Source organism: Papaver somniferum, chromosome 2 (genome assembly GCF_003573695.1).
Source record: "Papaver somniferum cultivar HN1 chromosome 2, ASM357369v1, whole genome shotgun sequence".
Classification (NCBI taxonomy): Eukaryota; Viridiplantae; Streptophyta; class Magnoliopsida; order Ranunculales; family Papaveraceae; genus Papaver; species Papaver somniferum.
The window spans coordinates 135,206,671-135,343,877 of record NC_039359.1 but is presented as its reverse complement, the minus strand read 5'-3'; the positions used below and the strand labels follow the sequence as shown (position 1 = coordinate 135,343,877).

Sequence of the window (137,207 nt, the reverse complement as noted above, 5' to 3'; positions counted from 1 at the left end):
GCACCACCGCTCAACAGCCACCACCTACCAACCGCCGCCACCACCACCACCACAATTTCCGCTGGTACGCAGCCGGCACCAGTCCACCACCGCCACCGTCGCTGCCAGTGTCAACAACCAAAGTTGATGCCCAAAACAAAAGTCAGAAAGTAAAAAAATAATATGGTGTCAACAACCAAAATTGACATCATAATATGGTGTCAATAACCGAATTGATCCCAAAAATAAAACTACAAAAATAAGAAAAAAAATAATATGATGTAAACAACCGAAGTTGATCCAAAAATAAAAATCAGAAAAAAAGAGAAAATAAGAAAAGAATATGCCACAATATAAGGACCTTGAATTTTGTAAGAACCTGCACGAGATACTACATTGAGTAACATCGAGAGGACCACAATATAATACGATTTATATTTAGAAACTATTTTAAATAACGCCCGGAGGACAGTAATAACAACCAACCCTATACAAGTGGTTGGAACGCATATAAGTAGCAAATCTTCAAAACTAGCATCTTGACCACTTACCAAGTTGACCTCATATTTTCTAGTTATTCCAGCTAATATGTTAACTTCAGGACGAGTAAGTACATGAATCAACATTAATCAACAATTGACATACAGATTCTCAAGTTTTACTTCATAATGAGAAGAGAGAATATATACAATGTTCTGATACAAATATTGATATGCGGTAGAATACAATTTTAATATAAATTTTGCCATCGACATGCAGAAAAAGAGTGATAAAACAAAAAACAAAAATAGTTCATACCACACCAGGGTGTACTATGGTGTAATAAGCGATGAAAATCCAGTCAAAAGAACACCACGCAGCACCTACTACCCTTTACTATAAATGGATAAAGTGTACATCTAAGCTAAAAAAAGACGGGAAAAAAGGCACTGCTTGGGCCACTAATAACCACCTGAAATAAGCCAAGGCCACTATCAAATCAAAAAATGAATAATTGTAACCATCCGTCCATTCACTGATACTATTCCTACTTAGCCATTGTATCGTCCGTTAGTGTGGGGTTTTCAACGGGGATCGCAGCGGTAATCCAGTAGCAAATTTTTGGGACGTCATCCATCCCTGGATTACTCCTGCATGAACACGCTTAACTGCAGGTTTTTTTGCCAACTCTGTCTCTAAAAAGGCCACGATTTCTAGGAAATGACAAACCATTACCTATATTCTAATTTGCGAACCACTCCCGAAATCGGTGTATTACAATATATACCATCACCTTAGATTGGAGTCTTCATCTGTTAAAGCACTGCTCGGTCGAACTCGCAAGCGTTGCTATCTCAAGCTTGTCGTCAAGTTTAGTTTCCAAAACTATAAGTCTTGGTTTCTAGTCTACTTATAGCTAAGTCTCGGATTAGGATAGAAAGTGTAGTTGAGCATTAGACTTAATGACGTTCATCGATTGAAGACGAAGAACTACTAAAAGGAGCTTGTGGAACTTCATCAGCAAAAGGTATGTGGAGACTTAAACTCATCTATCACTCAAAAGTCTACTCTATCTCCTATTTGAGACAAAAGTAATATATCTATATAGACTTCAATTATACACATTTGATATTTCGAGTTGAATTTAACTCGCTTACATATTTCTCAAAATATGTGTTAGTAAGCTTTCGCTTTAACCAAGTTCATCTTATATTCTTGACGAAAGTCAAAAGATGATCATGTGAAAATCGCCTGGTAACATCTTACATGATTTGTGTGAGACAGTCATTTGATGTAGACTCGGAATGTTTCGTATTGATCATTCGATCACTTGAAAATTGCTTTGAAGCTAATAGTTTGTGTGAGACAGCCATTGTCGTCTTCCGAGAATGTTTCAATGGTTGAAATGTGAGTTTAGAACAATTGGATATAAGCACAGTATGTGTACTTGCATATGTGTAATCCAAGTCCGGGAACCATGGTATGCATACCCGTATGCGTACTGATTGGTTTAGTCAAGGTCCGGGAACTCAGTACCATACCGGTACGCGTACTGGCGTGAGGTTCAAGTTCCGGGACTTTACCAAGTTTGTGGTATGCGTACCAGTTCATGTACTGGTGAATCCAAACTTATTCCGGCCACTAAGGTATGCGTATCCGTCTGCATACTTGAGTGGGTTATGTTCTAAAATCGTTTTTTTCATGAACTAATACATTTATATATTAAGGAATGCAATCTTTTTCAAATCGTGGCTATAATTTTCATGACATGATTAGAGTGAATCAAAATCGATTTTGCTTCAATTGTGTATTATATACTTCTATGAGAATATAAACAATTGAACAACTCTAGAACTAGTTTCATTTGAGTCATTTGAACTAGTTATGGTCAAGATGAATATGGTTGATATGAAAGTGTTCATATGGCTAACTTCGGTTAACTATTGTTGAGCCAACAAAGGTGTACACGTTTAGGTATGTTACTCATATCTAAATGAAGTCACTTTTCATTTGTGTGTAACAAGCTAATTTCGATCTAACGGTTGAAAGATATAAGGTTGAGTCTAATCAGGTTTTCAGCTAACGATGAGTATTGAATGCTTTGTTACCAAGGTAACATTGATTGCAAACCCTGATTTGAAGACTATATAAAGGAGATCTCCAGCAACTGGGAAACCCAATCCCCACACCTCTTGTTTGATACTAGTTGCGACTAGAGTCGATTCTCCTTTAACCTTAGGTTTTTTCCAAAACCCTGTAGGTTAACGACTTGAACACTTCATTGGGATTGTGAATCCAGACCCAACTATTTTCTCCGTAGTTGCGTGTTCTGATCTTGTTGTTTTCTATCGTGATTGAGTACTATCTTCTCTAAGATTTGATCGAGATTTAATCTCTGATGGGCAAGATAAAAATTAGTCACAAACATCTTCGTCTCATCGTTTGTGATTCAACAATATCTTGTTTCGCTACCATACGATTAAGATTATTGTGAGGTGATTGATATTTATATGATGTTCTTCTGGAATATAAATCTGGTATATCAATTGGTTCTTGTTCACCTTGATTTATCAAAATACGGAAAAAAACTCATAGGTTTATCTGCGGGAGAAAGATTTATCTATTCAATATACTTTTCTGTGTGCGACAGATTAGTTTATCAAGTCTTTGACTTTGGGTCGTAGCAACTCTTAGTTGTGGGTGAGATCAGCTAAGGAAATCAAGTGCATAGATTCCTGCTGGGATTCAGAGGCGTAAGGAGCGCAATTGTACCTTGATCAGTGTGAGATTGGTTGGGGATCAACTACATTCAATCCGAAGTTAACTTGGAGTGGGCTAGTGTTTGTAGTGGCTTAATACAGTGTGGTCTTCAAATCTGGACTAGGTCCTGAGGTTTTGCTGCATTTGCGGTTTCCTCATTAACAAAACTTCTGGTGTCTGTGTTATTTCTTTTCTGCATTATATTTGTTTTTATAACTAAAATATCACAGGTTGTGCGTAAGTTCAATCAATTGTGAATCCAACCTTTGGTTGTTGATTAAATTGATTGATACTTGTGGTTTTTGATATCGACCAAGTTGTTTCTTATATTAATCAGTCTCACGAATTTCTAGCTATCTGTTTGATTTGCTAATTACATTAAGAAACTGAGATATAACTCTTTGATATACTTTTCTTAAGATTGAGTCTGACTGTCTAATTGATTCTCTTGAAAGTATATTGGAGTTAGTCCATACAGATTGCTAAGCGAAATACTGGGTGTGGTTGTTAGACCCCAGCTTTTTTAATTGGTATCAAAGCAGGCAAACATGCTTAAGACCTCATAAGTCTGTGTTTGTAGTGATCTGACTCTATGGAAAAAAGTGTTATATCTATAAACGTACCACCAGTCTTCGATAGCTTGAATTACTTATGGTGGAGAATTGTTATGTGTGCTTTTCTTCAAGCGCAATATTTTCAATCATGGGTTTATGTTGTTAATGGCTATTTTCCTCTGGTAGTTACAGTAGGCGATGTAACTGTCGAGATTCTTGCTACAAAGAAAAATTCTGACGGGTTGAATGCAATGATCCATGCCATTACCCCAGATCTTCAACACCATGTGACTACGTGCACTCAGTCTAAAGATGCGTGGGATATCTTAGAAACCGTATTTGAAGGGAATACCTGTTAAAAAGAAGCTAAGCTTAAAAACCTAAATTCTGATTGGGAAAACCTTCGTATGGCAGATGACGATTCATTTGATGAGTTTAATCACAAAGTGTCTGAAATTGTTAATGCATCTTTTGTGTTGGGTAAGACTATTCCTGAAAAGGACATTGTCATGAAAATTCTCAAATCATTGCCATCTAGATATGATTCTAAGAAACATGCCATCGTTGAAGGAAATAACCTTGATGCACTTTCCAGAAACACTTTTTGGGAAGTTAAAGATCTCTCTGATCATGAGCATGTATCCAAATCTGGAAAGGATATTGCTTTCAAAGCACAAAAGAACACTAAATTACTTGATAAAAGTAAAAGTGTTGGCATCTCTGAAGATGATCCTTTTGAGTCTGATTCATCAGATGAAGATCTTGACAAGTCAGTCTCCTTGATCACAAGACAGTTTAAAGATATTCTTTTGAAAATAAGCAAACTGTTCACTAAAGATAAACCTACGTCATCAGCTAAGCCTCATAATCGTGTTCCTCCTAAACAGGGATACTGACGACAGTGATTACGAGGATATGTGACATTGCTTCAAGTGTAAAGGTTTTGGTCATTTTGCAAATGAGTGTCCAAATCGTAGAAAATACACTGGAAACAAAGGTCTTGGTGAAACTCTTGATGAAATGTCTGATCACTATGATTCTAATGAAGACGAAAAATCAAGTGTTGCACTCCTCTATGAAAATATTGATTTTAAAAATTGTAGCAATACGTTCATCAAGCTCGATATTCTTCCGGGAGAAACTTCAACCACCTTGGAGGATAAAATCGATTTCTCTTCTACTCGAAATTCTGTGTCTAATTTTTCAGGTTCTACCTTTTGTCTAGCAGCCTGCACAACCATGACGTCTGAACCATCCTCCATATTGACATGTTATTATTGTACTCTAAAGGGTCATGAACTCTCCAAATGTTTTAAGTACAAACATAAGATAAGATATGTCAACAAGCTTCAACGAAGAGAAAATCGGTTAGCAAACAAGCTCAAACTTGTTCAGAAGTCGTCTGAGGAATATAATCTTATCTCTTCCCTGAATAAGTTAATTTTCAAAGAAAAAAATAGACCACTAGAGAAAAGAATATGGTTTAAACAGTCTGTGAAACAGGGTTCTAAGAATTCCATTCAAGAAGGTTATGGTGGACAAATTATCGTTCACCCCAGCACAACTTGAATGTGTTGGTTTTGTATCTTGTCTCATGTGCATGATTCAAAAGAGACAATGGGTTGCATACTTCAGGCTTTAGGAAAAGAGAAAAAGAACTTTTCATGTTTTGTTTCTTCTTTTTGGTCTTATTTTCACCGATTTGGAATTCTTTCATCTTTTCATATCTAATTGATATTGAAAGGATTTTACTCTGTTTGATCAATAAAAGAGGGTTACAATCGACAATTTTGCCTTCTTTAAGGTTGTGAGTTGTGCATACGTGAATCCTTTAGTGTATAAAGGTTCCATAACCCTACATTCCTTTTTTCCTTCTCTAAAAAACTCTTTTTATCACAAGACTTCTTGTTGAGTCTGATTTGTGAATTCCTCCCACAATATCATACTTGTATGGAGAATCCAAGCATTATGTCTTCTGGGGAAAAAGATGTTAATATGATTATTAAGCCATCAATCATGAAGGAAAAAGATAAATCTCCTTTTTCGTCAACTTTGAAAAGAAAAAGAAAGAATGTGAGGAAACCAAGAGTTGTTCCTTCAAATCTTCAGAAGTTTTCTGGTGTTCTTGAAGAGTTGAAACAAGAAAGGAGATTCAACAAATAAAGGCTATTGTGTTGAAGACTCTCGAAATTCAGAAGGCCCTGGTTCAGCATCAGTCTAGAAGGTTTGATGGAATGGACTCCTTTCTTCATGAACCTTATGTTCCAATAGTTGTTGACGACAAGGAGTTCAGGGACGATAAAGAATTTTTTAGAGGTATTAATGTCTAGGAAACTTCTTATGAGAATTTATTCTTGTGTTTTAAGAAGGATGACTAGGGTTTGGAATAACCATAATTGTGAGTACACATAGCTATTTCCAACGATTTTCATCTTGCAATGTTTTAAATTTATTTATTTAAATTCTAAAGGTGAAATTTGGAAGATGATTTTGCAGTATTAATCTTTATGGTTTTATATATTGCAACTTTTTATGGGATATGTGTGTTTGCGTTTGTGAACTATGATTTTCCCATATTTGTTAAAAGTTAAGTCTATCATATGTCATTATGCAAATATTGATAAAAGATTGAATGAACTTTTGACAACAAAAGTTAAGCCTATTATGTCATTATGCAAATATTGATGGAAGATGGGATGAACTTTTGTCTACAAAGATTAAGTCTATTACATGTCTCTATGCAAACATTGATGAAAAATAGAATGAATCTTTGAATATTCCGCAGTATTGGTCTTTCACTGATCCACATCGTTGTGTAAATACCATGTGGCTCCGTAAGTTCTCTTATGTGAGCATTTCCGATTAAATTAATCATGGGTTCTCTTGTGGTTAATTTAATTGGGTATTTTGGATACAAATTCATGTTTAATGCATTTTGTTAATGTCCAAAGAAATCTTTATTTTCTTGTAAAAGTAAGGTTGCTCTTATTGTTCTTTCGAGAATGACATTTTATGGGGGAGAGTCCTTAATTGAACTTGTGCTCAATTGCCAAATATTTGTGTGAAGTACGGCTATGGAATATTGTATGAGCTTTCTTGTATCTTTATTAACTCCTTGATGAATGCATTTAGTTTTGGCTATATGATTGCATCTAAACAAAGTTGATATGTTCTCTTTTGGTCATGAAGTATCTCTATGGAAATGTCATTAGGATCCCACTAGTTTTCGTACCTTTGACAATTTATATTGAGAAAACGAGGGAGAATTAATGTGTAGTTCACACTACAAATATATATCGTTTACGGATCGCTACGTAAGGGAGGGTGGTTTTCATGTGAGAGGAATTATTGACTAAGGGGGAGTGATACATATCACCATATTATTGTTGTCAAAGTTGTGATACAATTGGACTTTGATGTTGTGTAATAATACTATGACACTATATAACAATGATTGAGAGCTACTGTTTTCTCATTCTTATGGCTACGGATCTTCAACAACTATGATGCTGAGTTGAACACATTCAGAATCACTGGAGTACTTGGAAGTGACGAAGATTTCGAGTAATGTTGAAGAACCAAGGAAATTAAGCATTTAGATTGAGAGCTAAAAAGTTTAATTATTTTGTAATCCATATGTATTGATAGTTTTGTCACTAAAATTGACAAAGGGAGAGATTGTTATAGCACTGCTTGGTCGAACTCGCAAGCGTTGCTATCTCAATCTTGTTGTCAAGTTTAGTTGCCAAAACTATAAGTCTTGATTTAGCTAAGTCTAGGATTAAGATAGAAAGTGTAGTTGAGCATTAGACTTCACGAAGTTCATCGATTGAAGACGAAGAAATACTAAGGGGAGCTTGTGGAACTTCCTCAACAAAAGGAATGTAGAGACTTGAACTCATCTATCACTCAAAAGTCTATCTACTCTATCTCCTATTTGAGACAATATTCGTATAGCTATATAGACTTCAATTATACACATTTGATATTTCGAGCTGAGTTTAACTCGCTTACATATTTCTCGAAATATGTGTTGGTAAGCTTTCGCCTTAACCAAGTTCATCTTGAAAAAACGGGGGTCTAACAACACCACCCAATATTTCGCTTAGCAATCTGTATGGACTAACTTCTAAACACTTTCTAGAGAATCAACTAGACAATCATACTCAATCTAGGTAAAAGTATCTCAAGGAGTTAATATCTCTCTCTTGTTTTGATTTACTCAAGCTAATAGAAATCAGCGAGTCTTTAATCAAACACAAGGAATAACTTGGACGGTACCAAAGACCAATGTCCAAGGATCAGTCAATGTTAATCAACAACCAAAGGTTGGATTATACTAATTGATGATCTAACGCACAACCTGTATTATTTCAATTATAAAGATAAAACAATATAATGCGGAAATTGAAATAACACAAACACCAGAAATTTTGTTAACGAGGAAACTGCAAATGCAGAAAAACCCCGGGACCTAGTCCAGATTGAACACACTGTATTAAGCCGCTACAGACACTAGCCTACTCCAAGCTAACTTAGGACTGGACTGTAGTTGAACCCCAATCAGTCTCCCACTGATCCAAGGTACAGTTGTACTCCCTACGCCTCTGATCCCAGCAGGATACTGCGTACTTGATTCCCTTAGATGATCTCACCCACAACTAAGAGTTGCTACGACCCAAAATCGCAGGCTTTGACAATAAACAAATCTGTCTCACACAGACAAGTCTATCAAAGGATCAATCTGTCTCCCACAAAAAAACCCTAAAGTTTTTGTTCCTTATTTTGATAATAATCAAGGTGAACAGGAACCAATTGATGATCCGGTCTTATATTCCCGAAGAACAACCTAGATTAATCAATCACCTCACAACAATCTTAATCGTATGGTAGCGAAACAAGATGTTGTGGAATCACAAACAATGAGACGAAGATGTTTGTGATTACTTTTTATATCTTGCCTATTGGAGATATCAAATCTCAATCCAATCAATCTGATTGTACTCGTACGACAGAAGATGCAAGATCAGATCACACAATTACGATAAAAGTAGTATCAGTCTGGCTTCACAATCCCAATGAAGTCTTTAAGTCGTTAACTTGGTTTTAGAAGAATAAAACCAAAGGTTAAAGGAGAACCGACTCTAGTACGCAAACTAGTATCACATGTAAGGTGTGGGGATTAGTTTTGCACAATACTAGATGTCTCCTTTATATAGTCTTTCAAATCAGGGTTTTGCCTTGGTAACAAAGCAATCAATATTCACCGTTAGATGAAAACCTGATTTAGATTCAAGCTAATATTTCTCAACCGTTAAATCGAAAACTTGGCTTGTTATACACAAATGAACTGCACGCTTCTAGGTTTGTTAACCGTACCCAAACGTGTACATTGTTGGTTCAACAATAGTTAACCAAAAGGTTAGCCATATGAGCATTTCATATCAACCATGTTCTTCTTCACCATAACTAGTTCAAATGACTCAAATGAACTAGTTAGAGAGTTGTTCAATTGCAAGGAAATCTTATGTAACTACACAAGACACAATTGAAGAAAAGATGATTTGATTCACTTGAATCGGTTCATGAACTTTTATAGCCACGGTTTGCAAACTGCATTCCTTGGTCTTTTTAAGTTTAAGTTCAGAAATCATCTTCAGATATATAACCTTCTCAAGTTCGCAGACTAGGTTCGCGGACTTAAGACACCGGACAGAGTTTACAAACTCCAGCAGAAATTCTCGGGATGAGAACTTCGCCGGTTCGCGGACTGGGATCGCGGACTTAGCTCACACAAGTAGTTTGTCAACTCTAGCAGAAATTCTCGGGTTTGAGAACTTCGGCAGTTCGCGGACTGAGTTCGCGGACTTGGCACTTGCCATTCTTCCGGTTCTCTTGATCAACAAAGTTCAAAAACTTTGGTTCAAGGAATATGACTTATACATAAATGTGTTTCCACAACGATGCTTATGTCCATCATTCGATATGTAATCTAAACTCTCATTCCAATCGTTGAAAAATTCTTAGAGGATGTTATATAGTTGTTACACCGTTTCTCGTCAAAGCAATTTTCAAAGTGATTGAAACATATCATGACTTTCGTCACTAGGTAAATATAAACTTGGTCGAAGCGAAAAGCTTACCAACACATATTTCGATATATAGATAGGCGAGGTATACTCGGTTCGATATACCAAATGTGTATAATCTAAGTCTATATATAGCATACGACTTTTTGTCTCAAGAAGTAGGAGATAGATTAGATAGACTTTTGAGTGACAGATAAGTTCAAGTCTTCACATAGCTTTTTTTCGAGAAGTTCCACTGGTTCCTTGAGTAGTTTTTCTACTTGTATGATGAATCGCCATGAAGTCCTTGATCTCAACTACACTTTCTATCCTAGTCCGAGACTTAGCTATAATAGACTAGACATCAAGACTTATAGTTTTGATAACTAACATTGACAAACATGCTTGAGATAGCAACGCATGCGAGTTCGACCGGGCAATGCTCTAACAATCTCCCCCTTTGTCAATTTTAGTGACAAAACTATCAATACATATGGAATACAAAAAAGATAAAGAAACTTAAATAGCTCCTATTCCACATGTCATATTATTATTACACAACATCAAATTTCAATTGTATCACAACTTCAACAATAATATTATGGTGATATGTATCACTCCCCCTTAGTCAATACTCCATCTCACATGGAAACCACTCCCCCTTACATAGTGACCTGAAGACCATATGTATTTGTAGTGTGAACTACATATTAATTCTCCCCCTTTTTGTCAATAAAATTGGCAAAGGTACAAGAACGTGATCATAATGAAATTTCCGTAAGAGACATTTCCTGACTAAAAAGAAAGAGCACATATCATCTTATTTAGATGCAATCATATAGCCGAAGCTAATAGCATTCATCAAGGAGTTTAAAGATACAAGATAACCCCTCTAAAATTCCACAGAAGCACACCCCTCAAGATATGACCATTAATCACAAGTTCAAAAGAACTCTCCCCATTTGATGTCATTCCCGAAAGAACAACAAGAGCGACCTTAATTTCAAAAGAAAAGAAGGATTTTATTGGACAACAAAAACCAAAAGAATGATTTTTTGTATCCAAAAACTCAATCAAATTAATCACAAGTAAAACTCGTGATTAATTTAATCGGTATACGCAATTAAATTAAACACAAAAAGTGATCTATGCAATTGTTTGTGCTCAACATAAGAAAACTCATGACACAAAAATACTCAACTAGATTAATTACAAGAGAACCCATAATTAATCTATTTGGAATACACAACCAAACTAATCACGAAAGTAATCAATTTAATTGTCAATTGTTTTTCTCGACATAAGAAAACTTATGGAGCAATAACTAAATAACCAAACAAGATGATTAATTTAGTTCAAAATTCTCAACATAATGTACCTTACGGAACAACCAACATAGCTAATCAAAAATATTCAACTTGGTTGTATCGTGCTCAACATAAGACACATTACAGAGCCTCACAGTAATACATACAAATATGTATCAGGGATGATCAATACTGCGGAATACACAAGGATTCATTCTATCTTCAATCATTATTTGCATAACAACAACAATAAACATAATACTTGAATACAAAAGATTTTAACCTATCTTCCATCAACATAATTTACAATATAGGCTTAACTTTTGTATTTGTCAAAAGTCCATTCATCCTTTTACCAGTACGTGAGTACCAACACGAACGACTTTACTTTTGACAAAGTATGGGACCTTCGAGTTCACGGACGCAAACATACATATCCCATAACAAGTTGCAATATCACAAATCATACTGCAAAAAAAATCATCCTCCAAATATTTTTAGAGTTTTATACCAATAAACCTAAAAAATAACACAAGAAGATGAAAAATAATAGCTATGTGTAGTCACAATCATTGCTATTCAAGCACTAGTTATTCTTCCAACTAAGCCAAAAAGAAGACATACTAGGAAACAATGTCTTTGAGAAATTCTTTATCATTCCCGAACTCCTTGTCGTCAACAGCCATTGGAATATAAGGTTCGTGGAGGAAGGAGTCAATACCAACAAACCGTCTTGGCTGATGATGTCGAACCAGGGCTTTCTGAATTTCCAAAGATCTTAAAACACAAGCCTTTATTTCACAAATCTCCTTTCTTACTTCCTTAAACTCATCAAGAACATCAGAAAACTTCTAAGAGTTAGAAGGAACAACCCTTGGCTTTCTTGTATTTCTCCTTTTTCTTTTCAGCGAAGGAGTTATTAGAGATTTCTCTTTTTCCTTGATTGATGGCTTAACAATCATGTTGACATATTTTCCATCCAAAGACATGATGCTTGGAGAACAGTTATAAAAAACTGGTTTTTGTGAGTGGAATTCACAATCTCAACAAGCAGTCTTAAGATATAACGGATATCAGAGAGGAAAAAGGAATGTAGGGTTCGCAACCTTTTACACAGGTTCATGGACGCCCAATTCTAAACCCTATAAAGAGTAGAATTGTCGATAATAACCCTTTACTTTATTTAATAGACAAGAAACACAAACCTAAGAAAAAACTTTTTCTGAAGCCTGAGCAGTACACAATCTCATCTCTTTTGATCAGGCACATGAGACAAGATTTACCAAACAACACAATTAATTTGTGTTGTGGTGAACAACAATTTGTCCACCATTTTCCTCTTGAGAGGAATCCTCTGACTTCTATCTATCAAAATGATTTGACCATACCTTCTTCTCTAATGGTCTAATTTTTTCTTTGGAAACCAACTTCTTAGACGAAGATAAAATCCTACATACCTCAGCAGTCTTCTGGGCAAGTTTAAGCTTTCTTGCCAATCGATTTTCTCTTCGTTGAAGTTTGTTGGAATGCGTCACTTGATGCTTGTACTTGTAACATCTTGATAGTTCATGACCCTTCTGAGAACAAAACGAGCACGTCAAATTTGGATATTATTCAGGCATCTGTGGTGTGAATGCATCTAGACACATAGTGGATCCTGAAACATTAAAACCAGCGTTTCCAAAGGATGGGTCAATTGATTCTTCCAGCTTGATTGGGTTCTCCTATTCACCGAAACCATCAAGGTTGATATATGTATTGCTACAATTATCAAAATCAATGTTTTCACATAGAAGACCGACACTTGATTTCCTGTCTTCATCAGAATCATAGATATCAGACATCTCATCAAGTGTTACAGCAAGACCTTTGTTCCCAGTGTATTTTCTACGATTTGGGCACTCGTTTGCAAAATGACCAAAACCTTTACACTTAAAGCACTGTGGCATATCCTCGTCATCAGCCTCGTCAGCATCCCTGTTTTTAGGAGGGACGCGATTGTGAGGTTTATCTGACGACCTAGGTTTGTCTCTTGAAAACCGTTTACTTCTCTTCAATAGAAGATCCCTAAACTATCTTGTGATCAAGGAGACTGATTTGTCAAGATATTCATCCGAAAAATCATCCTCAGACTGACCATCCTCAGAGACATAAACACTTTTACTTTTATCTAGTAATTTAGTGTTCCTCTGTGCTTTAAAGGCAACATCCTTTCCGATTTTGGATGTATGCTCATGATCAAAGATCTTTAGCTTTCCAACCAATGTATTTCTGGAAAGATTATCAAGGTTATTTCCCTCAACGATGGCATGCTTCTTAGACTCGTATCTAGATGGCAGCGATCTGAGAATTTTCATCACAATGTCCTTTTCAGGAATAGTCTTACCAATCCAAACGATGCATTAACAATCTCAGACACTTTGTGATTAAATTCATCAAACGTATCTTCATCTGCCATACGAAGGTTCTCCCAGTCGGAATTAAGGTTTTGAATCCTAGCTTCATTTTCACTGTAATTACCTTCGAATACGGTTTCTAAGATATCCCAAGCATCTTTAGACCGAGTACAATTAGACACATGGTGCTGAAGATTTGGGGTAATGACATGTATGATAGCATTCAAACCGTCAGAATTTTGCTTTGCAGCATTTATCTCAGCAGGGGTGTATTCACCAATAGGTTTGGGAACGTTTACATCTCCAACTGCCACAACGGGAGCATCATAGCCATTAACAACATATACCCATGAAGAAAAGATCGCATAGCAATTTTCCACCATAAGTAATTAGAGCCATCGAAGACTGGTGGTACGTTAATAGAGATAGCACCTATGTCCATAGAGTCAGATCGCTACAAACACAGACTTGTAAGGTCTTAAACGTGTTTGCCTGCTCTGATACCAGTTGAAAAAGCGGGGGTCTAATAACACCACCCAATATTTCGCTTAGCAATCTGTATGGACTAACTTCTAAACACTTTCTAGAGAATCAACTAGACAGTCAGACTCAATCTAGGTAAAATTATCTCAAGGAGTTAATATCTATCTCTTGTTTTGATTTACTCAAGCTAATAGAAATCAGCGAGTATTTAATCAAACACAAGGAATAACTTGGACGATACCAAAGACCAATGTCCAAGGATCAGTCAATGTTAATCAAAAAACAAAGGTTGGATTAAACTAATTGATGATCTAACGCACAACCTGTATTATTTCAATTATAAAGATAAAACAATATAATGCGGAAATTGAAATAACACAAACACCAGAAATTTTGTTAACGAGGAAACTGCAAATGCAGAAAAACCCCGGGACCTAGTCCAGATTGAACACACTGTATTAAGCCGCTACAGACACTAGCCTACTCCAAGCTAACTTAGGACTGGACTGTAGTTGAACCCCAATCAGTCTCCCACTGATCCAAGGTACAGTTGTACTCCCTACGCCTTTGATCCCAGCAGGATACTGCGTACTTGATTCCCTTAGATGATCTCACCCACAACTAAGAGTTGCTATGACCCAAAATCGCAGGCTTTTACAATAAACAAATCTGTCTCACACAGACAAGTCTATCAAACGATCAATCTGTCTCCCACAGAAAAACCCTAAAGTTTTTGTTCCGTATTTTGATAATAATCAAGGTGAACAGGAACCAATTGATGATCCGGTCTTATATTCCCGAAGAACAACCTAGATTAATCAATCGCCTCACAACAATCTTAATCGTATGGTAGCGAAACAAGATGATGTGGAATCACAAACAATGAGACGAAGATGTTTGTGATTACTTTTTATATCTTTCCTATTGGAGATATCAAATCTCAATCCAATCAATCTGATTGTACTCGTACGATAGAAGATGCATGATCAGATCACACAATTACGATAAAAGTAGTATCAGTCTGGCTTCACAATCCCAATGAAGTCTTTAATTCGTTAACTTGGTTTTAGAAGAAGAAAACCAAAGGTTAAAGGAGAACCGACTCTAGTACGCAAACTAGTATCACATGTAAGGTGTGGGGATTAGTTTTGCACAATACTAGATGTCTCCTTTATATAGTCTTTCAAATCAGGGTTTTGCCATGGTAACAAAGCAATCAATATTCACCGTTAGATGAAAACCTGATTTAGATTCAAGCTAATATTTCTCAACCGTTAAATCGAAAACTTGGCTTGTTATACACAAATGAACTGCACGCTTCTAGGTTTGTTAACCGTACCCAAACGTGTACATTGTTGGTTCAACAATAGTTAACCAAAAGGTTAGCCATATGAGCATTTCATATCAACCATGTTCTTCTTCACCATAACTAGTTCAAATGACTCAAATGAACTAGTTAGAGAGTTGTTCAATTGCAAGGAAATCTTATGTAACTACACAAGACACAATTGAAGAAAACATGATTTGATTCACTTGAATCGGTTAATGAAATTTTATAGCCACGGTTTGCAAACTGCATTCCTTGGTCTTTTTAAGTTTAAGTTCAGAAATCATCTTCAGATATATAACCTTCTCAAGTTCGCAGACTAGGTTCGCGGACTTAAGACACCGGACAAAGTTTACAAACTCCAGTAGAAATTCTCGGGATGAGAACTTCGACGGTTCGCGGACTGGGTTCGCGAACTTAGCTAACACAAGTAGTTTGTCAACTCTAGCAGAAATTCTCGGGTTTGAGAACTTCGGCAGTTCGCGGACTGAGTTCGCGGACTTGGCACTTGCCATTCTTCCGGTTCTCTTGATCAACAAAGTTCGAAAACTTTGGTTCAAGGAATATGACTTATACATAAATGTGTTTCCACAACAATGCTTATGTCCATCATTCGTTATGTAATCTAAACTCTCATTCCAATCGTTGAAAAATTCTTAGAGGATGTTATATAGTTGTTACACCATTTCTCGTCAAAGAAATTTTCAAAGTGATTGAAACATATCATGACTTTCGTCACTAGGTAAATATAAACTTGGTCGAAGAGAAAAGCTTACCAACACATATTTCGAGACATAGATAGGCGAGGTATACTCGGCTCGAAATACCAAATGTGTATAATCTAAGTCTATATATAGTATACGACTTTTTGTCTCAAGAAGTAGGAGATAGAGTAGATAGACTTTTGAGTGACAGATAAGTTCAAGTCTTCACATACCTTTTTATCGAGAAGTTCCACTGGTTCTTTGAGTAGTTCTTCTACTTGTATGATGAATCGCCATGAAGTCCTTGAGCTCAATTACACTTTCTATCCTAGTCTGAGACTTAGCTATAGTAGACTAGAAATCAAGACTTATAGTTTTGATCACTAACATTGAAAAACATGCTTGAGATAGCAACACATGCGAGTTCGACCGGGCTATGCTCTAACACATCTCATATTCTTGACGAAAGTCAAAAGATAATCATGTGAAAATTTCTTGGTAACATCTTATATGATTTGTGTGAGACAGTCATTTGATGTAGACTCGAAATATTTCGTATTGATCATTCGATCACTTGAAAATTGCTTTGAAGCTAATAGTTTGTGTGAGACATCTATTGTCGTCTTTGGAGAATGTTTCAATGGTTGAAATGAGAGTTTTGAACAATTGGATATAAACACAATATGTGTACTTTCATATGTGTAATCTAAGTCCGGGAACCATGGTATGCATACCCGTATGCGTACTGGTTGGTTTAGTCAAGGTCCGGGAACTCAGTACGCATATCGGTACGTGTACTTGCGTGAGGTTCAAGTTCCGGGACTTTACTGAGTTCATGAACAAAGTCTATCTACTCTATCTACTCAATCCAAAATATTGCTCAAAAGGGTACACATACCTTAGTGACCGGACTAAGTTTGGATTCGCCAGTATGAAGACATGACTTGATTGAGTGTGTTATGTTCTAAAATCGTTTTGTTCATGAACTAATACATTTATATATTAAGGAATGCAATCTTTTGCAAATTGTGGCTATAATGTTCATTACTTGATTCGAGTGAATCAAAATCGATTTTGTTTTAATTGTGTCTTGTATACTTCTATGAGAATATAAACAATTGAACAACTCTAGAACTAGTTTCATTTTAGTCATTTGAACTAGTTACGGTTAAGTTGAATATGGTTGATATGAAAACGTTCATATGGATAACTTCGGTTAACTATTGTTGAGCCAACAAAGGTGTACACATTTAGGTACGGTTACTCATATCTAAATGAAGTCACTTTTCATTTGTGTGTTACAAGCTAAGTTCGATCTAACGGTTGAAATATATTAGCTTGAGTCTAATCAGGTTTTTATCTAACGGTGAATATTGAATGCTTTGTTACCAAGGGAACATTGATTGCAAACCCTGATTTGAAGACTATATAAAGGAGAACCCTAACAACTGGGAAACCTAATCCCTACACCTCCTGTTTGATACTAGTTGCGACTAGAGTCGATTCTCCTTTAACCTTAGGTTTTTTCCCAAACCCTATAGGTTAACGACTTGAAGACTTCATTGGGATTGTGAAGCCAGACCCAACTATTTTCTTTGTAGTTGCGTGTTCTGATCTTGATGTTTTATATCGTGATTGAGTATTATCTTCTCTAAGATTCGTACGAGATTTAATCTCCGATAGGAAAGACAAAAAGTAGTCATAAACATATTCATCTCGTCGTTTGTGATACCACAATATCTTATTTCGTTACCGTACGATTAAGATTATTGTGAGGTGATTGATATTTCTTGGATGTTCTTCGGGAATATAAGACTGGTATATCAATTGGTTCTCGTTCACCTTGATTTATCAAAAGACGGAACAAAACTCATAGGTTTATCTGTGGGAGACAGATTTATCTATTCAATAAACTTTTCTGTGTGAGACAGATTGGTTTATCAAGTCTTCGACTTTGGGTCGTAGCAACTCTTAGTTGTGGGTGAAATCAGCTAAGGGAATAAGTGCGTAGAGTCCTGCTGGGATTCATAGACGTAAGGAGTGCAACTGTACCTTGATCAGTGTGTGATTGGTTAGGTCTCAACTACATTCCAGTCCGAAGTTAAATTGGAGTAAGCTAGTGTCTGTAGCAGCTTAATACAGTGTGGTGTTCAAATCTAGACTAGGTCCCGGGGATTTTCTGCATTTTCGGTTTCCTCATTAAGAAAACTTCTGGTGTCTTTGTTATTTCTTTTCCGCATTATATTTGTTTATATAATTGAAATATCACAAGTTGTGCGTAAGTTCAATGAATTGTGAATCCAACCTTTTGTTGTTGATTAAATTGATTGACACTTGGATAATGGTTTTTGATACCATCCAAGTTGTTTCTTATATTAACCAGGCTCACAGATTTCTATCTGTTTGATTTGCTTACTACATTAAGAAACAGAGATATAACTCTTTGATATACTTTTCTTAAGATTGAGTCTGACTGTTTAGTTGATTCTCTTAAAAGTATATTAGAGTTAGTCCATACAGATTGCTAAGAGAAATACTGGGTGTGGTTGTTAGACCCCCGATTTTTCATCATCGACTACGGAATATATCCTAGCCCAGATCTCCGACGTTCACTGCCCCTCATGAGACCAGTACCTGACATGACATATATCGTCCAACGTACTCTCCCACTCTCAACAGGTGACCCGTCATTCGCTCAGATACCAATTGTAATGACCCCTCTTTCCACGGATACTGTCTCCACTTGGCCACAACGATCGTCACTGTGGGGTTTTTAACGATCGTCACTGCGGTAATCCGGCAACAATTTCCCGAAAGGTCACCCATATCTAGATTACTCCTGCTCGATCACGCTTAATTGCAAAGTTTTCTGCCAATTCTGGAACAATTATGCTGAAAAGGTCTCGGTTATTAGGAAAGGACAAACTATTACATATACACCAATCGGCGAACCACTGCCGAAATCAAGGTATTCTAATAACATTGTTAAACATCACAAAAAGATATAAGCATACAAGACTTGCATAACACAAAGATAAATATGAAACAAAGTTGAAATAATCAAGTGGTTACGTGACTTTTTACATCTTTCTGTAAAATTAGAAGAAAAAAAAACAACAACAATAAGTGAACTATTCTCACCTGCACAAAAGAGGAAGCAAAAATTTATCTTAAGCTCCTATTCTCCGCATAAATCAAAATGAGTTTCTACGGCGTTGAAAGATAAACTTGGAAGAACTTAAAAAACCTTGGTACTTGTTCCGCCCTTACCAAGTCCACCAATTCCACCACCAGTGCAGAAACATATCGTGCTCCATACCTAATCCTCCACTTCCATCAGCATCACCTCTAACTCTTTACGAATCCCAATTACACCACAAGCACCTCCTCTAACTTCATTTCTACTTCACCAATAAATAGTATTAGTACCTCTAACACCTGCAATTGCATTTACAAACAAGAACAATGAAAATTAAAGTTCAAAAATCTCAACATAATTTGAAATTTGAGTTTGATTTTATGAATATAAGCATATATTTGTAGATCTGATCCAAAAAAAAAAATGAATTACTAGAAATAAATCCTATGATAAGATCTCTCCTGAATCTTGAAAAAAAAATGAATTACTAGAATTCAATTCGTAAGATGAGATCTCTTATTAATCTTGATAATAAATTGCTGACGATAATTGAAAAAGCGGAGCTCTAACAACAACACCCAATATTTCGCTTACCAATCTGTATGGACTAACTCCGAAATACTTTACTAGAGAATCAACTAGACAGTCAGACTCAATCTAGATAAAAGTATCTCAAGAAGTTAATATCTCTCTATTGATTTGATTTTTACTCAAGATAAAAACAATAGCGAATCTTTATCAAATACAAGGAATAACTTGGACGGTACCAAAGACCAATGTCCAAGGATCAATCAATATCAATCAACAACCAAAGGTTGGAATTCCAATTGATGATAACGAACGCACAACCTGTATTATTTCAATTATGTAAAATATAATGCGGAAAAGAAATAACACAGACACCAGAAATTTTGTTAACGAGGAAACCGCAAATGCAGAAAAACCCCGGACCTAGTCCAGATTGAATACACACTATATTAAGCCGCTACAGACACTATCCTACTCCAAGCTAACTTCGTACTGGACTATAGTTGAACCCCAATCAGTCTCCCACCGATCCAAGGTAAAGTTGTACTCCTACGCCTCTGATCCCAACAGGATACTATGCACTTGATTCCCTTAGATGATCTCACCCACAACCAAGAGTTGCTGCAACCCAAAATCAAAGACTTGATAATAAACAGATCTATCTCACACAGAAAAGTCTATCAAAGGATAAATTTGTATCCCACAGATAAACCCTAGGTTTTGTTCCGTCTATTGATATAAAATCAAGGTGAACAGGAACCAATTGATAATCCGGTCTTATATTCCCGAAGAATAGCCTAGATTAATCAATCACCTCTCTACAATCCTTCCTGACTACACAAGCGGATTGTCGAGGAATCACAAACAGTGAGACGAAGATGTTTGTGACTTCTTTATCTTGCCTATCGGATAACTATCACGATCTCAAGTCAATCAATCGATTGTACTCGTACGATAGAAGATGCAAGATCAGATCACACAACTACGATAAAAGTAGTATCGGTCTGGCTTCACAATCCCAATGAAGTCTTTAAGTTGTTAACCTGATTTTAGAGAAGAAATTCAAAGGCTAATGGAGATCGAATCTAGCGGGCGCACTAGTAGCACACAAACGTGTGGGGATTAGTTTTGCACAATGCTAGATGTCTCCTTTATATAGCCTTCAAATCAGGGTTTTGCCTTAGGTACAAAGCAATCCATATTCACCGTTAGATGAAAACCTGATTTAGATTCAAGTTAATATTTCTCAACCGTTAGATAGAAAACTTAGCTTGTCACACAGACTTGGGCAGACGTTTACTAGGTTTGTGAAAACCATGCCCAAACGTGTACGTGTATGTTGGTTCAACATAGTAACCCAAAAAGTTAACCATATGAGCAATTCATATTAACCTAGTTCTTATTCACCATAACTAGTTCAATTGACTCAAATGAACTAGTTAGAGATTTGTTCAATTGCTATGAGATCTTTTGTAACTACACAAGACACAATTGAAACAAAATTGATTCGATTCGATTGAATCGGCTCATGAACTTTATAGCCACGGTTTGCATAAAGCATTCCTTAGTAATTTAATGTTTCATGTTCAGAGCACATCTTTAGATCATAACCTCTTAAGTTCACAAACAAGTTCGCGAACTTAAGTTAATCGGTCGAGTTTTCCAAACTCAGCAGAAATTCTCGGAAAGAGAACTTCCGCCAGTTCGCGGAGTGGGTTCGCGGACTGAGTTCGTGGACTTAGCACACAAACGAGTTTTGGAAAATCCAGCAGAAATTATCGTTCGAGAACTTCCGACAGTTCGCGGACTTGGCAAGCCAATTCCACAATCCTTCCGACTTCTCTTGATCAACAAAGTTCGAAAACTTCGGTTCAAGGAATACATGGTTATGTAATCTAAACTCTCATTTAAATCATTGAGACATTCTCAGAGGGCGCTATGTAGCCGTTATTCACAGACGGATTCACGTCAGAGCAATTATCAAACTGATTGAAACTTTTCATGACTTTCGTCACTAGGTGAAGATAAACTTGATCTAAGCGAAATGCTTTACCAACACACGATTTCGAGATAAAAGATAAGCAATGAATGCTCATCTCGAAATATCAAATGTGTATGATTTAGTCTATATAACATACGACTTTTGTCTCATAAGAAGTAGGAGATAGAGGATATAGACTTTTGAGTGATAGATAAGTTCAAGTCTCCACATACCTTTTTGTTGATGAAGTTCCACGGTTCCTTGTATAGATCTTCGTCGTTGTATGATAAATCGCCATGAAGTCCTTGATCTCAACTACACTTTTCTACCCTAGTCCGAGACTTAGCTATGTAGGCTAAAAATAAAGACTTATAGTTTTGATCACTAACATTTACAAACATGCTTGAGATAGCAACGCATGCGAGGTTGACCGAGCTATGCTCTAACAATCTCCCCCTTTGTCAATTTTAGTGACAAAACTATTAATACATATGGAATACAAAAAAGATAAACTTTAGTGGCTCCTATTCCATAGTCTAATCTTCAAAGTTCCCTGAAATCTTCGTCCTTCCAAGTACTCCAATGATCACAAAGGTTGTAATTTTAGCATCACCGTTGTTGAAGATCCGTAGCTATAAAAATGACAGAAATAGAGATTCTCAATCATTATTATACAGTGTCCTAGTATTATTATGTAATATCAAAGTCCAATTGTATCACGACTTTTACAATAATACTACGGTGATATGTATCACTCCCCCTTAGTCAATACTCCATCTCGATCATGGAAACCACTCCCCCTTACACAATGACCCTAAAACCATATGTATTTGTAGTGTGAACTACATTATTTCTCCCCCTTTTTGTCAATAAAATTGGCAAAGGTACAAGAACGGGATCATAATGAAATTTCCACAAGAGACATTTCATAGACTAAAAGAAAAATACATACCAACTTAATTTAGATGCAATCATAAAGCCGAAGCTAAATGCATCCATCAAGGAGTTTTAAGATACAAGATAACCCCTATAAAATTCCACAGCCGCACACCCCGCAAGATATTACCATTAAGCACAAGTTCAAAAGAACTCTCCCCCATTTGATGTCATTCCCGAAAGAACAACAAGAGCGACCTTAATTTCGAAAGAAAATAAAGATTTTTAATTGGACACCAAAAACCACGGAAATGATTTTCTATATCCAAAACTCAACCATATTAATCACAAGTAAACCCATGATTAATTTAATCGGACTACGCAACTAAATCAAACTACAAAAGTGATCAATTTATTTGATTGTGCTCAACATAAGAAAACTCACGAAGCTACGACTAAGATAACCAGACGGAGAGGACTACCTTAATCGTTCAAATACTCAACATAAGGAAATCTTTATGGAATATATGACTACATCAAGCAATAGAACATGATTACTATAGCCGTTCATATACTCAACACAAGAACTTGTGGAATATATGAAAAACTCAACTAGATTAATTACAAGAGAACCTATAATTAATCTAATTGGAATACACAACAAAAATAATCACCGAAGCAATCAATTTAATTGTCAAAAGATTTTGCTCGACAAAAGAAGACTTTCAGAGCAAATAACTAAATAACCAATCAAGATGATTAATTTAGTTCAAGAATGCTCAACATATAGCATCTCATGGAACAACCAACAAGGCCAATATTAATCGACATAGTTGTAAGGTGCTCAACATAAGATACACAATGGATCCTTCACGGTAAAACATAACAAAATGGATCAATGAAGATCAATACCGTTGATAATACACAAGGATCTATTCTATTTTCCGTCACTATTTGCATAACGACATAATAGACTTTATCCTTGTCAAACAAAAGATTTCATCCTATTTTCCATCAAATAAATGACTCAATAGGCATAACTTTTGTAATTGTCAAAAGTCCATTCGTCCTTTCATCAATACGAATATCAATTTATGAACGATTTACTTTTGACATAATATGGGACCTTCAAGTTCACGGACGCAAGCAATACATATCCTATAAACATATTGCAATACTTCCAAATCAAATAGATTAATACTGCAATAACAATATTTGCCCTTAGAACGTAGAATCAATTTTTTTCGCAAGGATTTATACCATGAGTGGTTACCAAAAGCGTATAAAAAGATTTCCTTAACAAAGAAGAACATACAAAGTCATTGACGACTATGCACCATAGTTCACATGAAATGATTGTGAACACTCAAGAATATATAGCAATGTGAACTACTACCCATTCTCGAACTTCATTCTTTGTGATTCACCAACATCACTCTTGTAACAGCCACAAAATAGCTTAGAATAGGATTTCTCCAACAATCCCAGTGCCCAAGTCCAAGAGAATAGAACAAGTGCAACGAAACGGAGCAAACACTAAAAACCAAGAGACAGGACAAAGACCAATATTAACTCATCCAAATTTAATAATTCTCATCTCCATTGTGAAGGAAATTCAATAAGGAAGAGAATGAAAAACGAATGAGGTAAATCCGAGTTCGGACGAAGAAGTTACAGCCAAAACAAGTTTACCGAATATCGACGTCAAGTATGCATACGGGTTTGCGAACTTAAACCCATGGATTTTGATTTTAAATGCTTTTATGCATACTTGGTATGTGTACCATATAGTCCAAACATCCCGAACTATTATTTTCAAACCTAAACATTTAAGAACCTTAAATACAGATCAAGTTAGGTAGAAATGAACGATAAGTAAGATTATTATAAGTATTCTAAGCAAATAAAAGTACAAATCTTTCTCAAGTTTATAGACATACCTTTTTAGATGAATCCAATCGAATTCTACCACCTTACCGGACATAATCTGTGTGCCCCAATTCTTGTGCTTGCCTCACCATATACATAGCAGGGCCTTCCTTGGTGAGGATGCACTTCCAACACAATCAAGTTGCGTTGGGGTGAACAAAGTCTTGCTCACCACAAGTGACCTTTGGATTATCATGAAATAGATCACTTTTAGAACCTTTCACATCCAATTACATTTTTCCAGAAAACTTGTTAAGTTCCAACATCATGGATACTTCCTTTTCCATAGTCATGGAGTTTTCTGGAAGATCATTCCTTTTCACACTCAAAACATCATTGTCTTTCTTCGGTATCCACTTTTGAGTGCGTTTAGGAACAGTCGGAACCTTCTTCCCATCACTCTCTTCTAGAATTCTTGGAAGAGAATTGGATTGACTATTCTTTTGCAAGTTAGCCTTTCTCCAATTGGGAGCATCGAATATTGTCTTTGTCTTTACGAAGTTATCCTTTTGATAACCATTACGATTATGAAAAGGATTCGTACGACGTTTATATGCAAATCTAGGTCTATCATAGCACTGATTCCTTTGCCTAAAGGTTGGACAATTACAACCTGTAACGTTAAGAGGATCAGTCTTAACATATGATCTTGGTTTGACAACTTCTTGTGATGCCCAAACAAGAACATCATGAAGTTTATCATTCCTTATACGGAAACGACATCTCCTTTCCAAGTGACCTTTATTTCCACAATAGTGTCAAACATAAGTAATGTTCTTACCTCGATCCGGGTGTGCTAACTTTGGAGGTTAATAAACTTTTCTCTTTTGAACCTTAACTGCCGGAGAAGGTATTTCGCTTTTGCCATCAGTGGAAACCTTTTGTTGAGAAGAATCACTAGCCTTGACAAATTTTACCTCTTTGCTAGTACTTGGAGCATCTATTCCCTTATAGCCCAATCCTCGTGTATCACGATGATTTTTACTTGCTCCTAGCATAGTGGTTAATTTGCTTGAACTAGTATCGAACTTTTTCAAGTCATCTTCCAACATCTTTATTTTATTAAGAGCAGCAGCTAAATCAGCCTCAAGGAATTTTTCTCGAGTGAGATAAGTGCTTTCTCTGTCGTCAAAACTTTTTTGCTGGGAGTTAAACCTTGCTTCATATTCTGCAAGTTTCTCTTCCAACAAAAATTACTTTTGATAAAGATTATCACATTCAAGTGACTTCATACGTAGGTTTTCCTCAGAATCCTTGAGGATCGATTCGGTAGAACGATTCAAAAAATAAACACCTGCGTAACATCTTCTCAATTTCTTGTTTTCTCGACAGATAGGAGTCAGAAGAGGTGTGGCATGAGATGTTGTAATCTTCTTCATATTCCACGAATCCAAAAACTTAACATACTCTGAGACTTCCTCATCAACATCTCTATCAATATCTGAATCATCTTCATAAGAAAGTTCATCCAACTGTTCTTCTAGGAGAGTTTCCCAATCAATAGTTTTTACATCAAGAGAATGTTTGGATATTGACTTAGATGAGGCAGTTCTCTCACGTGAATCCAAGCTTTTAGAATCATCTGGTAATTTCTGAACTGGTACGTTATTAGAGATATACTCGTCCATAATCAGATCGCTACAAACACAGACTTATAAGGTCTTTAACGTGTTTGCCTGCTCTGATACCAATTGAAAAAGCGGGGGTCTAACAACACCACCCAATATTTCGCTTAGCAATCTGTATGGACTAACTCCGAAATACTTTACTACAGAATCAACTAGACAGTCAGACTCAGTCTAGATAAAAGTATCTCAAGAAGTTAATATCTCTCTCTTGATTTGATTTTTACTCAAGCTAAAAGTAATAGCGAGTCTTTATCAAATTCAGGGAATAACTTAGACGGTACCAAAGAACAATGTCCAAGGATCAATCAATATCAATCAACAACCAATGTGTTAGAGCATAGCTCGGTCGACCTCGCATGCGTTGCTATCTCAAGCATGTTTGTCAATGTTAGTGATCAAAACTATAAGTCTTGATTTCTATCCTACATAGCTAAGTCTCGGACTAGGATAGAAAAGTGTAGTTGAGCTCAAGGACTTCATGGCGATTCATCATACAACGACGAAGATCTATACAAGGAACCGTAGAACTTCATCAACAAAAAGGTATGTGGAGACTTGAACTTATCTATCACTCAAAAGTCTATCTATTCTATCTCCTACTTCTTATGAGACAAAATTCGTATGACATATAGACTAGATCATACACATTTGACATTTCGAGATGAGCATTCATTTCTTATCTTTTATCTCGAAATCGTGTGTTTGTAAAGCGTTTCGCTTTGATCAAGTATATCTTCACCTAGTGACGAAAGTCATGAAAAGTTTCAATCACCTTGAGAATTGCTCTGACGTGAATCGGTTTGTGAATAACGGCTACATAGCTTCTTATTAGAATGTCTCAATGATTGAAATGAGATCTTAGATTACATAACCATGTATTCTTTGAACCGAAATTTTCGAACTTTGTTGATCAAGAGAAATCGGGAGGATTGTGGAATTGGCTTGCCAAGTCCGCGAATCCAGTCCACAGACTCAATCCGCGAACTCTCGGAAATTCTCGACCGAGAATTTCTGCTGGATTTTCCAAAACTCGTTTGTGTGCGACCCAGTCCGCAAACTGGCGGAAGTTCTCTTTCTGAGAATTTCTGCTGAGTTTGGAAAACGCAACCGATTAACTTAAGTCCACGAACTTGTTTGTGAACTTAAGAGGTTATGATATAAAAATGTGCTCCGAACATGAAACATTAAATTACTAACGAATGCTTTATGCAAACCGTGGCTATAATGTTTATGAGCCGATTCAATCGAATCGAATCATCTTTGTTTCAGTTGTGTCTTGTGTAGTTACATAAGATATCATAGCAATTGAACAACTCCTTAACTAGTTCATTTGAGTCAATTGAACTAGTTATGGTGAAGAAGAACAAGGTTGATATGAAATGCTCATATGGTTAACCCAACATACACGTACACGTTTGGGCATGGTTTTCACAAATCCAGTAAACGTCTACCCAAATGTGTGTGACAAGCTAAGTTTTCGATCTAACTGTTGAGAAGTATTCTCTTGAATCTAAATCAGGTTTTCATCTAACGGTGAATAAGGATTGCTTTGTACCTAAGTCAAAACCCTGATTTGAAGTCTATATAAAGGAGACATCTAGCATTGTGCAAAACTAATCCCCACACGTCTGTGTGATACTAGCGAGCTCGTGATGTATTTTCAAATGTTGTTGTAGATAGTGGTAAAAGGGATTCTTTTCGAACTTGTGAAGGTAACTCTTTTTTTTAAGATTTAAACAAATAAATAAATGAAGGAAATTAATAGTAATGTCAAGATTTTAGAAGGATTAAGGCTCAGGATTCACTACCACTTCAAGTTGATTGGTTATAAATAATATTTTAGAAATTATTATTAAGCTCTTTTTCTTATTAAATCACTTTTTAATTTAAAAGGTGTCCAAATATTAAGTTGTAATCCTTAAGCATGATTTATCAAAGAATTATTCTAAGCATAAAACATCAAACTGATTCATAACTAATTAAGAAAACCATTTTATCCTTTTTTTTATATTTATCCAAGTGAATTAAATAAAGTAAATAATTAAAGAAATTATAAATAAAAATATTACCAATCAAACATGAGTGAATAGATCCTCCATTGCCTCAATCACCAAGAATTTAGCCTCTCATCGTGTTGGAAATATACTCAAAAGATTTTATTAATGCTCAAAAGTTGATTACAAATGATGAAATAAGAAGAAAATCGTTTTAAGACCGTTCTTTGCGACCCACTGAAAGCGTCAGGAAACAACGGCACTTTAGAAGTGTTGTAAGCACAACACCGAAGTCGCGGGAAAGGAACTGAGAATTGTCGCAAATATGCGACACTAGTCAACGACTCTACTGGACTGTACAATGTTCTTCGTGTTCTTGGCTGAGCAGCAGCAGAACTTCTTCGCCTGTCGACCTCTTCTTTTGATTCTCTCGGCTCAAACTCTCTCCCAATGACTTTCACAACTTGCTAGCTTCAATTGTACGTGTATTTATAGTGAATTGAGGCCAAAAATCCGACCATTGCTTGCGTATATACTCTCTTTAATTCGATTATTCCTTGCTGCCAAAAATAACGATAATTTCCATTTTTAAGCCCATGCACGCGTTAGATTTGATCCTGCACGCTCTAGTTAGACTTCTCCACGTCTCAGCACTCTTCAAACGCTATTAGAGCTCCTCCATGCACACAAGAACTTCAATTTTGCTCGTGTTACAGTACACGTGCTATGTTTTGGGTGTGTGGATCATCACGCGTTTTCCAGCCAATTCCGATCGAACCCACTGCCCAAAATGTGTTCCTTAATCTATATCACATCTCTCTATCAAATTTCAGCCATTGAATCGACCCGTAACCCCTTCATTTTTGTGATCAAACTTTTGCCAGTTGAGAATTTAATTTCCCGCCAAAAAAACGAATTTGAATGTTGAAGATGATATGCCCCATATCCTGAACTGGGGTGCGAATAGCAGATGCCTTGGGGGTGACCTGGGGGTGCCCCTTAGTAATTAGGTTACCCCTTATCCAAAAGCAAGAGTCCGAATAACACTTGTCCTCTGGGTGCCAAAATCAACTTTTCGAGCCGAATTTTCCAAAAATGTTTATTTCCTAAAAATACATAAAAACACAATATTAGTACAAAAATAGAGTTCTAACAATACGGACATTGAGGACAAATTAGACACAAAAATGCGTCTATCAAATACCCCCAAACCTATTATTTGCTAGTCCTCGTGCAGCAAGCCGTTAAACCACTAGGTGGCCCTAGTGGCGGAGTGTTGTCTCCGGAGGGTTTACCAGAGGTGTACCCACAAAACCTTTATACTCCAGACCCTAGATATCTACAACGAACCTTGGAAGGCACTAAAGAATCTCCTTGGTTGGCATACTTATTGACTACAAGAGGAAGTACCCTGATGCGAAATTCCAATTGATGTACACGAGTTTGCACTCAAGCATACTAAAATTCATATATAAGTGACAGAGCTCTACTAAGATAGTTTCACGATGTACATCATACTCGGAGTCAGACTAATCACATGAAAAGATTAAGAAGATGGAAAAAGAAAAATGTAGATGGTTGAAAAGTGAACGGTGTTTCCCATATCTGTCTGAAGGCCTCTGCCAAGGTGAACCTAACCTAAATGACTGAGATACCGGTCTGACTAATATTAACACACTGGCATATACAAGGGAACCAGCGGTCAATAACTTAAATCTAGATCAACAAACTGGCAAATACAAGGGAACCAGCAGTTGACTACACAGAACAATAACCATTTTTTTTTAACTTAACGGCATGAATAGATATTTTTGATCCAAGCGCATGCTTCTTGTCAGCAGATTACACGATAGTTCCCACGGGTCATGCATTCCACGCTTGCTTAGGCGACGGAAACAGGGATAACACACACATATTGCTATCCAAGTGTTAGTATTTATTCTGATTGGTCTACTGGTCTGGTCTAATTTTTTTTTTTTTTTTTTTTTTTTTTTTTTTTGAAAAGGTAACTCAATCACTCTATTTCACCCTAGCAAAGGTAACAACTTGAATCGTGTGCCCCACCAAATCACTTGAAATAAATGAAAACTAAAAATAGAAAGTGAAAAGGACTCGACGAGATATGGCGAAACTATCATGTTAATTCTAACACCTGAGCTCTGTGCTTTTATGAATAGACTCTATAAATGTTTCCATCTAGTCAGATTGGTTCCTCAACTCCTAAAACAAAAATGTTTCCATCCACTTAGATTGGTTCCTCAACTCCTAAAACAAAAATGTTTCTATCCACTTAGATTGGTTAGTGCCATCCTAAATACGCATAAATTTCTAGGCTCTGGAGTTTATTTATTGCAACAAAAAAGTTTCTCCCATACCCCCAAACTTAAATCTAACATTGTCCTCAATGTTCTAAAGATGAAATTAAAAGCATGAACAAGGAGAAACGGTTACTATTGAAGCAAAAGAGTTAAGGAAGGATATTACCGTGTTGCATGAGATTGGGTTACCTTCCAAGAAGTGCTAAGTTTAAAGTCTTCAGCCAGACATCAAATATCTCAAAAAGGATCTTCGCCTTCCAAAGTCATATACCAATAGCCGAAAAAGTTGTGGGTCCATAATACCAAATAGAGCTAACACCAATATGAGACAACTGCACTGGCTCAGAAAAATGAACAGAAGGAGCACATCCTCATCTAAGGTTTCTTGCAAAACAACCGGATCTATCCAGAGCCTCCAGTTGGGCTTCATAAGAGTGTCTTGAAAAATAGATTCATCCGAAAAACGGGTTTCTAATATATGGATTCCCTCCTGAACAGTATCAGGCGGATCAGGTTGTGGAGTCTGAATAGACTCAAGCGATACCTCAGATGCACTAGGCTTGAGTCCCAAGTTAGGGACTTTTACTGGGGATAATTGACACTCTCTACCCCCAAACTTAGAGTTTTGGGTGTCTCTAGATAAACTAGTCATAATATTCCCAATTTCTAGACTATCCGGTTCCTGAAAAAGGTCAATTGCTTTCTCTGAGTTATAATCAGGTGGTTCATCCTCTAAATTCTTTTGAGGTATACTAGCTATAGGACTTATATGTTTCATATCCTCTATGGTCATCCCTAGAGTTTCCTTATTGTGTTGAAGCACGGTTACTGGCCAAATCTCATGATCACTATCCAAATCAGAAGTTATAGGCAAAATCTCAGATGGGCCTACAAATGCATAATTGGGGTCCAACTTAGGAGGATCTTTAGGCTCTTCGAAATAAGGGCTTAAGGTAGATTCGGTAGCTAGTAATGGTTCAAACCTAGATTTCCATCTATCGGTATCTAACATAGGAATAGAATCCAACAGAGCATTTACTTGTTCAATGTTGCTATCATCGTCGAAATCCATGCTAAAACGGGCTAGATAACTCTCTAATGGATCTTCTGATTCGGTGTTTGGTAGAAACTTCGGAACTAAGGTTCCTATCATGTTGACCTCTTCAATGCACGTGTCATCTAGATCAGAGGGTATCTTACTAATATTAAAAATGTTCAGCTCAATAGTCATATTAACAAAAGACAAATTCATAGTACCATTTCGACAGTTAATGATCGCATTGGATGTAGCTAAAAACGGGCGACCTAAAATCACTGGTATTTGGTTCTCTGGGTCAGGGATAGGTTGGTTATCTAGGATAACAAAATCCACCGGATATATAAACTTGTCGACCTCTATGAGAACATCCTCGACCACACCACGAGGAATTTTAACGGATCTATCAGCTAACTGAAGTGTCATCTGTGTAGGTTTCATCTCACCAAGTCCTAGCTTAAGGTACACATGGTATGGAAGTAAGTTCACACTGGCTCCTAAGTCAAGCAACGCTCTCTCAACACGGTACTTACCTATTGTACAAGCAATGGTAGGGGACCCTGGGTCTTTATACTTAGGAGTAGTGGTATTCTGAATAATAGAACTCACATGACTAGCTATGAAGGCTTTCTTCTGGACACTGAGCTTACACTTTCGCGTACACAAGTCCTTAAGGAACTTGGCATAAGAGGGAATCTGCCTAATTGCATCTAATAATGGAAGGTTGATATTAACCTGCTTAAAAACCTTTAATATAACATTAAAGTTGGACTCCCTCTTAGCCGGAACTATCAGTTGTGGGAATGGGGCTCTGGGAACAAAATTAGACTCAACATGACCCTCATTGGTCTCTTTAGAGACTCTATCAGTCTCTTCATTCTCTGGTTTATATGGGTGAACTACAGCATGTTCACTTTCAGGTATGTCGACCTTATTATCAACTTTCCTTCCACTCCTAAGGGTCATAACAGAGTTAACATGACTGTACGATTACTCTTCTCTAGGGTTAGGATCAGTATGACTAGGGAACCTTCCTTCCTCTCTATCATTAATATACTTAGCTATTTGGCCGACTTGAAGTTCTAATTTAGCAAAAGACTGGGCACTATTCTTAAAATTCTGTTTGGTTTCCTCTTGAAAATTACCCTGGCTTTTTACTAACATTTCCTGGATTTGTGATAGCATTTCCTGGCTCTTCCTTAATATACTAAGGGTTTCCTCTAAGCTAGTTATTCTATTCTCAGATGGGTTCTGGGTCTGTCCTGAAGGGTTCTTAGTATAACCAAAACCTGGGGGAGGCTGAGAATTACTAGACTGGCCTTGATTCTGGCCCTTAGACCAAGAGAAATTAGGATGGTTTCTCCAACCAGGGTTGTAGGTCTCTGAGTAGGGGTCAAACTTCTGACGGTTCTCAAACCTAGCATTGTTATAGACAGCATGAGCTTGCTCTTCACTAACCTGACCTTCCCAAAATGAGTTATCGGGCTCTATTCCACAACTAGAGATTTGAGAGGCTCTATTAGGTTCAACAAGGGACTTATTTTTAGGTTGACCCATTTCCAACGCTTCTAACCTTCTAGATAAAGCAGCAAACTTGGCATCTGACGCAAAACTTGTATCTACCATATTGGTGCTACTTCTATTGACAAGAGTCTTTTAGGGGGTTCCACACAAGACTCCCACTGTTGGGATTTTCAGCGATAGCTCCTAAGAAGGTAAAAGCATCATCAGCATTTTTACTAGTGAACTCACCAGCGCACATAGACTCGACCATGGCTTTGGTCGAATAGTCTAAACCATTATAAATAATTCTACAAGTTTCATCTTATCAAATCCATGGTGAGGACACTGGGATAGGAGATCATTGAATCTCTAAAAATATAAGAGACTCTCCCTCTTGTTGCACACTAGTACTAATTTCTGCCTAACAGCTGCAGTTTTATGCTTAGGGTCATATAGAAGGCAGCGATAAGTTCCTGCCATGTTTCTATGGATTCAGATGGTAGGTTGTTCAGCCAGGTCTTGGCTTTATCTCTCAAGGAAAAGGGAAACATCTTAAGTTTCAAGACTTCATCAGTAAGGTCTTTTATTCTAATTGTCCCGCAAATTTCCTCAAAGTCCCTAATATGGAAATAAGGGTTCTCATCATTTTCCTAAGAATATAGGGATCATCTGGAGAATACTAGGTTTTATCTCGAAATTATCCGTAGTGGCTGGCAATTTAATGCACGAAGCTCGGTTGGTCCTAGTTGGGAACATGTAATCTTTCAAAGTTGCCATCGTTGGCACAACTGGAGTACTAGGGGTACTTTTGTCACTTAGAGATAAATTCTCAAAACTGAAGTTTCCAAAAACAAGGCTCTCAAAAGAACAATCTTCGATCTCCCTGCTTATATCAGAAGAACTACTAGGTTTTTCGCTAATCAATCGACCTAGAGTATCTCTTTTCCAAGCCCTATTAACAAAATCGGGCATACACTAAAAAAAATCAAAAAGAAATAAAAATCCTAACAGGAAGGTTCTAGCAATCACACAGCAGGCTGACTCGACTTTACCACAACAAACCTAGAGATTCTAGCAAACAACAAGCATGATGACTCACTTAGATTGTTTCTAGACCAGCTTCTATCTTTCGAAAGGGAATTTGTTACAATTTAAGCAAACCCATCTGGAATCAATCCGAGTCAAAGTAAGTTGAATTGAGGCGAGGGAAGCTCAGTGGATCTTTGATACCCAAGGACTCACCGCAGTACAAGGCGGCGCAGTCACGCATTCAACTCACAGAAACCGTCATGAACTTCGAAGTATGCTAAAACAATAACCAATATCCTTCGAAAATTTTTCCTAACAAGCTCGATACCCTATAGGTCTCTTTCTAATCAGATTTTAAAGCTTGGGTTCGCGTTAGGTTTTGTTCTCCTAAAGCGGGCAATAAGGGAGCGGTGATGAAATCCGAACCCTTATCTTGTTTAGGCCAGGCCTTGCCATTTACTAGGAAAATAAAGACAGTCCAAATTCGTCCTCAATCAATGATCACCTTAAGGAATACAGTAACTCGCTTACAGGAGATTCGCGAGTGTTTCGATTGGACTTACCTCCCGTACCAGACGGGGGATGAACCGTTGTCATCGACTCGGGCCACGACTCCTATGCCGTGTGCGAACCCGAGGGGCCGAGGTGATATTGTAATCACCGTCCTTCCCTGCACACAGTTTGTATTTAACTACCCTTCCGTAGGGTTTAAAAAGAAAATAATAATAAAGTCCAAGAGTCCAGTCCAAAGTCCAAATAAAGTAAAGTGCAAAAGAAAAAGAAAAATAACCTAAAAAAAAAAAAACAAAAATCTCTCTTTTTTTCTCTCTCTTTTCTATGTATAAAACAAAAAAAAATTCCTCTTCTGTTCCTTTCGCTTTAAGCTTTTTCTTCCAATGTCCTTAGTACTCCACTTCGAACCTGCAAATCAAAGACAAAAAGAAACGTAAAAAGGAAAAAAAAAAATAAACCTAAAAAAAAATTCTACCTAAGCACAGGTCCGCGTCGGCGGCGCCAAAAATTTGATGTATTTTCAAATGTTGTTGTAGATAGTGGTAAAAGGGGTTATTTTCGAACTTGTGAAGGTAACTCTTTTTTTTAAGATTTAAACAAATAAATAAATGAAGGAAATTAATAGTAATGTCAAGATTTTAGAAGGATTAAGGCTCAGGATTCACTACCACTTCAAGTTGATTGGTTATAAATAATATTTCAAAAAGTATTATTAAGCTCTTTTTCTTATTAAATCACTTTTTAATTTAAAAGGTGTCCAAATATTAAGTTGTAATCCTTAAGCATGATTTATCAAAGAATTATTCTAAGCATAAAACATCAAACTGATTCACAACTAATTAAGAAAACCATTTTATCCTTTTTTTTTATATTTATCCAAGTGAATTAAATAAAGTAAATAATTAAAGAAATTATAAATAAAAATATTACCAATCAAACATGAGTGAATAGATCCTCCATTGCCTCAATCACCAAGAATTTAGCCTCTCATCGTGTTGGAAATATACTCAAAAGATTTTATTAATGCTCAAAAGTTGATTACAAATGATGAAATAAGAAGAAAATCGTTTTAAGACCGTTCTTTGTGACCCACTGAAAGCGTCAGGAAACAACGGAACTTTAGAAGTGCTGTAAGCACAACACCGAAGTCGCGGGAAAGGAACTGAGAATTGTCGCAAATATGCGACACTAGTCAACGACTCTCCTGGACTGTACAATGTTCTTCGTGTTCTTGGCTGAGCAGCAGCAGAACTTCTTCGCCTGTCGACCTCTTCTTTTGGTTCTTTCGGCTCTAACTCTCTCCCAATGACTTTCCCAACTTGCTAGCTTCAATTGTACGTGTATTTATAGTGAATTGAGGCCAAAAATCCGACCATTGCTTGCGTATATACTCTCTTTAATTCGATTATTCCTTGCTGCCAAAAATAACGATAATTTCCATTTTTAAGCCCATGCACGCGTTAGATTTGATCCTGCACGCTCTAGTTAGCCTTCTCCACGTCTCAGCACTCTTCCAACGCTATTAGAACTCCTCCATGCACACAAGAACTTCAATTTTGCTCGTGTTACAGTACACGTGCTCTGTTTTGGGTGTGTGGATCATCACGCGTTTTCCAGCCAATTCCGATCGAACCCACTGCCAAAATGTGTTCCTTAACCTATATCACATCTCTCTATCAAATTTCAGCCATTGAATCGACCCGTAACCCCTTCATTTTTGTGATCAAACTTCTGCCAGTTGAGAATTTAATTTCCCGCCAAAAAACGAATTTGAATGTTGAAGATGATATGCCCCCTATCCTGAACTGGGGTGCGAATAGCAGATGCCTTGGGGGTGACCTGGGGGTGCCCCTTAGTAATTAGGTTACCCCTTATCCAAAAGCGAGAGTCCGAATAACACTTGTCCTCCGGGTGCCAAAATCAACTTTTCGAGCCGAATTTTCCAAAAATGTTTATTTCCTAAAAATACATAAAAACACAATATTAGTACAAAAATAGAGTTCCAACAATACGGACATTGAGGACAAATTAGACACAAAAATGCGTCTATCAGCTCGCTGAGTCGATCTCCATTAACCTTTGATTTTCTTCTCTAAAATCAGGTTAACGACTTAAAGACTTCATTGGGATTGTGAAGCCAGACTGATACTACTTTATCGTAGTTGTGTGATCTGATCTTGGATCTTCTATCGTACGAATACAATCGATTGATTGGCTTGAGATCGTGAGAGTTCTCCGATAGGCAAGATAAAGAAGTCACAAACATCTTCGTCTCATTGTTTGTGATTCCTCTACAAACCGCTTGTGTAGTCAGGAAGGATTGTAAAGAGGTGATTGATTAATCTAGGCTGTTCTTCAGGAATATAAGACCAGATTATCAATTGGTTCATGTTCACCTTGATTTTATATCTTAAGATGGAATAAAACCTAGGGTTTATCTGTGGGAGACAGTTTTATCCTTTGATAGACTTTTCTGCGTGAGACAGAACTGTTTATTATCAAGTCTGTGATTTTGGGTTGCAGCAACTCTTGGTTGTGGGTGAGATCAGGAAAGGGAATCAAGTGCGTAGTATCCTGCTGGGATCAGAGGCGTAGGAGTACAAATGTACCTTGGATCGGTGGGAGACTGATTGAGGTTCAACTATAGTCCAGTACGAAGTTAGTTTGTTGTAGGCTAGTGTCTGTAGCGGCTTAATACAGTGTGTATTCAATCTGGACTAGGTCCCGGGGTTTTTCTGCATTTGCGGTTTCCTCGTTAACAAAACTTCTGGTGTTTGTATTATTTATTTTTCGCATTATATTTGTTATATAATTGAAATAATACAGGTTGTGCGTTTGTGATCATCAATTGGAAATCTGACCTTTGGTTATTGATTGATCCTTGGACATTGGTCTTTGGTACCGTCCAAGTTATTCCTTGTATTTGATAAAGACTCCCTATTGTTTTTAGCTTGAGTAAAAATAAAATCAAGAGAGAGATATTAACTCCTTGAGATACTTTTATCTAGATTGAGTCTGACTGTCTAGTTGATTCTCTAGAAAAATATTTCGGAGTTAGTCCATACAGATTGCTAAGAGAAATATTGGGTGGTGTTGTTAGACCCCCGCTTTTTCAATTGGTATCAGAGCAGGCAAACACGTTAAAGACCTTATAAGTCTGTGTTTGTAGCGATCTTATTATGGACGAGTCTATCTCTAATAACGTACCAGTTCAGAAATTACCAGATGATTCTAAAAGCTTGGATTCACCTGAGAGAACTGTCACATCTAAGTCAATATCCAAACATTCTCTTGATGTAAAAATTGTTGATTGGGAAACTCTCCTTGAAGAACAATTGGATGAACTTTCTGATGAAGGTAATTCAGATATTGATAGAGATGTTGATGAGGAAGTCTCAGAGTATGTTAAGTTTTTTTTATTCTTGGAATATGAAGAAGATTATAACTTCTGTCACACCTCTTCTGACTCCTCTCTGTCGAGAAAACAAGAAATTGAGAAGATGTTACGCAGGTGTTTATTTTTCGAATCGTTCTACCGAATCGATCCTCAAGGATTCTGAGGAAAACCTACGTATGAAGTCAGTTGAATGTGATAATCTTTATCAAAAGTATTTTTTGTTGGAAGAGAAACTTGCATAATCTGACGAAAGGTTTAACTTCCAGCAAACAAGTTTTGACGACAGAGAAATCGCTTATCTCACTCGAGAAAAACGCCTTGAGGCTGATTTAGCTGCTGCTCTTGATAAAATCAAGATGTTGGAAGATGACTTGAAAAAGTTCAATACTAGTTCAAGCAAATTAACCACTATGCTAGGAGCAAGTAAAAATCATCGTGATACACGAGGATTAGGCTATAAGGGAATAGATGCTCTTAGTACTAGCAAAGAGGTAAAATTTGTCAAGGCTAGTGATTCTTCTCAACAAAAGATTTCCACTGATGGAAAAAGTGAAATACCTTCTCCGGCAGTTAAGATTCAAAAGAGCAAAGTTTATCAACCTCCAAAGTTGGCACACACGGATCGAGGTAAGAACATTCCTTATGTTTAACCACTATTGCGGAAATAAATGTCACCTGGAAAGGAGGTGTCATTTTCGTATAAGGAATGGGAAACTTCATGATGTTCTTGTTTGGGAATCACAAGAAGTTGCGAAACCAAGATTATACGTTAAGACTGATCCTCTTAACGTTACAGGTTGTAATTGTCCAACCTTTAGGCAAAGGAATCAGTGCTATGATATACCTAGATTTGCATATAAACGTCGTACGAATCCTTTTCATAATTGTAATGGTTATCAAAAGGATAACTTCGTAAAGACGAAGACAATATTCGATGCTCCCAATTGGAGAAAGACTAACTTGCAAAAGAATAGTCAATCCAATTCTCTTCCAACAATTCTATAAGAGAGTGATGTGAAGAAGGTTCCGACTGTTCCTAAACGCACTCAGATGTGGATCCGAAGAAAGACAATGATGTTTTGAGTGTGAAAATGAATGATCTTCCAGAAAACTCCATGACTATGAAAAAGGAAGTATCCATGATGTTGGAACTTAACAAGTTTTTTTGAAAAATGGAATTGGATGTGAAAGGTTCTAAAAGTGATCTATTTCATGATAATCCAAAGGTCACTTGTGGTGAGAAAGACTTTGTTCACCCCAAAGAAACTTGATTGTGTTGGAAGTGCATCCTCACCAAGGAATGACCTGCTTTGTATACGGTGAGGGAAGCACAATAATTGGGGCACACAAATTATGTTCGGTAAGGCGGTAGAATTCGATTAGATTCATCTAAAAAGGTATGTCTATAAACTTGAGCAAGATTTGTACTTTTATTTGCTTAGAATACTTATAATAATCTTGCTTATCGTTCATTTCTACCTAACTTGATCCGTGTTTAAGGTTCTTAAATGTTTAGATTTGGACTACATGGTACACATACCAAGTATGCATAACAACATTCAAAATCAAAATCCAGGGGTTTAAGTTCGCAAACCCGTATACATACTTGACGTCGATATTCGGTAAACTTTTTTTGGCCATAACTTCTTCGTCCGAACTCGGATTTACCTCACCAGGGGTTTAGTGTTTGCTCCGTTTCGTTGCACTTGTTCTATTCTCTTGGACTTGGGCACTGGGATTCTTGGAGAAATCCTATTCTAAGCTATTTTGTGGCTGTTACAAGAGTGATGTTTGTGAATCACAAAGAAGGAAGTTCGAGAATGGGTGGTAGTTCACATTTCTATATATTCTTGAATGTTCATAATCATCTCATGTGAACTATGGTGCATAGTCGTCAATGACTTATGTTCATCTTTGTTAAGGAAATCTTTTTATACGCTTTTGGTAACCACTCTTGGTATAAATCCGTGCGAAAAAGATTGATTCTACCTTCTAAGGGCAAAGATTGTTATTAAAGTATTAATCTGTTTGATTTAGAATTATTACAATATTTTTATGGGATATGTGTTGTTTGCGTCCGTGAACTTGAAGGTCCCATATTGTGTCAAAAGTAAAGTCGTTCATAAATTGATATTCGTATTAATGAAAGGACGAATGGACTTTTGACAATTACAAAAGTTATTCTTATGCAGTCATTTATTTGATGGAAAATAGGATGAAATCTTTTGTTTGACAAGGATAAAGTCTATTATGTCGTTATGCAAATAGTGATGGAAAACAGAATAGATCCTTGTATGTTATCCACGATATTGATCTTCATTGATCCACTTTGTTATGTTTTACCGTGAAGGCTCCATTGTGTATCTTATGTTGAGCACCTTACAACTATGTCGATTAATATTGGCCTTGTTGGTTGTTCCATGAGATGCTATATGTTAAGCATTCTTGAACTAAATTAATCATCTTGATTGGTTATTTAGTTGTTTAATCCGAAAGTCTTCTTTTGTCGAGCAAAATCTTTTGACAATTAAATTGATTGCTTCAGTGAATAGTTTGGTTGTGTATTCCAATTAGATTAATTAGAGGTTCTCTTGTAATTAATCTAGTTGAGTTTTCATATATTCCACAAGTTCTTGTGTTGAGTATATGAACGGCTATACTAATCATGTCCTATTGGTTAAGGTAGTCGTATATTCCGTAAGGTTTTCCTTATGTTGAGTATGTGAACAATTAAGTTAGTCATATCCGTATGATATTACCTTAGTCGTAGCTCCGTAAGTTTACTTATGTTGATCACTTTCAATTAAATTGATCACTTTTGTGGTTTGATTTAGTTGCGCTTTCAATTGAATTAATCATGGGTTTACTTGTGATTAATTTGGTTGAGCTTTGGATATAGAAAATCATTCCTATGGTTTTTGGTGTCCAATTAAAAAATCTTTCTTTTCTTTCGAAATTAAGGTCGCTCTTGTTGTTCTTTCGGGAATGACTTCAAATGGGGGAGAGTTCTTTTGATCTTGTGCTTAATGGTAATATCTTGCGGGGTGTGCGGCTGTGGAATTTTATAGGGGTTATCTTGTATCTTAAAACTCCTTGATGAATGCATTTAGCTTCGACTTTATGATTTCATCTAAATTAAGTTGGTATGTATTTTTTTTTAGTTTATGAAATGTCTCTTGTGGAAATTTCATTATGATCCTGTTCTTGTACCTTTGCCAATTTCATTGACAAAAAGGGGGAGAAATAATGTAGTTCACACTACAAATACATATGGTTTTCAGATCATTGTGTAAGGGGGAGTGGTTTCCATGATCGAGATGGAGTATTGACTAAGGGGGAGTGATACATATCACCGTAGTATTATTGTTAAAGTCGTGGTACAATTGGACTTTGATATTACATAATAATACTATGACACTGTATAATAATGATCGAGAATCTCGATTTCTCTCATTGTTATAACTACGGATCTTCAACAACGGTGATGCTAAACTTACAACCTTTGGGATCATTGGAGTACTTGGAAGGACGAAGATTTCAGGGAACGTTGAAGATTAGACTATGGAATAGGAGCCACTAAAGTTTATCTTTTTTGTATTCCATATGTATTAATATTTTTTCACTAAAATTGACAAAGGAGGAGATTGTTAGAGCTTAGATCGGTCGACCTTGCATGCGTTGCTATCTCAAGCATGTTTGTCAATGTTAGTGATCAAAACTATAAGTCTTGATTTCTAGCCTACATAGATAAGTCTCGGACTAAGATAGAAAAGTGTAGTTGAGCTCAAGGACTTCATGGCGATTCATCATAAAACGACGAAGATATATACAAGGAAAATAAATAACACAGACACCAGAAATTTTGTTAACAAGGAAACCGCAAATGCAGAAAAACCTCGGGACCTAGTCCAGATTGAATACACACTGTATTAAGCTGCTACAGACACTAGCCTACTCCAAACTAACTTCGGACTGGACTATAATTGAACCCCAATCAGTCTCCCACCGATCCAAGGTACAGTTATACTCCTACGCCTCTGATCCCAGCAGGATACTACGCACTTGATTCCCTTAGCTGATCTCACCCACAACCAAGAGTTGCTGCAACCCAAAATCACAAACTTGATAATAAACAGATCTGTCTCACACAGAAAATTCTATCAAAGGATAAATCTGTCTCTCACAGATAAACCCTAGGTTTTGTTGCGTCTTAAGATATAAAATCAAGGTGAACATGAACCAATTGATAATCCGGTCTTATACTCCCAAAAACAGCCTAGATTAATCAATTACCTCTCTACAATCCTTCCTGACTATACATGCGGTTTGTCGAGGAATCACAAACACTGAGACGAAGATGTTTGTGACTTCTTTATCTTGCCTATCGGAGAACTCTCACGATCTCAAGCCAATCAATCGATTGTACTCGTACGATAGAAGATGCAAGATCAGATCACACAACTACAATAAAGTATAGTATCGGTCTGGCTTCATAATCCCAATGAAGTCTTTAAGTCGTTAACCTGATTTTAGAAAAGAAAATCAAAAGTTAATGGAGATCGACTCTAGCGAGCGCACTAGTATCACACAGACGTGTGGGGGTTAGTTTTGCATAATGCTAGATGTTTCCTTTATATATCCTTCAAATCAGGGTTTTGCCTTAGGTACAAAGTAATTCTTATTCACCGTTAGATGAAAACCTGATTTAGATTCAAGCTAATATTTCTCAACCGTTAGATCGAAAACTTAGCTTGTCACACAAACTTGGGTAGACGTTTACTGGGTTTGTGAAAACCATGCCCAAACGTGTACGTGTATGTTGGTTCAACATAGTAACCCAAAAAGGTTAACCATATGAGCATTTCATATCAACCTTGTTCTTCTTCACCATAACTAGTTCAATTGACTCAAATGAAGTAGTTAAGGAGTTGTTCAATTGCTATGAGATCTTATGTAACTACACAAGACACAATTGAAACAAAGATGATTCGATTCGATTGAATCGGCTCATGAACATTATATCCACGGTTTGCATAAAGAATTCCTTAGTAATTTAATGTTTCATGTTCAGAGCACATCTTTAGATCATAACCTCTTAAGTTCACAAACAAGTTCGCGGACTTAAGTTAATCGGTTGAGTTTTCCAAACTCAGCAGAAATTCTCGGAAAGAGAGTTTCGGCCAGTTCGCGGACTGGGTTCGCGGATTGAGTTCGCGGACTTAGCACACAAACAAGTTTTGGATAATCCAGCAGAAATTCTCGGTCGAGAACTTCCGACAGTTCGCGGACTTGGCAAGCCAATTCCACAATCCTCCCGATTTCTCTTTATCAACAAAGTTAGAAAACTTCGGTTCAAGGAATACATGGTTATGTAATCTAAACTCTCATTTCAATCATTGAGACATTCTCAGAGGACGCTATGTAGCCGTTATTCGCAGACCGATTGACGTCAGAGCAATTCTCAAAGTGATTGAAACTTTTCATGACTTTCGTCACTAGGTGAAGATAAACTTGATCAAAGCGAAATGCTTTACCAACACAGGATTTCGAGATAAAAGATAAGTAATGAATGCCCAGCTCGAAATGTCAAATGTGTATGATCGAGTCTATATAACATACGACTTTTGTCTCATAAGAAGTAGGAGATAGAAGAGATAGACTTTTGAGTGATAGATAAGTTCAAGTCTCCGCATACCTTTTTTTTGATGAAGTTCCACGGTTCCTTGTATAGATCTTCGTCGTTGTATGATGAATCGCATGAAGTCCTTGAGCTCAACTACACTTTTCTATCCTAGTCCGAGACTTAGCTATGTAGGCTAGAAATCAAGACTTATAGTTTTGATCACTAACATTGACAAACATGCTTGAGATAGCAACGCATGCGAGGTTGACCGAGTTATGCTCTAATAATAATGATTTCCTCTTGATCTCAATAGATTCTTCGACTAATTTCCAGCGAAAATTTATTCCTCTCTTGATTGTCCCAACGAAAACTTTCTCAAATGAAATTTGGTTACCAATAACATGTTTGAATTCAAGACGGTGGCAGAGGTGATGGCTAAGACGAGAGAGAAGAGAGATATGGAGGTGACAGTGGCGGTAGAGCTGGTAGGTCTCGATTGAGCGGAATACTGGATCTTATTCCTTTCTTCCTCTTTTTCCACGGTGGTGGTGATAGCTAAGAGGAGGAGATCGAGATCGATAGAGAGAAAAACCGTGAAACTAAAAAGAAAATAGTGACAACTTTACTAGTATACAATACAGGGTGACATAAAGGGAAACAACATAATAACGTTTTTTATTTTTTCCCTTTAAAAGATCAGGAGTATATTGGGGGATACCCTCACAAATTGGGGGATACTAAAAAAACATTATGAAGTAATTGAAGTACCCCTTATTTAGAATATAATCGACATTGCATATTATCCCACGACAATGCCGACTATGGCATGAATCACAGCTATTATTGCTTCATAATCTTCTGACCAGTGAGCTTTCAAAATTGGAAACAGAGCTCTTTGTTGGATGTATCTCAAGACGGTGAACTCTCAAAGTCTCATAATATACGTTTTCGTGTTCATCAATTCAGGTAAGATGATTTTTCCCTTAGTTTGTTTGTTTCCAACCATCCTCCAACATACCAAGTTCCTGCTTAATATTCTCAATATGCGGCGTATTCAGTCTTTTCTTTTAGATCTATTCAGTTCGTCATGTAATCTCTGTGACTCGTTTCTATGACTCATTTAAGTTTTTGGAAAAAGCTTTAATCAAACCGATGAACTCAACGAAATGGATTTCATGTTTAATATACGCATTAGTGTTTGCTCAATCCACTACTTTCTTCGTTAAGCAAGGAAACTCAGTGGATAAATCAATTGGTACCAGCTTTTGAATACCTGCTGCTGCAATACAAATTCTATTTAGGTTTTATCGATTTAGGTTTTAATTAAGTATTTCTTTTATTTTTATTATGATAAAAGGAAGAGAAGGGGGATACTTAAAAATATACCCCTTAGCCAAAATTCAACCCCATATAACCGTTAGTATCCCCCAATAGTTGGTTCATATAAAATGGATAAGGGTATTTCCGAAGGTTATAAAAAGTAGGGGTCTTTATTCAATTTCCACATTAGATTATCCGAGGTTTCGATCCCGAATAACAATGCTCATAATGGGATATTAAATCCCTACTAAGAGCATAATTAAGGTGAAAACTTTTTTTTTTCATGATATATAAAATTTTAGATCCTCAATTAACATAAGTTTGTCTTTAATAGTTAGGTCATAAATTATGAGGAATAAGATGCATAAAATACAAAGGTGTTAAAGAAAGTATTAGCTACATCTTCGGATTCACCTCCATATCATACCTTTTTTATTTTCTTATTTTTAATAATTATTCAAATTAGGAGGATTTTTTTTTAATAATTCTTTAAATCTTATACTATGGAGATAGCTTTAACCTACGGGGAATTATACTTGCTACATGTGTAAACTATCATAAACAAAGGTATTAATAAGACGTCCACGCAGGATTTTTGGCACCCGTTGTTGAAGATGCTCTTAAGTAGAAATGTTGAACTTATAGAGAAAGAAATCTCCTGACTATCACAAATTTTTGAGACCCTTCAAATAAAAAACGGACCCCTGCTAATCCCAGTGGGTGGCGGATCTCCAAGTCGATAAGTCCATCATTAATGTTGCTAAATAGACTGATTTGTCCTTATCTATTAGGTTCAAAATCTAATGATACATCAGAAAACTATGATATGATTCATAATTTTTGTTTTAATTATTGGATTATCAAGATATCTCTTAACCAAATTAAATGCGAAGTACGAACATGTGATGGTTCATTTTTTTTTTTGTGTCTCCAACCTTTGTTGATCCATAGATCTCATTTGTGGATCTAATAGTGCTTTTTAGTGCACCATTAATCACAAATTTCATGTTTTATTTTCAAGGACACCAAGCATGTATCACACTCTGAAAAATACATGCAACTGTAAAACCAGGAACTGGCTAAGGAGTTTAGTATCCATTAACTGTCTTTAATAACCATGTAATTATTTTCAACAAAGACATGCTAATCTCTCTTCTAACAATTCTTCAGAAATGGATACTTCTGTTTGTAACATTCAAAACAAATTTATGTTTCATTGTAGTCTGTTTTAAAGTGACCAATTACTTTAGTGGGCAGCAAGATATCACTAATTTTCCAAGAATCGATAGCATGTATTCCTTCAATTTTACTTTTAACAAACTTATAACATTGGAATAAGAGATACTTTGAAAGCAATAACCATGCAAATATAATAGTTCAAGAGTTCCATAATACCCTCATTGTGTTATATAATTGTAGAGTTTCATTATCTATAACCATTATAAAAAAAATAGATTATCACAGTAGATTCTATTTTATAAACACCAATCGGTATGACTTCCCATTTCATATACAAATACTAAAAATATTATATATCAGCAAAACCTACGAAGATCCGTAACTAACTATCAAATCTCCTAGTTTGAGTGTCTTGATTATTTGCAGAGTACAAACAATCCCATTATTTTTTGATTATTGTATCAGAATTGATGTTTAGATGCACAACCATGTTGTCCAATTCACATCTTCATGTTATTCCACCAATCCATGTTCATATATATACTATATTGGCTGCAATAACTGATTAATGTGGTAGAAATTTATTCAAACATCTAATATGCAAACCAAGCGTACATTGGTCAAGATATAAACAATTATAAATCGTATGCTTACTACGAGAAATCAATATGATATATTCCCTAAATTTGTGATATGCTTATTCAATAAAAGGAAAAAAAATATATACACTTATCTAATTGATGTTAGTTTTAGCACGGAAACCAACTTTGGGATGTTAAGATGCTGGTTATAATTAAAAGTAAATTTATTTTCTTCTTGCCTTCTTTCTTTTTTATTTGTCAACATAACGTCTTCTTATTTTTTGTAATAGACTCAACAAAATCCGTAATATTTTCAAATTCCACTGAAAACATAACTCTTTAAAATTATTGGAAATCTAGGGTATATAATAAGAAACAATTAGGCTTGAGGCGCCTAGAGACGCTTATTTTAAAAGTGTTATTTTCTTTCACTAGATTAGAGTTACTATAGGGACTAATTGCAAACCGCTTTCCAAGACATAACAAGCCTTATGTGATTGTCGACCAACAAAATCGACGAATCACCCTTAAAGTACACTTTCGGATACTACTACTCGTTTTATTAACAAAATTTGATAAGAGAGAAGACATAAGAAATCTATATTTTGTCTAGTATACTTGAACTGTTTTACAGATTCTTAAGAGATGCATCTCTTGCTAACTCATATAAGAACCAAATGTTTAACATCTTTGTATACCCGTGGAACAGTTGATTGAGAAGTCGAGTTTTATTTCATTTTTTAATTTAGTGCGTCCTTATTGGTATAAATCAATAGCGGTTATATTAACCAATATTCTGAGGCTTACGTCTATTCATTGGTAACTAACGATATACTTAAGCTAATTGAATGTTTGATCAGAATCTTCAACTTATCATAGATCAAAATCTCAAAAAGTTCTCCCAATGAATCAGGAGTCTCTAAGGAACTAAAAAAATATTCGAAAGAGCTAAGAAGATATGTATAGAATCACACTCGATCTATATTATAGTAAATCCTCTAACTAAAGGAAACTAAAAGCGTGAATTGCACCCCTAAACTCGGTTAACAGAATTCTCTACTTCAAGAGACTGAGCAGGATACCTAACATGTTGCAATCTTGCATTATTACTCTATAACCCGCTAGACCTGGATTACCCAAAGAAAACTGCTAGTTGGGAGTTTTCTCACCATCAGTTTGATTCTTACCCTGTAAGCCAGTTTTAAAACCATTCTACAAAAAAACCTTACTATCTTTAAAAACTATTCCTACTCTTCAAACCCGACACACCTTTTAAAAAATTCTCTACCTCCAAACCAGGCATATTTTTGTCATGAAAATCATATAGAATACCACTTTGATAACCATAATGAAAACTATTATTATGGCCCCAGCAATGATCCAGGATGTATCCATCCTCCTAAAGAGCAATCATGTAAACAATGTAAACAACCGGCTATGGGAGTGGTTTTCAATTTTTTAGGGAAACTAACGTCCACGATCATTTCCATTAAAACTGTGTAGGAGTGATTAGAAGTTTCGGTAGATGGGTCAGGCGCAAACTCGGTTATGGGTCTAATAACGACATAACTTTACTGGTAGTTCCACATGTCGCTAATGCTTCACAACCTAGAGTTAACTCAGCATGGTAAGTTATTTTGTGTTTTCATTTGAAGAGTCATACATCATATAAAATTCTTCTACACCCCTACAGTAAAAAACCATGATCTTAAAAACTTAAATTTTAGAGAATTCCCCAATGATCTTCTGATATCACTATGAAATTACAACGTCAAAGACTAGATTTCCTTAAATTATATATATATATATATATAAGAAGAGTCATACATCATATAAAACCTACCATATATACTATGGTCTTCTGATATCCCCTGATGATCTTCAATTGAAATATCCCTACCATATAAAACCTAAATATATAAATTTAATCAAAACAATCATGTATATATCTCAAGATAAGCGAGATATTGCTGTTTCATGTATATATATTTTAATTTTGAAGCACGACATCTGAAACGCTTACCAAGCTTTGAATACGACACATTAACACTGTACACGGTTGCTCCGACATTGCTGTTCTTTTCTGTCTTCTTCTTCTTCTTCTTTTTCTTCTTGTTTTTCTTTTTTCTGCAGCAGCAGTTCTTCACGAGATAAACAACCCAGCCAAGCAAAGTGAACACCACGGAGAAGGCGGCGATTGAGGTCTTGTTTTCCAGGATCCAGTCACTGGTTTCTTGAAAAGTGAAAGAAGCAGAAGCGTTGAGAGAGCCAGGCATATTTATAACAATAAAAGCTAAATCGTGATTTCAAGGAAGAAAATCAACAAGAAAATCAAAAGTTTATTCAAATAAAATTAAAAGATATATGTAGTATTTTAAATTTTGAACTGCAAAAAGTATCACATGAATAACATATATTTTGAACTTTTAAACGTATAAAAATATCACATGAATAACACATGAGAAACATGAACTTTTAGGTAACTTATATTGTGTAAGATATTTCATATGTTATATATACTAGATTTTTATTGATAGTAATACGGAGAATCTAAGACCAACATTAGTAATAGTGTCAAAAACCTAAAAAGAAAAAGAAGCAAAACTTTCCCATGCTAATAATTTAATTTTGCACAATTATAAACAGATGAACTAAGTCAAAACTGCATATCAATTCTTTCTTAGAATCTTCCAATCCCATGTGGCGTAAGGACATTCATATTAAGAAATACTTGAGTCCAAATCTATTGACACTCCTCTAACTAGTGTATATTTCACATATTCTTCTGATTGGTTAATAATTTAACTGATGGCCCCATTACCCTCCATGTTTAGAATCACGACCCTCATTACATAACTCCCTAAATTAAATAAAGGGTAGAGATTAAAATGTGAAATATACACTCGTTAAAGAGTGTGCAAGAATTCGCACTCGAAATACGTGGAATATAAAACGCCACATCAGATGTCATGTCATGCCTCGTATTTAGAGTCAGGGAATGAAATATAAATAGGAAAAAAATGAGATATGTCGTTTGATTTTTTTTTAAAGGAACGCATCGTTTTGAGTTTTGAAAAAGAGAAGATACATGCGAAAGAATTTCAAACAGTTGCGTCTATAATTGGACCAGTTTAAGGCACTTCACCATTAATAGTAACTGATCAAATAATTCACTATACTATTGATTGTAACCAAAACGCCCAAAACGTAATTGCTCCGGTTGGGAAATTGTTCAATTCTCTCCTTAAATTTTCCATTCAATTTAATTCATTTACTAACATGTTTTACCATTTTTACTAACACTTGAAAGGAGAAAAAAAAATGGAATATCAACTTATCATCGGAAAGTGGAAACCATATTTACTAAAGAGCAGATTTAACCTCAATATGTATTTTATTTTCATCTTTTGTTTTGAGATTTAAGAGGTAGCTATCTAGTTTTCAAATTCTATTTTTCAATTCTTCTGTCAAGTTTTGATTTTTAGCAGAATGGGGTGGTGATTATATTGTCGGATATTTTCATAAATGTAAGCTGCTAAAAAATGGGGTTTTCTAGTTTTGAATTTGAAAATATTTATCGGTCCGCGAGTTATAACCCCAAAGGTGTCACCATCCTTCCACAAAAAACCCATCAAAACAAAAGTAACACAAAAACCCCATCAAAACAAAATTAACACGAAAACCCCAAATTTAAATGTTGGTTTCATCAAATTTTATTTTGGTTTCATCAAATTTTATGATGAAACCAAAATAAAATTTGATGAAACCAACATTTAAATTTGGGGTTTTTGTATCAATTTTAAAAATTGGGGGTTTTTGTATCAATTTTGTTTACGATTGAGTTTTAATGGATCCCAATATTTGAGTGGGGTTTTTGTACCACAAGTTTGGTCACCTTTGGTTTTTATGACTAGTTTTGAATATTTATTACTGAATTCTAACATTTATTTAATAATTTTGAAAATTAATTCGGTTTACCAGAAAATTATAAAGATGCGTCTCTTCCCATAAGGTGTTTCTTCCATGAGACACTATTAATGGATTATTTTGAAGGAGACCGTTGGAGATGAAGAGACATCTTCAATAAACATGAAACCCTTTATAAATTGCGAAGGCTTTCTCCTATTTCAACATATTAAAATTCTCTTATTTCTTTTCTCTCTAAGCATCATCAAAATCTGATAACTGTGTTCTTGGTTAGTCAAGGGAGTACAATCTTTGAATCCAATAGCATTGTTAGAGCATCTCCAATAGTGGGTGCTAAAAATCCTACATGGAGGTATTATTTTTTAGACCTTTATTAAAACTTTATGCATTTTGGAGAAATATTACCTTTTTGGCTTATGAACCATCTCCAATAGTAAAAGAATTCAACCTAAAAATTTGTAGGTTATTTTTTTTTTCTGATGCTAAAGAAGAATTTTATTAACTGTGAATAACCAAATTGTCTAACAAAAGTTGAGATTCAATAATACTTGGTGGACTGATTAACCAAGATCTAATGATTCTAAACTTGTTGCTGAATTTGGCTAGTGTATCAACAACTTTATTACATTTCCTTGGGACAAAACTACATTCCCAGGTTTGAATAGTTTTCAATCTCTCGATTGCATCAAGCAGGATAGATTCATTTTCCCATGCTATTACCGGAGCATTTTTGTTGATGTAGCTTTCGATTCCCCGAAGGTCTGTCTCCAAGATAACATGTTTTAACCTCAACTCCAAGCTCCAGCTAACTGCATTAGGAAAAGCAAGGCACTCTGCTTGTTCCGAATTTGCTATTCATGCATAACATTTTGAGAGGCATCCCCTCCACTGCCCTGCATGATCACGTAAAACAAGATACACTCTAGTTAGTCCAGTATTTAAGTCATAAAAAGCATCACAGTTTATTTTTAGAAATGGGAAACTAGGGGGTCTCTGTTGTGTTGTAAGGGGAAGTAAATTGTGATCTGCTTTCTTAGACACTAAGTTTTTATAGTTGAGCTTGTCCATATAGCTTATGAAACTCAAAGTTTTTTTTGCAACTCCTTGCGGCTCCACTTTTGTATTCAAAAACTGTACTTCACATCTAGTGTTCCATATAGTCCAAGAGACTATCATAGCATTGTGAAGCCAGCTTGTCCGTTCTGATTGTTGTTGGTGCAGTTGATACCAACTTTCAAATATTTCTTTTATACTATTATGATTCCCAAAAAGAACTCTCGAACCACCTGGTATCAGCAACCAAACTGCTTTCGGAAACGGACAAGAGAATAAGACATGCATCAAACTTTCATTAAACTGATTGCAGAGAGGGAATTGCTGATTGATGTAGCTGGAAGCTCTTGAACTCCTCTCTTTTGTGGTAGGATATCAATGAAACATTTACAGAAAAAATATTTTATTGGCCAGATTTGAATTCCCCAAAAGTCTTTCCATCTTATGTTTGTGCCGGGAATGAAAATTAATGATTGCAGGTTCCCCATGATGATTTCGAAAAGCATGTTGTAAGCAGATTTAAGAGTAAAGACATCATTACATGTTAGGTTCAACTTGTATTTCACAGAAGCAGGTATACTCATACTTAAGATTAGATTCGCAGTGTGAGTATCAAACATGCGCTCAACCAAGTCAGTATTCCATTGCCTGCTACTATGTATTATAAGCTCTTGAGCCCAAATAAAGTTCTACGAATCAGATGCCCCATTCCTAAGAGCTGGAGGAGTATCCATGCCTACGACCCAATCATTTAGCCATAGTTTTATTTTATTCCCTTTTCCTAATCTCCATCGACTGTGCTGCTTTTTGAACCTGACTTGCTTTTGAATTCCATTCCATGCCCAAGAACAATTAGTTTTAATACTAGCATGAAGCAAGCTAGTACTGGGAAAATATTTCGCCTGCATTGCTTTAACCCATTGTTCATAAACATTAATGCATATTCTCCACGCTGCTCTGACTAATAGAGATTGATTAAGAACTCTTAAATCTCTAAAACCCTGACCACCAAGGTTTTTATGAAGACTTAAATTCTTCCACGATGTAAAATATGTACCTCTCTTTTCTTCAAATCCCCACCATAAGTCCCTTTTTACTGCATCAATCTTTTTTATTTTCTTTGCTAGAATTTGAAGACAACTCATTGAATATGTCGGTATTGTATTTGTAGCAGTCTTTATCATTAAAGATTTGCCATATTGAGACATTGTCTTACCATTCCATGTTGATAGTCTGTTTTTAACTCTATCATACAAGTGTCAAAAGCATTGTACTCTTTTCCTGCCAATTATGAATGGTATTCCTAGATATTTTTCAGTTGAATTCATCCTAGGCACCTTCAATCTTCTTGATATAATTCTGTAAAATCGTTGTGGTACATTTACACTGAAATGCATGCTTGGTTTTTTGAATTTTACCAACTGACCCGAAGCACTACCAAACTTCATTGAGGTTTAGCACATTATTAACATTGTGAAGGTATGCATTCATGAATAACAAGCAATCATCGGCGAAGAATAAGTGAGAAATAGAGGGTGCACCAGGGGCAACTTTAATTCCTTCAAACTGGTTCATCTGTTTAACATGATGTAGTTGTCTTAAAAAGTCCTCCATCACTATAATGAATAGATAAGGTGACAACGGATCACCTTGTCTCACCCCTCGTGTTGGCTGATAGGCTTCGCATGGAGTTCCGTTCAGAAGTATAGATATTTTTGTAGTGCTGAAACACTGCAATATGAAATTGCACCATTTTGTGCAAAATCCCATTTGTTCCATGACATCCATGAGGAAGGACCACTCAACGCGATCGAAAGACTTTGACATGTCGAGCTTCAATGCTAGATTTTTTGAATCTTTTTTTTTCATTGTGTGCACTATTTCTTGAGCCAGCTGGATATTATCTGAAATTTGGCGACCTGAAACATAAGCTGCTTGGAGCGGTGATATGATCTTGCTCATCAGTTTTTTCATCCTGGATGATAATATTTTGGATATAATCTTATAATTTGTGTTGCACAAAGCAATAAGTCGCAGGTCAGATGGGAATTGCTTATCTTTCGTCTTTGGTATGAGAGTGATATTTGTGGCATTTAAGCATTTAAGCATGTGACATGTACGAAAAAACTGCTGCACCATCTCCACTACATCAGAACCTACAATATCCCAATGGATTTTGAAAAACCCCGATGGAAATCCATCTGGTCCGGGTGTTTTCCAAGATTTCATTTCCTTCAAATCCTTAAGGACCTCTCCATTATCTGGTATCTTTATAAGCTCCAAATTATCCATGTTTGTTATTACTTTGGGTATATGCTGGAGGATTTGCTCATTCCTCATTGGTGAGCTTGTTGTGTGTAGAGATATACAATGGTTAGTAAGTAAACCCTCAAAGTCCCTCCTTGTTGTACACTAATTCCCATTTTCATCCTTTAGAGCAACAATATTGTTTCTCGATCTCCTCTTAATTGCATTTGCATGATGATATTTCGTATTTCGATCCATCTCCAAATAATATTCATCTCTGGCTTTCTGTCCCCAAGAATCATTTTGAACTTGATGCCAATGTTTAATTTGATTCTCAAGTTGTTGTACATGGGTGGTGGTATTACTATCTAGAGTGCCAGCCTGTATAGCTGCCATTTTTTGATGAAGAAGAAATATGTTGCTTTGGATGTCCCCAAATTTGTCCTCGTTCCATTTTGACACAAATTTCCTGGTAGTAGGAAGCTTTCTAGAGAACTGATAAGCGCGTGACCCATTAAACTAATGATTCCAAGCTGTAGCTACTTCATTTTTTAGTTTCTCATCCTTCTCATAGCACTGAAAATACTTCCAATTACGTTTCTTATCTCCAGTTGACGCAGCAGTGTCCAGCATTATTGGGCAATTATCTGAACCTAGATGTGGCAGGTGAAGTAATTTATCATCTGGGAAATGAATGACATAATCTTCATTAGTGATAACCCTATCTATACTTGATCTGCGAATACCAGTACCATGAATATTTGAATACCAAGTAAAAGATCTGCCCGAATAATCCATATTCTCCAGACCAGCTTCTTGAATTAAATCAATGAAGTAAGAATCTCTTGATGAAGAAGTAGAATAAGAAGTATTAGAAGAGGTACTGCCAGTTGATTTCCTGCCTTCATTTGAAAAGATCAAGTTCAGATCACTAATGATAACCCATGGTTGGTGTATGTTAGAACTTAAATCTTTGATGTAAGTCTATTGTTTATCTTTATGGTTTGGGTAAGGAGACCCGTACATGCAAGTAAGTATCCATTCCGGCTTACTTGGATCATCCTGCACCAACAAATTTATAATTCGAGACTCCGAATTGATAACATTAAAATGAAAACCATCTTTCTATAGAAGGATTAAACCTCCAGCTAAGCCTCTAGAGGGAATTAACTTACAGTTAGGGAACCTAAATGGTCTTATAAACTTTCTCATTTTATCTTCTCCTATCTTCGTTTCTGCTAAAAAAAATAATGTCTGGATCATACCTATATGTAAGGTCTCTAAGGTGATCTCTAGTTTTTTTGTTGGAGAAACCTTGGCAGTTCCAAGCTACAGCCCTCATCATTGGACAATGACAATGATTAAACAAGAAACTGAGTCTACAAATATAGTTATTCGACAAAAATAAAATTATGTGAAAACTAAAGAAATTGTAAGCACAAAAAGAAACGAAGATAAAATTTATCGGAGTAGTATGGCTTCCCTATTCTGGAATGGCAGTCAGCTTTATGTCCAGGTCACTGGCCTTGTTTGTACTATTTTCTGTTGTGTCCATAAGATCAGCTCGATTGCTTGTATAAGCAAGATCATTATTGTTCCCTCCGTGAGTAACCAGAATGGGACCTAAGATAGAAGTGTTTCAGCCATTTGTTTGGGAAGGTTGGTTCCTAGATCTCTTGGTTTGACGAGATTCCTCAGAAACCATCTCTTGTTCATTTTCAACATGGACATAATCATTATCTGGATTATCTGCTTCAGATTCAACCATCTTTTTCGTAGCTTGACTCTTAGTTGCACAATGTTCTTCATATTCCTCTTGAGTCATGGACCTTTCACGCAAAAATTCAGTCACTTCTGCATATTTTTTATCATCATGGTCAATTATGTAGCATTGATCAGAGATGTTTTGAGGTTGCTTTACCCAATGATATCTGATCCATTTTGGATCTTCTGGATTCGTATTCCACCATTCACCTCTCTTTAAAGGTTTTTTGAGGTCCGTCTCAACACGAGCAGTAATCATGTTAGTACCACGGGGACTGCAGTTTTTTGGCTCAATATAAATCTTTTTTCCTAGGTCTTCAATTGCTTCATTAATCACAGATTCATGGTGATGTTTAAGAAGTAAGCCTTTGAACTGAACGTTCCAAGCCTGTGTTGTAAACTCATAGTCTTTATATACTATTGCAGTGGTATATTCTTGTAGAGACAATAAGCTTTTCAATACATTCCAGGGGGATTTCTTGATTACATCTTTCACATCTTTCTGAGAGTTAAACTTAAACACATAAAGATATTTTCCCACAAACTTGATTTCCCTTTTCTTGTATTTCTTCCATGACACATCCAGTTCATCCTTGACTTGCGATGTTTCGATTTCTTCCTCATCAATTACTAGCTTCCCTATTAAACTATTAGACCATGCCTCAGCAGCTGCATTCAGAGTTCTTGTAGACCCAATATCTCCCCTATTTCTCCTAATAATTGTAGCTTATATTCTTGCAGTGACGTCTTGCATATTGTTGGTATTGTTAACCTCCAATGTTTCACACAAGATCAAAGTATTTTCAGAGAATAAGGTTTCTAGGTTTTGACGGTAGTATCTATGGTTTATGTTTTAGATCATTAGGGTTTTCTTATTAATGAAGAGGATATTTTGTTTCCTTAAGAATAAACCATAATAATGCAGAACTGAAATCCAAAATAATCTGCTTAGCTGTGATTGCATGCATATCATTTTGGCTTGTTGACTACGTAAGTTACGGGTTTGAATAGGGGGGAAGTTTGAAATTTGAATTTTCTAGGTTTGGATAAGATGTGAGACTTGAAAACTCACTTGGTTACTCATGGTTATCAAAACTTGATAGGGATAATGACTGTAGATCTCATATTGAGAAAACTTCATGGATGATACATTTTAATTTAGCTATACTACTAGACTGGAAAGAGTTGCTTTAGTAATACCACCACGGTTGATAAAAATATCAAAATACTGATACAAGTCCATTGCACAAAGATCCAATATATGATCCATGACAGAACAAGGGGAACCTGAAAGAAATTAGTGATCCATTGGAAGGAACAAGGAAGATGAAAACTGATCAAATATCAACAAACAATTAAGAGAAAAAGATAAAACATAATAATCTAATCTGAACTATTATAGTACCAAAATGAAATCCTCAAAGAATTGAACTAAATAACTGAAAGATGGAATATAGAAATGATAAAGCTGATGAAAACATTAAAATCACAATATAGAAGATTGAAAAAACATGGAGAAAAACGTAAGAAATTAATGGCTGAGTCGACTCATTAAGGTCGCCCGATTCGCAGAGCTCTTTTTCTTTTTTGTGAAAAGTCACGCGCTCTACCATTGAGCTAATAAGTCGGCTTTTAGTAGGTTGTTATAAATACTTTCAAAACTAAAGTAATTTTCTTTATTTTCTATTGTCTTATGTTAAACTTTAAAAAAAAAATAGTTTAACTGATGTTGTGGAGGTCATTTCGAAGGTCTAGATAAGACCTTTTTGAAGACTTGTCATTCCTCCAGCTTTGTAGGACCTGTTGGATATGGATTTATTTCATATGGGGATCTAAAATCTTAAGTGTCATGGAAAGATAAACGTTCACCTTCTATTGAAGATCCTCTTAGGGCTTTATTGTATCCTGAATTAAAGCATCATTTCATTGCTTTATTGTAGTCCCCAATTATTTGGAAAGGTCAAAGTATTTGAAGTCGGTGTGCAAATGTTCTGCTTTTTTATCATCCGGTACCCAAATTTCCAACATCCTATTGATTTTGTATCAAAAACAAAATGTAGGAAATATAATGAAATTTTAAGCAAAACCAAACAACTGTACTCTAACCTTTATTTTATCACCTTGTTAAGAAATCGTACCATGATGATTTGGTATCTCAGAAAGGTTTTTTAATAACTTAACTCAACATATATCTCTTAATGATTTTAATTTTGTCTTTCAGTATTTAGTGAATTTTTTCGTTCCGTATTGATCATTGTTGGACATACTTGAGTTGATTGTGGTTGCATGGGTAGTGTAGAGATCAGAAGGTTTAACTGGAAAGTGTTGATTGATTACTATCTTTCCGTTATACAAGGTCACCCCCGTGTCATTTGTATTTATGTGATTAGATTATTTTTACTTCAGATCTTTCGGTTGTCTATTGAGATTGATAGGTTAAGTATTCGTCTTGTGTTAATTCTGGGGCTTTATTAACCCTCCTATAAACGAGTGACTATTGATTTAGTGGTTCAATCTCCATGAACTTCAGTCTCCAAACAAGTTTGAAGTAGAATTTGTTGATTGAATTTTGAATAATAACCAACTTGAATTTCACTTAGAGAAATAACCATGATATTAGACCTTCGTCTTTTTCGCGAACATGTGTTGAATGCATGTTTAGAAAGAACCGTAGATTACTTATGTTTGTACCATTAAACACAAACATAAGTAATTTGAATTTTATATTATGTTTGCAACTTCTTCTAATCATATTTATTGATTTCGATGTTCTCCGTGTCTATTTATTTGATGCCATTAAAATTCACTCTTGTAGGCATTTGGTCACTGAAGAACGGTTAAGAATGATAACTCAACATGATATTTTTTACGGAATTTTATGGTGTTTTCATCTCATGTCATCTATTTTTTTTTCATGCATATATCTACAAGGACGCCTTTTGTTATTATTTTGTTGTATGTGGCGTTTGGCAAGATTTTTCAGTACCAAAAAACATCTAGTACTCACGGAATATAGGCAGTTAGTTTTTTGGGTGTAGTTAGTTCTGAATATAGGTATATGTCACAGACTGTCGTACATTTTGGGTTATTTTGAGTTTGTTGTTAGTTTTTTTGGTCAAACATTTGGATAAGGGGGCGTAGATGTTATTGTTGTCGTACACCTGTACGAAAGGAGGTGACATCACGGAACAAGAAGAAATCTTTAGTCTTAGCGTATGAAAGAAGCTAGATCCTCGTTCTGATGTGGATAAGAACAAAATTTGTCGACTTGAGGATTATTCTTTACTAGTTCTGTGTTTGAAAACAAAATATGTGGACCAGAATATTGATAGATAAAGATTGGTAGAGTAGTAAGAAGATAACTAAAGCAATATGTTTTCAAGTCATACAAACAATAACGTCCCCATTCTCTTCTTAGATAACTATAGACTTTTCAGATGACAGTAGCATTGTGCTATTTGTATCTTCTTTTTCTTCTTCTTATGTTCATTGATATGTCGTTTTTCGCTCATCAGATGCATACAAAGAGGCGCAATCGTTTCTTACAAGAAATTAAATGATTGTCTGTGTATTAAATACAACAAGAAATTGCAGCGCATATACGAAAAAATACATAGACATATTATGGGGTCCTGAGATCCTTTTTTTTTGATGCACTTGTAGAAAAAGATAATTGATTGGACCCTGAGAACTTTAGTGATTTGCTTCATCAAGCTGATGAGTAATTTACTGGCGCTCAAGCAAACCATGCAATGAGTATTAGTTCAGGACCAGTTACAAGAGGTAGCCGACGGGTTCCTAGTATCCACTCTCCAATTCATGCCATGGACGATGAATTTGATACTGATTTTAAATGTGAAGCTCGAAGACCTACCACTGAGGGATTATATGGCGTTGGACGTCCTTTGACTGACTTGGTATATCACTAATGTGTTTTATCTTTTGAATATGATTTCTTGAACTGTAAAGTAATTCTACTAATTTTGATAACTCCATATATGATTAAGGTGAATGTAATTACTGTAAATGTGATGTGGATGGGATAACAAACATTCCTGCCAGTGCCAATGCTTGGTTTTTGTTGTTGATACAACAAGCCTCCAATCAACCACCTCTTATTTTGTAAGATCAATTAGAATATGTTTACAATAATTATTATGTTCTATTATGGTATTATCAATTTTTTTTTGTTTGATAAATAATGAATATTAAAAATATCCAAATGATGTATCGCCTATAAAAACTTAAACCGATATTACCTTTTGTATAGATGTATCGGACGCGTCAGTACCGATACACGATATTATTTATCTTGCTCTTAGTGTATAAAAGAAGATAGATCCTCGCCGGTGTCACTATATTATAGTCGTAAATTCATTGGATGATGATACCAGTGATTTGAAAACTCGCCAGCACCAAATCTTTTACCGATCAAAAAAAATATACTTCCAAACTCGTCGGGAAACCGTATCTAAGTTCAGTAGCGAGTTTGAGCTCTTTGGACTTTCAAACTTAGCGAACCGAAACATCTCAATAACTAAACGCAAGGAAATCAACCGAGACCAGTCAGTCGGCGAGCGAAAGTTCCGATGTGGATCGGATCGGGAATCTACCGTTCCATAGCCGATTTTCTAATTTTTGAAAAATAAATATATGGCAGGGAGGGAAAATATAATAAAATGTAGAGTACCCAACATCGCCAGCATCACCGGGAGAAAACATTGTGATCAGATCATCCTCCTCCTCCTCCTCCTCCGGGTTCACTCTCCACTCACTAAATTCCATCAATCGGATTTGGGTTCGCTCTCCATTGTAGTTGTTAACATAATTAGGGCCTTCTTGGAATCTGATTAAGGGTTCCGTGACGACGTGTGTGGTTTTCGAGGTTTCCGATCTATCAACTTCTTGATGAGTTTGATAAGGTCAGGGTTTTCTTTCAATTCTTTATAGTCTTTCATTTTATTTGTATAATTTCAGCAAGATTTTCTGTTCTTTTACAAATCTGTCTCTAGGTCATCATGGATTGAAATCTTAGATTTGTTGCAGTTATTAATTGTATTTTTTCTTCTTCTTTTTTCCGGTTTGGTAATTCTAGATGCACTCTCAGGTCACACCTAGTACTTCTGGTTGTGTTGCACCTCGAAAGAAGCCTGCTTCAATTGGCCGAAAGAAACAACTTGATGCACATGATGATCAGGTTTGGGACTCTTTGAATTCTTTATCATCTTCCGTTTTAGTTATATAATTTTTATTAATTTAAGCTAGATTTCTGTTTGGTTTTACAAATCTTTTTAGGTCGTTTTGAATAAATCTTAGATTTGTTGCAGTAAATCGGAAACTAGAGAGACAGCAGATATTGGTTGTCACTAGTCAAAACCTGTGATCTAAAGTTTCTGACATTGAACTAGTCCTAGGAATCATGGGTGATTATTCATCACAAGTACACTGATTGTCTTTATTCGATGAGCTTATCCTACTGCGTGCCGAGTCTTTGTATGGATTCATAGACATTTTGGCATTTATTCTTTTGTAATGAGGAGAGGAGGGGACACTTGGAATTTTAAATGGGAATTATTCCTATAACATGCCTAATTATGTCTATGTGCTTTTTAGTTGCAAGTAATTCACTGCTTTTTGCCATTTGGTGCCACTTTGTAACCCTAGATGCACTCTCAGGTAACACCTAGTACTTCTGGTTCTGTTGATGTGAAAACACCTCGAAAGAAGCCTGCTTCAGCTGGCGAAAAGAAACGACTTGATGCACCTGATGATAAGGTTTGGGACTCTTTGAATTTCTCGTTATCTTTCATATTAGCTATGTGATTTTAATAATTTAAGCAAGATTTCTGTTTGTTTTACAAATCTTGCTAGGTCACTATGGATTAAATCTTAAATTCAACAATCTGAAATTGGAGAGACATTAGATGTTGGTTGTCAGAATCTTTGATCAAAGTCTCTGACATTAAACTAGTCTTAGGAATAATGGATGATATTTCACAAGTATATAGTGATTATCTTTATAAGGTTGTCCTGCTGCACGCGGAGTCATTGTATTGTATGGATTTATAGACATTTTGGCATTTACTTTGACGAGGAGAGGAATAGACAACAGACACTTGGAATTTCTAGTTGGGGATTCATTCCTGATTCTTATAACATGGATAATTATGTCTATGTGGTTTTTAGTTTGAAGTAATTCGTTGTTATTTTCCAATTTGGTACGACTTAGTAATCTCAGCAGATGCACTCTCAGGTCGCACCTAGTACTTCTGGTTGTGTTGTTATGAAAACACCTCTAAAGAAGCCTTCAGTTGGCCAAAAGAAACGACTTAATGCACATGAAGTTTCCTCACCCGTGGCAAGGTGAATGATTCTCTGCTTTTGGTTCTAATTATAGACAATCAATGCTGTTCATGTTATCTCGATTTTAATCCTGAGCCTACGTTGAAAAATATGTGCTAAAAGTTTTGTCTCTTGTCACAGTAAAAAGCAAAAGGTATCCGAGGGAATTCATGAAAACATAGAAGAGTTTAATGATGTTGTTGCTGGCACTGGAGTTAATTACTGGGTAATATTTTCACTATAGTCATTACTAAGTATGCCTTGGTTGCAAGTTTAGGCAAGCTAATAAGCCAAGGTACTCTCCACGTTTCATTTGGAAAGTTACCAAAGATTTTGTTTTCTAACAGGAAGAGCAAGAGTTGCTACTCGCTGTGCCTAAGAAGGATAGCCGAGCTTCAGAAGCAGCTCAAAGAATCGTGCAACAAGAGGAAGAAATATTTTTGCAGAAAAACCCATTCCTAAAGAAAGTGCCACTTATCAGTTAGGAAGTCCTCTGTCCTGTCTTTATGAAATTCTGGTTATGCGTGTTATTTGCATATTGAGCTACAAGGTGAAGCAAAAATCAAAGTCAAGGTTTAACATGTTGGTTTCTGTAATTTGTGACAGTTTCAAAATGTGGTATTAAGCATTTAAGCAGCAATGTGGCGCTTTGTCTATCAGTGGTAAGATGCTGGCATAAATTTTTGCCTTACTCATGGTGGATTTTTGTTGTGCTTAATCCTTTTGTATTTCAGTGTGTAGAGTGGAGACTGAGCGGATTAATATGTGAACTTATAAGACTGTCAAAACAGGTTAGTACATATTTCTTCACTGCACTGATTTGGTTGAGATCTCATCTATTTCACGTGATTTTGTATAAAATTGTGTAGAGGGCGGATACTGAAAGGCTGAGACATCGAACTATTGACACCTCAGATGTGCTACACCAAGTTTTGCTCATGAACCAGGCAGAGAATTGGGTGAAGAAACAAGTGGAAGAAGCACAAAAGATCCAGAAACTCAATGAAGTGAGTATCCTGAGTGTTCCAATTTACACAATCTAACACATCTAATGTATATGCATTTGGTTCCATATACATTTTGTGCTTTGACCTTAATTTAGGTTTATGTTTGTACTTGATTGGTTTGAGGTTTAATATGCTTGACTGTTCATTTGGTTATACAACCAAGAGGTCAAATTTAATTTTTAGTATGGGGAGCAAATTCCGTGTATATGTCAAAGCGTAGGAAAAAATCTCATCCTTCTCTCTCCAGTATTTATAGCAAATGGGTCACATATAATTTTGCTAGAATTCCCAACTTGCTAAAAGGTCTTCTTTAAAATCTGGTATCACACAGGCAAAAGAAAATGTTCATCCTCAAATTCATCATGTATTCATGACCCATCAGCTCAATTTGTATCTCTCGGGCAGTGTGTCTATTCTCTCAAATTTCTCATTTCTGTATGTGCAGGCAAACAAAGAGGCAAAAGATGATAAAATGAGAACAGTGGCCGCTAATATTGCAGCCCATGCTGCTCTTGGAGCTGATGATATATTTTCTAAATGGCAACTTATGTTTGAGCAAGCCCGGCAAAAGCGTGATGGAGTGGTGGGAATGTCCTCTGCTGCTCAGTCTGGGGATGAAGACAGAGGCCCCTCTAGACAAAAATCAGGTTTGGTAATCTACCACATTTCAGTATTTGATTTTTATAATACTGACCGAACTTCGTGTTCTTACTCTCCCCAGTGTTCTGTATTCTGTTTCTGTCTGCAGGTGCAATGAGGATATCTGGTAGAAAAATTGGCCGTACTATCTCTGTTAAGGATATGATTGCAGTCTTGGAAAGGGATCACCATCTGTCAAAATCAATTGTTCTCTATTGTCTGCTCGATAGACTAAGTGGATTGCGAAGGTGAAACACATTTACAAACAGGCTATTCTAGTTAGGTTGTTCTCGTTCTGCCTTAACTCACTTTCATGTTTCTAGTTACAACTCAATATTGTGCAGTTTCCAAAAAGTTGATGATTTTGAGATTTAGTTTATACATGTTACCACCATTGCCCTATAACGCTTAATCCATGTTCATTCTTGTGCCATGCATATTTCTTTTCCTTCTTCTTCATTTTTGGTCTTCCAGCAATCTGTCATCACTTCTCTGCTGTCAAGAGTTCACAAGAGCAGTAGCTTCAACTATTGGAACTTTTAGTAGCTGGGAGTTTGATGCGTGGAAAAGAGAAGGTAATAAATGTACCAATCTAGCATTGGAGAAAACTGTTTCTGAATCTATGCAACAGTGATTAATTGTATATGTATTTTTTGATCGGTACGAGTAGTTGTAAATATACAGCTGTTAATAACAATTCATCAAAAACCTTTAATTGATGGAACAATTCATTTTAAACATGACTTAAAGAAACCAAAGTATATCCTCTAGCTGTAGAGGGTTTATTACAGTGACCGAAACCATGAGAGACTCTCCCAAGTACCTTGCAAGTTCAACACTTTAAATAGTAATACAAGTTACTGAAAGAATAGCAAATTGAGTCTTTTAGTTTCTTCTATCTGCGTTTTCAGCAAACCAATTGAGTCTTTCAATTTCCTTTATCACCAACGTCTTGTAACAGGCCAAAAATTCGCGTGGCTTGTCAAATAAAGACATTGCAGCTCCTGACACAATGCAGTTTGCCCCAGCTGCAGTCACCTGCTTGATATTACAAACTCCCACACAACCATCCACTTGTATATCAAGTTTTGGGTACTTCTTCCTCAACGTACGAACCTTATCCAACATCTTAGGCATAAATGATAGGGTAGTGGTACCAAGTCATTCATAGGTTGTTGCCACCAAGTCTCTTGCTCCTATTAAGCTCAGTCTTAGTCGAAGTAGGTAGTGGTACTGGGTGGACGGTCTATTCTCCCTTAAGTGGTATTACCAGTCATTCTGGAGGAGCAGTTGATTCAGCAATTTCTAGTCTTCATCTATCTGGTATTTCATCGATTTTAGGTTCTATCAATTTTATAACCACTATCTTCAACATGCGTGGACCTGGAATGACTATGCATAGATTACCCCTCTTTGTGTGGTCCGTTCTAATGATAGCCTTCCTCCTTTTATTATCTCTCCCGGTACTGGCAGGTGCAATTACGATGTTATTAACCGATAGAAACTTTAATACAACCTTTTCTGATCTTGCTGGAAGCATCGGGAAAAAAAGATCCGGTGCTGAAACTGGAATAGATTATCTATCCCGGGAAGGCAATCATAAATGGATCTGTGATCATCATCTCCTCACCTATGGAGAAAGGACAATCTAGTTCAGCCAATCCGGTATCCGTACCGGCAGCTGGAGAAGGTTACGTTCCACTCATGTCGGATGCGGTCAGGCGTCAGGAATTAGAAGATAAGTTAGCTTTTCATCTTCTAATTGAGAAGAAAAAGTTGAGTTCTTCTATGTTTCAGGCGGTAGTGGATACGCAACTGTCAATAGACAGGAAGATGGAGGAGGCGCTTTTATCCGATAGGTATTCCCGCGAATCTCTATTTGAGAAAAGGCACCAAATTCGGGGGTTTGTGTTCTATCCACAAGGTAGAGTGCTTTGTACGAATAGTTATTCAGAAGCCTTCGAGCAAATGAAGGAAGGAATCCATCGGGGGGACGCCTACAAAAGGGTTTTAGAGGCTATGAGAATATGAACCTCTTCTTGAAGGGAGGACAGATAAAGAAAGGAGACTAAAAACTAAATGAAGTATAAAGGAGACTAAAAACTAAATGAAGTAAAGAAGAAGGTAGCGCTACTAAGAACCTAGCAGAACTTTTGATTGATCGGTGGAATGTAATAGAAAAGGAGACCAAATTCCTTTAGAATAGGCTCGGGCACTTGTGTATGAGGATCAAAACATCGTGTATATGATTATAAATTTTATATAAAGATTTTATCCGTAAGAGTAGCGGGCTAGGCCTTCCTGGAGAGGACAGTTCGGGAGCATAACCATTTATCTGGACTACTGGATCCAAAGTTTTTAGTTTCTTAGCTGTTGCAAGCGTACAACCCGAAAGTTGAGCTTATGTTAGTCCCTTTTGAGAATTGACCTACTTATTTTTTAACTATGAGGTCTCGAATATACTACCAAAGGCCCTAGCTTTTTCTTTCGATACTCTCCCTTTTATTGAAAGTTTTGACTCTTCGCATTTATAGAAAGAACCTAAAATACAGGAATCCTACCAAGGTCCCATTTTTCCATCTTTGTTGTCCATTTCGTTAAGGTATAAAGAAGAAAAGACTATGAAATCAAAGTCAGGTTAGACGCAAGAGAGTTTGATCGCTATGGGTATAACCACTGCCCTTACATTAAAGTGAGCCTGGTTTGAAGGGCAGTAGCATAAAAAAAATATAATACTTAAAGTTAAGGGCTGGTCAAGTATAGTGGCAATAACCAAGGTGGGATATTCTCCTCGATTTAGAGTTAGTAGTGATTTCACCTAAGCGTTATTCGGAGTGTGACACGCGGATATGAGCTGCTAAGGTTTGAAAGTTCAGGTAAGAATCAGTCAAAGCGGAACGTTAAGTGAGGGAAAAGTCCCAGTCAGAATCGTGGAATAGGAGCTCTGGGCTTTCGCCACATCCCTATACTCACCTTGGTACGGTTCTTCGCTCGGCGCTTAGCTCATTTTTTTACCCCAGATATCAAACCTTAGGGCATTACTCAAAGAAATACAAAAGCAAACTAAACAAACAAGCTCGGCTGGCTAATCAATGGTTCGCTGGAGGAGTAGAGTGATTAGCGGGAATTGGAGATTTCTCGTTCGCTAAAGTCCTGTCTGCCTGCCCGTTGTTTCAGTAGGTTCCTATCCCCTTGGGAAGTTTGATCAATCTTCCTCACCTCTAATGGTTGGTATTGAGAAGCCAGGTGGGGGTTAGAATGGGATGTATCTCATTCCATCGTATATGACATGCACGTTTTTCTCACCCTTGTGGCTAAGAAGGAGAATCCCAGTGGAGTGGTTGATTATAGACCAATTGCTTGCTGCAATGTGGTGAACATACGCGAGATTATAGACCCACGATTTTGGTGTTTGATGCGTCTTTGTTGGTATACAATTGCAATTTATCCCTTACAAGTGTAAGATTTAGAAGAGAAGGCAGAGATCGTGAGTAGGGCAAGGAGACACGACCCTGACAGGATGGTTTTCTTCTTTTATTAGTCCCCCTTAACTCGCAAAAGAACTCAATCCTGTATGGGGAATGCCTTGTAAGATCATCTCAACCCGGGCAAGTGATGGTTCCGAAAAAGGTTGTTCTGGTTCTCGTCCAAATAGAAATTAAGTTTCAAAGGGTTTGAGATTGGAAGCAACCTCACATCAATAGATGATCAAACCAGTCTCCACTCTTGTACTTTCTTTCAGAACCTTGCTCTGGGCATGAGTGGCCGTGGATACATCTGTCATCGGCTACACACGAATGGTGGAGCAAAAGTAAAAGAGGAACTCCAACTCCCTCCACCCATTCTCCGGAACTTCCTTAGTGCCTTAACCTTATCTACCGCTTCCACAACTTCTTCGTCGTCTGCCACTTCTCTTCTATGGCATATTGCCCAAGGATGTGAAGCTCTTACCCGCTATTTGACTGCTAGACTTTCTAACTGTTAAAGGCTCGAAGAGAGGAATATGTGATACATGTAAGGGTTTTCATTCAATTGGAAGAAGTTGGATAACATGGAATTCAAACCCACTACATCGAGGTTCCAGACCAATGTTCAACTATCAGACCAAAATTACGATAGAGAACTGGACGTAAACTAGGTCTTTCTCCGAGAGGGAACTCCAATGTCATATTGACGAATGCGTTCGTGCGCGCAACAGGTATAAGTATAAATGGGAAAAGTTGAAAAGGCTATCAGTTGGTATCAGAGCGGAGATAAAAAGGATCAGATCATAGTGGAGAAATGGCAAGTAGTAGTGGGAAAAAGGCAGCATCATTCCATGCCTGTGAGTACACGTTGGTCTTTCTTTTGCCTCATCTAGTTTCAGAGACGGACCATATCTTAGGAGATAGGCTTTGTGAATGAATCCCCCCCTTTTTCCTTCGTAAAGCACCAATGTTAGTATCTTTTCGGTCGAATCTTAGTCGCACATAAATGAAAATATGATTCCTATTTAAGACATGGCAGTGTATGCGGAGAATCTCTTATTCGGAATCAAAGAAAGAAAAGGGGTAAATAGGAGAAGGCTAGGTTCGCGCTAGAGTGTATAGAGGGGCATCTTCTCGCTCCAGTTATTTCGAGAGGACCGAACCCGATGAAAGTCTTTGCCGGATCACTAGGACGAAAATCAAGAACAAGTGGCGGAGAGCTCAGTGATTCCACCCGTCTAGTGTACGCTCCTAGGCCAGTCGAGAGAGTCGTGGACATGGGAATCTAGTTTGTGCAATCATTGAATACTGAAGTGGGTGGTCAACATGGATGCTTACACCTGACTAGTTCACATACCTTGCAGCGAAAGTCAAAGGAAGAGGTCCTAAAGGAACTTGACCAACGAGAGAGGGCCTTTAGTAGCTCTTTTGTAGGGAAGAGGGATGGGCGGCAGAATCTGCACAATCAGAGTCATAGTGAAAGCCAATCAATAGCCAATGATTGCGATCAAACACAGAATCCGCAACATAGTGGTACTACTATATGAAGTGCTTGGAAAAAAGAACCCTAATTCGTGCATGGAGTGAAGAGTGACCTTGAAAATACTGGTCATAATGGACTTCTTTGGGAAGATAAGTCAGGAGATGTAAGATTCGTTATAACAAGTGGAAGTACTCTTGATCCATCTGGTAATCGAGAAAGCGTAGATATTGCGGGTTCTAGGTTAGCCAGTCCTTCGATATCAGTTGGGGATCTTGGAAGGGCTAGTTACTAGGAAAAGAGTATGCAAAACGCTATTTATAAGTTAAGTTGTCTTGGACACTTCCTTTATATTATATTAGTGGCTGAAGCTTGCGAAAAACCATAATGTAAGGCCATAAACATAAGCGGGATGCTGCTCCGAAATACGAGTATAATTTTTAGGGAGGGTTAACTTTTTCGGGGTCAGACCCTAAGTAGTTAGATTGCTTTTCAGATAGGAGAAAAGGCTAGTTGGAGGGCAAAGCTTATTGTTATGTATGCGCCGCTGATATAGAACAGCTTTACTCTATTTTACCTCAGGCTACCCGATCAAGTTCACAACAAAATAGAAAGCATAGAGCTAGTTAAAGTAACGCTAAGGGCTTAAATCCTCATATCGGCTGAGAGCAAACCCAGCTACGGAACCATAGCTCGATACTAGACTTCTGCTCTTCTCTTTCTTAAGAGGTGCAACTCTGCCTTATAAAATCGGGAGGGCACTGCCGGTTGCCACTAACTCATAGCTTGACTGCCGGTTGCCACTTACACCTAGTTGGGCCGGTTATGACATTGAGTAGGTCAGTCAACGTTGAATTGACATAGATAGACACTTTCTCGAATTGACAAAGAAAGTTCCTGTTCGGTCGAGTCAGTTCCTCTCCTTTCAGTCGAGTGACTTCGTCCCTCTCGGTCTCATTAAATGGATGATTAATCCCGTGTTGGGTATTTCCTTTTTGTCTCAAAATTTCATAAAAGGAGCTAGATCAGGAGCTATAAACAAGAAGATCTTGGTCGAGGTGGTGAGAAAAACCAAGTAAAGGCGGACAAAGCCATTTAATTTGGATAGTACGGGGCCTCCCTCCATAGAAGGGTACTGCCATAAGAGCGAAGGGTAATCTTTTTCTAGTCTATTGATTTCCGCGCCTTCTGAAGTAGAGCACAGACAGGCCCACACATGATCACCCATCTATGAAGCTCGGTGAATCGAGTATAGAGTCAATTGACCAAGAAAAAAGACGACTTAGTCTCATTAAATAAGAAGGATATGGCCCAAGCTTAGTCGTCGATGGATCAGAGTAGGGGGTAGGCATAGCAAATATAAGGAAAGATAAGACCAAGAGCTAGACAAGGCCTATCCCGGGAGAGCTCATGAGGGGAGATATGAGGGATGGGTAAAGAACTTTCCATGGTGTGGGTGCTTCCGCCACCGGTACACACTGGATCCGCCAAACGCGCCAATCCTACAAGAGCAGTTGGGTAACTAGCAAACTATGATTCTTATGTCGGAAAGAAGGGTTCTTATTACTTGGTGGATTTTTACGTTTTTGAATCCTAGGCGGAAGAAGCATTTATTTTCTTCCTATACTGGCGCGGAGTTGATCCCTAAGTTGGATCCTACCACTTTACAAAAACGATCCCACTTCAACAATTCTTTAAGGGTGGTTCGGGATAAGGAAGACTCGCTCTTTGACGATAGCTTCACGAGTTCATGAACAGTTTTCCAAAGTGACCTCTATTCATAAGTGGATACCCTATTCTAGAAAGTCCAGACAAGAGAAACGTATGACTTCTGGCCATTAGATTAGGTCTACCTTTTGGTTGACTACCTCTGCCTAGCACACAACCCGGGGAGGAGGCTATGAAGTCTTCTTACTATGGCAGGAGCACTACGCCTTTCTTTGGTTTCGGATTTAATAGATTCTTTTGGCATGATCACATTCCGCCGGACATAAAGTTAGGGCCAGGACCTTACATCATGTTTCAACTATAAACCTTTTGCATAGGATTTTGTTTATCTCGGTCGGAGCGCCCACTACCTTTTCTAACTACCACGGGGCAGGGGTTGCAATTCATAAGACTAAGTCTATGAATGACTTCCCTATCTTCATAGAAAGAGATATTGTTTAGTCGTGGAAATGCCATGTCAGATGCACCTATCATAATAAGAACAAACCAATTCCCAAATCCACCTATCATCGCCGGCATAACCATATAAAAGATCATTAAAAAAGCGTGAGACGTAATTAAAACATTATAGAATTGATGATTTCCACCCAGAATTTGATCACCGGGTCGTGCTAATTCCATACGAACCAGTACTGAGAAGCATGTACCCATCACTCCAGCAATGGTGTCGAAGATGAAATAGAGAGTACCTATATCTTTATGGTTAGGGGAGAAGAGCCATCGATTCAGATTAGCCATAAAATAGAGATTGAATGATTTCCCCTAGACAAACATCTTCAGAGTTATTTGAAATGCTCGTTGGAATTGATCCGCTACGGATATCTGTAGGTGTTTCGAAGAAGAAAACTTTCTTTTTATCGCATGCCTGCAACTGACATCTGTAGGAGAAGAAAACTCTCTTTTTCTCGCATGCCTGCAGAAGAAGAAAACTCTCTTTTTCTCGCATGCCTGCAACTGACTGCGCATTTTTTTTTCTGTTGGTTGTTGACCAACGAAAGGTTGGGAGTTTACTGACTTGGAAAGAGACATATCAATGTGCTTGGCCGATATATGAAATTAGATACTTGATGTAGATATATAGCATCTTTCAAGTAGATACAGATCAAGATCGTAGAAACATAAGCTTTTGAAATAACTACTCCTAATTCCAGACCTGTCTATGCGAGAACTATGAATAATGGGCCTAGATCACCTATGAAGAACAAGAGATCGTTCATTCATAGCATTGTCCAAGCAAAGCCACTTAAGATCTTAACAAGGGTATGACCGGCCATCATATTAGCAAATAATCGGATTCCCAAGCTTAATGCTCGAAAACAATAAGAGATTAGCTCAAGAAGTACTAAAAAGGGGGCTAATGCGAGAGGGACTCCTGAAGGTAGAAAGAAGCTTGAGAAATGAAGCCCGTTCCACTGAAATCACACGATTGTGATCCTGATGAATATCGAAAACGAGAGACCCAAAGTGACGAGGAAATGACTTGTCACTGTGAAGCTATAAGGTATCATACTCTGTAGATTACGAAATAACGAAAAAGTGAAAGTGACCAAGATGCGAGGGAAAAACTTTTGTTTCACATTGCCAGACAGACCTCCAATCTGCTCGTTTACCAGGTTCACTACGAAGTCATAGATTTGCTCGACCAAGGATTGCCAGGCATTTGGCACTAAGTTGCCTCCTCCTTTTTTGGTTACAAAATGAACTAGAAGTAGGACCAAACTGAGAGTGAGCAACATAGACAAATATGGATTTGTGAATGAGAAGTACAAGTTCCCTATCTTCATAGGAATGAGCAGAATAATGGAAAATTGCTTAAGTGGGTTGTGTACCATTCAGACTTTGCATTTTCTCTTCCGCTTCTTGCTCTTTTAAGAAAGACTTATAAGAAATGACCGGTTGGATTTGTCCAACCAAGAAAGACATGGGAAAGATTCTTTCTTTTTTTTTCTCTTCCAAAGCAAGTCATTAACGACCTTACCTACTATTGGATTTGAACCAATGAATCTTGCCGTATGAAAGCAATACTCTAATCGCTGAGTCAAGTAGGTCCTTACTATAACAAGTAAGCGAGTCAACAACCTTGTGAGCCAAGTCAAAAAAAAGAGACCTATGAGAGCCACGGAGCGCTAATAAAGAGAAAACGTTCTCACTAGACGAAATGAAGCATCCAATTTAAGTAAACTGTTGTTAGAGCACCTATTCCGCTTTGCATAAGTTTCTTTATTATTATACAGACCATACTTACATATGATAAAAGAAAGACTTCAATTCAATGATCGATATTGAGACTGAAATGCATATTCCTTCTCGATTGACATCGAGAAAACTGAATGCGTCAATCTCACGCAGCAAGCGGATATGCAGGATCTTTGAATCTCCTTTGAGAATAAAGATGATTTCTAAGAACTCCGAAATGAAAGAACTTGACTATGCGCTGTCCCACTTGACCAACCGAGGATGTGTAAGCGGTGTAACAACTCCGCACCAATTATGGGTGTCCACCTATCTCTTAGATGCTTTTTTTACTTGTGCCCCTCGATAAATCCTTAGAACTTATCTACTGTGAATCAATTTTTTTTTTACCCAATGCTATCTAAAGCCTGGCACAACTGCTACTCGTCTTACTGTCGGAGCAAGTGAGGAACCGAACGATAGAAAAAGAAAGAATTCTATCCATAGGATGCGTACTTGAATATCTCAACCTGGGGCTAAGCTTCGACAATAATGGAAGGTCAGCTCAGCTTCTTTTATTACGGCGTAAGGAAACAAATCCCTAGCATACAGTATTAGCAAGAAGGAGATCGTTATAAGAAAGGAATTATGTTTGTAGCGTTCCCAGACAAAGAAGATACCATTTTTTATCCATGAAAGAGCAATATGATAGGAACAAGAAACGGACTCAAAGAAAGAGCACGAGAACGCAAGTGAAAAAGTATTGACGATAGAATGTATAGCCGTTTCTATGGTATTAGACTATAACCATCGCACGTCGCAATAACATCATGATACTTATTCGTCCTCGGTTTTTGTTACTTCAGCTTTTTTAGATAGACACAGGAGAATGAGCGAGCGACTTTCTTAACCTTCGGAACCTGTGGTGGAACCCAGCGCCCTACGGGCAACGACCAGCAGGCAATGACAGGGATAGACTGGCGTCTCGCCCGAAGTCAGGGATGCCGAAATACCTTTGCCCCAGAGTCAGACACGGGCTGGGCTATGAATGAAGTCGCCTTTAGTGCCGCAGACAGAAGCAAATATCGACAGCCAGGTTGAACGAGAGATTCAGCATAACGGAGGACAAAGCAAATCCAGATTCCAAGAAGCGTAGTGTACAAGCCAACGATATTAGATCACGCTTCAAGAAAAGTAACGAAAGCCCTAGACTGGAGTAAAATCAAATCACTCTAAGGTACTGACTTCGACCAAAGGGATTTAATTCCGAGGATGCTACCGACTAAGGACAACCAGTTTCTTCAACTAATGGATAAAACCAGGACTCCTACCTAACTTTATTCAATGCATCCTCTTCGGCTAATCTTGCTTTGCTCTCACATCCGTAGGACATCCAGCTCACTCACTTTCAATCTACTTGCTGATTTACAGGAGATCCTTATCGAACTCGATACTTATTATAGTTGGTTTTGATCAATATCTTATGGGCTCAGCTCCCTTTAGAGTCGCCCCTTTGGAGAGCTTTCCCTCCCCTCTCTTTTGACGGATTAGATCACTGGAAAGATACTTGCTGGAGTGGGATGCGCGCGTATTATTGATAAGAATAGATGACTTTGAAGTAAGGCCCTGAACGGTAACCGGTCAGCGGATCTGCTCCTACAAAAAGAGAGAAAACGAAGAATCAACCCACTGGCTGTCGGTCGCATTAACGATGTGCGGCGATTGGGTAGTCAGTCTAAACTCTCGAGAAAGGGCTTCGAAATAAAAAAAAGCCCTAGTGGATCAATATCGTGGATCCACGCGATACACCAGTAGAAAGATGTATGTTCTAATAGACCTTGCAATCCATAAAGGAAGCTACGATATATGCGGTTCAAAATCCTACTCAAGACTTGAATTCAATAGGAGCTCATGGTACATGGTGGATTATAGTCGGTGGAAAGTAAAACGCTAACAAAGAGTTTGCGCCTACAACACCATTGTGCAAAGCAGCTTGGCGCGAGTACACTATAGTAGAGTCCCCGCGCGTATTGAAGAAGGAAAGGCATCTGATTAATACAAACATGACTAGAGCGATGAAACACTTCGTAGAGCACCGTCGTAGCGACTCTAGTTATACCCTGGGTCGGTATTGGTTTATCTTGTGCAATCCATCGATGCTTCAGGGCACGGTTCTGATTAGGGATTTCTTCCCCTGCTTGCACTATTGAGGAAGCTGCTGAGGTCGGATATGAATGCGAAAGGAATTTTTCTTTTTCCTTTTTACGTAACATACTGAGCAAGAGCAGAATTATTCCACTGGGATTGGATTACCTTAGTGAGGCTTTTTTTTGACTATATAAAAACTTAAACGTGGGGGAATTCTTCCAAGATGGGGAGGACAAGCATGCAGCTTTTGAAGCATGGGCTGCGACCCCCTCCCTGGCAGATGAGGAGGAAAGGGCTTCTAAGGCCTTAGTGAGATAGTTGAGCTTAAAGTAGCAGATCTCAAGCAGTGCCTCCTCGTTGTAGCATTCTCAGATGGATACACGAGTTGATCCCATAGAGAGAGAGAGGATAGTTCTAAAGGGGCTCGGCTGTTAAATAAAAAGTTATACTAAGCCGTAGTTGACCAACCTAAAGCAGCTTCTGACCCCCAATTATCTTCTCTTTTGGGCCAACCGCCTAGGTGAATCAGAGCAGAGGGATTTAAAAGAATGAATGTTGGGGACCCGAAGTTACCAGCCATGAGTCTAAAAGGCCCTTACTACTATTATGTAATTTCTGGTTCGAGGATATGAAATACCTTATATTAAAAGTGGAAGCTTCCCGAGCAAAAAAGACAGTAAAGGCGGCTAGCGAAGTGCATCTCGCTTTTTACTCTTCTTTTCGAAGCTCAAGTGAGGCATGGTTTGATGAAAGCAAGGAGCAAGAGGGCGGCTAATTCGTTACTCCTTTTCCGCTTACTACTATTTATTCGATATGAATTCACCCATCACTTAAGAAATTGCTATCTTTTTTTCTTTTCCTATACCGACTTGGAATATGTTATTAGTGAGCCTCCTTTTGTTTCATCTATACCTGATCGAAAGGAGGAGCTTGGAACCAACATCAGAAAATAGAAGAGCGTAAACAGCGGATGCTAACACTAGACTGACATATCTCTCAAGAGTCAAAATAAATCCCCTATTTGATTTTTTTTCTTAGTCACCAAGCATTCGTTCAGAGTCGACAACAACAAGAAGTTAAATGGCATCTGGTTCAATGTACGCTATCTTGTCTAGTTCAATCAATGGAAGAATTAAAAAGGCACTTGATCGACCAATCCCCCTCTTGTCGTCACCAGATTTCCCTTCCATGACGAATCTTGAAAATGACATCGGTTTTCAAATCCCCTTTCCTTTGACCAACTTGTTCTTCCTTTATCTTTCTCAGTAAGCGGTTACGTTGGGTCACATAAAAAATGGATAGAGAAAGGATATCTATACGTGTCTGATTCCCGGCCATTCATTCACAAGTCACTTATAAGACGTGAGAGATGCTCTAAGTCATAACGGGGAAGGCCGGAGACTTTGCTCAAATGGAGGGATGTTTTCTTCTCAATAAAATAAAAGTATGCTTCTTGGATCTTTTTGTAAACTGAGAACTCAATAAGAAACGTTCACTTGGGATTAGGTTCGCGAAGAAGGGCTGAGGCAACGAGTTCAGCTGCTCAATTGAAGCGGAGAAGAGCCTACGCGGTTAAGCAGCTGAAAGAGACTCTAAAGGCATAAAAGAAAGACTAGTACAAGTGTAGCATCTAAATAACTTCTGACGATAATTGGTCATAAGTTCAATTTTGCTCCCCTATTAGCTACTGTCTATTCTAGCCTCAACACCCTTTACTGATAGTTCTAACACCGCAAGCACATAGGAGACATGCCCCTTTTTTTATTAGGCCTTCGATTGAAGCTTTTGTCCTCTTTAAGCGACGTGGATATATTCTTCTCACTTGAGAGACTCAATAGACCTGAAAAGTGGAAAAATAACTATTGCTATCGATATCATTATTTATTATCTTTTCTACTTTGTAGGTCTAGGGTGTATGTTAATCCAATGAATGAGTTGTTCCACAAGTTTTATCCTGCCTTTATTAGTACATCTTATTCCTAAAGTATGAAGTCAGGAAGGCTAAAGGCAAAGCTAACATATACATCACCCCCCCCTTTAGAAGGGGATTTCAAGCTGGTTACAAACTACCCAGTAAACGAGGGCGCCCCTGTACTATGCTCTTCAAGTAGTGTGGTGTTTCTTTTATTTTCTTGTTGTTTATCTGCTCTTGTTATGCCTTCCTTTATATGAGCTCATGAGCGTAGCGAGATTTTACTAATTATGCTATAAAATTAGGGCCTTTAGAACTCAAAGCCTATGAAAGAGTCACCTTAAAGGCGCGACACGTGAATGGAATTCAACGAGGCCTAAAGGCGCAAATAGTAACATTTCCAGTTATCTCTAATTGTAGTGTTTTGATAAGGAAGGAGGGAAAATATCAATAGCCAGCCAATGGTGTAAAGTTAACCAGCGCCTATGAATGTCACTCTCTTTATTCTAGGTTTTTGAGTCACCCCGGTCGGAAAAAGAAAGAAAATTCCCTGTTCTAGTTGACTGCTTCTAAGACAAATAAGACAGATCGATTGACACCAATACCTATTATAATATTGCTTACTTGCCCATTATAGTCTACTGCGCCATTCCCATCCCAAAGCACAGCAAAGCAATCTGGCCTAACGGAAGTACACCGCATTTAGGAGCGTTGATTGTGCATGATCTTGATCAACAGAACAAAACATGTATCTAACGTCTATAAGATTTCTCTTTCTCATAATTTGTAAAGAAGTTCCCCTTTCACCGTCTAGGTAAGGTGTGGGAAAGATTCTTACTTTTCTTTCTCTTCCAAAGCAAGTCATTAGCGACCTTACCTACGATTAATCGAGAAGGATGTGGAAGTGCAAGAATGGCTGAATTTTCTCTACGACTGGAGCAACGACTACTAGTAGGTAGCGAAAACCTAGTACCTTGGTCTACTAGTGAAGAAACTGCCATGTACAAAGTTTGATAATTACCCTTTTGTTTTTATCCACTTTATGAGTCTGCTTGTGCATCTGTTCCTTCTGGAGACTCTGTTTGTACTATACTTTTTGGTGGTACTAGATCGGGTGAAAGGTACTCTTCCTTTGTTGGATGCTCCTCCTGGATTTAGGGACTCTTGTTTATTATGTTCCTTGGAACTTATGTGTTAGGTCCCTCATCGCTTAGATCATCAGCTGGAGAAAGTTAAAAAGTTTCAGGTGATCGTGAAATGGCAGAGTGGACTCCAAGTACTAGTAGTTCAGATTCCTAGGAAGGAGCTGGTGGATTAGCTTCCGATTTGGATAAGGTGGAATCAGTTCCGTCTGTTCTAAGCTTCGCGGGTCAGTCTGGTCCAGGACGACTAAATAGTGGTAGTTAATAGTCCTCGTCAAGTCTAGATTGTAGCTTCCTCTAGTAGCCAAACCCCGTTGAGTGATCAATCCGAAGTGAAGTGAGGGCTAAAATCTCATTGGGGTTCTTTCTTCTGCACATTCAGGGCTAGGAATTGGAGAAAGATAGTGGGCACTCAAAGTGGCATAACTTCTAACGAAGGGTAACATTACATCTAGTAGTATGGAAGCCCCTTATAGAGACCCAGGTTATGCAACATTTGGGACTGGTGTACATAGTGGTTCATTTGCTAGAAGAAGTGTTGTTACTTGGCTTCCTGGAACAGATAATGGGTCAGCTGATTCCTCAACAGTAGTAAGTGATCTTGAAATAACAGGTTATACTGGAGATACTAAAGAAGATAGGTCAAGTGGTTTTGATTCAAAGAGAAGCTGTCCTAGGCTAAGTGGACCAGGATTAGCTAGTGGAGATAGTGTAGATTAGTCAGAGCTACTTACTGAATATGGTTGATCTGGTGGAAAAAACGAAGATCTCTCAGATGATTGATTTTCTAGTTCCTTGATATAATAAGAAGTTGGGGATACTAGGTCAAATTGGGATTCTATTGGATGAGAATCTGCTGTATAAGGAAGACCTTGATCAAATAGGTCAGTATTTGGTGATCTTGGAGAAGAGAATACAACGTCATCTCGGTTAGCAGGTGCAAGTGGAAAAGTGGGATCCGGAGCAGAGCTCACCAATCACCGAAAAAAGTTCTAATTAAGCCTGCCATAACGCGCTTGCCCAGGTGATTAGGTTTCCACATAGCCCAATGCTTTATGATTCTTATTTTTCCTAATTTCAAAATGAGAACATATAGCTTACTAGAAAACTTATACCCTACTCTCTTTCTCGAAACATATTCAGTACGCATATATACCTGCCTATAGATCTTCATCCCTCAAGCTTCTCCTTATAAGATTTCCCATATCGACAGATGAAGAGGGCTAAGAATACATGGAAAATATTGGGGCCCTAGTGTATTTCTATCGACCTACCCTTTCTCGCGTTTTATTAAGTTCAAAATTGCATTCTAGACGTTTCTGCTAACAAATTTGATCTCATTTGTCTCAAGATCGGGCGGATTAGTTCATACCTCTTCGGCGAAAGCACTTCCCCATGAGAATACAATTTCACAGGTTTAGGACTTATACTTTAGTACGCGAGATTGCAGATACCCCCAGCGATTAATGCTCTTTTTCTTTGACTTGTCCCTTCTCGATTCTTTAGTCTTGATGCCAGTACCGTTCACAGACCATTTCACAGATAAAAGAATTTAACTTGTTTTTGGGTCGCTCATGCTCCCTAAAGAAGACGGTCTGACAGATTAGGTCCTAGCGGGATGAGTTAATACTTATTCTGGGGAACTTCCACTTTAGGGTTCAGGAAGGAAACTCTTTCTTCTACGTGCAGGAGCCCATACAACTTTCTTTCCCCTTCGCTCTTTAGAGTCTTTTGTCCCCATGGTTTGCGCGTGCATAATCTTTTCATGATGGTTCCCTCTTCCTCCCCAGCATAGAACTTAAGTAGCCTCTAATGCAACGCCTTTGGGAAAACCTTCCTACCCCAAGAAAAGGATACTGACTTTAGCTCGATCCACCGGCTTCAATGGATTCCCTTTTTCAATTATAATACCTACCCTAATGTCCAGGCCCAGATATGACACTCTTCAGTACCTAACCTGGAACTGCATTGCCCTCTAATGCACTCCTTATCAATTGTACGATTTATTCCTGATCTAAAACGCCACTTTACTTCGGTCAGATAGAAGCTTTTCTCTTGCTTAGTACTTAAAGAAAGATACTATATAAACAATTACGAAGCTAATTCTTCTCTTGCTGCATCAACGCTCGCCTTTGTTCTTACTGCTCATGAACAGAAAGGATCGCTCGTCTTTCGGCTTGCCCCGAAAGAATCTCTAACTTTCTTGGTTTAGCGCTTGCATTTATGCTTATCCATACTATTACGCGTTAATTTCTAAGTCACTGAACACTTTTCTGGTCACTCGTAGGAGTCCTAACCCCCACAAGGAAGGTCTGAAAGAACTCATATGTCCTACATGTGAGGGAGGAACTGACTCTCACAAGCAAGGTTGTTGACTTACTCGCTTGCTTATATATAATAAAAGACGGGATCGAGACCAAGCCGAGCCACTAGTGGAGTGGTAAAGGAGGCTTATATTCTTTTGGTCGGTTACTTTTTGGTTTTTGGATCACAATAAATCTATGGTCCTGATCGAGCCTGATGCACTAGTCTACCTCTTCCTATCTATCTACCTCTCAAGACACAATATCTTGAGTACCTATGATGGTGACCGCATCCGCTGGCATGTGATGTTTGGACATAGAATCGAGTCCTTGTGAATGGGCAGAACCATGTGCTCTTATTTTACAAAGGTAGGGACGATTGCTTCCATTACTGACCAGAAAGACACCAAATTCTCCTTTAGGTGCTTCAGCCGCGGTGTAGGTAGAAGGAGCTGGTACGGAAAAACCTTATGTATAAGGCTTGCAATGGTGAATTAATGATTTCATGGATAGTTTCATTCGAATTTGTGATGGAGGACATATATTACGATCGCCGTCTTTGATCATCCCACTAGGCATTTGATTAGGACATTGCACAATGATCTGAACACTTTGGCGCATCTCTTCGTTACGGATACAGTAACGATCATAGCGATCTCCTCTGGTACTTACTGGTAAGTCAGGATTCGATTGGTCATGAACATCGTAAGGTGTTGCTCTTCTCGAATCCCATCATACCCCTGAACCTCTTAACATTACACCACTGAATCCCCAATCCTTTGCTTGATGTGCAGTGACAGTACCAATATCCACTAAGCGTTGTTTCCAGATACGGTTGCCGGTTAACATCTCTTCTGATTCGTCGATACGAGAAGCAAATTGTTGCGCGAAGGAATCAATATCTCGACATAAGCCAAGAGGCAGATCTTGTGCCACTCCACCTGGTCGTATGAAACTGGCATGCATCCTCGCTCCCGGGACTCTTTCATGGAATTCCAACAATTTCTCCCGCTCCTCAGAAGCCCACAGGAACGGAGTTGATGCTCCCACATCCATAGCATGAGTAGTTGAAGCAAGTGAATGATTTGAAATTCGAGTTATTTCACGGAATAACACTCGTATATATTGAGCTCGTAATGGTACCTCGCAATTCAAAAGTCTCTCTACGGCTGAAGAATAAGCGTGTTCTTGGGCCATCGTAGAAACATAGATAGGGTCGACGACGGAACGAAGAACGAAAATGACGACAGCTTTTTTGTACACGTTCACTTGCATCACATACACAAGTGCTCTCTGAACCGTGCAAGAAGGTTACCCATAACACGGCTCTCCCACTTAAGTGACCTTCCCCGGGCCATGCATGCTATTCAATGATATTGGAAGGCAGCGTAACAACTAGTGTCTTTTTTAAAGCTGGTACGGGAGGCCGAGCTCTACTTCCTTCAGTCGCAAACCATTCCCCAGTCTCCCGCTCAAGTCACAGTGTGCTACTCTGTATGAGGACCTCCTTCCCTTCTGCCACTCTCCGTTCACACGGTTCTCAAAGCGGAGGAGAAAGGGCGGGCAACAGGTACCACGAGCCCTCTGCCCCACACATCTATTCAGAAGCAAGTTTAGTTCACCGGTTCCACCGAATGATCCTATCTCTCGGCAAAGATGGTGTGAGTGTGCAGTTATGCTTCGGATGCTTCGCCATTTCAAATCGACCCAGTTCCCCTTCTTTTCCGGTTCACTCCCTTTTCCGACACACAATGACCTTTAGGGCTCGACCTTGGGGAGAGGAAAGACGCGGTGGGAAGTTTACTCGCTTTCTTGTCTTACAAGGCCCTCACATGTAGGACATGTGAGTCTCTTCGCCCCTCCAAGTCTAATAAGAGTACCTGAAACCCCATCCGATGTAATAGAATCACTAAGCAAAGAAGTAGACATTTATCGTAATAAAGGCGCCCCCTTATGTATGGGATTCTTCTATTGCTTCTTTATGATACGCAGACACTCACGACCATTCAGATGTCTGACTTCCTTCTTAGTAAAAGGATCACGCACTAGGGCCACGAGACTAAGCTTTTGGATCATACCCTCTCTTTCAACCTATCTCAATGAATGAAGACCCTTATAATTTATAGCGAATATGAATCCAATCTATAGTAACACTTAGCCTTTAATACACCGAATAGAGGGACTAGACTGAAAGGAGAGGGACCCGTAGGGGTGAGACCTCATCACTCGACCGCTAGGTCGGCCACACCCAACCCAAAGACTGTTAAGGACGTTAGGTACTCGTACGTAGGTGCGATGAGATGGATGAAGGCACTTACCCATTAGGATGAGGGACTCGACGTAAGCCGAGAGGAAGGAAGCAGCCATAGCCTCTGTCCGGCCGATCATTCCGATGGCATCTCTCATTCACGCCCCCGTTTGACTGCCGTTCGAGGATGTAGTTGTAGATACGTTAGTGTCTTCTTAGTGGGTCCTTGGATCCACCTCTTATCTCCTTCTAAGACATGTTGTTGTCGTCGCCATATCTAATATGTCACTTAGTCATCTATGCATCGCTGCGGGTCAGCACCTCCGAAATAAACGGAAGACTTCATTCAGTGACTCTGCGATCACCCTCTGAATGATCAGAATAAGGTAAAGCTTGAAGATAAGTTTTGTACTCTATTAATTTCTCAGTCCCTTTATGTAGTGATCCAAAATGTGGTTCCGCACGTTCTACTACTTCTCCGTTCATTTCCAATACTGATCGTGAAACACCATGAGCAACAGGATGTTGAGGTCCGAAATTCGAAGTGAAATGTTTGATTTTCCCATTTCTAGTCGTCATGGGAAAGAAAGGCAGAAAGAAGAAAGAGATTATTCCCCTAGAGCGTGTCCAGTACCACTATAATACCATATATGCATCTCCTTCGCCTCTTTCAGTACCCGATCCTGAAACTTTGTTCAACATACTTGTGTTAACATTAACATATTGCTTGCATACTGCTTGAGCCATGATCAAACTATGCTTTTGACTTTGATTCTTTACTTTACTTCGGTAGAACCTGGTGAACCGGGTGTACAAAAGAATCTTTCTTCTCTATACGATGAAAGAGAGACAAAGGACAGCTCATAGGGTAGTACATGCGATAGTCCACATCATCCTTTGGGTGGTAATTCTCGTACCCAATTCCCAGCTGACTTCTACCTCTATCTTTAGGGGATGCTTCTAACACTGTTAATCTGAATTGTCCATCTGACTTTCCATCAAAGGACCATTTACAAGAGGTAGATTTTTTAATATTTTATGGTCGTGGTTGAGGTGCAAAGTCCCATTATTCGATCCCCGAACATGAGTTGAGTTCAAGCAGTCCCATGCACATTTTCACAAGTAGGGATGTTAGTGATTATATGTTTCGTTTGAAGGGGATTCCTATATTGTACTGAAAGTAAACCGTAGAAGTTGGAGTTGGAGACCACAAGGTGTTGAGTCTCTCGAAGTCCCAGTTGTTAGCTAAAGGTTCAAGGTTATCTGAACGTCCCCAAAAGGTTAGGGCTTGTAAGTGTCAGCTATGAGTTTCGTTCCTTTGCATTGTCGAGTTGGCATCCACGGCCTAGGGGATTCAAGCTAAGATAGAACGGCCCGTAGAAGCAATGCCACTCCTAGTGCAAATTATCTTTCCCCATAACTTACATTAGATCCCAGTACCTTTGCCCGTGGGTACCTTGATAACATAACGGCCAGTAGATTCTATTACTAAGCTTCCATCCTAAGAAGGCTAATAGAAAGATACCCTACTCCTAAGCTGCCATTCAGGGGTACAAAATCTCGTCGATCCTACCAATCCGTTCTTCTAATGTCCCAGTTCTGACTCATGCCTTAGCCACTTGGCTACAGTTCCGAGTGAAATAGATTTTAATTGACCAAGACTTCTAGACGCCCCTGTCGCTATGCTCGAACTCCTCCTCTTGGTCTACTAGGTAACAATAAGGTGACAAAGAGATGCTGCTTCACCTGGGTTGGTCTCATAGCTCGTGGGAAATTAGATATTCTACGATCCTTGCCTCCCGGCATCTGCTCTGGGTAGCGATCTACTTGTGTTAAAACTCCAATCAGAAAGTAAGAACGTAGTCCTAAGGTAGTTGTTCGTACTAAGTGCCAGTGATCAGGAGCTATACGCACCTTAGTGATGTAACAACTTTCAGATCAATTCTTCTAGCAGCACGAGTCTCACTTTCTTTTTCCGTCGAAAGCTTTCCACGTAGGTCTGAAATAACCGTTTGTCAGGACGACTTCTCTTACGATGTTTCTGAGCATCCGAGCTAGCTGGTTTTCCATCATCCATTGATAGCCGCATAAATGACTAGAATTTGTTTTTCTATTGGAATGTCTCGGAGTTGTAATCTTCCTATTTAGGTTGTCACCGTCTCCGCTAGGTGTTTATGGAATTATTGTCGAGCAGGTTGGCTCCTCAACTGTTGCTGAACCTAAGAACATCCGTCAAAATCCGCATCTCTTCTTTTCTTCTCTGCCAAATGAAATGGTCAAAGCATGGATAGTAGACTCGAGAAATCCAATCGTCAAAAGCCATCGGAGAAAAGGTTGAAATATAGATAAAAAAAATCCAAGTAAAGTAATTCACTTGGTTTCTGCTCATGATTCGCTAGCTCATCTCCTACCTTAAAGTAAAGGTAAGCCCCTACAGTTACAACAAGTAAGCATATCCTTTTTTCCACGGTTGGATTACTTGAGTGTCAAAAGGTTTATCCCTGGGATTATAGACTAGACCTATACTAGTGGGCAAGTAGGCTCTAGGGCCACAGATCATTAGGTTCAGTCCCTGGTGATCAAACCATTACTCTAAGGTGACTCTGTACCTATTTTTTTACGATACAGTTCATTCCGTCCCTTGACACCATTATCAAGTTGGAGTCTTTACCATTCATTACACTCTTGTCTTAAAGTACAGATGTTCGTTCATTCCGTCCATTGACACCATTATCAAGTTGGAGTCTTTACCATTGATTACACTCTTTTCTTAAAGTACAGACGTTCGTGCTCTGCATCCGCAAGTTTTTCTTAGTTAGTGGTATGCTATCCTCGTAGGAGTACCTTTTACAGTTGGAGTACCTATTGCACTAGTTATACCTATAACAACAATATTGGTGTTCCTACAGGGACTCCCTCCCTTACTCTAACAAGTAAGCAAGTAAACTACCTTTTCGTTTCTCTCAACATAAGAAATTTAATAGGAAAGAAATCAGTGAAGCCCCGTATACTATGCAAAGGAAAAAAGTACGAAGTACAAGAGGGGGCGTAGCGGGCAATTCAATTGATGAAGAAAGATCAGATGGCAGAGAATCCAATGTGAACAAAGGTAATGAGCCAATGCGCATTTCCAGTTGATGGGAATAGTGTCTCGCGTCGACTTTGAGATCTGATCTTGGGGCATTAGGATATAGTTGAAAAGGATTGATTGGATAAGGGACCTTTAAAGAAGGAAGCATCACATTGTTCCGAATTGGGGCCTAGTTTGCACTCATAGGCTGTTGGAAGCTCTCTCCGTCGGCTCTTAGACTTTATTTATAAAATAAGGCGGCATATCGCCACTTCTTACTTTCTTATTGTCTTATTAAACATTTTTCCGGAAGTTCCTGCCTTCCCCCTTAGAGGGTTGGCACAAAAGCAGCAGATATTGAAACTAATAGCAAAGAAGGCTAGACTCCTCGAACCAGATTATATTAGATCTTCCTATACCGTAATTCGCTAATCTCGATGAAAAAGCAGGTAACTACATAAGGCAGCTTTCCCCGCTCTGTCTTCTCTACGATTTACGGGTACTTACTCGTGCACGGAATCAAACAAGAGGAGGTTGCCTGATGGGAAGTCGACCTTTGCTAAGGACTTTGCCGGGGAGATAGATAGTTATTCTCAGCTAGCTTTCTTGAATCTGTTAAGCTCTTTATCAGAATGAACTTCTATAGATAGCAGAGCAAGCTCATTGAATTGGGTCTTGCGCCAAAGTTGGGTGAAGTAGGGGGACATGGATAGGACTTATCTCAGGTCAGTTTCAAGATCCCAGGATTCGAAAGAAATAAGGGTGACCGGTCATGAATAGAAGGGGGAATCAAAATGAATCCTTTGAGTCTTAGGCCTATTTCCATCCATTAGATCGAAACCAGTCTGCGCTTTCATAAATAAGGCTCGCCTCACCGACGGCAGGTGGGACCAACGAGCAGATGGTCGTTCACATAACTCGGCAGAACCGAACGAGATACATCTGGAGCGTTGAACAAAGGTCGCAAAGCTCGCAGGAGTCAAAGGACATAGCCCATAACCGGAACAACAGAGAGCCAAGATTTCGATGTTGACTACTCAAATTGAAAGCCCCGATCAACAATTAGATAATTGTCACAACAAGACGTCAGTTCCATTAAGGTGAGTAATCCAACCCTCACTTATTGTAGTGTTTTCTTAGACAGCCATTTAACGGCCAATTCTGAGGCGGATAGCGCACATTTTGCTTAACAGATGTACCATGTTAGCCTCCTGTTCAGTCGAGTTCTAGGTGGGTTAGGCCTACTTTTAGTCTCGCCCATCTCCTTGGCATTCGAGTCTCTTTGAGCCTTATAAGGTCGAGCTATTACATTCTTCTTTCAGTTCTGGCTGTTACTGGTTGACCCTTGTGCCGAAGATTACGTGTCAGTGGTTCAAATCGTCTCTTTTAGGAATGACCATTCGACCTGGGTTGACAAAAAAGAAACTGACAAATCTCAAGATTTACTTCCATAAACAATAGGGGCAGCATGCTTAGGAACCTGCTATAAAGCAGACGCTACTAATATAACTCAGGAGCCAAGCAAGAAAGACAACTCTGATCAACATGGAAACCAGGTTTGGCAAGACCCCGGGGAGCCAATTATTTAGAAAAACCCATCGTCTCGAGGTATCACAGGTCAGTCAACGTTGAATTGACATAGATAGACACTTTCTCGAATTGACATAGAAAGTTCCTGTTCGGTCGAATCTCAAACTCCCATGCTTTCCGTTGGTCAACAACCAACAAAAAAAAGAGAGTTTTCTTCTTCGCAACTCCTACATCTGTCTATCTAGGGGGAATCATTCAATCTCTATCCATCATGCCTCAATTAGATCAATTTACCTATTTTACACAATTCTTCTGGTCATGCCTTCTCCTCTTGAATTTTTATATTGCCATAACTAATGATTCCAATGGGTTTCTAGGGATCTGCAGGATTATCAAACTACGGAACGAAGTGCTTTCACAGCGGGGACCAAGATCCGTAGCAAGGCATCCAATGGAGAATCGATCTCTAGCAAAGTTTTTAGCACCGATCTATCCTACATGTACTCAAGCTTATCGGAAGTCTCCCAATAGTGCCACTCTGTGGACTTAATGGTAAAAGGGAGGAAAATGACATTGATTTCTTGCTTCGGAGAGATCAGCGGCTTACGAGGAATGGAAAGAAACATATTCTATTTTCTCTCGAAGTCTTCATCTAGCACTTATGTCAATCCTGTATGGGGAATTCCTTGTATGGACATAATGCTAATCCACGTTCTCCACGGTCAAAAAAGCATCGTTCTTTAAAGAATGAATCCTTCACATCGTTCGTCGGAGCTTCTTAAAGGAGGGGACCTTTAGGGACCTTAGACACTCGATCGTTAGATCGGCTCCGACCAACCCTCGACCTATGGGAATTTACTTACTGTCTTGATCCACAAGGCAGGGAGAGGCTCAAAGAGACTCGACTGAAAAGAGTCTAGAAAGACTTCTACCAACATAATGAAAGAACCTTCCCACCTTGTACTGTTAGAGAAAGTTTTGATCCCAAAGATCCCTTCTCAGTTTAGAAGGTATTATGAAGAGGGAAGTTGGAAGGTTTACTACAATGAGTCAAAGTTGTTATGATTGAATCTCAGAGGCATTCTTTTCATTTGGTAGATCCAAGTCCTTGGCCTATTTTAGGTTCACTCTGGGCTTTAGAAACTACCGTAGGAGGTGTGATGTACATGCATTCATATCAAGAGGGTGCAAGATTTCTCAGTTTAGGTCTCATCTTTATCCTCTATACCATGTTCGAATGGCGGCACGATGTTCTACGCGAATCCACCTTGGAAGGACATCATACCAAAGTCGTACAAGATGTACTTCAATATGGTTTTATTCCCTTCATAGTGTCAGAGGTTCTATTCTTTTTCGCTTTCTTCTGGGAGTCCTTTCATTCGTCTTTGTCACCTACGGTAGAGATCGGATCCTACTGGCCTCCAAAAGAGATTCTTGTTTTAGATCCTTGGGCAATCCCTTTTCTTAATACCCTTATTCTCCTTTCATCTGGAGATGCCGTAACTTGGGCTCATCATGCTATAATCGCGGGGAAGGAAAGACGCGCAGTTTATGCTTTAGTAGCTACCGCTTTAATGGCTCTAGTATCCACTGACTTTCAAGTAATGGAATATTACCAAGCACCCTTCACGATCTCGGACAGTGTATATGGTTCTACCTTTTCCTTAGCAACCGGCTTCCACGGTTTTCATGTGATTATAGGGACTCTCTTCTCGATCGTCGGTGGTTTCCGCCAATATATTGGTCATCTAACCAAGGAGCATCATGTTGGATTTGAAGCAGCTGCATGGTATTGGAATTTTGTAGATGTGGTTTGGTTATTCCCATTTGTCTCTATCTATTGGTGGGGAGGTATATGAAGATGAAGGAATCTTGAGCAATTCAAGCTCGAAGAGGGGATGAATCTATACGTATAACAAGTAAGTAAACAACCTAGGTGGGTTAAGTATATTTCTCTTACTCGACTAAAAGGAGAGGCATCTACGGTCGAGTTATTTCGAATCTCCGGACCTACTTGTAGGACAAGAAAGTGAGTTTCTCCCTTACTTTAACAACTAAGTGGCAGTTTACAAAGTATGACATCATCCAATTCCCTACCATCACTTCTAGTCACGAGTGAGTCCTCAAACCCACCCTTGAAGTCGACTAACCCCTGCTTCCGTCGATTCTCGTCTCTTTCATTTCCCTACTGAACCTCTCTTTATTATGACACATAAATGCAGGAATCGAAGAAATGATGGCAGATTATGTTCACCAAGAAATGACCCTTAGTTGGATCTCGGTCTATTTGAGAGTCTTTCTTTTCATCGTAATCAAAGATCTTTTATTGTCAATCCTTCTTTTTCCAATTAACCGAAGAAACTAATAGTCATCCTTGGCATGCTATGGTCAAGACCTATCTTAAGCACCTTCAAAAACTCTTGCTACCCTTCCCAACTTCCCCGCTCAACTTTGAAGCATAAGCTGCTATATGAGCCAGTACAAATACAGTTAAGGGAAAAAAGAGATAAAAAAATCCCTACCTTCCCCGACTCCAATCATCCCTTCTAACATGACACGTCATTCTTGTGAATCTTGCTTTTGTTTTGTCCGTATTGAAGTTTTTATTCTCTTATGAGTTTACTGAATGAAGACTTAGATCAACAAGAAAGAAAAAGGATATATAACAGCTCGTTCCAGACCTATCATTGAATCGTTCCCAGTAAGATAAAACTCTTCTACTTTGTTTCGTTGAATGAAACTTATACCTTTTTTCATATAAAAGATGTTGTATTTTCGACGATATTTCTTGTCTTTTAATTAGGGTGATTTCATCAGACGGAAATCCCATCTAGCAGGAAAGAGCATTCACGAAAAGACACCTAGCTTACGCGTCTAGATACTCCTTATTCCCAGATCTCAATACCAGCGAAAGAAGGGCTAACACCTAAAGACATCGTTAACCGTGCCATAAACAGCGCTCAGAGTCGATTCTGTAACAGGAAAAGTGAATACTGCTACTGCTCTACGCCTTACTAAGAGCTATACCACAACTAACAATGTACTAGGACTGTTGCATATCGGTTGAATGTCGCATATCTGTTGTCTCTTCATTTATGTAACTACAACACATATCGGCTCCTTAGTCGCAGATCAGCTAATGGGACTAGAGTTTGAGTTTAGGAGGTTGAGGAATTCTTTACTGATCAAAATCTGGGATGAAATGACTCTACTATGCAATTAGAGGTATATGCCCGCAGGTCGCCCGAGATAGTCTTACTAATTACGCGCCTTTGTTTTCTGCTTCGCCGGGAAGGTGGTTGCCAGTTCTTCATTCTAGCAGTTGTCGGGAAGAGAGGGACCGAAAATTCTAGATTCTTCGTAGTGGCTATTGGTAAGTGATACCGGGAATACAGGAAAGGAGGCGACATCACTAGTATCTCTTTTCCCGCGGAAAGATGGGACCGAATCTAATATTGAAACGACAAATTAATATTACATCCCTTTCTACCAGGGCCGCCTGCCTAGCATAGCTTGTTGGAAGAGCTGGGCCTTTACCCTGGAGGAAGAAAGATAAGACTGGTGCTTGAAACTTCAGGTCTTTGGACCCGCTGCTGCTGACCTTCACATCGATCTTTATTTATACTTTAGAACATCAGGAGCTCTTAACAGCCCTTGCTCAAGTATTCTCTTTTCCCCGGAACTCACCTATGTTGTTTTCAATTGGCTAGTAGCAAGTCGTCTAAGCAAGCCAACACGCAAGCACGTCGTAAGCCAAGCCCTTACCCGAAATCAAGATTGTGTCTTAGACCACTAAGAAATCCCATGTCCCAAAGATGACAATTATTAACATGAAAAAGAAGGCAAGAGAAGAATTAACGGAACAAGCAACGGAACAAGCAGTGGGTTCCTACAGAGTACTCCCCAGATAGGATTTGTTATTCCTATGATATTGACTTGAAGTACGAGATAGGGGCCGAAGTAATTTGATTCATTTGCTGTTGAGGTTATTAGTCCCACATGATTGGGTTATTTAAGATCCTGCATTTTATAATCTATTAGAGCCTCTCCACTCATTGTTAATTGGTTTTGAGTTGGGTGCCCGCAGACTTTAATATGGTATAAGAGCAGGCTATTTGTGTGGAGTCAGTTGACCACACCTTTATTCCGCGTCACCCGATTTAATTGTCCACGTGTTTGTAAGACACGCCGAGGCTACACGTGAGGGGGCGTGTTGAGATTATTAGTCCCACATGATTGGGTTATTTAAGATCCTGCAGTTTATAATCTATTAGAGCCTCTCCACTCATTTCCAATTGGTTTTGAGTTGGATGCCCGCAGACTTTAATATTTGCAGAATTCACTACGTCAAACCTGGTATACTGTGTGCTAAACGGACCTTACTTTAGATAATGCAGCTACTACGAGAGTATTGCATTCTGAAATTGAACTCTATGAAAAGGACACGGGTCTTTCTTTGCAGACTTAGCTCACGGCCTTAGAGTTGGAATTCCTTATCCCCCAACTTCTCAAGGGATCTGGAAAGCTACATGCTATAGGTCGCTATATTCAATAACTGGATCCAATGCCTGAGTGGGTGATGAAGGTCTTATCCTACATACCCATGGATGGAACCTTCAATCAAGAACATTCACCGATTGGCCTGCAATAGCTTTTCTCTGACGATTGAAAGGGACTGATCGCTTTGTCGATCATACATGATGTAATGAGTTGGATCCGGGGGATTGGCTTCACGCATTCTGAATCCGGTATGAATGGATTCTTGATTGGGTCTCCTATGGTGAGGAGACCAAATATCCTAACCTTCAATACCGCCGCCAGTTGTTCTTCACCTACCTCTTTGATTGACGAAAGATGGATTCCTGGGCATTCTTCGTCTTATCACACCACTCTCTTGTGTGGTTAGCGGCAGAGTTTGCAGCCTTCCCGTCCACCGGATTACATAGTAATTGCTGACAAGGATGTGGGGGTTGTCTATCCAATTTTGAGATCAGCTCTACGTCACAGTGTCGTTTCATAAATCCTTGATTTCAGACACAGGGGATCTCGGTTTCAAGGGTCTGGGTCCTTGAATATGGTCATATCTTCATTTCGAATCGATTGTTTCTGATTAGGCCATGGCATCAAGACCTAGAAAAGGAACTTGAAGAACTTCGTGCTGTTCCTGTTTGGATTACTATGAAGAATATTCCTCTTTACTTATGGAATCGTATCGGCATTCATTACTAGTGGACCTATCCTCCTTCTTGATATCATCTACTCTGTTTCTTATGAATCCCAGTGACCAGCGCGAGTCTTGTGGTTTAGAACCCTCAGATTGCAGTGAATGAATTTCGCGTTTTACTTTTTCTATGCAATTTCTGGTTTCGATTGACGTAATAAGTGAGCTCCAGATCCAGATGCGAGTGAACTAACCGGTCGAACAAAGGCCACTAGACTCGATTAAGAAAGGGATTGGCTTCTAAACTTCTAGTTAACATATAGAGATGAACCGGGGGACCGAAATCACTCCAATCAATCAACAACCGTAAGTAGTAACTAAATAACTCAATCCAGTCTTAGGTCTGCTAATGATAGAAGTGTGGGAGTACTGCAGTCCTTCAAGAGAATGAAAGAAGTGAGGGAAGTACTACGACGTCCGAAACGAACCAATCCACATGCTATCGGGTACGAGTTCGTTAGCAAGCTAAAGAAAGAGAGTGGACTATAGAAGGAGGGTTTTTCTTAGCTAGAACGCCTTTAAGGACCTGGACCACTCTTCTGAGATGCGACTGGAAATCAACGTGAGTTAAAGACGCTTTTAGGGACATTAATTTGGAAGTTGTGTGATCTACTCTGCTAGAGTTGTATCCTCTTCCCGCAGTACATATGAGTCCCCCGTATCTGAACCTTTTTCGCCCGTTGTTGCCCTTGAATTAAGTGGTGAGGCATTATCTCACGGCTGCGAGGGACAAGACAGAAAAGGGACTGGTTGTTTCAGTAGTTGATTACTGGAGGCTTAGTTAAGACTGCTAGCTTTTATGATCCGCTGAAAGAAAAAGAAGCTACTTTAAAAGGTAATAAGAAGCAACTCTCAGGTAAGTGCCACACTATATTAGGTTCGTAGATCTAACGCCTTGTGATTAAAATAGGATTGCAAGAGCAATCATATTCAAAGATTTTTATAAGGGCTTTGGAAGAATCCCTATTAGTAGAGCGACCTATTTATTGGAGAGCCAATTACACGTGGAGAGCAAACCAGCGAGCAACCAAGTTCTATGATAAGTAAAGAAGTTCTTATCGGCGTTAGAGCCAAATAGAAATCCAGATCATTGAAATTGTACGAACCGTAACGGAGGTATCTATCTTATGCAGCATAAAAAGTAGAATGAAGCTTATCCGTGAATTGTATTCATTCGAAAGAAGTAGTCCGCTTAGTCTAACTGTAAATAGTGTAAATAAGTAATATCCAAATGGTGTCGGATATGGACAGTCAAGGAAGTAGGCGCCTGGGCCCGGGAACAAAGTGTTGGTTGATAGTGTTGTGAATATATTTTTAAAATATTTTATCCCAATAAATATGTTTTTTATTTATAAATTTAGTCTTTATTAAAAGTAATTAATTTTTGCTTTAATTAATTTGACTATTTCATTTTTCTTCTTTTTAATGGTATTAACAACACACCATTATAACTTTGAGGGTTTCATATTGTGGAGTTAATGATGTTAACTACACCATAATTATATTTGATTAAATTATGTTAAAACCTTTTAATGTAAAGAGAGATTTTGGTTGAAATTTTTTTTGAGAGAGTTGAGTTCTTCTTTATGTTTTTTGTTTTCAAAGGAAATATTTTTGTGAAAGAAAACAATCTGTGAACATCATTTGTTTTCTATAAGAGATTCTGAGCAAGAATGAAGTGTAGTAGTTTCACATTCCTCATGGTGCAAGAGTGATTGTGAAAGAGATATTGAACTCGGCTGTTTTATCCTGGGGACGAAGCGACATGGAAGAACTGGTTGCACAATCTTGGACAGAGCCGCGAAACGTCTTAAAGAAAGCGACCTAGTCCGCGACTCATCCATAACAATGTTTTGTTTGTTTTTGTGTGATTATTTTGCAAGCATAATTCAGCAATTGTTCCAACAATTTTAAGACGTTATATTCTGCCACGGATATCAAAAGAAACGATTGCTGAAACGCGATAAATATCATTGTTTAATTTGTTTTATTAAATTATATAAACGATATGATTCTTCTTTAGCAATTTATCAAGATGCTTGAAATTAGTTTACTTAATACCAAAAGTAAATTTATGTATGATCTTGATGGACTAGGAATAACATGGTTAAATATTATTTTTTTTTGTGAATTTTTGACATAGAAAAATATTGTTGATGATAAATGGGTGTTTTTAACATGTTGTAGAGTTTTATGCGCATCTCTTTAAAGAAAAGGAATTGGGTCTTGAAATGTTAACCGAGTATATGAGACATCACAAGAATCATCCCTGTAAAATTTCATAATTTTTGGAGTCCGAAAAGTATTTTTAGAGTATTTCACGATACTGAATAATGTTGTTGAAAATTTCTGACGATTAGAAATTTAGTATTGATTAATTTAGTATTTCTGATCTCTGTGCTGATATTTTGGGTTTGTGTGAAACATGAAACTTTTAAATTATGAACTTATCTTCGAAACTCATTTTGAAATTTCCTTTTTGGATTTTTAGATTGAGAGATGTGGTGATTTCAAACTCGTTGTGTACGTTTGTCCAAAATAGGAGATGATACTTGACATTAGAGATTAAAGATTGAGATGTAATAAATTATTAAAATTCATGTTTTGATTTTTATTTTGATTATTATTACTTCATACTCTTGTTTTGGAAATGAAAAAGAAGATCATTGTTAGAGATTAAGCTAATGCACCACATGTGCTTGATAATATGCTTAGTGGAAAGTTATAACTATAGGTTATAACTATATAACTTTGAATATTTGTTTGAAACTTAAGAGAAACATGGAGTTCTATGTTTTATTTGATTTTCAAGTAATTATGTAAGTGCATACCTTACATATTTTTTTTTTTTGGTTTCAAACGCTCACATGTACATGATTGTGACAGGTGAAAATTCACTTACTTGAGGAAATTTTATTTTCTAACGAAATAAAAAATTGCGGGAGATTAATCGATGTGTGGAGCAATGGAGTTGGTGATTTCTTTGTTAGTGCGCAAAGAATGGACAATGGTTTACAACCAATTGATCTTTAAAAGCAATTGAGGTATGTTTGATGAACTATTTGTAGTTATTGTAGTGATCAAATAATGACATTCTAAATTGAATAAATTGATTGTTCAATCTTAGAGTAAATTTTACGGAAACAAGATATTGAGAATTATTGTGTATGACAATAAACATGTGACTCATATAAGTTTGGAACTTATGAGATGGAATTTTATACGAACCCAAAACCGAAATAATTAGAAACCTAGTCAAAACTAATGTGAATATCAACTCTCACCAAGAAATGAAAATAATATTGATTATGAATTTATTTGTTATTCTTGCACGGCATTGTAAGGATATAAAATATTATTAACAATGCTTTTCAAGCTAAATTAATATAAATTGTGGATACGGTGAGAGGTTGGTATATATTGGTGTTTTACACCATGTTTGTTTTGATAGGTTATGGTTCAAAAGTTGAACCAAATCGTTTGAAAGAAAGTGGTGATGAGATATACTCACATCACTAGGATTTTCGGTATTGTTACGATCTCAAAGTTTACTTTGGGTAGAACAGTTAAAGATGTTCATACTTCCGAAATGAGAAAGAATTCTAGTTTCCGCCTATCTTGTTATTTACAAGATTGAGATTAGAAATTTGTTGAGTTTGATCAATGCAATACTACAAATGATATGTTATGGATATAATGTTTGAGTATAATATTGTAATTTTATAATAACATAAACTGAATTTTGAATATTTGAAATATGAGATTTTGTCATGCTTTTTAAGAAATCAGTGAGTTAGTGATGAATATGAGCATGTTATATTTTCTTATAAAATTGGTAAATTTTTGAATAACATGTATGTAATCTTACCAAACTCATAAAAGCATGTACCCTTTCAAATCTAACGCGAGTTGCATAAGTTTGAAATGAGATAAAATATTTGAGAATTTTATAAAGATGCTTCGAGTAACTTGTCCTGATATCAAATATGATTTTTGAGTAGTGAATATTAAGCAATGTTTCTTTCAAGAAATTGTTTGAATTTTTCTCTATATTGTGCAAAACGTTTTGGGTTTAGATCATTGGTTTATATTTTCACAATTTTTGGGATCTTTGGATATTGTTTTGAAATTCTTGTTTGAGTCAAAAATAGTGGGGGTTCCATATCCTATGCTTTAACACATTTGATTTAAATTAGAGGAACTAGAAAAATGAAGGTGACAAGTAATTCACTAAGAATGAACCTAGAAAAGCATATATAGTGATACTAAATTTTTAGTCATGAATATTTTGTTTCTTATAATTTGAAAGATAACTTCTTATAGAGAGTAACTTTGTTCTTCAAACTATTAAATCTTTGGCAAAAAGTTTTTATGAGCCTATTGTTTTTAGACAAGCAAACAAAAAATTATTGACTCTTACATTCATGTCGCTAAATAACTTACATGCTTGTTTGTTGATGTTGTTTCTACAATGTATGATTTGTTATAGTCATAAGTAGAAATATATACTTTTGTGTAAGTTAAGGATGAGAATCTATGTAAACCAAGCATGGAAAACTGTGTAGTTTCTACAATAAAAGAAATCATATAAGTTAGATAAGTTATCCTCTATATTCTGAAAAACAACTTTAAAACAATTTATAAAATAAAGTTGTTTACTTGATTCATTCGAATGATTTTAGAATTGATGAAAGTGAAATGCACAATACTCTTTGTTTTGTATGCATAAATGATTTTTTGAATTTTTATTCTAACGTATAGGATGAAAATGAAATTGAGAACATGCTTAGTTTGCGATTTGACATGAAAGACTTGAGTGAAGATAATGTATATTTTTGAAATGAATTTTTTCTTTCTTTGGATCATTTTCATTTCAATGAAAATAGAATTTTTAAAAGAGACAGAAATATATATAGTCTGACTGTAAACAAGTTTTCACTCATTTGGTTTAGTGATAATGCTTTTGAGATTATGTGTGATTGCATTATACATGAGTATGGTAGCTCAGTATGCTTCTTTGCTACGTGATTGACTATATATATAAGTATTTTTTGTAGTGGGGATGTAATATATTGCTTCCATAGTGGGGGTTTTATATTCAGATTTGCCAATCCTAGTATGGAAAATTGGTAAAATATTGAGAAGGTTATGAGGTGTTTCAAACACATCATACGCCTAGAAATACACTATCTAAATGGTTACCGCAATCCTTTAAGGATATTGCGAAGCTGATTTGGGATATCCTTTCAGTTGAATCCTTTAAGGGATGGAGCGATTCGATCCTATAATAGATAGAGGAACAAACATATTAATACAATGTGATAGTACCGCGGCTATTTCATGAATTGAGAATGTACCGACAACTATAAGAGTTGATTTTATGAGAATATGGATTATATAGTGTCTGAAACGAGTTTCCATTATTCCTTTGATGAAAGGATTGATAAGAAGATGTGAATACATCTTAGGGATGAGGTTGATGCCCATTGAGATTGAGTCATCTATGATGGATACCCAACCTAGAAATAGGTTCAAATGGACTAGACGAAGTCATGGGTGATATGGAGATGCGAGAATCATGTTTTTGAAAAATTCATCCTACGGCATGACATCCTGAAACGAGTAAAGGTTGAGTTTAATTTTTAATTTTAAAATTTTAAACTCTTAATTATGTTTATATCTCTATTTAGAGTGGGGTACATTCAGAAGTACTCTTGATAGACTCACCTATATGAATGTGAAAGTGTGGCCGCTTTCTATGAGAATATGGGTAGTTCTCTAGATCATTCATTAAACTGGGATACAAGCGCAGGGACATAATGTGTTGGCTTTAGACTTTACACTAGTATAGTCGTGTGTGTTAAGTAATATTTTTATCTCCTAGAGTTCAAGACTTATGTTCACTCTATGGTTAGATTTTAAGAGAGCCTATTAACACTATGTAAAAGTTCAAGTCGCGAGACACCTTTGCTTATGCACAACTCTGTACGTTCTTGCTCAATGTTTTAAAAATATAAGAGGGGGATTGTTGGGAATATATTTTTAAAATATTTTATCCCAATAAATATGTTTTTTATTTGAAAATTTAGTCTTTATTAAAAGTAATTATTTTTTCCTATAATTAATTTAACCGTTTCATTTTTCTACTTTTAATGGTATTAACAACACACCATTATAACTTTGAGGGTTTCATATTGTGGAGTTAATGGTGTTAACTACACCATAATTATATTTGATTAAATTATGTTAAAACCTTTTAATATAAAGAGAGATTTTGGTTGGAAAAAATTTTTGAGAGAGTTGAGTTCTTCTTTATGTTTTTTGTTTTCAAAGGAAATATTTTTGTGAAAGAAAACAATCTGTGAACATCATTTGTTTTCTATAAGAGATTCTGAGCAAGAATGAAGTGTAGTAGTATCACATTCCTCATGGTGCAAGAGTGATTGTGAAAGAGATATTGAACTCGGCTGTTTTACCCTGGGGACGACGCGACATGGAAGAACTGGTTGCACAATCTTGGGCAGAGCCGCGAAACGTCTTAAAGAAAGTGACCTAGTCCGCGACTCAGCCATAACAATGTTTTGTTTGTTTTTTGTGTGATTATTTTGCAGGCATAATTCAGCAATTGTTCCAACAGATAGTGTCACAGGGCTGAGCTTCGTAGGCTTCGTGTATATGAGGGAATTTCCTCGATCGAACAAAAAAGACGCCAAGTATACCTTTTCTCTGGATCTCACCTCCCCTTCTTACAATCACACAGATGGAAGATATGCACTCTCGCCTACTTTACTTATCATGTTGCTTACGATTGATCTGATCAAAGATAGGAAACTCCCTCTATAAAAAAAAAGAATTAACTCGAAACGGGTCTAGAAGCTTTATTGGTTTCCCTTTTGAGGAAATATCTTTGCTGACCTATCTGGAAAGGTTCCCCTATTTAAAGAATTTGTTGGTTCAGAAGCTTCTGAAGACTCATATTGAAGGGTCCCTTCCTTTATAACTTGGATGCGATGAAGTAAATGGCTCTGCCAACGAAGGGGAATTGCAACCCCTGCCCCATGGTAGTTAGAAAAGGTAGTGGGCGCTCCGACCGAGATAAAAAAAATATTATGCAAAAGGTTCGTAGATGAAACATGTTGTAAGGTCCTGACCCTAACGTTCTGTCCGGCGAAATGTGATCATGCAAAAAGAATCTATTAAATCTGAAACCAAAGAAAGGCGCAGTGCTCCTGCCAAAGTAAGAAGACTTCATTGCCTCCGACCCTGGTTGTGTGCTAGGCATAGGTAGTGAACCAAAAGGTAGACCTAATCCAATGGCCAGAAGTCCTACGTTGATCTTTTCTGGACTTTCTAGAATAGGGTATCCACTTATGAATAGAGGTCACTCTGGAAAACTGTTCATGAACTCGTGAAGCTATCGTCAACGAGCGAGTCTTCCTTATCCCGAACCACCCTTAAAGAATTGTTGAAGCGGGATCGTTTTTGTAAAGTGGTATGATCCAACTTAGGGATAAACTCCGAGCCATTGTAGGAAGAAAATCAATGCTTCTTCCGCCTAGGATTCAAAAACGTAAAAAGCCACTAAGTAATAACAACCCTTCTTTCCGACATAATAATAAGAGTTTGCTAGTTACCCAACTGCTCTTGTAGGCTTGGCGCGTTTGGCGGATCCAGTGCGTACCGGTGGCGGAAGCACCCACACCATGGAATGTTCTTTACCCATCCCTCATATCTCCCCGCATGAGCTCTTCCCGGCTAGGCCTTTTCTAGCTTTTGGTCTTATCTTCCTTATATTTTCTATGCCTACCCCCTACTCTATCCATCGACGACTAAGCTTGGGCCATATCCTTCTTATTCAATGAAACTAAGTCGGCTTTTTTCTTGGTCCATTGAGTCTATACTCGATTCACGGATGAGTGCTAAAAAGTGCATATTTCTATATATTTTTCTTGGCATTTAACTCATCTTTTGTGCATTAATTCTACATTTTATCCCATATTCTGTATTTTCATTGTTTTCAAGAATAAATATTTTTATTAATTAATTTTGTATTTTTAGGTACTAAATAAAGCTTGGATGAATTGTTGAGCGAAAAGAGCAAAGAAACGGTCAAGACTCCCGCAGGAAGGCAGCGAAGAATGATGTTTTCAAGAGACGGATAAACTAGAAGTGGGCTTGAAGAGGAAGAATTATTCTTAAAGAAGATATGGGATTGGCATACCCAAGGCCCAAAACCCTCACCCAAATCCAATTCCTATATCCATACCCGTTTCCCTTTCTAGCCGTCAGATTGGATCATCTCAGCATCCTACGATCGCTTCATCGTCGTGCATCGAAGTATGAAGCTCCTGTCAAACACTACAGCACCTAACTCCATCTTGAGCCGTCATTTTCGTTGTATCGGGCATCCAACGGTCGCTTCCCGCTTCCTTCCATATCGCCGTTAGATCGATCCATCATCTTCACATCCAACGTCTCATCCTCGCTGTTCATCAACAATTGCTAAACCCACTCAACACCCTAGAATCTAGGTTTATAACCCAAAACCAAACAAACCCAATCCATTTTCCATCGAGCCATCTCCTTCTTTCCCTTTCTCTTCCTCTACAGACGCCATACCACCACCATTTCCACCACCTGCTCCGCCACCAACTCTCTGTCACCACCTCAACCATCATCATAACCACCACGTCCATCAAAGGAACCTAATCCCATCATTTTCCCTTCTCCTTAGCCACCTATTTTCTCAATTTCTGTACGTTTTCTATCAGAAACCCTAGCGTGTAAAATTGGGAAATTAGGTCGAAATTGAGAAGCAATTGAAGCGTGGGGAGCATCAGGAGAAGAATTGGAAGCATGGGTGAGAGTTATCATTCGTTTTCAGAGAGTTGGTAAGGAGTAATTTTAAAACCCTAATTTACTGTTTATTTGGGGATTTTTGGGATTGAGATTGCATGCACAAATTGAAGGCATGGGTTGCATCAGGAGAGGAAATAAAGGCATGGGTGAAGAGTTATAATTGCTATCAGTGATTAGGTAAAACCTAATTTTGATTTTCACCAAACCCTAATTTCACTGTTTTGGGGAAGAGGGTGTTAACCCTAATTTTGGATTTGTGTATAAATAGGGATGATGGGTATGTGTTAGAGGTATGCCTGGACTAGACAGTGCTTCACCCAAGAGGACTGGAATAGCCAGTGCCTCAAGGGTTAGCTTTTACTTTAAATGATGTTGTACATTTCAATTGTTTTTATCCTATCCATGCTTTGATCTTGTTGTGCTTGAATTGTCTAGGATTGAACATCCTTTTAGGTTGTTAAAACACTAAGCAAGCTTCTCTGCGAGTAGTTGCAGTGTGAGAGCCCCAATTACTACAAGGTTTAGAATTATCTTAGTGCCTTTAGCCTCCTTTCTAGACCAACCCTTAGATGAACAGCCGGCTTTGAACCGCAACTGTCATCTAGTTATTCAGAAAGCCTAGAAGCTGACTGATAACTAACAAGGGACAAGAACATAGCTGGAGGACCTGCCTTTGTTTCTTTATCACTACCCTTGGCTCACAGCCTTGGTTTGTTTATCTTTGTTTCAATGTTTCTTATTCACTGCCACTGAATTTCACTTTCTTTGTTCTCTGTCACTGTTACCTCATTGCTTTAGTTACTGCCTTGTTAATTTAGATAACTAGCTTAAAAACTTCAACTATACACCCTAGTCCCTGTGGAAATGACCCGTTCTTGCACAAGCTACAATCGACACCGTGCACTTGCGGTTAACAAGTAGGCTTCCTATTGCTCTTATTTTCTGTCCCCTTTCAAAGCCTACCAAGTTTTTGGCGCCATTGCCGGGGACTTGGCTGCTGTTTTGTTGAAGTTTTTCTTGTATCTTAGTTTGCTGTTTTTGCATAAATTGCTGTGCATCTTACTGTTTTGCATTGCATCTTAGGTTAACTGCATCTTAGTGTAACTTGCATTAGCATCTTGCATATTGCATATTAGTTTGCATCTTAGTTTGCATATCACTGCTGTATTGATCCCTCATTGCTTCTTTTTCAAGAGAAACTTACTTTTCTTTTTGAGCCAACAGGTGTTGTTGCTGCTGCTGCTTCCTGTTGCTGCGGCCAGCCTCTGCTGCTGTGCTGCTGCTGCTGGGCTTGCCACTTGCTGCTGCTGGTGCTGAGCCTCTGGTGCTCTTGATGTTGTTGCTGCAGCTGTGCTGCTACTTTCTTCTTCTTCTCCCTGCTGCTGCTGAGTTCCTGCTGCTGCTGGTGCTTGGGCCATTGCTACAGCCAGCCTCTGGTGCTGTTGCTGTTTTCCTTCTGCTGTTGTTGAGTTGCTGGTCTGAGCTTGTTGCTGAGAACCAAGCCCAACTGGTCTGTGAAACTAAGGAGCCCAACGGGGATCCCCTCTTCAGAGTGTAAGCCTAAACTCAAAGTAGAAATTTCTGAAAGTGTAATTGTGTTTATTTTGTGGGCTTGTAATTATTTTCTGTTTCTGAATTATGAGCTGTACCCAAACTAAAGTTTTCAAAACAGTTTCAAAGCCCAAGTGGGCCTAATCCTTTGGCTATTCTGTTAGCCCTAAACCCAACTCAAACTGAATCTGGGCTTGTTACTGAACTGTGGGCTTGAACCCAACCCAAAATTTTGAAAATAAATTTCAAGCCCAAGTGGGCCTCGTACTTTGAATTTCTGAGAGTCCAACAGTTAAATACCCAACTGGGCTCATGAACCCTGTTTGTGGGCTTATTTGAACTTTCTGTGAGCTTGTTTAAACTGTCTGTGGGCTTGTAATTGTAACTTTGAAAACCAAAATCCGGGCCTAGTATTTAACTGAACTCTGGGCCTCAACAAACTGAAAACCCAACTGGGCCTAGTTCACTGAATTGTGGGCTTCGTACTTTGGGCTCTTTTTGATTCAAAAACATCCATTTGCATCACCCATTTAAACCAAATCCTGGTCTTTGTCTTCAAAGTTTAAAAACCAAATTAAGTGGGCTTCACCACATAACCCATTTAAAAACCAAACCTTTCTTTCTCTTTTTCCCAATTAAAACCAAAAGTTTTTCAAACCCCTACAAACCAAATATTTCCCGTAAAACCAAATGTTTCCCACAAAACCAAATGTATGGTAGAATTTTCTTGTATATAATCCAGGAGATAATTTCTTAGTTAAATCTTTTGTTTCTTTTGTATATATTGTGCTAATCCAATGTGACTCTTAGTCGACATATGTTGGATTCTTGTCTTGAATAACGGAGTTCTGATATTGCTTTCGCCGAAATCGGGTATTCTCTTTCCTTTTTCTGTACTCAGCATAATCCTCTTCATATGTTGTATTATAATTCTTTACATCTTTTGAAACATTGAGGACAATGTTTAGTTTAGGTTTGGGGGTATAGAGTAGATACCATGATAATATGCCATAATTGAAAACAAGAACTCCTTCTTTTTGAAAAAATTTAAATTTAAAAAAAAAAAATTAAAAAATTAAAAAAACATAAAAATGGAGCTCATTTACCTTGAAATGTTGACTCTTGTGCAAATATGTATTTTTATTAGGATTCTTAGTCTAGATATTTAGGCACCCCTGATTCTAGCACAATTCACATAGTGATAAGAAACTTGCACGCGCACGATCTACCAATACATGTATAGCCTCATCCTTGAGGTGTTCCATCGGAAGTTTTAGTTGCCAATCACTTTAGAATACTGAACGAAACTTTACTAGCTTGTTCTTTGGTTGGTTGGGATAGAAGGTGGAGGTTACATTAAGAAAGACAACCATCGAATTTAACTGGGTGCATCAAAAAGGGCTACCTCTTCCTAAGTGTCATGTAATTTTTATTCCTTTCTCTCTATGTATCAAAAGAGTTACCATGTTGTAAATTCCATTCACAAAAAAAAAAAGAAAGTATATATTCAGAAAAATATCAAAAAATCAAAAAAATAAAAAAAAAATAAAAATCAATTCCATCCTCTCTTGTTCCAAAAATAAAAGAGAGTAGTCAATGTAAATAAGAGTCATGTAAAGAGTCATTTTGTTGTTTCATTGTAATAAGCAAGGAGGGTGTATGCCATTGATGTACAACGCGAGTAATTGTGAAATACCTCCAACTCATTCACAATTATCGTAAAGTCCGGACAGCTAGCTAGATTTTGACCTTGGTTCTTAGCCTGAGAAACTATCTCTTGGTGATTAGTAGTCATAACATCCGATCTTTCTTTACACATGTGTAGATACACTTTACACTCTTATCACATGTCTTTATTTGTTATCAGTGCTAGGATTGTGTCTTAGATAGCTAGATTGACATCTCCATTTTGCTGTGAGCTTAAACTGACTTGCACATGTCACATTTGATGGAATCTGAGCTTATATTTTGTCCTAGAACTTTGTAGGTACGTTCTAAGCAAACCTTCACGAGACTTCACTCGTCCACTAGGGACACTTAGTGGTTTAAAAGGCTTAGTGCATATGCTAAATGCATTCGAGAGACCAGCGACAGTGGTATAGGTAGGATTTCCTTAGTTTTGTTTTACTTGAGGACAAGTAAAATTCAGGTTTGGGGGTATTTGATGAGTGCTAAAAAGTGCATATTTCTATATATTTTTCTTGGCATTTAACTCATCTTTTGTGCATTAATTCTACATTTTATCCCATATTCTGTATTTTCATTGTTTTCAAGAATAAATATTTTTATTAATTAATTTTGTATTTTTAGGTACTAAATAAAGCTTGGATGAATTGTTGAGCGAAAAGAGCAAAGAAACGGTCAAGACTCCCGCAGGAAGGCAGCGAAGAATGATGTTTTCAAGAGCCGGATAAACTAGAAGTGGGCTTGAAGAGGAAGAATTATTCTTAAAGAAGATATGGGCTTGGCATACCCAAGGCCCAAAACCCTCACCCAAATCCAATTCCTATATCCATACCCGTTTCCCTTTCTAGCCGTCAGATTGGATCATCTCAGCATCCTACGGTCGCTTCATTGTCGTGCATCGAAGTCTGAAGCTCATGTCAAACACTACAGCACCTAACTCCATCTTGAGCCGTCAGTTTCGTTGTATCGGGCATCCAACGGTCGCTTCCCTATTCCTTCCATATCGCCGTTAGATCGATCCATCATCTTCGCATCCAACGTCTCATCCTCGCTGTTCATCAACAATTGCTAAACCCACTCAACACCCTAGCATCTAGGTTTATAACCCAAAACCAAACAAACCCAATCAATTTTCCATCGAGCCATCTCCTTCTTTCCCTTTCTCTTCCTCTACAGATGCCATACCACCATCATTTCCACCACATGCTCCGCCACCAACTCTCTGTCACCACCTCAACCATCATCATAACCACCACGTCCATCAAAGGAACCTAATCACATCATTTTCCCTTCTCCTTACCCACCTATTTTCTCAATTTCTGCTCGTTTTCTATCATAAACCCTAGCGTGTAAAATTGGGAAATTAGGTCGAAATTGAGAAGCAATTGAAGCGTGGGGAGCATCAGGAGAAGAATTGGAAGCATGGGTGAGAGTTATCATTCGTTTTCAGAGAGTTGGTAACGAGTAATTTTAAAACCCTAATTTACTGTTTATTTGGGGATTTTTGGGATTGAGCTTGCATGCACAAATTGAAGGCATGGGTTGCATCAGGAGAGGAAATAAAGGCATGGGTGAAGAGTTATAATTGCTATCAGTGATTAGGTAAAACCTAATTTTGATTTTCACCAAACCCTAATTTCACTGTTTTGGGGAAGAGGGTGTTAACCCTAATTTTGGATTTGTGTATAAATAGGGATGATGGGTATGTGTTAGAGGTATGCCTGGACTAGCCAGTGCTTCACCCAAGAGGACTGGAATAGCCAGTGCCTCAAGGGTTAGTTTTTACTTTAAATGATGTTGTACATTTCAATTTTTTTTATCCTATCCATGCTTTGATCTTGTTGTGCTTGAATTGTCTAGGATTGAACATCCTTTTAGGTTGTTAAAACACTAAGCAAGCTTCTCTGCGAGTATTTGCAGTGTGAGAGACCCAATTACTACAAGGTTTAGAATTATCTTAGTGCCTTTAGCCTCCTTTCTAGACCAACCCTTAGATGAACAGCCGGCTTTGAACCGCAACTGTCATCTAGTTATTCAGAAATCCTAGAAGCTGACTGATAACTAACAAGGGACAAGAACATAGCTGGAGGATCTGCCTTTGTTTCTTTATCACTGCCCTTGGCTCACAGCCTTGGTTTGTTTATCTTTGTTTCAATGTTTCTTATTCACTGCCACTGAATTTCACTTTCTTTGTTCTCTGTCACTGTTACCTCATTGCTTTAGTTACTGCCTTGTTAATTTAGATAACTAGCTTAAAAACTTTAACTATACACCCTAGTCCCCGTGGAAATGACCCGTTCTTGCACAAGCTACAATCGACACCGTGCACTTGCGGTTAACAAGTAGGCTTCCTCTTGCTCTTATTTTATGTCCCCTTTCAAAGCCTACCATTCACCGAGCTTCATAGATGGGTGATCATGTGTGGGAATGTCTGTGATCTACTTCAGAAGGCGCGGAAATCAATAGAACTAGAAAAAGATTACCCTTCGCTCTTATGGCAGTACACTTCTATGGAGGGAGGCCCCGTCCTATCCAAATTAAATGGCTTTGTCCGCCTTTACTTGGTTTTTCTCACCACCTCGACCAAGATCTTCTTGTTTATAGCTCCTGATCTAGATCCTTTTAGGAAATTTTGAGACAAAAGGGAAATACCCGACACGGGATTAATCATCCATTTAATGAGACCGAGAGGGATGAAGTCACTCGACTGAAAGGAGAGGAACTGACTCGACCGAACAAGAACTTTTGTCAATTCGAGAAAGTGTCTATCTATGTCAATTCGACGTTGACTGACCTACTCAATGTCACAACCCGCCCAACTAGGTGTGAGTGGCGACCGACAGTCAAGCTAGGAGTGAGTGGCAACCGGCAGTGCCCACCCGATTTTATAAGGCCAAGTTGCACCTCTTAAGAAACAGAAGAGCAGAAGTCTAGTCTCGAGCTATGGTTGCGTAGCTGGGTTTGCTCTCTCAACTGATATGAGGATTTAAGCCCTTAGCATTACTTTAACTAGCTCTATGCTTTCTATTTTGTTGTGAACTTGATCGGGTAGCGTGAGGTAAAATAGAGTAAAGGTGTTCTATATCAATGGCGCATACATAACAATAAGCTTTTCCCTCCAACTATCCTTTTATCATATCTGAAAAGCATTCTAACTACTTAGGGTCTCACCCCGAAAAATTTAACCTCCCCAAAAATTGTACTCGTATTTCGGAGCAGCATCCCGCTATGTTTATGGCCTTACATTATGGTTTTTCGCAAGCTTCAGCCACTAATATAATATAAAGGAAGTTTCCAAGACAACTTAACTTATAAATAGCGTTTTGCATACTCTTTTCCTAGTAACTAGCCCTTCCAAGATCTCCAACTGATATCTAAGGACTGGCTAACCTAGAAGCCGCAAGATGTACGCTTTCTCGATTACCAGATGAATCAAGAGTACGTCCACTTTCTATAACGAATCTTACATCTCCTGACTTATCTGCCCAAAGAAGTCCATTATGACCAGTCTTTTCAAGGTCACTCTTCACTCCATGCACGAATTAGGGTTCTTTTGTCCAAGCACTTCGTATAGTAGTACCACTACGTTGCGGATTATGTGATTGATCGCAATCATTGGCTATTGATTGGCTTTCACTATGACTCTGATTGTGCAGATTCTGCCGCCCATCCCTTTTCCCTACTAAAGAGCTACTAAAGGCCCTCTCTCGTTGGTCGAGTTTCTTTAGGACCTCTTCCTTTGACTTTCGCTGCAAGGTATGTGAACTAGTCAGGCGTAAGCATCCATGTTGACCACCCACTTCAGTATTCAATGATTGCAAAAACTAGCTGCCCATGTCCACGACTCTCTCGACTGGCCTATGAGCGTACACTAGACGGGTGGAATCACTGAGCTCTCCGCCACTTGTTCTTGCTTTTTGTCCTGGTGATCCGGCAAAGACTTTCGTCGGGTTCGGTCCTCTCGAACTAACTGGAGCGAGCAGATGCCCCTCTATACACTCTAGCGCGAACTTAGCCTTCTCCTATCTACCCCTTTTCTTGCTTTGATTCCGACGAAGAGATTCTCCGCATACGCTGCCATGTCCTAAATAGGAATCATATTTTCATCTATGTGCGACTAAGATTCGACCAAAAATCTACTAACATTGGTGCTTTACGAAGGAAAAAGGGGGGGATTCATTAGCAAAGCCCATCTCCTAAGATATGGTCCGGCTCTGAAACTAGATGAGGCAAAAGAAAGACCAACGTGTACTCACAGGCATGGAATTATGCTTCCTTTTGCCCACTACTACTTGCTATTTCTCCACTAGGATCTGATCATTTTTTATCTCCGCTCTGATACCAACTGATAGCATTTTCAACTTTGCCCATTTATACTTATACCTGTTGCACGCACGAACGAATTCGTCAATCTGACATTGGAGTTCCCTCTTGGAGAAAGACCTAGTTTACTTCCAGTTCTCTATCGTAATTTTGGTCTGATAGTTGAACATTGGTCTGGAACCACGATGTAGTGGGTTCGAATTCCCTGTTATCCAACTTCTTCCAATTGAATGAAATCCCTTACATGTAGCACATATTCCTCTCTTAGATCCTTCAATAGTTAGAAAGTCTAGTAGTCAAACAGCGGGTAAGAGCTTCACATCCTTGGGAAATATGCCATATAAGAGAAGCGACAGACGATGAAGAAGCTGTTGAAGCGGTAGAGAAGGTTAAGGCACTAAGGAAGTTCCGGCGAATGGGTGGCGGGAGTTGGAGTTCCTCTTTTGCTTTTGCTCCACCATTTGTGTGTAGCCGATGACAAATGTATCCACGGCCCCTCATGCCTAGATCAAGGTTCTGAAAGAAAGTACAAGAGTGGAGGCTAGTTTGATCATCTGTTGATGTAAGGTTTCTTCCAAGCTCAAACCCTTTGAAACTTAATTGCTATTTGGACGAGAACCAGAACAACCTTTTTCGGAACCATCGCTTACCCGGGTTGAGATGATCTTACAAGGCATTCCCCATACATGATTGAGTTCTTTTGCGAGTTAAGGGGGACTAATAAAAGAAGAAAACCATCCTGTCAGGGTCGTGTCTCCTTGCCCTACTCACGATCTCTGCCTTCTCTTCTAAATCTTACACTTGTAAGGGATAAATTGCAATTGTATACCAACAAAGACGCATCAAACACCAAAATCGTGGGTCTATAATCTCGCGTATGTTCACCACATTGCAGCAAGCAATTGGTCTGTAATCAACCACTCCACTGGGATTCTCCTTCTTAGCCACAAGGGTGAGAAAAACGTGCATGTCATATACGATGGAATGAGATAGATCCCATTCTAACCCCCACCTGGATGCTCAGTACCAACCATTAGAGGTGAAGAAGATGGATCAAACTTCCCAAGGGGATATGAACGTACTGAATCAACGGTCAGGCAGACAGGACTTTAACGAACGAGAAATCTCCATTTCCCGCTAATCACTCTACTCCTCCTGCGAACCATTGATTAGCCAGCCGAGCTTGTTTGTTTAGTTTGCTTTTGTCTTTCTCTGAGTAATGCCCTAAGGTTTGATATCTGGGGTAAAAAAATGAGCTAAGCGCCGAGCGAAGAACCGTACCAAGGTGAGTGCAGGAATGTGGCGAAATCCCAGGGCTCCTATTCCATGATTCTGACTGGGACTCTTCCCTCACTTAACGTTTCGCTTTGACCGATTCTTACCTGAACTTTCAAACTTTAGCAGCTCATCTCCGCGTGTCACACTCCGAATAACACTTAGGTGAAATCACTACTAACTCTGAATCGAGGCGAATATCCCACCTTGGTTATTTCCACTATACTTGACCAGCCCTTAGCTTTAAGTATTATATTTTTTATGCTACAACCCTTCAAACCAAGCTCACTTTAATGTAAGGGCAGTGGTTATACCCATGGCGATCAAACTCTCTTGCGGTTAACCTGACATTGATTTCATAGTATTTTCTTCTTTCTACCTTAACGAAATGGACAACAAAGATGGAAAAATGGGACCTTGGTAGGATTCCTGTCTTTTAGGTTCTTTCTATAAATGCGAAGAGTCAAAACTTTCAATAAAAGGGAGAGTATCGAAAGAAAAAGCTAGGGCCTTTGGTAGTATATTCAAGACCTCATAGTTAAAAAATAAGTAGGTCAATTCTCAAAAGGAACTAACATAAGCTCAACTTTCGGGTTGTACGCTTGTAACAGCTAAGGAACTAAAAACTTTGGATTCAGTAGCCCAGATAAATGGTTATGCTCCCGAACTGTCCTCTCCAGGCAGGCCTATCCCGCTACTCTTACGGATAAACTCTTTATATAAAATTTATAATCATATACACGATGTTTCGATCCTCATACGCAAGTGCCCGAACCTATTCTAAAGGAATTTGGTCTCCTTTTCTATTACATTCCACCGATCAATCAAAAGTTCTGCTAGGTTCTTAGTAGCGCTACCTTCTTCTTTACTTCATTTATTTTTTAGTCTCCTTTCTACTTCATTTAGTTTTTAGTCTCCTTTCTTTATCTGTCCTCCCCTCAAGAAGAGGTTCATATTTCTCATAGCCTCTAAAACCCTTTTGTAGGCGTCGCCCTGATGGATTCCTTCCTTCATTTGCTCGAAGGCTTCTGAATAAGAAAGCACTCTACCTTGTGGATAGAACACAAACCCCCGAATTTGGTGCCTTTTCTCAAATAGAGATTCGCGGGAATACCTTTCAGTTAAAAGCGTCTCCTCCATCTTCTTATCTATCGACAGTTGCGTATCCACTACCGCCTGAAACATAGAAGAACTCAGCTTTTTCTTCTCAATTAGAATATGAAAAGCTAACTTATCTTCTAATTCTTGAATCCTGACCGCATCCGACATGAGTAGAACGTAACCTTCTCCAGCTGCCGGTACGGATACCGGATTGGCTGAACTAGATTGGTCTTTCTCCATAGGTGAGGAGATGATGTGATCACATATCCATTTCTGATTGCCTTCCCGAGATAAATAATCTATTCCAGTTTCAACACCAGATCTTTTTTTCCCGATGCTTCCAGCAAGATCAGAAAAGGTTGTATTCAAGTTTTTATCGGTTAATAACATCGTAATTGCACCTTCCAGTACCGGGAGAGATAATAAAAGGAGGAAGGCTGTCACTATAACGGATCACACAAAGAGGGGTAATCTATGCATAGTCATTACAGGTCCACGCATGTTGAAGATAGTGGTTATAAAATTGATAGAACCTAAAATCGATGAAATACCAGATAGATGAAGACTAGAAATTCTTGAATCAACTGCTCCTCCAGAATGACTGGTAATACCACTTAAGGGAGGATAGACCGTACACCCAGTACCACTACCTACTTTTACTAAGGCTGAGCTTAATAGGAGCAAGAGACTTGGTGGCAACAACCAGAAAGAGATATTGTTTAGTCGTGGAAATGCCATGTCGGTGCACCTATCAGAATGGGAACAAACCAATTCCGAAATTCACCTATCATCGCCGGCATAACCATAAAAAAGATCATTAAAAAAGCGTGAGCCGTAATTAAAACATTATAAAATTGATGATTTCCACCCAGAATTTGATCATCGGGTCGTGCTAATTCCATACGAATCAGTACTGAGAAGCATGTACCCAGCACTCCAGCAATGGCGCCGAAGATGAAATAGAGAGTACCTACATCTTTATGGTTAGTGGATAAGAGCCATCGATTCAGATTTGTCATGAAATAGAGATTGAATGATTCCCCCTAGACAGACATCTTCAGAGTTGTTTGAAATGCTCGTTGGAATTGATCCGCTACCGACATTTGTAGGTGTTTCGAAGAAGAAAACTTTTTTTTTCTCGCATGCCTGAAAATGACATCTGTAGGAGAAGAAAACTCTCTTTTTCTCGCATGCCTGCAGAAGAAGAAAACTCTCTTTTTCTCGCATGCCTGCAACTGACTGTGCATTGTTGACCAACGAAAGGTTGGGAGTTTACTGACTTGGAAAGAGACAGATCAATGTGCTTGGCCGATATATGAAATTAGATACTTGATGTAGATATATAGCATCATTCAAGTAGATACAGATCAAGATCGTAGAAACATAATCTTGTGAAATAGCTACTCCTAATTCCAAACCTGTCAATGCGAGAACTATGAATAATGGGCCTAGATCACCTATGAAGAACAAGCGATCGTTCATACATAACATTGTCCAAGGAAAGCCACTTAAGATCTTAACAAGGCTATGACCGGCCATCATATTAGTAAATAATCGGATTCCCAAGCTTAATGCTCGAAAACAATAAGAGATTAGCTCAAGGAGTACTAAGAAGGGGGCTAATGCGAGAGGGACTCCTGCAGGTAGCAAGAAGCTTAAGAAATGAAGCCCGTTCCTCTGAAATCCCACGATTGTGATCCCGATGAAGATCGAAAACGAGAGACCCAAAGTGACGAGGAAATGACTTGTCATTGTGAAGCTATAAGGTATCATACCCAGTAGATTACGAAATAAGAAAAAGTAAAAGTGACCAAGATGCGAGGGAAAAAATTTTGTTTCACATTGCCAGACAGACCTCCAATCTGCTCGTTTATCAGGTTCAGTACGAAGTCATAGATTTGCTCGACCAAGGATTTCCAGGCATTTGGCACTAAGTTTCTTCCTCCGTTTTTGGTTACAAAATGAACTAGAAGTAGGACCAAACTGAGAGTGAGAAACATAGACAAAGATGGATTTGTGAATGAGAAGTACAAGTTCCCTATCTTCATATGAATGAGCGGAATAATGGCAAATTGCTCAAGTGGGTTGTGTACCATTCATACTTTGCATTTTCTCTTACGCTTCTTGCTCTTTTAAGAAAGACTTATAAAAAATGACCGGTTGGATTTGTCCAACCAAGAAAGACATGGGAAAGATTCTTTCTTTTCTTTCTCTTCCAAAGCAAGTCATTAGCGACCTTACCTACGATTAATCGAGAAGGATGTTTACTAGCTTTCTTTAATAGGGGAAGGAAGCATAATTACAGAAGAACAACTACCAACGAAATGAAAGCAACTGGGATCGACAAGAACTAACAAACACCAGCTGTAGGATATACCGGCAGCACCAGCTCAACAGTTGGTTTAGTAGGGAAAATGACCAATCTGAAACTGAAAGCACATTTTTAGGAAGTTTACAAATTCAATAAAGAAAGGTATGTTATCCCGCCCTCTGTCAATCAAAGACTGGACGAAACTGTATTGAATCTGAGTCCCTGTGCTGTCTCTGAGACTATTGGCGGAAGATGAAGCATTGAATTGAGTTCTTCCCGTTCTCTTTGTCAAGAAATGATATTGATGAGACTTAAAGCGAGATCCTTCAATTACTCATCCTCAATTTCCATCATCTTTTATCATATGTAAGTACGGATTTAAGGAGAGGCTCTTTAGAGACTCGACTGAAAGGAGAGGGTCCCATGGGAAGTTTGATCAGGGAGAGGTGGAAGAAAAGGCTCGGGTAGTGGTTCCAAATACACGTTCCACTGTCATGATAAGGACCATGTCGACTGGATAATCATCTTCAACCAGTGGAAAAACTTATTCAACTGGAGTTTCAGCCATTAGTGCCACAGCAGGCCTCATGCCCTTCCCCTTAATCTTGCAAATTAGCTCACGCCAGTTATCTTTTGATGCCTCAATATGAAAAGTAAAACCTGATACCCCGACTTTTACAAGAGGTTCCACATAACGAAGATCGTTAAAGTCTACGGGTATCCAACTCAAAACCAATTGGAAATAAGTGGAGTAGCTCCACACCTTATATGGACCGCTGTATGGTTGCCCTGCCTTCTTGGGTCTTACTGGGTCTCATGTCTCATACAGGGCTTGGCTGTGATAACATATTAGAATACGGGCATCCAACTCACAACCAATTGGCAATGAGTGGAGTGGCCCTTTCATATTATATTTTAAGTTATTAAACGGATATTAACAGTGTGGGATTATTATCCTTCACACGCCCCCTCACGTGTAGCCTCGTTGGGTCTAACACGTGGACCTACGTTCTGTGGTGACCGTTGGGCCTACTCACACACGGGCCTAGCTCTGATACCAAATTAAAGTCTGCGGGCATCCAGTAAGACCCAAGAAGGCAGGGCAACCATACAGCGGTCCATATAAGGTGTGGAGATACTCCAATTATTTCCAATTGGTTTTGAGTTGGATGCCCGTATTCTAACATGGTATCAGAGCAGGCTATTTACGACGAGTCTTTGGCCGCGCCTTTACTCCGCGTCACCCGATTTATTGTTCACGTGTTAGACCCAACGAGGATACACGTGAGGGGGCGTGTTGAGATTATTAGTCCCACATTGTTGGGCAATCTAAGATCATGTGGTTTATAATCTCTTAGGGCCTCTTCACTCATTGCCAATTGGTTGTGAGTTGGATGCCCGTATTCTAATATGTTATCACAGCCAAGCCCTGTATGAGACGTGAGACCCAGTAAGACCCAAGAAGGCAGGGCAACCATACAACGGTCCATATAAGGTGTGGAGCTACTCCACTTATTGCCAATTGCTTTTGAGTTGGATGCCCGTATTCTAACAAAGGGGATTTCTAACCATAAGGTGGCACTCCAGATTTACCTTGGTGCTCTTCCATAAACTTTCGACGACTGAAGGTCCAACAGTAATATTATCGACAAAGTGCCCATCACTGATGTCTATGTGTAGGGTGTGAAAACCAGCTTTCATCATTCTCTCAGCTTCATAACCCAAGTTTGATGATCAACACTTCCCATATCCTGTGAAAGCTTCAACTCTATATAATTCTTCATCTTCTTCTTTTTCCATCAGGGACGCGAGAGAGAAAAAGAAATCGCTTGTCAAGATGAGAACAGGGTGGAATATTTTAACCCTGTTTACACGGTCAAATATGAAATCTTTTTACTTGAATAGGAAATCTTCTACTTCCTTTTGGGTTCCTTAAAAAAGATATGTTTAGGAAATCTTCTACTTGGGGAACACGCAACACAAGTAGATTCCATATATATATATATATATACTAGGTATCACCCCGGCCTACGGCCGGGGCTCAACTTTTTTTAGATTTTTTGTTGTTGTTTGGGGCTTGCGACCCTAATGTTTTTTGATCGTGTCAAATTAGCCGAGGCTTACAGCCCCGGCCGTGGTCCTCTATGCAAATTCCAGTATTTTGTTGGTCGGGTCAAATTAGTCGAGGCCTACAGCCCCAGACGTGGTCCCCTACGTAAATTCCAGTATTTTATTGGTCGTGTCAAATTATCCGGGGTTGATAGCCCTGGCCGTAGTCCCCTACGTAAATTCTTGTATTTTGTTGGTCTGGGCAAATTAGTCGGGGCCTGCAGCCCCGACTGTAATCCCCTACGCAAATTCCGGTATTTTGTTGGTCGGGCCAAATTAGCCGGGACTTGCATCCCCTGCCGTAGTCCGCTACGCAAATTCCGGCCTACGGCCGGGGCTCAACCATTTTTGATTTCTTTTCTTTTTGTTGTTTGGTCCCGTACGCAAATTCCAGTATTTTGTTTGTCGTGTCAAATTAGTCGGGGTTGTAGCGCAAATTCCGGTATTTTGTTGATGGAGTCAAATTAGTCGGGGCTTACAGCCCCGGCCGTGGTCCCCTACACAAATTCCAGTATTTTGTTTGTGGGGTCAAATTAGTTGTAGTCCCTTACGCAAATTCTGGTATTTTGTTAATGGGATCAAATTAGCCGAGGCCTACAACCCCGACCGTAGTCCTTTACGCGAATTTCAGTATTTTGTTGGTTGGTCTAATTAGCCAGGACCCACAGCCCTGCCGTAGTCTCGCAAGTACCTGACGTTGCCGTATGGCCCGTATCTGATCGACTGTATATCACAAATATTGATGCTCAATATCAAAAGGATGCTTCAAAAAAAAAGAAAAGGGATAAAAAAACTATCAATCCCGAGAAGAAAAGTCTAAGTCCAAATCTTAACCACGTTGCAAAAGGAAATTAATTTTTTCTTCCTGTTTGTACAATGCTCACAAAAAAGAAAAACCAAACGAGTCCCACTCGTTTTTGTTTTGCGCTTTCACGCTTTACTTTTTCTCTTTTGGTAGCTTAGGCGTGTTAGGTCAAGTAAACTAATAAGGGCTCGTTACCTTGGTGGTCGGGCATAGCCTATTTCAGAACCATGTCTATCTTGAAATTTGCTTTGGTACGGGCCACGACATAATCTATGTCGTCCAAAATAATTAAATCTTAAGAGATCAGACGGACGTCTATATAAAACATATAACCAATCGATCCGCATCGTAGGATGATAAAATCGATGGCCGGATTTGTAAGGCTACACACACAACACTTCTTTTTATAATATAGATATATATATGTTAAAGACTGCGGGCATCCAACTCAAAATCAATTGGCAATGAGTGGAGCGGCCCTTCCACATTATATTTTAAGTTCATTATGCGGAAACTAGGGATGTGGGACTATTTGTCCTTTCACACCCTCCCTCACGTGTAAGGCCAGTCACTCGGCCTAACACGTTGACCTACGCACATCTGGGTCTTGGGTGTGCAGGTGACATCGGTCACGGTCCACCCCACGTACATGTCATACGAGTGACCAGTCATTTGGTCACGGGTGTACATGTGCCCACTCGGGTCACGACGGCTACTAATTCGGCCTACACCCCGCGTATGGGACCTTGCTCTGATACCTTGTTAAAGACTGCGGGCATCCAACTCAAAACTAATTGGCAAAAACTGGAACGGCCCTTCCACGTTATATTTTAAGTTCATTATGCGAAAACTAGGGATGTGGGACTATTTGTCCTTTCACGATATATATACACACATAAACTTGGTCTACAAGAAAACTCAAACATTTATAATAAAACCACCACATAAATCTATTTCTCAAAAACGCTTTCCTTCTTCCCAAATCATCATGGCCCCCTCTACACCTCAAATTTCTGAAGCTGATATTCAGGATCCTACTCAATACTTTGAGAACAGGAATACATGGCTTGCGTCTCAGAAGGCGTCAGGGGAAAATCCATACCCTAACAAGTTCCGTGTTTCGATGACTCTTGCTGAATACATCAAAAAGTATGAAACATTGGCTGATGGTGAACACCTTGAAACATTGGCGGATGGTGAAGATGTTCAAGTTTCTTTGGGTGGTAGGATTATGCAAAAGAGAACTTCATCTTCAAAGTTGTTGTTTTATGATTTGCATGATGAGGGTTTGAAGGTGCAACTCATTGTTGATGCACGGAATTCTGGCATGGATGAAGCTGAATTCACACGCTTCCATTCTGGTGTCAAACTTGGTGACATTGTTGGTGTTACTGGATTTCTAGGAAAGACCAGAAGAGGAGAATTAAGTGTTTTCACTGGATTTCCAGGAAAGAGCAAAAGAGGAGAATTAAGTGTTCTCCCCAAATCTTTCATTGTTTTATCTCCTTGTCTCTGTATGATGCCAAGAAATAAAGCAGGAACTGGCGGTGATAATTCAGATATTTCCAAGAAAACTGATCCATGGGTACCTGGAAGTGCTAGGAATCCAGAGTCATACACTTTGAAGGATCAAGAAACAAGATATCGCCAGCGTTACTTGGACTTGATGTCGAATCCGGAGGTAAGACAAATATTCAGAACTCGAGGTAAGGTTGTTAAGTACACTAGGAAATTCCTCGACGATCTTGATTTCGAGGAGGTAGAAACCCCCATGATGAGCATGATTGCTGGTGGAGCAGCAGCCAGGCCATTTGTTACTCATCATAATGAACACAACAAGAATCTCTTCATGCGTGTTGCCCCTGAGCTAAATCTCAAGAGGCTGGTTGTTGGTGGATTCAACCGTGTGTACGAGATAGGAAAACGATTCAGAAACGAAGGAATTGATCTGACACATAATCCAGAGTTCACTACGTGTGAGTTTTATATGGCTTACGCGGATTACAAAGACTTGATGGATATCACGGAGAAGATGTTGAGTGGTATGGTAAAGGAATTGACTGGTGGCTATAAAATTAAGTACCACGCAAATGGGATGGACAAGGATCCAATAGAGATTGACTTCACTCCTCCATTCAGAAGGATTGAGATGATAGGAGAGTTGGAGAAGATGGCTGGCATTGAGATACCCAAGGATCTGTCAAGCGACGCAACCAACAAGTATTTGCTGGATGTATGCACCAAGTTTAATGTCAAGTGCCCACCTCCTCAAACAACATCGCGGTTGTTAGACAAGCTTGTTGGACATTTCTTGGAGGAGATATGTGTGAATCCAACCTTTATCACTAACCATCCTGAGATTATGAGCCCCTTGGCAAAGTCGCATAGATCGAAGCTAGGCTTGACTGAGCGTTTCGAATTGTTCATCAATAAGCATGAACTTTGCAATGCATACACGGAGTTGAATGATCCTGTGGTACAACGTGAGCGATTTGCTGCGCAACTAAAGGACCGGCAATCTGGTGATGATGAGGCAATGGCATTTGATGAAGATTTTTGCAAGGCTTTGGATTATGGATTGCCCCCCACTGCTGGTTGGGGTTTGGGGATTGACCGGCTCACTATGCTGCTTACTGATTCACAAAATATTAAGGAGGTCATGTTCTTTCCTGCTATGAAGCCTCAAGACGAACCTGCCAACAAAGCTACTTAAGTTCTATGTTAAATTGCGGAGGAGTTCTGACAGAGAATTCATCAAGATTTGAAGAGTTTTTAGCATCAACTTTGTCTCAGTCCATATAGTTAGCTTTTTGCTAATACATGAGATGTGCACTTCATTTGTGAATGAATTTTAATTTTAGTGTAAACCAACGACCTGGCAATCTCCCCGTAGTTGTTTCTGTTTTCATTCGAAAAATCCACTGAAGTAGTTTCTCAAGCCTCCATAAATTAGGTTGCCAACGCGAAGCTCTTGATCTTCTTTGATACCACTAGAATATATGTGTACTTCTATGCCTGAACCCTTCCACCTCTCAAGAGCTTTTGGTACATCCTCAAAAACCACTCCCTTTAAGTCATTATTGTCATAACAAGTTCTGAATTATGTACGAGACCGCAATTGTTTAAACGCGGCAATTTTTCTGTCAGCTATAATCATTTGCACATTTGCTACCAAAGAATTAATCACTTCTTAGTTGATTGAGCTTCCTCAGGAGTAATGGGCAGGACACACCTTGTTGCGATTCGTCCTCAACTTGAGCACCCAACAAGTTAAAAATCATCTTTGGTATGTCGAGTATAAAGGATTGCCGATTAGCATCTTTACCCACAGATGCATTCCAATATCTAGAATTAAAAAAGTCAATGATGTGCTGTCTACAACGATGCAAGTATCAATTAATTTATAAATGATGTCAGGCAATTAATAATCTTAACGTGCACATTATTGTTGCTGTTTTGGGTAATAATAAAAGACGCCGGTCAAATTTAGTGCAGAAACAATAAGCCATGATATGATTGAAGCTTCAACGCAAAGATATGTAGAATCCCCTTCCAGAGCTTGCAGAATCAAGAAAGTCAATAGTTTTTCAAGTAGCTAGGAGGCTTCAACGAGATGGCAGAAAGGGAGGAACATATCAATCTAATTCAGTTTTCTGAACAAGAGGCTAGAATCAAGAAAGTTAATAGGCATCCCATTACGTTAAAGGTAATTTAATTTGAAAACCATATTTATGTTTCGTATTTTACAACATCATTAATATAATCCGTCGAGCCTTTAATTTACATATTGCAGTTTGATAACCTAGACTTACAAACAGGATGCAAGAACAGTATAATGGGAGGGCCTTTTCTTCGAGGTGTTTCAGGTGGAGAACGAAAGAGAGTTAGCATTGGTCAGGAAATCCTGACAAATCCAAGTTTATTGTTGCTTGACGAACCCACGTCTGGCCTTGATTCGACATCAGCTCAGAAGTTATATCTATGTTAGGGGTGTTAGCAAGTGAAGGTCATCGGACAGTGTTATTGTCAATTCATCAACCTTCTAGCAAACTGTTTTACATGTTCCATAAGATTTTGTTGTTGTCAGATGGCAATCCTTTATACTTCGGCAAGGGAAACGAAACCATGGAGTATTTCTATTAGGAGAGTTATATTTATGGGCTCGAGACTCTTGGATTGAGACCCATCTTCACAGTCTCAGTTTGAGACCCAAGACCCATCTTCACAGTCTCAGTTCACAGTTATCACCACTGTTATGGACAGTCCAATGATTCCACTGTGATGGACAGTCCAATGATTCAACTGTTATGGACAGTCCATTGTAAGGTCGAACTCTAGGGTTGTATATCTTGTATAAGAGGTAGATTGAATGAATCAATGAAACACGAAACTATTTTGATATATGTGTTTTACAAAATCTAACATGGCATCAAGAGCCAGAGTTGATTAACACGAATAAACCCTAGAACAGTAAACATGGCGGATGATACAGAATCATCTAAAAGAGGAAAAGAGGTAGAAAACAACATGCAAAAGAAGAAACCAGAATATCATCTGGGATCAAGTGATGGACCAGGGATTATCATCACACCTATTGTATTAAAGGGAGCAAACTATGATGAATGGGCTAGAGCAGTGAGAAGATTATTGATAGCCAAACGAAAATTTGGTTTTGTTGATGGAACCATCAAAGAACCAACAGAACCTGAGGAGTTAGAGGAGTGGATTGCAGTGCATTCGATGCTGGTCTCTTGGATCAGCAATACATTGGAGACAAATATTAGATCAACGTTGGGGGATTATGATGATGCTAGCATGTTATGGATGCACTTGAAGAGGAGATTTTGTGTTGTAAGTGGAACTCGGATCTGCCAGTTGAAAGCTACCTTAAGTGAATGCAAACAGAAGAAAACTGAGGAGGTTGCAGTGTACTATGGGAGATTGAACAAGATATGGGATGAGATGGTGACGTACATGAAGATACCAAATTGTAGCTGTGGCCAGTGCACGTGTAACATTGCAACACAGGTTAGTACGTTGAGAGAAGAAGATTTCTTACACTATTTTTTGATTGGTTTGGATACCATGTATAGCTCCCTGCGTGAACAATTACTGGCAAGAGAACCACTGCCATCTATAGATGTGTCTTATCAAGCTGTGGTTAATTCGGAACGTCTAAAATTGGGTGAGGGAGTTGTGTCGTCTCAGACACAGGAAAATATTATGGCGTTCAAGGTTCAGTCAGATCAGCGTCCATACAATAATATGTATGATCCTAACAAATTTTGCAAGCATTGTAGCCGAGAAGGGCACTCACAGGAAGGGTGTTTTCAGCTGATTGGATACCCGGAATGGTGGGGTGACAGACAAAGAGGTGGAAGAGGATATGGTCGAGGAGGCCGAACTGGTGGTAGAGCTGGTGGTAGAGGACGTGCTGGTGCCGGTTTTGTGAACAGCAGAGGAGGTAGAGGACAAGACAATATACGTGCGCATAATTTGAACATCTCGGGAGCAACATCATCATCTCATCCTTCCACTGGATCTTCAGGAGATGCATCAGGACTGACAGGCGTGACTGCAAGTCAAGTTCAGCAGGTTCTTGAATATTTAAATTCAAGAAAAATCAGTTCCCAACTCCAAGGTAAGACAAATCAAACATCCTGGATTATAGACACAGGAGCTACAAATCATGTCACGTGTAAAAGAGATGATATGATAAATGTGAAAGATATTAGAGCATGTTCAGTGGGACTGCCGGACGGAAAATATGCTCACTCTGAGAAAATAGGAACAATTATTCTTCCTGGTGGTTTGAGATTGGACAATGTGCTTTATGTGCCACAGATAACTTGTAACTTGATTTCGGTTACACAACTCATTGATGAGGTAGTATGTAATGTTCAATGTACTAACACTTTATGTCTTATACAGGACCGGTTGACGAGGAAGGTGATTGGAGTGGGTGAGCGACGAGGTGGACTATATATGTTCTGTGGTGTGCCTCCAGTTAAAGTGCTTACGGTGAGTGAAGATACGTATGAGCTGTGGCATCAGCGATTGGGACATCCATCAGAGAAAGTGTTACAACGGTTACCAGGTCTGGGTAGATTATTGAAGAAAAATAATGATGCGTGTGATATTTGTCCACGTGCAAAACATCGTAGAAGTAGTTTTGCTAGTAGTTTGAGCAAATCCAGTTGTAGTTTTGATTTGGTTCATATAGATTTATGGGGTCCTTATAAGACGTGCTCGTCTTCTGGAGCACAATATTTTTTGACAATAGTAGATGATTTTTCAAGAGGTGTGTGGATTTATTTAATTCAAAGCAAAACTGAGGTTGCAACAATATTTCTTAACTTTATTGCGCTTGTGAAACGTCAATTTGGTAAAGAAATCAAAATTGTTAGAAGTGATAATGGAACCGAATTTAATGCATTGCGTGGCTACTTTAAGACTAATAGAATAGTTTTTGAGACATCCTGTGTAGGAACACCTCAACAAAATGGAAGAGTTGAGAGAAAACATCAGCACATAATGAATGTGGCAAGAGCTTTGAGGTTTCAAGCAAATTTACCGATCAGATTTTGGGGAGAATGTGCTTTGACAGCAGCGTATTTGATTAATCGTACGCCTACACCGGTTCTAAATAACAAAACTCCATATGAAGTTCTATTTGGGAAACCGGCACCATATAGTCAGTTGAAAGTATTTGGTTGCTTGTGTTATGCACATGATCAAAGTAGTAAAGGGGATAAGTTTGCAAGTCGAGGAAGAAGTGCGTCTTTCTGGGTTATCCTTTTGGGAAGAAGGCATGGCAATTATATGACTTAGACAAGAGACAATTTTTAGTTTCAAGGGATGTAGAGTTTCATGAACATCAGTTTCCTTACATATCTAGGGTACCTGATCAGCCAACTGAGACAGTTCAGGCTAATAATGACGTGTGTTGGAGTGATGATGAAGAAATAGTGCAGCAAGAGAACCCAGAAGATATTACTGAGAACCCAATATACATTACTGAGAACCCAGAAGACAATACTGCGAACCCAGAATATATTACTGGGAACCAGGAAGGTATTACTGCGAACCCAGAAAACATTACTGAGAACCCGGAAGACATTACTGAGAACCCTGAAGATAATACTGAGAACCCAGAATATATTACTGAGAACCCTATGGTCTCGAAGGAAGTGACGGACGCTAGTATGGGTAAAGGAAGGAGACAGAAGATTCCGTCTAGTAGGCTCAAAGGTTTTGTAACGCACACTGTACGACAAAATAGTCCATCTCATGCTCACTCTCCACAATCGTCATCCTCAGGTACGCCGTATCCTTTGACATATTATGTTAGTTGTGATAAATTCTCTACAGTTCATAAAAAGTTTCTTGCAGCAATTACTGCTGGGTCTGCGCCTAAAAATTTCAAAGAAGCCATGAAGTATCCAGGATGGCGTAAGGCAATGGCAGAAGAAATACGAGCTTTGGAAGAACAAGGAACATGGGAATTAGAAGAATTACCGCCGGGAAAGAAAGCTCTTGGTAGTAAATGGATTTACACAGAGAAGTATGATGAGAATGGACAGTTGGTGCGGCTCAAAGCTAGACTGGTGATCTTTGGGAATCATCAAGTAGAAGGGTTGGATTACAATGAGACATTTGCACCAGTGGCGAAAATGACGACAGTGCGGACTTTCCTAGCTGTGGCAGCAATTAAGAATTGGGAAGTACATCAGATGGATGTACATAATGCATTTCTTCATGGAGACTTGGAAGAATAAGTGTATATGAAAATACCACCTGGATTTTCTCAAGGTAAGTCTAATATGGTGTGTAGGATGAAAAAATCTTTATATGGTTTAAAGCAGGCTCCTCGGTGTTGGTTTGCAAAATTGTCTGCAGCTTTGAAGAATTATGGGTTTCGGCAATCATATTCTGATTATTCTCTTTTTATCATGACTAAGGGAAAAACCCAACTTAATGTTTTGGTCTATGTGGATGATTTGATTGTTGCGGGTAATGATTTGGTTGCGCTTGATCAATTCAAACGTTACTTGGGACAATGCTTCAAGATGAAAGATTTGGGAAAGTTGAAGTATTTTCTGGGTTTGGAGGTGGCACGGAGTGCACAAGGTTTTTATATGTGTCAACGCAAATATGCGTTGGATATCATCATGGAAGCAGGTTTATTAGGTGCAAAACCTGCAGAATTTCCAATGGAAACTAATCACCGTCTTTCTTTGGACAAAGGAGATTTGTTCACGGATGTGGAAAAATATCGAAGATTGATTGGGCGTTTAATCTATTTGTCCGTGACTCGGCCAGACCTAGCATATTCTGTTCATATTTTGTCTCAATTCATGCAACTGCCGAGAATAGCACATTGGGAAGCGGCTCTTCGTGTGGTTCGATATTTGAAGAAGAATCCTGGGCAAGGAATTCTGTTGCGCTCTGATAGTGGTCTTAATTTGAAAGGATGGTGTGACTCTGATTGGGCTGGTTGTCCCTTAACTAGACGCTCGTTGACGGGTTGGTTTGTTCTTCTTGGGTATTCTCCAATATCCTGGAAAACTAAGAAGCAACATACTGTTTCTCGTTCGTCAGCTGAAGCGGAATATAGATCTATGGCATCGGCGACGTGTGAATTAAAATGGTTGAAAAAATTATTGGGTGATTTGGGAGTTCATCATCCACATGGAATGCGTCTTCTCTGTGATAGTCAATCGGCTTTGTATATTGCTCAGAATCCAGTTTTTCATGAACGAACAAAGCATATTGAAGTTGATTGTCATCTGGTTAGAGTTGCTATCGTGCAGAAGCTTATTATGCCTTCTTACACTCCTACAACAGTGCAATTGGCGGACATTTTTACTAAATCTTTAGGGAAAGCTCAGTTTCAGTTTCTTATGTCCAAGATGGGCATGTGTGACCTCCATGCTCCGTCTTGAGGGAGGGTATTAGGAGAGTTATATTTATGGGCTCGAGACTCTTGGATTGAGACCCATCTTCACAGTCTCAGTTTGAGACCCAAGACCCATCTTCACAGTCTCAGTTCACAGTTATCACCACTGTTATGGACAGTCCAATGATTTCACTGTGATGGACAGTCCAATGATTCAACTGTTATGGACAGTCCATTGTAAGGTCGAACTCTAGGGTTGTATATCTTGTATAAGAGGTAGATTGAATGAATCAATGAAACACGAAACTATTTTGATATATGTGTTTTACAAAATCTAACAATTTCTCTAGTATTGGCTATTCTTCACCTGTTGCCGTGAATCTTTGTGATTTCCTTGTTTATTTAGCAAACGGTAAGCTATTACACACTTTTCGTGTTATTTAGTTGGCTAACATGATAGTACTACCTGATATTATGTTGTAGGTGATAATACTGCTTAACATGATAGTACTGCCTGATATTATGTTGTAGGTGGTAATACTGCTTAAGATGATAGTACTGCCTGATATTATGTTGTAGGTGGTAATACTGCTTAACATGATAGTACTGCCTGATATTATGTTGTAGGTGCTTATTTAGGTGAGCTAGATGAGGAAAGAAGAAAGGATTTGAAACAAAGTCTTGTCTTGGCTTACAAGAACAATCTTGTTAATATATTGAAGGAAGAAGAGAAACTGGAAGTTGACCGTAATAATGGTTCAAGTCGTGGAATGGATAAAAATTTTGGCCAGTGGCCTACAACTTGGGGTCAGGAATTCTCAGTGTTGCTTAGAAGAGATCTTTTAGAAAGGAAACATGAATCATTTTCTGTCATAGAAGTTGGTCAGTTGTTGATATTTTCGTTCCTTTGCGGGATCCTATGGTGGAAATCAAGTATCAGTCGCATAGATGATCAGGTATTTGTTGCTATCATTTACGGTCTTGCAATTATTTATCTACTATCTCAAAATTATTCATGTTATGCAGATTGGGTTTATGTTCTACTCCAACGTTTACTGGAGTCTTACTCCAATGTTCACTGCGGTCTTGACTTTCCCTCAACTGCGAGTGATTTTAATGAAGGAGCAGTCATCAAGTATGTACAGGCTCTCATCTTATTTCATCGCAACAAATGTTGCAGACCTTCCCATGGAGCTTGCACTACCAAGCATATTTGTCGCAATAACTTATTGGATGGCAGGATTTAAACCAACAGTAGGAAGCTTCTTAATAACCCTCTTTGTTATACTATACAATGTATTAGTTTCTCAAGGTCTTGGTCTTGCGATTGGTTCTGTGATTATGAATCCTAGAACTGCAATGGTTTTTTGTGGTACAACAAGTTCAACATTCTTATTAGCAAGTGGATTTTACATCAGAAATGTACCAAGTTTTATTGCCTGGATCAAGTATCTCTCTCACAATTATTACATTTACAAACTTTTGTTAGGTTCCCAGTATAAGAGGATGATTTGTATCCTTGTGGACCAAATGTTAGTTGTAGAGTTGGAAGTAATCCTACTATTAAAATAGTTGGACTAGGAAATGAAGTTACCTCAGTTGTTGTTTTGGGTTTATTGCTTGTAGGTTATAGAGTTATCGCCTATAGTGGCCTAAAGAGACTCAGAGAAACCAAGTAAATCACTGAATTGTGGGCAACAATGATAACGGCAGTTGATGTATTTAAGAAATGAAGACGAATGTTCTTTTTAATACAACCATTTGTTTTATAGTTTCAAGAGTACCATACACGTAATATACACTGCAGCAAATATTTATGTTTGATGATTTTGGGAATGTAACGACGAACACCGTGTTCAAAACATTATGCAAATCATGCGAAAGTTATTATTTCATCATTGCTCAATGGAAATATAACTTGCTTATAACCTTGTCAACACTAGTTTAATTCTCGCGAACCTTATTTTTTTTATTCTATTATTACTGACTTATCTATTCACTTCTTATCATACAGGCCATATTACTGACTTAGCTATTCATACAGGCCTAACAGGCTAAAAGGCCTAAAAACTCCAGCCTATCCTGGGCCTGGCCAAGGACTGCTTTGATATGGGCCAGGCCAGGCTTTGGCCTCCTTATACAGGCAAGGCCGGATCAGTCCCAGGAAGGCCTGGCCTCTTTGACACCTTTACTTCAATGAGATAGCTACACATTGAAAGTCAAAATAGCAGCGAATAAGATCAACAAAAAGTAACGTCTTCATAGCGTTGTTAGTGAGGTCAGCATGACGTCATGAAATACTGTCCTGCAGATGACATCAGTGTTGCCATCAGCAGCGTAATGCAAGCGTGACGTCACATTCGTCTGTCTTCTCCAGCGTCGATGGTCTTCTCCAGCAACGGTTTGCACATCCAGACAGCCAGACCCGACAGTCTTTTCAGCGTCTCATTCCGGCGGCCTCTCCTGGCGGCTCAGTTCCGCGAGCGTATCATATTCCGTCCGGCCACAATGGCGAAGTCGTTATGCTTCGCGGCTTAAGCAGCATCTGTAGCCCTCGGTTATTTCCGACCAGACGTTTTGTATTGAAGGAAGTTTACGCCCTACCGAGCCTAGCCAAGTTGGCTCAGTCATTCGAGTTTCCAGCCAAGCCAAGCCAATGACTCGCTGGATGTTTCCACCCCATGCAGTCGGCCTTGCAGGTTTATATACCCCACTGTGAGCTTGAGCACACTATTCTTCTTGGGCTTGGCGTTTTGCACCCATTTGCTTGGGCTAACCCTTTGCATCACTTTGCTTGGTAAATTCCATAATCCTAGAGGAATGTTCCGAAAATGTTTGGAATACTTGATGGAAAAATCGCACGGGAGATGTTCTGGAACATTCTAGGGGACTTGCAGGGCAAGTTAACTTAATTCATGTTTATCTCGAAATTAGGGTTAAACCCTAATCTGAAATATATAAATACATGGGTTTACAACCCTAAAAGATACGCAATCTTCTCTACACAATCTCTGTGAAAAAGTCTAGCTAACTTAAGCATCAAAGGGTTTTTTGCAGGTACTCCCCTCTCATCTCAGTTCGTGTGGAGACGAAGGTTGCAATTCGATCTATTACATTCTTTTACGGATCAAACATTGGTGCCGACTAAGGGGATTCGTGTAAGGAACCTCAATCTCGTCAACGCTATTAGACTAGTCAAGAGGCGATTTGCAGCTATTTACTCGATCAGTTAATATATATTTTAATTAATACTAATTAATCTAACAATTATCTAGATACGAAATTAGTATCACTAGATAGATAACAAAAAGTTAGGCGAAATAGACTACTCGAACGTGTCAATCGGATACTGGACGAAGAAGATATCACTGGATAAATATGAAGACCGCTTGGCTTCCCTTATCCGAAGCGTTGGGTGTCGTAGTAAATCTTATTTGGTTTTATCCAAACCATTCGAAGAGAGAGATTCATTTCTTCTATTTTCTTCTTCTCTCTTCTTCTTTCTTTACTCTTCTCTTCTCTTATCTTCTCTGTAGAAAATGAATGATGAATTTGAGAGCGCGTTCGAGAGATATTGATTGATGAATATATTCAGATGGTGAAGGAGGTGTTGTCGATGTGATTTAGAAAGGAGAGGATCAAAGATTGCTGGGGTTTTCTGGCGAATCAGGGAGAGGTGGAGTTAAGATTTATAGGTTTGTATACTGCTCTAAAGATTTAGAAGATGAAGCACATAACTGTTGATAGATGAGGAATTAGAGGGTTGAGGTTTAATTGAAGGCTTGAAGTTGTTTTGGAGATGATTTGAGAATTAGGGTTTCATGTTCTTCCCCAAATTAGAATTAGGGTTTCTGAAATCGATTTCGAGAATTCGATTAAGCATGGATAAGAGAAAATAGAAGATGGGTTTGCTTGAGTTGAGGATTTGAATTTATGTTGTGAGATAGAATTAGGGAAAAGAGGATTGAGAATCATTTTAGGGATTTCTGTGAACTGGTGGTGATGATGATGATTTCTGAGATGATTGGTTAGACTGAATCAATGTAAAGAAGGATTGGTTTCCATGGCTTTTGAGGTAATTTATCTTTAAGATGTCTTAGTTCAATTATTCAGTTTTATTGAATGATTATGTGTGTGTTTGTTAATTGAATTAAGATTTGAGATGTGTGTGTGAGTATTTTGGAGCTAGTATTTCAAGTTGTTATAACAGTGAACCTTAGGATGAGCTTGTGGTGAACTGAGTTTATAGATTTGGAATTAGAAGGATGTTAGACAAGGAAGAATCTTTGAAGAGGTACAAATGGTAGTATTAGTTGAAGTGAAACTACATAACATAAGTGGAAGTGAGTTGTTGTGCTTCCGAATTACAGGGAAGCTTAGGAGATAGATTGGTTGAATTGTGTTGAATCATGAAGACTGGATGTATGAACTGGTGTTGTTGGTTATTGAAATTGTTGTCTGCTATTGAGTTGGGATGCAGGTGGAGATATCATGGATAGTTAGATGAGATGGAAATGGTTGTGGTGTTGCTGATATAAATGTTGGAGGTCTGGAAGATGAGGACTGGTAGTGTTTTTAAGTGGTAGAAGATCATGGGGTTGATAGATATGTTGCACAGTTGTTGGTAGAAACTAGATTGAGTTGCAGGTGTAGAATATGAAGAGGCTGTTGGTGATCAATGCGCAGAATGGTAATGGCTTGCTAATGCAGCTAGTTATGATTGCATAATTGAGACAAGAGTTGTTGGGTATATATGTATTAGGTTGTAGTGAACTGTGAATATGTAAGCAAGATTGTAGTTAGAGTTAGTGTGAAATTAGAACTAAGAAGTTGTTTTTGTTAGAATTGATCTTATGCAGCTTTGATTGTTTAAACATTTGTTTCTTAAACTTAAGCCTGTTAGCCATCCCAGTCAGTCTAGTTGACTCACAACCTGTTTGTTTGCAACTGACTCGGCGTCTGGATATGAGTCAACCCCTGACTCGGGCCGAGTCAGCAGTTTTACTGTTTGTTTTCCATTTTGAGTCAGATCTGACTCGACCTATGACTCAGACATAATCCCTGAATCGGACCCATTTGAGTCAGGTAACAAAATACCCCTGACTTATGGGACCAAACTCCTGACTCACAAATTTTTGAGTCAGATGAGTCAGATCTGACTCAAAACAAACATATTGAGTCAAATCCAGATGAGTCAGGTGATTTCACTCAGATCCAGATGACTCAGATCCAGACGACTCAGATGAGTCAGGAGTAAACAAACATGGTGTCAATCTGTTAGCTGACTTAGTGTATCTGATTGAGTAAACTTAGTGACCAGACCTGACCTAACCTGACTCAATGAGTCTTGACCTGGATTAGTAGACCTGACCTTGACCAGTTGGACCATTGACCAGTTTGACTAGTTTGACCGTTGACTATGTTGACCCATTCCGATTTTGACTTGACCTTGTTGACTGACGTGGACCGTTAATTGACCTTTGACCATTACGTCGACTGTTAGTGACCGTTAGCTGACTCATTTGGACTAGGCCTTGGAGCAATGGGCCTATTTAATGGGATTGAATTTAGGACTAGTTTCCTTTATGGTTCAAATTAGTTTTCGATTCCTCCTACAAAGTTGTAGATATTCGTTGGGCTTATCAGATGGACTATAAAACCAACCCAATTGGATTAGTAAACCCTTAAAGGTGTTAAAGGTAGAAATTGAAAAGGGTATAGAACTATAAATGGGTTTAGAACCATTAGATAGACTTGTTATGAACCTTGTATGAGTCTTTGGCTAATTTCTTAAATTGCTTGTGTGATTAACAGTTACTTTTTATTAACAACGATGGATTCAAAAGATGAACCAGTGGATTTGAAGGTCGGCGTGGCTTGTCATCAAATCAGGTGGGAACTCTGTAACCTTCTTGTAATCATTGAGCATTCTTTTAAATGCGAGCATGATGTGCCATTACTTCTTATGAGCATATTTGAGTTTAAATGATTGGGTATGTTGTGTAATATGCGCTGTGTGGATTCTCCAAATGTTATATCTATTTTTATGTTTATTATAGCCCAGATGAGGCTATATCGTTATATAGGGGAATATTACCTTTTACAATTTCTTGTGAGAATCCATTCGTTTGCATATTATGCTTGATTCCAAAACCTTCGGGACTTATGATGGTAGATTCTTGAATCATGCTGTGGATGGGCACATCGTGTAGATGGGTTATTATTGGAGTCTGGAGTTATTCTGCTTTCTCTTTCTCCAATATGAGTTTGGCGAGGTCTGAGTGACATATTTTAGTTGTTCTTGCTTCACTTTTGTGGATTCATCCGGTGGTGGGCTTTCACGGATATTGCCACTATGGACGCAATATCTGAGGAAGTGGAACTAGAATAACATTCTTTCATGAATGATATATAATACGATGCTTGTTGTTTGTTTTGTGATTAATTTGATGTGTGTTTGAGTGAAATCCCCGCGAGGAGTGACTGTGGTCTCCCACAGCTCCTTGCTAAGTCTTATAGCCCAGATGAGGCAATACATAGCACGGGAAGTGCATATAATAGCTATCTAGCGCGTAAAGAGAAATAGTATTACTTTTTATTTTATAACCTAATTTATGTCGTTAATGGCCCGGACGAGGAAATAGTATATCGAGGTATTTGGGGAGATTACTCTTACACATGTTATGCATGATGATATGTTTAAATTACTACTTCTTTAGAACTGTGAAGCATATTAGTGATTACTTGAGAGTTACATGTTTTCGTTGAGCCCCCTTTTTGGGATGATGTGCTCATTCGCTCCCACTTCAGTTTCAGCATTCAGAAGAAAGGGCGCACGTGAACATATTCGTTTCCGTAGCGTAAAGTTTCAGCGAATTGAAGATGTTTATTATATTTTATATATGTATATTTTCTTTGTAAACAACACATGGTCATATTCGTATCACATGAGAGATCTTCATTTATTCTGTATCAGAGTGTATGGGTTTTTCTTTTGGGCTTAGTTTATGTAATATAGATTCTTGAGATCGTTAGTCTAGATTTTATGCTTCAATTAGTTTGTAATCCTATTAGCTAAGCAGGTTTAGTAATTGGGGCGTCACAATTCGAGACAAGAGATTGTTTTTTTCCGAATCGAGTTATGACAAAAACCAAAAAAACTGCACGAAGGATCGTTTCAGTCAGCAATCCTCGATACCGCAAGGGACACGAAGCTAAAAGGCACGAGAATCAGTCAATGATTGAACAAGATGAGGTTCAGTCAGCACCTGTAGTACCTACAGGAAACAAACGAGGTCGATATTGTGTTTGTGACAGAACCAGATTCAGATAATCGGAGAAGCGGAAAACGACCGATAATCGAGAATGAAGAAATGGTCGTTGATTCCATACCCGATGGAGGAAACCCGCCAGTTCGAGAAAACGGATAGCTTGTATTCGCCAGCCCCCCAATAAGGAATGATGATCGACAGGATCTGTGTGATAGGAGAACCGCGACCCCTAGAATGGAGGTAGACGTATTGCGCCATCATCTAGACGAGGTGGAGAAAGACAACGCTCGCATGAGATTATAACGTGAGAACCAGTCTCGATCAAGGACTATTAATCTGAACAGTCTAGGTCGATTGACGAATTTTGATCGGAACCGGAAGGGTCGGTCAGTGTGGGAACGCCTTGGAAATCCAGTTAACCCACAAGCTACTAACTGATCCATAGAAGTGATCGATCTGGATGGATTAGAGAAAACTCCGTCAGGAAAAAACAGGGTGGTCACTGGAGATTTTCCTAGAAAAAGGCATGATCATACACGGCGAGCGAGTACCAGGGACCGACGAGCAGGCGTCCGGGCACGACTAGCTGCAACTCAACAGAGTGCGGCCAGAACCATCGCCAGACCAAAACACCCTAGTAATGAAGAAGATGTGTTTCGAGATCAATACGACAAGAGATAATTTTAGCATGATTACTACGCTCGTTCGGAGTGAAGCAGAATCGGAAGTGAATCTACAAATCATCAAATAAGACGAATAAGATCAAAAGTTGATATTCCTGAAGATTGGGAGTATAAGCAGGAAGACAGTTCCTCTAACGGCGACGTTAAGGCGATAACTGAGGCTCGTCTTCACAAAATGATAGAGAAAGTAATATCAAAGAAGCACTCAAGAGAGGACAAGTTAGACAGGTTGCATCGAGCCGCTGGAGCTCCCTTCAAAGAGAATATTTGTAAGTTACGTCCACCGGTAAATTTTTGGGTCCCAAAGATGCCAGAATTCGATGAGATGACAGATGATCCATATCAACACGTTTTACGTTATTAAACTACCATGATCCTATGGAAGTACAGTGAGGAATTTATGTGCAAGATGTTTCCGCAGTCACTGACTGACGGAGTAATTACGTGGTTCAATCAGCTCCGGGCACAGTCTATCGGGACTTACCGCAAGCTGGTTGATGATCGTTGTCGTATGCGTCAAAAATAAATTACTTTATCACTACTCAAAATATATAATATAGCAAGGGTAATAAAGGATCGTTCCCACAGAGAGGATCTAGGTTGTCAAATTGTTTCGGTTTCCTATATAAACAAGGGGGATTTCTGATTTTTATGTAAAGGAAAATAAACTAAAAGCAAATAATGAAATAAACAAGCAAATCAATAAGATGAAGATATTGGTCAAGGATTAGTTTTCATTCACAAACATGAATTTGTAACAATAACTAGAATTGATATTTAATCTCAACTTTTATCAAAGGCCCTAGGATACTTTGATCGCAAGAGTATCCCGCTAATTTCCTCTTGTCATCAACAAACACATTAAAAGATGCGAAAGTGAATTCTTCCTAGAAAGCAACCTAAAGTGTAAAGCACAATTAAGTTTAACTTCCTAAGAGCACTAAGTTCTATGAAATCAGGCCTAATCAATGCAAACGAACATGTAAAAGCACTAATCCGTTTTAACAAAGGTTATGATCCACATGTGACTACTAGGATGTATCACTACAAGCAATAATCACAATTATGCTACGTGTATTCAAGGTGTATCACGTTTACGTATAATAAACCCTAAACTAGCAATAGATATGATTACGAGTTCTACCAATTTGCAACTTGACAAAACTAACAGTCAATCATACATGGCGATATTTCTAGCGAATCATAATCGACAAAACATGGAGACAAAACTAATTTATTGAATAAAACCCATGTTTGGAAATTCAACTTATTCCTTAACCAATAATAAAAACTAGCTCATGTTAATGGAGTTCATAACAAGGATAAAGAGAAGAGTTTTCATGTCTAAACCCTAGAACAAAAGTAGTAGAAGAAGATAATAGATATCCTCAGAGAATAGAACCCTAAAGAGCTTATATAGCTTCCCCCTGTTGTGTGAAGTAGCTTTCCTAGGGATATAACTCGACCAAGCCTGACCACCTTACCACTTTTGTTCCAACCCACTAGCATCCACAGTCCGGTTAATACAGGCCCATGTCCTTCTCTGTCAACTCGGTATAACTCGCTGAGTCAACTCAGCCATAACTAATTCCTTCCGAGTTTTGACTGTTCAGTCTTGTTTTCCCGGCCAAATTCAAGCCATTCCAACCCTCTAAATATCCTAACATTCATATATTGATATCAGCTCCACCTTGTACTGCATAAGCTCAAAGCCTCAAACACCACGTGCACAATGCTAGCACATTCCCTGTAATTCACACTGTACTACCATTGCTACATCATCTCCTGGTTGTTCTCATTCTCTGTAAGCAACAACATCAGTTCCAACTCCATATTCAATTCCATTCTTGTATTGCACCTGCAATATCCTTGATCTTCAATCGTTCTTCCCATTACAGTTATCTGCAACACAACACCAGAGTACATCCAACCACCACTCAAGTCACTGCACCTGCAATTTTGAACTCAACTGCGGCCAGCAATCCACCATTTTCCTTCTCCACTTGCAATGAAATTGCAACTCACTCCCTTGACAGCAACCACCAGTACCAACTCAGCTCTAACACCTTCCAATAATCAACCACTGCACCCATGACAATCACCAGCAAGAACACTACTTCTATCATCTCAGCACCTGCAATCACCATTTCCATTTCAGTTCATGCCTGCACAACCATTGCAGCTGCATCACTTGCGTATATCACCAGCTTTATTCCTTCTCTACATTGCCGCATTCCATTAACTCGAACGCTTCTTGCCTCAGTTTCCCCAGAATCCATATCTTCTTCGCAGTCCACCTGCTAACTCAGCTGCCATCATTTATTCAAAACCCATATCCATCTGTGAATAGAGTTCTCATTCTCCATCAACTGTTTCACCTTCTAGGCCTTCACTTGTTTCTCAAAGTTATCCACTAACTTCACACCACTGCCTTATACGAAATTCATTCTTTGCAATCAGCTTCTTACTTGCAAGTCATGTTCAACACCAGAAGCACCAGTTAACAGCCCCAAGTTCAGCTGTAACTATCACTTACCTGCATTGCACAATCTCAGCATATTCATCCATATCCTGCAATACAAATGTGCAGTTCATTTCATCATATTCGCTGTCGAATTCTCTAGCCCAACTGGAACAGCAAGCATTCAAGCAAAATCTCGTCGTCGCCCCCTCGAACTCAGAATCATTACAAACCCATCACACATAATCTGCAATGCCATCTACCATTGGTGACAACAACACAAATCTGCAGCTGCACCAGTCCATAATTCAATCACCACCAGCTCCAGATGCACTCAAATTCCTTGTAATCATTCATGGAAATACACACAGAGAACTCAACCCTTGAATCTCTTCACCTGAGTCATTCTCCATCTTTAATTCTTACTAATCTTCAATTGGCAACAACAATATCAGAACCCATTGCTTCCGTATTCTTAACTTTGTGCAGCAGCAGCAACTTCTCCTCTTTCGATTCACAACACAGATCACTCAATGGAGCAACATCAACCCCAATTCCAGTTTGAATTCAACCCTAGTCTTCAATTATCAAAACCATCACAACCAAATGCAAATCCAACACAAACCCATTGTTTACAGACCTTTGAATCCACAGAAACTCGCAACTGCTTGATGATTTTACTCCCTTCATCTCCATTTTCTCCGACACCAGCTTATTGTTCTTGATAGAGTTTTCGTCTGAGAATTCAAACACAAACTAAACTCTTACAAATTCGAATTGTCTTACCCTTTTACAACTCTCTGGTCCGACGATGTACTCTACCAGACCAGACCTGAGCTTTCCGGCGTGAACCATTCTTGGCAAGGAACTGAGAGCGACGACGAGATTTGGCTGAGAGAAGAACTGGTCGTGTAATGACCAACTCGACCTAGTTTCTAGGTTATAAGGAAAACTGATCTATGATACCCACTCATTAGGATAAGGGTCACCTAAATGGAGGTGTGACAATTCAGTTCCCAGCGTAGTTCTTCTTGTTGTTTCTATTTCATTCCTTATCTCCTTCTTGTGAAACCTAGCCTGCTCCAAATTTAAATATCGCCTGTGAATTGATTTTTTTTCCTTTTACGCTCCAAAAATACGATTTCTCCTTCTTTTTATCCAAATGACTCCAACGTACCTATTAAACTCAAAAGCAAACATAAGATACATAATTTACATGAAAACATACCAAAGAAAGCATAAACTATAATTTAGATGAAGGTGTTTATGACACCTATCAAATTCCCCCACACTTAGACTTTTCTAGTCCTCGAGCAAATCAAACAAAAAAAATACTAAAACATACATACAACTCCGTGTCGTCGAGGCTACGGTCACACTTAGCACATATAACAAGCCTTTAAACCCCTAGGTGTCCCTAGTGGACGAGTTTTACTCTCGTGAGGGTTTACTAGAGATATACCCACAAAACCTATTTTTCCAACTTACTAGTTCTCCGTAATGATAGCATCCAACGCGCTAAGAAGACATAGAAATTCTGCACACTAGTAATAAGAAGTTAGATACATAAATGAACAAAATCTCATCCTTAAAAGTTGAGAGAGAAATAACCATCCCTTATCGAAAGAAATTCGGGTTCGGAGTGATCGAAAGTCTCGACTCTGCCTCACAAGAAAGGGTTTTATTAATTTGCTCTCAATAATAAATAACTTTTTATGGGTCACACATGTGTCGAGGTAGGAATGAAGAGAGAATCCTGCGACACGTTGAATGGTAGGAAGGAAAAAACCCTCCGAATTGTTTTGAAAACCCACATCTTTTATTCATTTTGAAAACCCTTT

At 38.3% G+C, this 137,207-nt stretch overlaps 5 protein-coding genes and 1 pseudogene across 7 annotated transcripts; 4 read left to right on the top strand and 2 right to left on the bottom strand.

The window, feature by feature from the left end:
* Positions 1 to 52,301: 52,301 nt before the first annotated feature.
* LOC113352018 (uncharacterized mitochondrial protein AtMg00310-like) lies at positions 52,302 to 52,820 on the bottom strand. Its single transcript, XM_026595902.1, has one exon. The coding sequence runs from the start codon at positions 52,818 to 52,820 to the stop codon at positions 52,302 to 52,304; it is 519 nt and encodes a 172-aa protein (XP_026451687.1).
* A 7,498-nt stretch (positions 52,821 to 60,318) lies between these two features.
* Positions 60,319 to 64,041, top strand: LOC113353992 (transcription initiation factor TFIID subunit 4b-like). Of its 2 annotated transcripts, none has more exons than XM_026597452.1 (11): positions 60,319 to 60,545; positions 60,719 to 60,820; positions 61,300 to 61,398; positions 61,877 to 61,986; positions 62,107 to 62,191; positions 62,313 to 62,445; positions 62,572 to 62,627; positions 62,700 to 62,756; positions 62,835 to 62,972; positions 63,418 to 63,619; positions 63,721 to 64,041. In XM_026597452.1, the coding sequence occupies exons 2-11, from the start codon at positions 60,719 to 60,721 to the stop codon at positions 63,861 to 63,863; spliced, it is 1,125 nt and encodes a 374-aa protein (XP_026453237.1). In that variant the 5' UTR covers positions 60,319 to 60,545; the 3' UTR covers positions 63,864 to 64,041. The 2 variants fall into 2 exon arrangements, with proteins under 2 accessions (XP_026453237.1, XP_026453236.1); XM_026597451.1 differs by having other exon boundaries at positions 61,865 to 61,986.
* A 455-nt stretch (positions 64,042 to 64,496) lies between these two features.
* On the bottom strand, positions 64,497 to 114,872 carry LOC113352017 (annotated as a pseudogene).
* LOC113349193 lies at positions 80,984 to 82,596 on the top strand. The gene is given in 3 exon segments (XM_026593125.1): positions 80,984 to 81,761; positions 82,309 to 82,423; positions 82,426 to 82,596. Coding segments are annotated over 3 exon segments (714 nt in total). The 5' UTR covers positions 80,984 to 81,333.
* A 2,168-nt stretch (positions 114,873 to 117,040) lies between the features above and the next one.
* Positions 117,041 to 118,765, top strand: LOC113352016 (lysine--tRNA ligase-like). Its single transcript, XM_026595901.1, has one exon. The coding sequence runs from the start codon at positions 117,041 to 117,043 to the stop codon at positions 118,763 to 118,765; it is 1,725 nt and encodes a 574-aa protein (XP_026451686.1).
* Positions 118,766 to 119,572: 807 nt separating this feature from the next.
* LOC113353991 (ABC transporter G family member 9-like) lies at positions 119,573 to 120,306 on the top strand. Of its 2 annotated transcripts, none has more exons than XR_003361640.1 (2): positions 119,573 to 119,758; positions 119,871 to 120,306. XR_003361640.1 is itself a non-coding variant. In XM_026597450.1 (2 exons), the coding sequence occupies exons 1-2, from the start codon at positions 119,666 to 119,668 to the stop codon at positions 120,038 to 120,040; spliced, it is 288 nt and encodes a 95-aa protein (XP_026453235.1). In that variant the 5' UTR covers positions 119,573 to 119,665; the 3' UTR covers positions 120,041 to 120,306. The 2 variants fall into 2 exon arrangements, 1 of the variants encoding a protein (XP_026453235.1); XM_026597450.1 differs by having other exon boundaries at positions 119,846 to 120,306.
* The last annotated feature ends 16,901 nt before the right edge of the window (positions 120,307 to 137,207 follow it).

Coding starts and splice junctions, on each gene's coding strand:
- LOC113352016 (XM_026595901.1), top strand. CDS start 117,041: ATGGCCCCCTCTACACCTCAAATTTCTGAAGCTGATATTCAGGATCCT.
- LOC113352018 (XM_026595902.1), bottom strand. CDS start 52,820: ATGTCTCAATATGGCAAATCTTTAATGATAAAGACTGCTACAAATACA.
- LOC113353992 (XM_026597451.1), top strand. CDS start 60,719: ATGCACTCTCAGGTCACACCTAGTACTTCTGGTTGTGTTGCACCTCGA. Junction 60,821..61,299: donor TTGATGCACATGATGATCAG/GTTTGGGACTCT, acceptor ATGCACTCTCAG/GTAACACCTAGTACTTCTGG. Junction 61,399..61,864: donor TTGATGCACCTGATGATAAG/GTTTGGGACTCT, acceptor TAATCTCAGCAG/ATGCACTCTCAGGTCGCACC.
- LOC113353991 (XM_026597450.1), top strand. CDS start 119,666: ATGGCAGAAAGGGAGGAACATATCAATCTAATTCAGTTTTCTGAACAA. Junction 119,759..119,845: donor GGCATCCCATTACGTTAAAG/GTAATTTAATTT, acceptor TACATATTGCAG/TTTGATAACCTAGACTTACA.